This window comes from Gymnodraco acuticeps, unplaced genomic scaffold, assembly GCF_902827175.1.
Source record: "Gymnodraco acuticeps unplaced genomic scaffold, fGymAcu1.1, whole genome shotgun sequence".
Classification (NCBI taxonomy): domain Eukaryota; kingdom Metazoa; phylum Chordata; class Actinopteri; order Perciformes; family Bathydraconidae; genus Gymnodraco; species Gymnodraco acuticeps.
This window is the reverse complement of record NW_022991382.1, coordinates 5,415-149,593: the sequence shown is the minus strand read 5'-3', so window position 1 is coordinate 149,593 and position 144,179 is coordinate 5,415. Positions and strand designations below refer to the sequence as shown.

General features: G+C 41.0%; 1 pseudogene; it reads left to right on the top strand.

The window, feature by feature from the left end:
- The first annotated feature begins 25,943 nt into the window (after positions 1-25,943).
- LOC117563119 lies at positions 25,944-142,937 on the top strand (annotated as a pseudogene).
- The last annotated feature ends 1,242 nt before the right edge of the window (positions 142,938-144,179 follow it).

The window sequence follows — 144,179 nt, the reverse complement described above, 5'->3', positions numbered from 1 at the left end:
AGTCAGCACAGGCGGAAGTCGCTTTTCCAACTTTCCCGGCTCAGGAGTCGTGGGGGTCGGTGTGTGTCGTTCCTCCCCGCCGCACAGACTTTGTTTATGTGTGAATTCTGGGGGGGCTATGTGGGTGTCACGTGTAAGGACATAATTCACTGTGGTGTTTGGTGTGTGTTTGCAACCCGCGACCCGTTAGCGAGGGCACCGGGTGGTGGTTCATTCATGCTACCTTCACATGCAGTAATAGCTTACGTATTCCCTGTCTGATGTTTCATGATAATAAGTGTGGGAGTTCCATACTGAACACCTCGCCTCCGACTCCATTCATCGGCTCCTACAAGCTCTTAATTATTAAATATTTGCCAGATGAGTTGTTGCTACACACGATATAGTGATTTGTCAATCAGTATTTGCATAAGAAATAGTAAACTTATACTGCTAAGAATATGTGGGTAGCTCAATGGGAGAGGATAGTTTGGCCTTGCCCCCTACTGTGTTTCTACAGAAAAAAACAATTTAGCTTTCAGTGAGCTAGGTATGTATGTTATGTGTAAAACATATGTGTATCTTTGTAAGAGAAATATAATTCTATCTGAGGAATATGGAAGCTGAACTACAAGGTCAACTAATAGTTTTGAATATTGTCTTATTTTCTGTCAGAGCTCGCTTTGATGTTGTTATGATCTGTTACTGTATAATGTTGTACAATAAGACAAACACAAGATAAATATATGATGGGAAGCATGACAAAACTATATTCTTGTTTGTAAATGCAGGTCAGGCTGTTTATTGAAGGAGAAGATCCAACAATTCCACTTGATGGCTAGTCTCCCAGCTTGATGTCCAGGAACCCTGAACTACATTGCCACAGAGAGCTGATATAACTTTGAGGTAAAATTGTGCAACTTTTCCTATAAATATAAACATTACATAAAGAATTCCCTTGAATGTATCAGACTGACAGCTCGGACCTAGGCCGACATCTAGGCCCAATTCCAAATCATGCCCTACACCCTACCCCTACTAGGGCTGTGCAATTTAATCGATCCTGCGATATATATATATCGATATTTAGTTTTCTGAGAAAGTATCGATATTTCAGCCGCGGGTATCGATACATTAAGTCTGATAACTGTGTTCGTTATTCTCGCGTCCAGGAGAGAGCTTTAAAAAGGAGACTAATTGAGTCTCTGAGAAGGTTCAAATGTATACTTTAATTAATAAAAAGCGCGGTAATGTTACAAGCAGAAGATGGTTCAGTCAGAAAAACAGCTGTGTTCCGCTGGCTGGGGGCCGGCCTCCACTCTCAATGTTCGTTGTTGCACATTATAGAGGATTCAGACATTGTACATTAAGTATATAACTAAACACGGCTTTTCTCTCCTTATCTCTTTCATGACTTTTCATTTAATACATTTTTTAAAACGCTGTAATCAATACTCAAAAAATACCTCACGGCTGGTATAATTTTCGGTAGTTCCGGATGTTGTCTCATGCTACCCACGTCTGTAAACAAACGTATTCAAATAAACTGTAACTTCATTTAATATTCAGCAATAATAATAATATCTCGACGTCTATAGTTGTAGTGTGGAAATCTGTAGGGTTCGGTGTGCAACACTCCGTGTCATAACGCTACTAAATTCACCTCTATAGTAAATGGTATATTAGCCACATGCTAAATGCTAACCGGAGATGAAGGATTTTCAGAATAAAAGCTTAACAACTGGTTGTGCACAAGAACTTCTGGTTTTTCAGTATAAAACAGCATTTAAACTGACGGCATGTTTAAGGTACTTTATGCCATCAAAACATTGATTTTAATTTCTAACAAGTCCCATTCAAATCCCCCTTGTTCCACCACCTGCTGCACCTTTTAATTCTCCATTGTCCATTGTGATACTGCACTTTATGTACTTACGTTTCAAAGGCTTGTAAGCTACAGTTTGCACTGTTTCAATAAATGAACAAAAATTCTCACCACATCTTTTGATAATTTTGTCCAGCATTTGCAAGCTGTAGACTCTCTGTCAGAGCCATATATTGATAATTGATGCTTTTCAGTTTTCAGTTGAATTAATTCAATCCAAGTCAATGGAACACTCACAAGATGTCACCAAAATCACACTGTCCCTTTAAATCTTTTAGAAAATGATATAAGTATATCGAATCGTATCGAATCGTATCGTTGGCTGAATATCGTGATATATATATCGTATTGTGAGCTGTGTATCGTATCGTGAGATTAGTGTATCGCTACAGCCCTAACCCCTACACACTCCCCCTCCGTGACGGAGTGACACTCGCAGCTCAACGAGGCTCCCTCCTGTCAGATGGAGGGAGTAAATACAGCGGCAAGCTTTGGGACAAACTCCCCTCTCTCCGGCAGAAACAGGAAATGCCGTAACTGTATGTAACAACGGTTTCAAATCAGCATCTCTTAGACAAAAAATTAAAATTAATAACTAAAATAAAACTGCAAAACATCTTTAATTGTGTTTTTTTTTTAAAGCTATTTTAGTTTTAAAACCTGATTTTTATAAGCTTCTTAGTTTTGCAACAATCTGTAAATATACACAACTTTATAATAAAATGCACACATTTACCTTTTTCTAGACTAAACACAGAAAAAATATATGAGGTTATCATGAGGTTGTTAACATCGCAGTTTATCAGTGGATGTTTGCTGGAACTACTTGTAAACAGCGTGTTTCCTGACGGACACACACAGCGTTGAGACCGGTCAGGTAGAGACCGGTCTCCAGTCAGCACTGATGCAGACTCACTGTTTTGATGGCTTGATAGCCCACTCCCCTCCACACCGCTCCATACTCGTTGGTTTGGAACAGCACTTAATGTGGCGGACCCTTCTTGTGTGTGTATTAACATGGGCTTCATCCTTTTGTACATCCTTAACAATATGTATTACTTGTGCCTCCGCAACCAATACTCAAAATGGCAATTAATGGCAACAAAAAATACAATCGGACATACTTCTCTGGCATTCTCTTTACACACACACACACACACACACACACACACACCACACACACACACACACACACACACACACACACACACACACACACACACACACACACACACACACACACACACCCACACACACCACACACACACACACACCCACAAGCACACACACCACACACACACACAAACACACACACAGTTAACATTTGCCTCCAGCATCAAGCTTACACCCTGATGTTTTCAGCTCCCCTTCCTTCATTCCTGTGTCCATATCTGTTTATTGCTGCTTTACAATAACCTCAGGAATACGAACACACTCACTCACACTTACACACACACAGTATGTCTGACACCCCCTTTGGCGGGACACAGATGCCCTGCTCTGCTCTTTTCTCTCTTCTCCGTCTTGCCCATGTTTTGTCGGCTGTCTGTCTCGTAGTGACAGGCAGAACGGAATCGCGGTGCCGCTTCAATGAGCAGTACTTGTGTGGCCATCTCTTATTCTGAGTTATATCATATACCATGATAGTGTTTTAACAATTTTTTACATCGAAATGCAATGTTTTGTAAATCTTTGTTTCCTCTTTTGTTGTCACACTTTGTGGGAATGTTGAATGAAGCAGTGATTGAATTCAGTAGCGCAATTTGAGTGACTACATTTTTATGTGTTAACATGTATAAAGTTGGTAACAAGATTATTTGGTCATTTCATGTATCTATGAATGTTGCTTTTGTATCAGAATGTGTTGCCTCACAAAGTAGATAACTGAACACACACCCTTGTGTTACAAAATATACACGTCAACAATGAAAATCAAGCTTCTTACAATCATCACGCCATAGTTTTCAAAAATCTATTTTTTTAGTGACCTTAAAACTGCAAGACAAAATCACATGTTTACCCAATACCAATGATTAGTCCTTAAAACCAGATAAAGAGTATAGTATAGAACTGAGTAATATCAAAAGGTTCACTTCAAAGCACATACTGATATGTTTTTGTTTTTACTGTGTTTTACAAAAATGTAAGACTCATACAAATCATTGAAGATAGTAAGAGACAGAGGGAGTAAGTGAGCTGCTGAACATGATATAGAAAAAAAACAAGATTGTTGCTATTATATGATGTGACAGTAGCCTTACAGACGTATATGGGCCCACGACCTGTAGGGCCTGTACACAGAGATTCAAAGATTCAGGCCAGAGAGGAGGCCTGCCCTCACCTCGCTCTCTGCCACATATCGGCTTAAAGGCATGCATGCATGCGCGCGCACACACACACACGAGGTATTAGCCTAGTGGTGACCTGGCATTGGAATCAGGGGGTGAGAACAGATTCTACCCAAACTGAACTGACCTCTAATTAGTGCTTTTGGCAAATAGGCTATTCCCAACACATAGACCCACACGCATGAACACACACAAAAACACACATGCTTGGGGGTGTAATTTTTGTCTGTGAATGAGTGTAGTGTGCACACAAATTTGCTGTTTGAACAGCCTGTGCATTGCAGAACTTTTTGAAAAATGCATACAATTTAATAACAAACGTTGATTGAATATAATTGAATAAGAAAACTAAACAATGATGAGTTACCTAGTTACTAGTAGTTAGACTGCATCTTCATTTACACTAAAATTACTAGTTTATTATTTAGTATGCCTTTTTTAAGCTGATATTTTATTATTTTTGATTCTGTTCTTTTTGATTCAAACTGAACTATGCCTGTTTTTCCGCTGATGGATTACATTGAACAACTGGTGTGAGATGTTAAATTGCTTAGCATTGACAAAATGCCAGCTGATCGTTCCACCCCTCAAAACATATTTTTCTATACATTTTTAAATCTTTAGTGTATTCATTTGATTTCTCCCACAGTGTCACTGCTACTACACCTCTTCCCTCCTCCTTTCTGTTCTCCTTTCTCCCTCAATTTTCTTCTTGTTTTAGAGACACTATCTAATCTCTCCCAGGGACAGGACCTGTCTACGCCGCTGAGGTCCTGGCCATGTTGTATATTCATTGAAGAAACAGAGCTTAAAAAAGAAGCAGTGTTTAGGGTGAAAACTTCAGATTGTTTATTGATTTTTATTTGTGTTGTTGAATAAGTCTGTCTGACCATGATGTCCCAGCGGGGGTTTGCTTGGGGCATCGCATTAGGCACACACATGCAGAGACACATACACAAGAACATTGGCTAGGGTGGCCGTAAGAGGAGGCACATTTATATACAGACACACATACTTTGATATGAGAGACCAGAGACACTCAAGTTACACATTACAACATGCATCTTGAATAAAATAAAGAAATTCCACCCTGACAGTTACGGAGCGTCCACACTACAGCTCCAAAAAAAGCTTGGAGCTGGGCGTGTCTGAAGCTTGGGGATGTTATTCAAGCAACACGACCAACAACCAATCACATGAATCTCCCGCCCCCGACATACAAAGCAAAAACCCCCGGGGATTTTATGGGAGCAATATATATATATATATATATATATATATATATATATATACTCCCCAAACAGGCGAAAACCTACCAGTTTCACCCACTGTCTCTGCCACCTCCCTCCATGCCTGGTTCCTCCGGTTTGTATCCCGGTAGGTGAAGAGGGTCTGGTCATACAAAACCGGGGTGATTCGCTACGGCGATAATTAGTTTCTCCTCCATCTTTTTTTGAAATATAGAATATGAACGGCGGGATATCTCTCCCAGCTTAGACGCGGTTTGATTGGCTACGGCTTGATCTGTCAGATTTTCCGTAACGGGATTTGATTGGCTGGCGCTGGCTACTCCGGCGTCTCCGGCGTCAGAAGTTGAACATTGTTCAACTTCTGACGCCTGAGACGCCGGAGACGGACCGCTCTGCTACCCACAATTCAGTTCGGCGAAAAAAAGCGGCAACGTGACGTCACCCCATTCAAAGTGAATGGGCAGATTGAAGCTGTCGACGCTGCAGACGCTGCAGACGCTGTAGTGTGGACGGGCCGTTATACATTTCAAATTCAAGCTGCAGAATCTCAAAATGTAAAAAAAAGCAAGAGGATTAAATGCATTGTGAGAGCAGTGTAGGCTCAATATCACAATGGGGCTCATTAAAAAAGAAAGAAATGCGCCTGTTAAATACAAATAGGGACAGTGGGGACCTTAAGTTTAGTCATGACGTTCCTGGATCTTCCTGAACTTACAGTAACAAGTTGGGCATTTTCACCACCAAAGCGCCCCATTGAAGCAATGCATTTAACTCCTCATGAAAGGCCCCGTCGAAGTATGCCTTTTCTGTTCAGTTTTGAGATGTGAATGTAAGAAATTAATATATGACATAAGGACATCCTTGCTCAGACTACTACACTAATCATTACAAGCTAAATAATACAACTCCATCTGATTCACAGTGTTGTGTAACAAGTACAAATTTAGAGCAATGTAACAATGTAATATTTAATAATCTTTAGAATCACAATTGCCCATGAGATTGTGACAGCTGTTCTGTATCCAACGACGAGAAACCAAAAGAAAACAAAATGATAGAGCGTAATTAGAAAATCCAATAAAACGCTCCGTGGAGGGAATGACAGAATGGGAACATTTGGATTTCCTTCAAGTCATTCATCTGCATCTCATAACAGACTGAGAAGCTGGCCGGCTAATGACGGCGACAGATGCTTAATGCCTTCTTCACAATACTGACGCCATTAAACACAAGGCAAACATGCGTCACCCTAAAGCGCTGTCTGTCAAGCCATCACCTTAACTACACTGGCAACAGCACAATGAACGGAGGGTGGGAGAGAACGGTATTGAATGTGTGTGGAAGAGAGTAAAAGAGAGGGGGGGGGACAACCTGGATGGATTAAGAGGGAAGGATTAATTGACACTCAGAGAATGAGAAAGACATAATAAAAGTGTGTATATGAGGAAGACAGAGAGAGGGCTGGCAGATGAATGAGCAGCCTCTTAGGTGAATGCCAGGAAGCATTGCTGTTCTGTCTGTCAACCTGATTAAAGGTACAACCAATACACAGTGATAGCTGATACACCCACATACACAAGCAGATTGTGGTACTTAATATTACATTAACTAATTTATATTCAAATCTCATTTGCATGCTTGTATACTTTTTAGTAAAGTTTCATATTTTCATTTCATTCCACTACTTCTGTTGGATAGGGGTAAACTGGATCACTGTAGCTCAGGGGTTCTCAAAGTTTTGATGGGTGAGGGCCAATTTAGGTACCCAATATTGGATTGAGGGCCGCCCAAGAAAAAATGGAACACAAAATAATTCCAAAACAAATCCTTTCTTTATTGTACTAACCAATTACCGCAACTCGCGAGATGCCTAGTTGCCATGCAACCAGTAGTCTAGCAAACTTTCCACAAGCTGTCATTCATAATTTAGGAATGACAACCCAGGGGGCGCAGTTTTACCATTCTTAACCCTCTGGAGTCTAAGGGTATTTTCTCGATTTTTAGATGTTTTCTTAAATCACCTTTTAAATGTATTTCTTCTAACATGGCACCCCATGTGTTAAATATCAAAATGTTCAGGACAATCTCTGGTCTTGCTATATATGCATATTACTCACCTTGGAGCACTGTTTGATGAAAAGCTTAAAATGTGAAATCCGATTTTTGGAAAATCTTCAAAACTCTTGTGAAAACACAAATTTACTCATGTGATCGAATTGTTTTGGTGTTTTAGATTTGGTTAAGTCCTAGGATCACAAAAGCAGTGCAATATTTGAATTACACTGTATATAAATGTGTTATTCATGTCTAAAATGAAAAACATTACATTCAAATTTTGAGTAAAATAGGTGTTTATCACTCTACTTTCACCACAGCAGGGACTGAGATACATTAGGACTGAATAATGACTTCATATTACATACCAAGGTTCATGTGATGTGTACAAATACAAATTGAGCATTCAAACTTTTTTTTTCAACCAACAATTTATTATAAATATGTTTTTTTCAACCAACTATTTATATAAATATAAGAAACTGGAAAATCTCACTATTTACAATATTGAACATCAGAACTTTCAACCAACTATTCATTATAAATGTCAAGACAGTGTCAAGGTCTTTGTCTGTCTTCCAAGACAGTGGGTCTGGCTGCTGTGTAGGTGGGGGTGATGGTGCATGGGCTGCTGTGTAGGTGGGGTGTACAAGTGCTATACGAGACCTCCACGAGACCTCCACGAGACCTCCTTGCTGGCTGGGTTGAAGGTGATGGCTGTGGTCGAGCCTTTGTGCTGAGGTGTATCTTGACCTGGTGGCAGCCGCAGATGGAGGTGGAGGCAGCTGTAGTGATGCTGGTCCTTGGTGGTGATGGCTCTGGTGAAGGCCCTTGAGCCACAGTAGATCTTGACCTGGGGGCCGGCACAGATGGATGTTGTGGCTGCTGGATAAACGCCGCCTGTGTAGGACAATAATTACAACTAATTTCATTGAAATAAAGTTCAAGTAAAATGTTGCTCAAGCACAAATAACAATGCACACATACAAATAAAGTTTGGGAGGTTGCAGAAGGAGTCTCTCGATCTCACACACACACACACACACACACACACACACACAGAGGTATTTCCAGTTACTTTACATTCAGTATAAAATCACAGACACACATAGACATAGGCTACATCTGATTACAAAGTCTCATCTGTACAGGACGGTAAAATAATAACAGGCACACATATAAATAAAGCTATGACAAAGTCTCATCTGTACAGAACAGTATGATAAAATAATCGATGGCAAAAACATGTCACTGTAAATGTCTCCGTTGTGGGACGAATAAATGATTAATTTAATCATCTACACATGTAATCTCACTTTTACACACCAAAGTAACGTTAACACAGAGTAAACGTTTGCTAATGGAGAGTCTATTTTGTCCCAATAAAAAGTTAATGACTATCGATAAAAAATATATATCAATAAACCTATTGTTCATTTTCGCGGTATTCCCCACACATTGCCAGTACACTATTACTGTAATATTTACACTTACCCATGTCCAAATGGATCCTTGTTGTTGTCTTTGTATTCTTCTTCTTCAGAAGAGTCGAAGACTTCAGGTTCTGAGGCTCTATCTTCACTGCTGCTAGCGAAGTCGGCAACTGTAACGTTTTTTTTAGCCATTTTATCTGTCTCTCTCTCTCTCCTCACTAAAGGAAACTGATGAGAGACACGTGGTTTATGTTTTTTTTACTTGGTGGGTAGGCCCTTAGTGATTTCTCGATGTCCATTGGTCATTTCAGACCATGATGGCTGCCGGCCGAGATTTCCTTGACGGACACACAAATCCACCAATCCCACACAGTGTAAAGTCAAGCTGCTTTGAGCGGCCATATTGGCTGCTGTGCCCTGGTTACAGTCTCACAGGAGATACCGCTGGAAAGCTACTCATTCTAATTCTTACTAGATACAACCATGGAGGATTAAATTATAACGCATGCATTTCAGCGTGTCACATTAACTATCGCGGGCCGCCAGAAACATTTCCGAGGGCCGCCATTGGCCCGCGTGCCGCACTTTGAGAACCCCTGCTGTAGCTCATGTCACTTCCTGCCATGACATGGTTTTGGAATACATGTGTTACCATGATAACAATTATTGTATTTATTATATTATTATATTTAACTAGTTAATTCCCATTTTAATTCTGTTTTCAGAAAATCACTTCGCAACCTATTTTGTGCTGCCTGGATTATGTTGAATTTTTCAACATTTTTCTACCACTCCGCACACACTTTGTATAGGAGTGGGCATACGAAGGCGTGCATGTTGTTGTCTTGTAATCTATTATGGAGACTTTACTTAGTGTTGTTTTTATTGCTGTTTATTCAACCCAAAGGCTACATAGTGTTTGTGTTTGACATTATAAAAGTATTCTCTTGTTTGAATGATTTGTCTCACATAACGCATTATAAGCTGTGGCCTTTTCAAAGAGCAGTGGCGGTAATGCTCAGAGTCCGTAAATATAAATTAACGGACTGAAATTTGAAATTGTTGGGGTGGCGTGACAGTCAGCCAGCAGCTCAGCAGGGTGTATAATCTGAAATATTCATACACTAAATAACTGTCTTTTTCCATTTTGTAGCCAAAAAGATAAAGAAACTATAAATTGCATAAAAAATAAATTGTTAATTAGTGGGAAATCCCCACACAGAAACTTCAGAGAGAGCATTTTAGGGGTGTTTAAACTGTTCTGGCAATGGAGTGAGGTACTTGGTAATGTTGTATGTGTGTGCCAGGTGTCACAAGAAGCAAGGCATCAATGTTATCCACCATGTCAGGAAAAATGGAGATCGAAATAATGACATCTCAAGAAGTCTCTATCTAAGCCCCCCCACGGATGGTGTGTATGCTTATCAAGTGCAGCGAAAGTTATTAATAATTTGAATTGAATCTTTGATTGTGTGTTTATGTATGTGTGCTTGCACATATGTGGCCCTGAGATTGTGTATGTGAATACCCTGCTTGTTTGCATGTGTGTCAGCTCTGTTGGTGTGTGTTTGTGTGTCACACATCTGTTGCTGTGTGCAGTAATTTGCGTTCTCAGCTTGGCACCCTAGTAATTATTCAGACGCTACCTTTTGCTCCAACATTAAAAGCCTTCATCTGGCAGACATGAAACAGCGGAGAACCCGATAAGGCTTCAAACGCTGCCTGCCGTCCAAAGAGAAGCGGGAAAGGTGAAGAGATGCATGGTGGGATGGATGGGATTGTTTTTCTCTGGAGGTTTGCTTTCACATTGGTCTTATATCTTCGTTGCTCAAACCACACCAGAAAATGTGTGATCACTGGGTTTCAGGGAGGATGAAAATTGAATTAATATTCTGAACAAGCTTTTGGAATAAATCACATATGACGTACTGTGGAGTTTAGTTTAGATACTTTAGATGGGATGCTGATGGAGAGGGAACGAGATGGACAGAATAGGAATGATGTGTTGTGCAAAAGACCAAAGTGGCAGGATGCTCCATAGAAAGTAAGAAAAATGTAGTCCCCTATTTACAGTCTAATGTGTCACGCTTTCTACACTGAAGGGATCTCTGAGAGCGCAGATCTTACCAAGGCTGTTTCCATAAGTGAAAATGAATGTGAGGTCTGCCCCTTGTTACAGATCGCTCCAACATGGAATGGGTTCTTCCCTGGCCTTGACTCCACTAAGTTTCATGGAAATCTTGCTGCTAGTCTTTTCCGTAATCCTGTTGACATACAGACAAAAAAATCTAAAACAAACAGAAAGCATGATATCCTTAGTGGAAATATTTAGTATAGATTCAGACGACATTTGTTGTTTCTGAACCAAAGTTGTGCTTTTCCCAGTGTCTAAAATAGTTTGTCTGAGTGAATGAACTTGATCATCATGAATGATTCAGATGAGTTCAGTGTGTTCCTACACATTGACCTCCAATTTCTAAATTATTTCCGTTTTTTTCCAAATAATATTCATGAAATAATCAATTTATCTTACCACCAGAGGGCTATTGCGCAGTCTGGTGTTCATAAACTGGTGTTAAAAATACATTTGTATGAGTCTATTTAATTTGTTTAAAACTAGCCTAGTTTTTCCACCATTATACTTTCAAATCATGCCTTAGTTTTTCCACCATTATACTTTCAAATCATGCCTCAAAACACATGTTCTATTTAGCTTTTACATCGTCATGATCTACCTGATGATGTGACCGTGTGTGAGTATGTGGGATGCAGTCTTTTGGGAATTAGCTGCAGTCTTAATGCCTTCTTAGAAGATTTGCAGCTCTCTTTGGTCATCCATCTTTGTGTAACCTCCCACCTGCTGGTGCTGCCGAGCACTTGGCCACAGAGAGGTTAATTTATGGTTTCCTCCTCTTGACTCTTGGATCCTGTTGCGGGATGTTGTTAAAGGATCGTTTGCATTGATCCCTTTTGATTTGAAGACTCTGCTGCAGACTGCTCAGGCTAAGCCGTTTACATCGGTTGTTAAGATGTGGATGGCCTTAATTATGCTAGAAGCTACACAGTTACAATATCAAGAAAGACATTTATGTTTTTGTTGTTTGAATCTATGAAAAAGTTTATCGTGTATGATTGTTTTCTTTCTGACAGAGTTTTGGCTTCTAAATACTGAACTGATCAAGATCAATTAGTCATCCACTACAGAGGCCTATCGGCAAAGCTAACTGTATTTGAGTGGCTAGATTTTCTCAAATCGGTTTGCCTTCCAAACATCAACTAAAAAGAGGGCTTTTGAAAGATTTGAAAAATTTAATATTTGATCTGATTAAAAGCGATTCTGTGACACTGAGCAATACAGCCGCCTTACACCCAATTAGAATAAGATCTCTGGTACCAAAATTATTGTTAAAAAATATATATTAAAACCCAGTGTGCTCTGTGATATGTTTTTTTAACAGGAAGAGGGTACACTGTAGGGATTCCATATTTTGGGTTCCCCCGACCAAAAAGCTACAGATGACTAAACTAACAATCCACACACGTTGTTTCTCAAGGGACTGTGTTCTGTGTTTTTCTTCTTATCGTCACAGAAGCAAGTCAGTTTGTCTGCACATCCATATTCATCATTTGCCTCTGCATGAATATTAATTCAGCCTGAAAGAAGAGCGCAGGAGAAACGGCAAGACAATGAATGAGGAAAAAGAACATTTGACAGTATGTGCAATGTCGAATTCATGTCAGTTTCAAAGCCCCTGTGTCTCTATTCCTGTGGCTGACTTGTACCAACATGCTAATCAGCCTCTCACTGTAGCCTGTTATGGCTAATTGTCGACAAATTATCTCAACTCCAGAATAATGTATGCAGAGCCTTTCACTGGTACATACAGACAAGCCGTTCAACTCAACTGCGTCTGTTTTCAACAAGCAGCTCAATGGCACCATTTAAATATAGACGGGAGCTCGGCACATTATTATGCACACTTGACTCAAACCGTCTCATTTCACGTTCGTTGCTTCTTTACTTGTGCTGCTTGTTTTGATCTGTTTAGTTACTGCATATTTTCTACTCGGTTTGTTTCTTTGTCATACTTCTTCACTGCTCGCGTCCGTCATCCGACATTACAGTAGCTACCCTTCTTAGTGTCTCATAGTTAATGTCGCTGGCTCGTTGTGAGTAAAGGCTAATATTATTATCATTTTGCGGACCCACGGTTCAATTACAAGAAGCTTAATTACATACTGATTGTCTTCAGTAAATGAATTTCTGTTTAACCTCCTGGGATCCCACTATAGGAAAAAGCTCAATTGGAAAAATAATTTGATCAAACAGTACACCAGAGTGTGGTGCAAAACAGAATTTGAGTTTCTGAGAAACAACTAAACAGAACAATGAAGCACACTTGCTTTACCAAATAATGCTCTTGTGAGCAACTGCTTTATTTGTACCTTGCAACGAGCCCATCAGAATTCAGTTTAATGAATCCTAGCATGAGTCAAGGCAACCTACCACATGACTCTTCAGACTCTAATTCCTGATGACGTTACTGTACATTAAGGCGAGACACCCCAGGTGAATAGGGTAATTTTTTTAACTTAAAGGTATCAGCTAGACATTTCTCCAGTTAATTACTTACAATAAGGCAATTGTCTTTTGTATTACAAGTTTTCTGAAATAGCATGTTTAAATATGCAAATTAACCATTATCTCATTAAATATGCACATATTTTAACACATTTCAGGAATCGAAATCTGAACTTTGGATATAGCCAGATTCAAAATTCTTGTTTCATTTTGTAGTCATATTAGTATCTAAGGCTTTTACAGAAGGGATATTGGATATCTCTTTTTATCATTCCATAAATCAGAAAATACTGTCAACAGCCCTAAAATATCCATTTTCGCCATGTTTTTAGGTATACAATGTTGTATAATTCAGGCTATGAATTATATATGAACAAACCCTTCTGTAAAAGCCTTCATAATATTGATAGGAATATAACTGGAAGGTTTGGTGTATCTACGTGCTACTGAAGTTGAAATTTCGAACTCAGAGTAGGAGAAAAAACTCATTTTGAGAAAACGACCTTTAAAGATTGCAGTGAGGCGCTAGCTAAACCCTCCTGTTCTTTGGATGACAGCTTGCGCATCGACGCAGTCCGTGAAGGTATTTCATGTTCAGGGTCATTTTTTTTAATATAACCTTGCTTCGTGCAAGTGACAATTGTTGTCGTCTTCTCTGTGAACGTTTTTTTTCGCCGTTCTTTTGGCATTTTGAGATTTCAATTTCTAGCTGAAAGCTAACCAGGAAGTGTTTTAGCACACCACGTGACGCATCTGAACGAATCACGTTGTCAGAAATTGACACCAGCCAATGAGATTTCGTTTCTTGGTTTAAGACCCCTTTGTGCTTTCACGATTGGTTGCTGATACAAAGGAAATGACCATATTTGGATCCGATGAGATTGTGCAGGAGAGACGGAGCTTTCCAGCGATACCTCTGTTGACATGGTGCACACAGCGGTCGCGGTACTTTATGTTACGTTAGAATGCTAACTTTTGGTGAATTTAGGAGAAATCTACAGACGCAAATAGACAAACTATAGTCAAATAAACACTTAAATGTGTATTTTGTACGTTTTCCTTCCAAAAGCCTGAAAGAAAACATGTTATGGAATCAAAATAGCACAAAATCTCAAAATTGACCAGTACTTGAAAAACGATGTTTTTGCCTGCCGTGTCTCGTCTTAAGCGTGATGTTTTTGATTTCACAACAATTTAAGAAAAACTAAACATTCAACAATTTATTCATTTTTACTAAAGCACTTCCATACCGTCTCTCTACCCCCTGGCACAAACTCATTATTATGTAAAGAAATTATACATATAACCTCATAATAAATCATAAATCATTGTTTGTGCTTACAGGGAAAAATCCTATTTATCTAATCTCCTTAGCTGTATGAATCTTTAGTAATGACAGGTGCATATATGGTCAATTCAGAGTAGGATGGTCAGCAAGAATCAACACTAAATTTACGACCTTATCAATTGTGCATTCACATTCCTGTGATGGTGTGTCACTTTTTATTTATTACACTGTGTGTGTATGTCTGTATTCATGATGTAGAATCATACAGGGTCATACAGTATGAAAATAAATACAACTCCTCTATGCATGTCCACAAAACATGTTTGTTTCATCCATACTTTTTGTGTGTAAGGGGAATAGGACGTGTCCTACATGCAGAATACTTGTCCAGAACCAGTGGAGTTGGCATTAGACTTTTAAAAACTTGAATAGCCATAGGCCAGCTTATTACTATTTTGCCAAATTTGGGTCGAGACCTCTATATTTGTGTGTGTGTGTGTGTGTGTGTGTGTGTGTGTGTGTGTGTGTGTGTGTGTGTGTGTGTGTGGTGTGTGTGTGTGTGTGTGTGTGTGTGTGTGTGTGTGTGTGTGTGTGTGTGTGTGTGTGTGTGTGTGTGTGTGTGTGGTGTGTGTGTGTGTGTGTGTGTGTGTGTGTGTGTGTGTGTGTGTGTGTGTGTGTGTGTGTGTGTGTGTGTGTGTGTGTGTGGTGTGTGTGTGTGTGTGTGTGTGTGTGTGTGTGTGTGTGTGTGTGTGTGTGTGTGTGTGTGTGTGTGTGTGTGTGTGTGTGTGTGTGTGTGTGTGTTCCTTTGTTTAAGTGTGTGCCATCTGGAAACTACAACAAGCTTGCCAGTTTTTACTAAGCTAAAATACACCTTCCCGTAGCTGCCTCACATCCATGACTTCATTTGTGAGGGCACTACTTTAGTTTTAAAATCTATAGTTTTAGTTTTTGCACATTTGATAAACCTCTTTGTCTTGAAGTTCTCTAAAGAGTGTTTAATCGTAATGGAAGGACAAACTTCAGACATCATGCTCTGATTCCACTGTGGATGTGAGGTAGTGCGGTCGTCTTTCAATCGGAAGGTTTTGGGTTCCAGTCAACAACATGTCGGTCCATCCTTGGGCAAGATACTTAACCCTGAGTTTCTCCCGATGGCACGGCCCACGGTGTATGAAGCATGTGAATGTTAGCTTCCTTGGACAAGTGGCACATGTCTCTCTATGAATGGGGGGTGAATGGATGAAGTGCTTTAAGGAGTCTAGAAGACTGATAAAGCGCAGTAATACAGTTCATTTAACATTTTTAACAAAATTGGATTATCATTTTCTAAGTTTAGAAATACAACTTGTACAAAGTTGATATGTAGAAAAACATGGTTACCAAAGTCAAGAAATGGTCCAGCAAATGGTCAAATGTATATCGGGTAACTGTTTGTGTCAATTGCTCCTTTTTGGCAGAACATTTTTTATGGAAAATGAACAAGAAACATTTATTTAGATACAATGTAATGTCTTTCCATGTATGTTGAAGCTTCTGCCTCATCCCTTCATCACAACACTTATCAATAGATTCATAACAGAATGGTGCTACCTAATAAATAAACTATGATGGGTGCACTTGATTTATGCCCTTAGTAACTCCATTCGCCATAACGCTGACACCTGCTCTGCCAGACAAAAAGGAACTAAATGTTTCAATCAGTGCCAAAGCACCAAGAACTCTTTCCTTTCTCCTTGTTTCATCTTTGACTTTCCTATAGTGCTGCTAACAGCCCCTCTCCTCATGCCCTTTACTACACTTAAGTATCTTTCCCTCTGAGTGTCTCTTCCTCTTGCCCTCTTTTTTTTAAGAGTTGGAATTATCTGGCAGATCTCTTTTAGGTATTAGTTTATGGGCCATGACATGAGCTATGAATGAGAAACAACGAGAAAGACCTGAGAGCATTAATCATGGAGCAACATATGGTAATAGACGGTTATCAATTCCCTCACACTCTGTGATTAAGGGAGGGAGAGAAGGAGGTGAGGAGAAGGGAAATGAGTGAAGTGGTGAGAGGTAAAAAGGAAAGGAAAGAAGAAGGAACATAAAGTTATCTCACAAATAAGAGATAAAAAAGAAGGATGGCGGGAAAGGACATAGACATCCGAGATATAAAAAAGTAATGACATTTACAACTTTTCATAGTCATGTAAAAGTGTGTTTTAAAATGAGTTGCTATGGATTTGCAGTCCTCAGCATATAATGAATTCAAAACCTGTAATCATACAAAAATGACATCTGTCTTTCTCCATATTAAATGTATTTTCATAAATATAGGTGTAGCTGATTTATCAATTGATGTGTGCTAGAATTACGAGATCCTTCTTTACTTCTAACTAGCTAATAGGAAGGTAACAAATCGGTCAGACCATAACACAAAACCGCTGAGCTGATCTTTTTTGTCTGCCAAAACATGTGGCAGTTTGTCTGAAATGAGCTGTCGTAGGTTCTGTCTGATATCCTCTCATAAATAACAGTTCAACATGCACACAACAGCTCAAGAAGTATTTTACAATGTATATGGAAAGCACAGACCAATGCATTGCTTATAGGGTCCAGTGGAGTCTTTTTCACATCGTGGAATATGTGCTCTTATTTAACACTGTTCTCATTTTACAAAAGTCACTTTCCTGTCACAGTTGTATCTGTAAATTAGAAAATACAAACTTGATGTGTTTTTTTTTAATACTACCTTTACCTCTAAAACATGTCAAGTAGGCTTTAATATGGATTGAACAACATTTGTCAAAAGTAAAGGACAATATGTATACATCTTTTTTCTCTGAATATTCCACAAAAAATGAAAAAATGGCTTTTCATTTGCAGTCGTTTCCTTTTACTTCAAGTCATTAAAAAAGAACTTTTCCCGTTACATTGCTTTGTCAGCCAATTTAAGAATGTGATTTGTAAACAAGAGAAGGCAGAAAACCTGACTCTACACCCCACTGCGACCCGGCTGACGGACGCTGCCTGACGGACGCCTACTGAGCGTTTTGGTGGAGATTTATAGATGATCCTCCCTGCTCTCATCACCATGCGGCTGAATTATCTCATCGGTCGCATTAATCCGCCGATTACATTTGATTTAATTTTCATAATAATTAAAGTGAACCATCACTAAAATTAAAAGCATTTGGGAGGTGTGTGTGAGCTCGTGGGGGGATGGACGCAACATGCGCTCATAGATGAAAGGGCTGCTGTGGTGATATTTGCGCAGCCAACGACTCTTCTCTTTCCTCCCATCTATCTATTTGTTTCTCTCTGTGTCTCTCCCTCTCCCCCCATCTCTCTCTCCACCTGCTCCAGGAATCCAGATGAAGTGATTAGATTGATAGGTGCAAAAGGGAAAGAAGGAAGGGGAGGAGTGGACAAAAATAATTAAATTAGCATATCACAAACGCCTCACACACTGCCACCCTTGGAAAACAAAATCCTCGTCACATAAGGCGTGCCGCAGTGCTGAAGAGCCCGGGACCTGTGAGTGTGTTTAAAACCCCACACGGCAGGATTAAAAAAAAACAAAGCCTGAGCTGGAGACAAAGTAGGAGCAAAGCCTCCTGGTGCTGTGAGACGGCATGTGTGATATCTGCATTAGGTGGCAGCAAAGATACAGTACTCCGCTTCCTAACCTACTGTGTCTTTCTCTATGCAGACCGTGTGTGTGTGTGTGTGTGTGTGTGTGTGTGTGTGTGTGTGTGTGTGTGTGTGTGTGTGTATTTGTGTGTTAGTCTGTCTTATGTGTGTGCAGGAGTGAAAGTGGCAGGCAGAAACCTAGGGAGAAAGGCTTATTGTTTTAATCATGTACCGTCAGGATATGGACATAGTAACAATATCTAATGTCTGATAAAACATTTTTTATTTTTTATTAACACATGCTTATGAAACACTTTTGAGCTATCCATTGTCCAAAGATTCAGTTAAAATAATGGTGAATGAAAAATATAGATTAAACTTATAAAAAAAAAGAAGAAGCTGTCTATACAGTAACTGATGCTGTATTATGAATGTGTTGTCGCAATTCATATATGTTGTGTTACTGTAAGGGCCTCTTGTGATGTAGAATAATGAGCCTACTCATAGTTAAAAGAGTTAAAACTAGCTTCCACTTTATACCATTACTTGCTTAGCCTTTGTTTTCTAAATTATTACCTTATTAAACTACAAATTAGCAGTATATTTAGAGATTTCTCGCTTTATTTTTCCCGATTAGTGCCTTACCCTTTTTAACCATGTTCAAAGGAAAGGTTTAACATTTTAAAAAAAAAGCTTATTTGTTTTTAGAAGTATAACTGCCTCTCATCCCTTTCTATTAACAAAGAGGTTGTTCTTTCACTAGCACTTGAATGAGTCATTAGATTGAGAGACATTGCCTTGTGTGGCTTTAACGTGATTAACATAATGCTAATTATTGCTTTACTATCCTATACAACAACATCACTTATGTTGCTTCATACAAGCAGCTTACTACCTCTGATGAAGAGGGGCGGATCAGAAAAAATAAACAGGAACATAATCAACCGATAAGGTATTTAATACAGGGTGCTGTGCTGGAAGCCACCACTGGATAAGGACATTATTAGATATATTCTAATGGAGAGTTGTGAAAACTTTAGTGTGCTCTGCAGAAATGCTATTTCATCGACAAGTCGGCACATTTGCCAATTGGGCATCCAATCCAATAATTGCAGCCAGAATCCCTCCGACAGGGCAAGAGAAAACCCCGCGCACAATGAGCTAATGAAATCAAACGTGCAGTGCGGTTTTGCATGTTAATGCTGGCAGCGGGTGTCAATAGCGTTTAAAGATGTCAGAAGGTGGATAGCGAGATGGATGGCCCTCTGCCTGCCTTTCACTTCCCACCCCAAGGAAGTTAAACAGCATCGGCCTTAAATAGAAAACTTCAATATCTATTTAGAGAGAGGGAGGGAGGACTTTGTGGGAGAGATGGAAAGGGGGAGTGGATGGGAGAGAGAGAGAGTCAGTGAAAGAGAGAGGGGGAGAAAAGAAAGAATTGAAATAAGGCAATAAGTCCCTGACCTCAAGTGCACATTGCGACACATTGACGCCGTTGTCATTTGTTAATCAATAGAAGTGCTATGCAGGCTATACATTTGATGACATTAGATTGGCAAACCTGTAACAAAATTAGGGGAAGACTAAGACCACGGCCTTTTTCTGTGCAGTTAATTTACAACCTCTATGACTTCAACAGTGCCGAGGGAAACATGACTTTGAGTCTCAGTGCCACATGTTAGGTTAGCTATTCCTCAGTATTCAACTTCCTTCAAATGTATGACAAAACCACTTTGGGCTTCAAGGAATGACAATTAGAACAAATTACACGAGCTTTAAAGTGAATCTGGAAACAACATGAGTACACACATCATTTGATTCAATGTTGATTTTCTTGCACTAATTCTGTGTATTCAATCCAACTAGTATAAACACAAATACATTGAGTGCAGTCTTGTGAATCAAGCAATGCTTAGAACATATCATTAAAAAATGATCTAACAATGACCTATTCCAGTTTTGTTCAGTGTGAGCAAAAACGTGTGTGTGTGTGTGTTTGTAGCCTTCCCTCATTATGCTCCGTCTTCATTAATAACAGCTATGCTTTTTAATTTCTTTTGCAGGGTCTAAATTAAAAGTGTCATCCTTTAAAATAGATAGTGTAGGTCTCACATGTCATCCCCCCTCTCCCCCTCTCTCCCTCTCTCCCTCTATCGTGCAGGCACACAAACAGAGCAGTGCTTTGGGATAATTTACAGGATAAATAAAGCATTGCTTCAATTAGTCTTAAGTCAAATCAATTAGTCATACATTTAATCAACTAGATTTGATGGAGCTAAGATTCATGATGTTGGTCGCTGTAGACATTTATTCTCCAGGCACCTACATTATATCAGGGAGTAAAGATAATAAGATGCAAAGTAATGACTCTTCTTCTAACAGCGAATCGAGACAAAGTACCTTCATTTCCAAAATTCTGTTGGATCGCTAAGTCCAGGGAAAATGGCTGTGATGATCAATATGAAAACTTTTGTTTTCCTTGCTTACTGTCCATTGCATGTCGAAGGGTGGTATACTGTATAACGAAAGAGCTGGGGATAGAGTTCATTTTGAGCAGTCAATTCTTAAAGTAATATACAAAATAAGATACTGGCAACAATATTGTATATCCATATATATCTCTGATTACTCCATTCGATTTTTTTCATGTTTATGATTTTTCCCATATTTGTTTTCTATACATTTTTCTATCTTAACTTTTATTTTATGCAGCTATGAACCAAAGCAAATAATATGTATGTGGAAATGTACATGGCAAAAAACTGGATTCGGATTGTAGTTTTACTTACATGATCGAGAAGGTAGAATATTAACACTATATCTGAGTTTCAGGTGTACTGTAGGTGGACACATTAACAGATTATACCTGACTTCTAAAATCAAATGCATTTGCGATACCTTTTTCCTTCATTAGTCCTTGGGTAATGCTTGCTCACAGAACAAATATAATGTTACAGTGTGGCCTAGATGCAATCGTCTCCTTTATAACTACAGGCTCATGGGCCTTTTTTGATTTGTAATGATTTGATCTTTCTAGAGGCAAACCAAAAACACCCTCTTAACCGAAAACAAATGCAAGCCCAGAATTTAAATGTCATTATAAAGTAGGAATTTCATTAATATAAATGTTTATCTGCTCAAATCAAGCTAGATCTCATGTAATGTCATATCAAGAGGCCTGGTTTTACAATTCATAGCCGTGAATACAATTGAATAAACTTTTATTCACACTGAATTATTTTTACTTTGGGAGCTTTGACGTTGTGTTTCGCTGAAGAACCCTTCAATATGTGGAAGGGATCATCTTTGTAGCCTACTGTAAGCTACATTTCCCCCAGGTGTTTATGATGAACACACAAATCGTACACACAAAGCCTGTTCACACCTGAGTAGGAAACAGTTAAGTCTGCTGCATAATAGGGGTGTAACGGTTCACAGAAGTCACGGTTCGGTACGGGTTCGGTACAACAAGGAAAAGCAAAAAAAAGTCCCAAATGCATAATTTTTTTTGCTGTTATTTATTTGTAACAGTAGTGCAAGTTTTGGTATGAAAATAAGGAACTAACATTTGGAATCATTAACTGTATTACACAGTTAAAAACAAACCACAAACAGTAACACAGACACACTCAGATGGCCATATTATTTATAATGGCTGTCAAACAAAAAGGTTAAATAAGCTGTACAACTAAAAAGTGTCTTGAAAATATTAAAATAAATAATAAGAAAGTGTTTCAATCACAATCAATAAAAGGCAATACAGAACTGTATAACATCTCCTGATGTCAACATATAAAATAAATACAATGATAAATATAAAACAAAATAAAATGTGTACCTTTAGGAGCAATGTCTAACATGTGTAATTAACTTGTGTGTGTGTGTGAGGCCATTATGCCTAAATAAAGGTACTCAAGCTTTACTCTATTTTCAAGTTTTTCTTCAAAAAGATGAGTTTGTCTACGTTGTCAGCAGTGAAGGCAGATCTGTTGGCGGTAACTATGTCACCTGCCGTCGAGAAAACCCTCTCGCTGGGGACTGAGACTGACTCGGATGTGATTGAGCATGTTTGACGTGTTACCACTAGCATACCGCACCGCTGTCGAACAACGCCGACACACCGTCCTCGTCCGATCCACCACTCGCACCCCATCATTGTTGTAGTCCACAGGGAACCCGAAATGTTCCCACACACCTGATTTAAAAGAAGCAGGTGGGTTCTAGCTCCTGTGTGTTGTGTGAACTCGCCATAGCTACTAACTTTTCTTCTTCATGTATTGTGTTCGTTTTGTTGTGTTTTGTTCTTGTTCTTCATTTGTTATTTACGGGCGGCTGGCTTTTAGGCGCAATACCGCCCCCTGGATTATATATAGTGTAATACTGCCCTGAGTGACAGACTTTTTTCCCACTCGTAAAAAAAAGGCGTATTCGCCGTGTGACTGCATGTGCCGAACCGTGACGTCCGAACCGTGACGTCCGAACCGCGACGGTACGGGACGAATACGGATACCGTTACACCCCTACTGCATAACAATCACCATTTAAGGTGAGATCTTATTTAGGTGTTCTTGTGTTGAGAGCATGCTAAAGTGTCGCCCTGGGGTGCAGATAGAAGGCCAGCAACACTTGAGGAGTAATAAACAAATATCTGTGGTCACATTTACGTATATCCCTGTTCTTCTTGTTTGTGTGTGTTTGTGTTTTCGGTATCTGAACTGGCATCAGTCCGCCATGTTTTTCCCATTTCTTTTATTCTTTTTTCCTATATGTTGGTGCATTCATCTTTTCTCTGAGAGCATGGCAGGGCGCGATCGCTTTGTCCTCTCGTTCACTGCCGTTTCTGTCCTCTGTTTTTTTTGCACCGTGCTCTTTTCTCGGTCTCCCTCTCTTCCTATTGTTGACCGTTGTTCTCCTCCATCTTCCCCCTTTCTCCCTCACCCTCCTGCTCTCTCGCTGCTGTTCTGTTCCCTCTGTGCAGGTTTTGTCTCGCGGGCCCTGACCTGCCGCTGTGACCCCACAGAGCAACGGTGACTTTGGTACACTGTACAGCCTAGTTGGTAGAAGTCAGTGCAGAGGCTACAGATATGAGCTGCAAACTTTATTTCCTTCTAGTCAGCATAAAAGTATGTGTGTGTGAATAGATCCTGTTGCATGCAAGTCCTCCATCTCTCTCAGTGTGTGTGTGTGTGTGTACGTGGTGGATCCTGTTGCATGGTAGTCCTCTATCAGTGTCTGCCTCCTGATCTGATTGATTGTTCTGGGTAAATTAGGACTGGGCGCTGGTGATGGGGACAGGAGTGAGTTACACCCTTCACCCCTGTCCTTGCCCTCCACCCTCTTTCCCTCCTCTTCCTCTGTGTCCCTGCTTTTATCATCTTCCTCCCTGTCCTCATCCTGTCCCTCACCTGTTCTGTGACCTGCATTTTTGGTTTCTCATTTATTCCCTTTCCTTTGATATTTACTTTCCTTCTCCTCATCCTCGTCTGAACCCCTGCGTTGGTATGTTGTGGACTTCTCTCCATCCCTCGGTTGTACTTTCTAATTAAATATGAATTGTACAGCACGATTAAACTCCTATAGTTCATTGCAATCACAGTGCATACTCTTTATATTACAGACAGTTAAAGGCGTTGTTACAACAGTACATGACTGGTATCAAATATAGCATATCTCTCTATTGTAATACTATAGGGTTATGGGGGTAACTAAACTCCTTGTCCTGATGTGTGTGTGCACATGCATCCTACACAGCTGTATTCATTATCCAATGAGGAAAACCCTAGTTTTGTGCTAGGATTCATTAATAGGCTGCTGATTACTGACATGCTCTTCCTTGGTCTGTGAGAGGCTCACAATACTTTTATAACTTGAACTGTGATTTCTGTTGGTTCCAAAAATAGCATATATCTCCTTCATGGACGAAAATCTGAATCAATGAATGTGCAAATATAATATTTCTTATTGTATGAACACTGTATTGAACTCAAAGCTAAGTTGAGCACAGAGAAAAGTTCCTCCTCCATTGGAATACTTTTTATGAATCAAAGTTATTATGTGACATTGTCTGAATAAAACTCAAGTGTTTCGACTTCTATGGATTGTGTGATCTGCCACTGCCTATGTGGTGCATTTCTACAACAAATGAAGTGTTGCTATCAATGCATATGCAATCTGGTTTTTCTTTTGCCCTGGAATGCTACACAGTTCAGGATAAAACGAGACTCTCTTTTTAGGGAAACAGGAGAATGAACAGTACAGCATTGTCACATTAACGTTGCAGAACAGACACAGGCCTGAATCGATCAACATTTGTTTATAAGTTTATGAAAAACATGAGGCTTAAAAACATTATCAAATGTATTTTATTTCAAGTCCTCATAATACCATAGACTCACACGTAAAAAAAAACAACTGTTGTGTGTGTCAGAGGGAAAGGGGGATGACGAGAGAGAAAATGTCTAGATATAGACACGTGTGCATTGACCTGTTTTTGGGATCTATTAGAAAGGATTTGGAAACTTACACATTCTGATTATTTTCAAATGTTTAGTAAGTCTTTTTTACTCTTCATGAGCTGGCTTGAAAAGTATGAAACTAGTGTCTCTCTGCAGAGACACTGCATTTTAACTGAGATACTGATTGTTCCTCCTCTCTTTCCCTCTCCTGTCCTCTCCTCACTCTTCCTCTCCTGTCCTCAGCAGCTACACTTAAACTGCTGAATTGGTAACATTGTCAAAATGCTGCGAGCAAATGTGGTTGGGAAACTGGACCCCCCTCCTCCATAAATAGATGTTTGTTTCTGCTCTCTGTTTGTTTGTGTTGCCTCTTTCTGGATCGGGCCTGCAGGGACCATTTTTCAGAAAAGACAGCAAGGCTTTGGGGAATACTTAGACTTCCTCTTTTTCACCCTCCTACACTTCTCTCTTTTCGTCTTGTTTAGACATTTCCCGCTCTCTTCACTTTCTACGTTTAATCAGTTTCCCTTTTTATCCAAATCACTTTTTGTCCCTTTTATATCCTATCCTTATATATCTATTTTAGGACAGGACTTTGTCAGGTCTACTAAAACATTTTTTTTAAAGCTGAAAAATATACATTTTCTTTGACTTAACTTTTATACGTTCAGTTGATCTTTTAGACACAACATACATAACCAATACATATTTCCATTGTATGTTGTTCTCATCTCCCAATATTCTCTTTTTGTGTGAGACTAAAACATATATGGTGATTTCAGAGCTTCTGCTTCTCCAAAGTAAATCTCTTTGTTTTTCTTTGAGGAAGACTGGCTGATTGTCGGCACATCAGTTTGGTCAGTTTGCCCAGTGCTCCTTCCTCTCCTCTTTCTCCCTCCCTTCCTCCTTATTTCGCTTCCTCGTTCTCATACTACCCAGCACTCTCTTGAAAAAAAGAGAGAAGCCCCGCTTCATGGCTTAGAGAATGAGCTGTGCCTCTCAGCTGCAGACCGAGAGGAGAGAAGAAAAGAGAGAGGGGAAAAGGGAGTAATAAGGAGAAGAGGAGGAAAGCAGCGACACACTTGCATCTGTTGTGGCAGCGTCCTGCAACCGAGAAGCAAATGAGAGTGGGAGATAGGAAGAGAGAGTACGCCACAGTGAGAGGAGGGAGAGAAAGAGAGGAGATGTCAGACAGCCGTGTCCTTGAGAACTGCACCACAACTCTTTGAAGAGAGCCGGGAGACGGTGTGAGTAACGTGCATCTCAGCGGGACATGAGTGTTTCTGTGTGTGTGTGTGTGTGTGTGTGTGTGTGTGTGTTTCATGATTGTACATGTGTGTTTGTTTGAGTGTGTGTGTGTTTTGTGTGTCAAACCTGCTGCTTGCACGCTGACCTGCCAAGCCTACAGTGAAGGGGGTTTGGCTGCCGATCTTCTCTGCTATTGTCTGCCTGCCTAAGTGTTGCTGACAGGGGATTATAGCAAATACAAAACGCCGTATGGACCAAAGAAACACAGTGCCAAACTTCATAGACACACGCATGCATGCATGAAGCTCCATGTTGAGAGCTCTGTTTGACTGCACTAATTCTTTTTTTCGGTGTGTGTTCGTCCATGTGTCTGCTTTAGTTGTCTCTGACGTCTGCAACATTTAATAATTGTAAGTGTTCTTTTAGAGGGGAAATAGTATTGAATGTATTTCTTACACTTAGGCACAATGCAGCACTCAAACCACCTGTAACCATGCAGAAGAAGTTCAGGGTCAACATTAAAATCTGATTCTCTGACACTTCATGAACTCATAAGCAGCTCACAAAATGACTGACTATTCTGCTTCATAGTTTATAGACAATAAATACTATCTTCCTGCAAACCAGACTTCAGTTAAGCTACTGTACTGCATGTACCTATAGTGAACTTGTGGCTCAGGGGAAGTAAGTTCAAACCGTGCTGTCTCAGGATCAGAGCCAAGAGGTGTGACCCATCGAACTATTTGTAACTAATCATAGTCCACAAGCCACACACAGCGTGCCATGGAGCCCAGTTAGGTTACACTCATCAAAGTATAATGAGTCAACATGTCACTCATGTCCCGAAGTTGTTCTCAAGATTAGTGTTATTGCTGAAGACGTGTGCCATTTCATTGCATTAAGTGTCAAACAGGTGACATCATGAGGTAGGCAGGTCAAATATTCTCTGCTCAGTGGAAAGGAATTCAGTATTCTAAGTAGGATACCATCGCCCCCCTAATCTAAAAATGACCTGTTTGCATCATGTCTTCTGAAGCAATGTGGATATCACATCAGTATCAGTATCAGTATCGTCCAGTATCTGTGTTTGATCATTTGTAAGGAGGCACGTTTGATAGAGATCATACTCTCCTAGTTATATATAGAAATAAAATCATGGCATTTTAACTGCATTGGTAGCATAGCAAAGGATGTGTATCATTTCTCAGATATGAAGGGCATATCACAGGATTTATGTTTCCTATCAACATCAAAGGTTTACTGTCAATTATATTTGTTTTCGTCTCATAGATGAAACTCTTGTATAAGTATATATTGTGTGAGAAAGTTTTACGGCCAATATAAGTTGCTGCCGTTTTTTATTTCTGTGTTTTCATCAGAGCTTTATTCACTAATCCAATACTACTGCAATAGGTATGCAGTATACTGCACACTATAAGTGATACAAACATCCTGATGAAACAATATATTTGAAACACAAACCAAATGTTTGAGTGTTATAATGTGCCTTCTCTCCAAGCATTTAAACAATAGTGATAGAGCACAGTACTTAAAGTCTCTTTCTGTAGTTGCCATTGCAGCTAGATGTTACACATGTGATTGTTTTTAAACAATTACCAACAGGCATTTATATTTTAAATGTAGTTTTGAAAAACTCAGCAAAATATGTGAATAAAATGCTTTCATCTATACATTTTATTTATTTAATATAAGTCGTTATCTTTAGTTGAATTCATTCATGTTTCTATGTAAAAAGTGTATATTGTATAACATGGTAAAAAACAAGTTTTTCCAGCATGATTCATATCAAAACTAATTTGCTCAGCATCAATGAACCGAGAGGCGTAGCAGGGACAGTTGATGTTGTCCACAGTATACAGTATATATTTAGACTCCGGAAACTGTCCCCAGGGTGAGCATGTAAGTGTGCAATATGTACAGTAGTGAGATTCTGAGTATGTGAGCATGGTGTGCAAATGTATTGGTGTGTGTGTGCACACAGTGTCTTTTGGTTGTGGCGCAATGGGTTTTAGGCTGTTCCAGCAAACCAATTGAGGTCAGCCGCTCAATAATTAAAGCGTGTCACTGGTTAGTGCACGAGCTGGGTCGACCAATCAAAGAGGCTGATGTCAGATCAGAGTGAAAGAACCAGTGCGTCTTTCAAAAATAAGAGAGAGTAATGTGAACACAGCCTGGGACTTCCAACGTTTATACATTTAGAGGGCTATATTTTCCATTTAAATGAGCCTTCTCAAAAGGTGTTGACACTTTTGAAATGCTGCCGGTCAGTCTTGTACTGTCGCCCGCCATGCATACATATTTTCACTTGTTGCAGGATAAACGTGACAAGAGTTTCCCTCCTACAGTGATTTGTATGTCTGACCTTATTTCAGTATATAAGCACTAAGCACTCCCAATAACAGTTACCTGAGTTGAACAATATCAGGTTAGATGAGCAGTGCCATGCAAGACATACACGGGTTGTAATACTCAGATATCAGCTTACTGCTCTTTAGATTAGTTGACCATGTTTAGATCACAATTGTCTTTGTTTATCATGCAGTTTTTGATATTGTAGATCTAACAGTCGCTATTTGAGTTAATTGGACTTAAAAGCATAACATACATCTTTTAAGTTACACAAAAATGACATAGAGGACTTTTCCAAGTATGCATGCTGTGTTTCAGTTGGTTTCCTCTAACATGTGTAACACTCCTGTCACTCCTAAGCGAGTCTCTAGGCTCGGCAATATTGGCAGTGCCAACTCCTCCCAAATATATGTAGCATGGGTTTAGTTCAGATCATGTTTTTCACCTTTTTGTAAACACTGTACTCAAGTGCTGTTGTAAAGTCATTGCCATTCTTTGTGCAGTAGACCTACCAGTCATTTACAGCTTGAATAATAAATCCTTGAGCATTGAACAGAGCCAGCTAATCACACCATTGGCTCAATTTTATATAATACAGATTTTGTCAGGGCTGCTCTCCAAAGCTCCAAGGTGCTGACTCTGCAGCTGTAGAGGGTTCGGAAAGTGGTGGACAAACTCACAGCTGTTTCCATCAGCAGTAATATCTGCTGTCAGTGGGAAGCCAAAGGCACATCTTACTAATAACGCATGTACCTGTCTGTTGGCTATATAACTTTACCCAACACTTCAGCTTGGGAGGCGTGTGGCGCAGTGGATAGAGCGTTAGTGTTGGGATCAGGGGCTCACAGGTTCAAACCCCACTGCAGTCAGCATGACGTTGTGTCCCTGAGACACTTCACCCCAAATTGCTCCTGTGGGGATTGCCCACAGTATTGAGCATGTACGTCGCTTTGGATAAAAGCGTCTAACAAGTAACACGTAATGTAATGTAATGCAAAGATATATAATATAACTTACATTCCTCCAGTGCACATTTTTATATCTGTATCTTATCTAAATCTTAACCAGACCTAAGTGGGAAGTAATTTTAGTTACTTTTTTGGTAATCAGATCCTTTCTGGGTGATGCGAGTTCCTATTAATACTCTTTTCAGCAATACACACACACACTCTGATGACAAGAGACTTGTGGTTTCTAATGATGTCATTAGGGACGGCATATAAGAAGTGACATCATTGCAAACAGGAAATGAATTAATCAAAACCTGTTCCAGAGTATTAAATGGGCAACTTGTTTTCTTTCTTTTAGTATATTATACTAGGGGTGCACCGAATGGGAAATTCTTGGCCGAAACCGATACCGAAAATAGGAAACAGTTGGCCGAAAACCGAATGCCGAAAGGCCGAAAATGATTAATAGAAATATATATATATATAATGTATACATTTTTTACCAATGTTGTTCAGCTACCTGATTATGGAAATAGACATGATTATGGCAAAACTTAACTTAAATAATAATCACTATTATGGGTCCATAAAACATTTATTCAGCACTTTTGAATGCATACAGTACATTTATATATGTCATGTATTATTGCTAAAAAACATTATATCGCATTCTTAGTGTCGCCAACTCGTTTCTAATATGCAAAGACAACAAATGCGTCTATGATGTATTTTCGATCAGACGAGATCTCTCTCCCCCGTCTGTGTGCGAGGGGGCGGGGCAGTTTACACACACGCAGCTGCTACATGCAGCGGAGCACACTGCGGAGATGGCGGAGAGAACGCGCTTCGAGGTGTGGTTAAACTTTACTCGTCTCGATGTGGAGAATACTTGTTACCATAAGTGCAATAAGAGTTTAGCATGTAAGCACGAGCAATTTGTCTAAACATTTAGCAAAAGTGCACCGCATGCAGACGGAGGAATGCACCGGGTTCGACCGTCTTTCTAGCAGCTCTGTAGCCCCATCCACGAGTAACGTTTCCACGTCAGGTGTTATGTATGCTAGCAGCAACACACGGAGTTAACTACATTATACAAACATGGGTTAATGATTAGAGGTAACTGAGTTATTTAGTTTGTTAAAATTTCAGCTATTCTGTTTACAGTCTGTCATCAGATTATTTAATACGATTTGTGAAAGGCTCAGGGCAATCTCGATGACAAAGGTCAATGTTCCCCCCCCCTGTGAGCCAGCCGCGAGCATGGTCGCCGCGTCTTTATTACGTCATCACAACAACACGTTAGGTTACCAACGTAAACCTGTTCTGACATTCGGTGATATTTTTTCGGTGCTAAAACCCTTTCGGCCGAAAGGGCCTTTTTAACCATTTTCAGCCGATAATTTTCGGTGGCCGAATATTCGGTGCATCCCTATATTATACCATGAGATCCCCTGATATTCAAAATCATGATCAAGTTCATCCAAAAAAGGCCAGGGCCATTGTTGCTGTATACCTGCATAACTGTCCCCCATATACATATCATATGTTATATTCTTTCATTGTCTTCACGTTTTTTCCTGCCAATGTATTTGCTTAAATGATTGTTCTTATGTCACTGTCCTTGGGGAACCATAAAGCCAAAATCATTTACATACTTCTAGGTCAATGTACTTGTCCTCTTGCCATTCTTAGTTGCTTCTTCCTCTCAACCTTTCCTTTCCAAGTTGTTCAGTCTGTCCACTGCTGTCTCTCTGTTCTCTTTAAGCCTTCTGTATTTACTGCTAATCCTTTTTATGCTTCTCGCAGCCAGAGGCCCCAGTGAGATCCTGTAGATTTAGCCAGAGGTTGATCTCATGATTAGTATTCAGCTGTCAGAATATGTCAGTCAACTTTTGGAGGCCCCTCTCAATCCTCACCCTCCCACCATAATTTCCCCATTTAACTCTCAATGTATACCTCCCTAATGCAATGTGTGTGTGTGTGTGTGTGTGTGTGTGTGTGTGTGTGTGTGTGTGTGTGTGTGTGTGTGTGTGTGTGTGTGTGTGTGTGTGTGTGTGTGTGTGTGTGTGTGTGTGTGTGTGTGTCTGCTGCATCAGGATGTATATAGCCGTGTGGTCCTGAAGAGAGAGCCCTGTGTGCATTAATGTAGATACATATCCACCCTCCTCCTGATTTCTCAGGAAGTCGCCCTCCATCATCTTAAATGACATGAAAAGAGCTGAAGACAGATATATGCATGAATTAATTGGCTTGAATAGGAGTATTTAGAAGCTTAATCCATGGGGATTAACGCAAGCAGCCCTCTCCGGATTTAAGCTTCTGTGCGTTCTCAGCAGAGGATTGTTTCATTTCACTCCATCCTCCTCCACAAACCACCACCTTTAGTTCTTAGTCAGTGAGCCTCTAAAAAGCTGTCAAGTGTAGGATTAGCCATGTAGAATACCACTAGATAGCTAATTGCCTTAATAACCTTTAAAAAATATAATGATGATTTTTATTGGGACATGTTTTAACACCAGCTGGGTTGCTCCAGTTGTGCTTACCACATACAAAGATGCTGCTGTTGTTACAGGATTAGTGCACCCACTAGATAGATACAAGTTGTTATAGTCTTAAAAAAAAGGATTGCAAGGATGTGTACAGTGTTGTCCTTCATTAGTGTCCCTATCGACACCTGAGTGTGTATTTAGCACAGCTTAGCTTCTATTTAGCTGTCAAATCCATAATTCTGTGCACCGAGTATAGCTCATTCTTATGATTTGTTGTTCCACCATGACGGAGGCAATAGTGTTTATACTTGATCGGAATAGCCAGGCTTAAAACAAAAGTAGTGAAAAGCCAAAGGTCGGACGTGGTCATTTTTCAAATTGTGATAATAGCACACGCTTTCAAAAAGACACTTTTTAAAAAAAGGGATTTGTGTTCATCCGTTTCAATAACGTGTGTGAACAAGGAAAGAAGAGATATTTAGAGGAAAGTTCAAACCTTGCTTATTTATAACCTCAGCACATCTGGCTTATCGCTATTTGAAGAACACATGAAGGATAAAAATAAATGTTCTCATGCATGGGATTCAGTTTTACTGTATGCGACACTTTGATTAGAGGACAATGACGCCCTAAACTATAGTAATTTAGCGTTGGATTTTCATAAACCTGATATTCTCAGGCCCATACAAGTGAAGTAGCTCAGACCGAGATATCCTGAGTATTAGTATGTATATTATCAGGAAAGCTCCATAATTCATAATCTTCTTCCAATATAATATAGAAATTCATGTTAGATTTGAATAAAACTGTGTAACACTCCACCCATAGCCACAAAGCACATTATTAAACTATTCACACACGTAGAACGTTAAGAGTTTTTAAATAGAGTGCCCATTTTTATTTTTATATAGTCTTTGCTTTAGCATCAGTGTGTTTCTTATTATTCATTCATACAGCCAACTAGTTCAATACTGATTAAGGCAGAAATAGTTATCTCTCTTCTTTCCTTTTTTTTACTTTTCTCCTCTTTTGCCTCATGTGTCCCCTTCATCCTTACCCTCCCATTTTCTCTCTCTCTCTTTCTCTCTCTCACACTTCTTGTCTCTCAACAAGTCCTCCAAGTCATACGACCAAATAGGTCGATTGTTCAGCAGCTTATTACGACCTATAGTATTACAAGTAACATGTAATATAGTCACGTTTTAAAGTTTAGCACCTCTAGCGGTCGTGTAAGAAACAACAATGTGCGGCAATTACAAATGCTCCGGAGGGTCGTATATTCACAAATAACCCTCTCTGGAAAATCCTAAATTGTAGAATAGTTTGGCCATTAAAATGCTTTTTGATTAGCTTTCTAGCGAGAAGTGTATATTGTACTTATAGAATCCACGTCCAGTGGATGTGTAGGATCTATAGTTTGATAGATATTACGAAGATTATTTGAGGTCTCGCCAGGAGAACGTGTATGTCTTTCCCCCTATTCATTTCTATTGACGTTATGTCAATGTAAAGTTAGCGTCAACCCTCACGGGGTGAAAACAGTATTTCCGGTCTCAAAGTTTTCATAATAAAACCGTATTCCCCTCACTGTCAAATTATTTTACAGTGATATCTGCCGTACTCATCCACTAAAAGACATCAGTTTATCCTTGTTAATTACACGACATTAATTGGTTTGAATTGTGTACACTGCTTTTGTGTTTTTCCCTTTCGATTCTGAGAGACACATTTCTTTTTTCAGAGGTTTTGAAAAAACATCAAACTACCCATAATCCTCAGCTATCGTTGAAGCTCTGTGATTGGATGTTTTAGCCGCAATGCACGTTGGGATATGGTGTTTTTGCGATGTGAAATCCGAAAACATTAAAAATAATAATAATACTTTATTCCGAGTGTGCTTGCTTTTCTCTTTGAAAGTCATCACATAACGGCATTGTAATACACGGTTCGGCTGCATTACATATTACACATCTGCCGTAGTTCTTTATTTATAGAGCCCTGATTAGAAGACCTTTGGACAAACTGGAAGAACTGCCACCAAAACTGAATATGTGACGTGGATCAGAAATATATCAGAAATTAAACAACATCTTCAATTTCTCTTCACACAATCCTTGCAGTATCAATAGTAATTCGGCTGACTTTTATATTTGATCCAATCGGTAGATATATATTTATATATATATATATATATATATATATATGTTATATTTACACCATAACGGTGCACAGCTGATAGACAGGGACGTGTAGTTTTTAAAGATATTACTGATTTTCTTTGAATGTAAGAATGTAAATACTGAGTTGAGAGAATAGTCAGGGGTTTTGGGTGATGGGAGACACATCTATGGAATCAGAATTTCAATAGCTTACCATTAAATGACAGATATACCTTTCTGTCTATGATGTTTTACAAATCAGATATTAATGTGTAGAACTACAATATGGGAAATAATATAGCAATATCCTGTAAAATTATGTGAAAACATGAATACAACTACATTTCTTCAGATGTTATACATACATAAGTGTCCTACACTAATAATACTGTTATGATCTCTGTTAAGATCGCGAAAAAAGGTAGGACCCAAATGCAGACTACAAAAAAGGTAAAAAAGGTCTATAAACAAAAAGCGAGCTTTATTCAAAAGCCGATGACAAAAAACATGACATGAACACAACGGTAGCACAAGGAAGAAACATACCCGAAAAACTGACCGTGACTGACATAGAGGAAGACAGGAAAAACAAACAATGAACCGACAGGGGAACACAGGAAAAGACAAGACTAAATACAGAGAGGGGTAATCACGGGACAAGAAACAGCTGGGTAAGGGAGGCAGAAAAACAAAGGGCAACAGGTGAACACAAGGAGACAATCAGACACAGGAGGAAAAACACAGGAAGGAAAACAAGAGACAGGGAGAACAGGACAGCAAAACAAAACACATTACCAGACAGACAACACTAAAACCGTGACATAACACCAAGATCGTGACAAATACAAAGTCACCTTGTACAGTATGCTGTGTGTTATTTGTAACATTTTCATAAAGTATCATTTATTGCATTAACACTGTAAACTTGACAGTTTAACCCGCACCGCCTAGTGGTTAAAGCGTGTTATTGAATTTTTTTGTTGAATATGTTATATTTGATGAAAACATTTAAATATTAAGAGTAGCCTACTTACAAAATAGGGGGAAAGTAGAAGGTCAATGATAGAAATATAGAATAGAAAATATCAAGAAGATACTGTAGTGATCTCTACAATAAAACAGCTAGTGGAGGACGTCCAAAGATATTAATAGGAGGATGTGCAAAACAGACAAACTAATAAGGCTTTATTCAAACATTAAAGAATACTTTAAGTTAAGGTCTTTTTTTGAATAAGAAAAAAAGCTTTGGGGGTATCTACAGATAAATATTAAGCCTGACAAAGTACTTGCCGTCTAATATATTGCATAGTTTACTTTGGCACTTGACAACTGAATTTTACTCAGGTGCAGAGTTCGCGTTAACCGAATATTTTCCGTCTATGACGGATTTTTTTTTTTAACAATGACGGAAAAAGGACTTGGATTCTAAAAGTACAATATACACTTCTCGCTAGAAATCAAATCAAAAAGCATTTTAGTGGCCAAACTATTCTACAATTTAGGATTTTCCAGAGAGGGTTATTTGTGAATATACGACCCTCCGGAGCGTTTGCAATCAACGGGAGCATATGCCGCAAATTGTTGTTTCTTACACGACCACTAGAGGTGCTAAACTTTAAAATGTGACTATAGCTCGTAATAAGCTGCTGAACAATCAACCTATTTGGTCGTTTTTTGGAGGAGGACAGGCTGCTCTCCTCCTCTTCCACTCATCCTTTCCCATATAGTTCTCTTCTCTCCCTTTCACTTTCTGCCTCTTCCCTCCTTCATTTAAAGGCATCACACTGCAAGTCTACGCGATACTGAGCAGATCAATGCCTATAGATTGGCTCATTGGAAGCCATTAGTTATGGGTTTTATATAGCTAGTCATTATTGTGCTTAATCTTGCAGAAAATTAAATTTAGAGTTGTGTACAGTGTTTGGTTAAAAGTTGTTGATTTCCCCCCCTCTCACTCACTTACCAGCTGCTATTTGTCTCGCCTTTTTTGCATGTGTGTGTGTGTGTGTGTGTGTGTGTGTGTGTGTGTGTGTGTGTGTGTGTGTGTGTGTGTGTGTGTGTTATTCAAGCAACTTAAAATGAATGACAACCCTCTCAAAAAAACGTGCACATACACAAACAAAGATGCATTAGTGTCACTGTTTAATAAAGCACCATGCAGCATGGTCATGCCAAAAAAACCTTCAAGAAAACTGCCCATACGACAACATGGCTTGGCCACAGTACTGCACACGTACTGCAGTTTTTTTCTCTGTGTTGGCAAATTCCTCTATTGTCATAGCCTTTGTATCCGGTGGTTTTAATATACTAAAAGTGATGGTGTATTGTTTTTTCACCCTGCCACTTTGCTTTTGTTTTTCAAGAGGGTTGTGAGTCGGTCCAGGTCCAGCTTTAATCTATCCAAATTGTATTTTTCTCTGCCCTTTAAAACTATCCCTTGCCTTTTTTCACCTTTTGGTCTTACCCCTTACCCCTCTTTTCTGTTTTATCCCCTGTTCTTTTAGCCCTTTTTCTTGTGTCCCTCAATGTTTCCCTCCCTGTTCCCATTCTCCCAGCCCTCGTTTTTAACCCAGCTTCCTCTTCCTCATCTCACCTGTATTCTTGTTCTTCCTCTAAGTCTTCTCCCCTTTTTCTCTTCTGTCTTCATTCTTTCCCCATCCCTGGTCGTCTTGTCTCTCCATCCTGAATCGCTCTTTGCTCCCCCACACTCACATCCTCTCTAACTAAACAATAGATGCCTTGAGCTCTGGAAGATCGCTTCCCACCCCAACACCATCAACACCCTCCTCACCACCCGCCTCCTCTCCCACCCCATGATGATATGCAGAGTAGGGCAGCAGCCTTCTTTTGTTTAGCTTAGCGCAAATGAAAATTGCTAATCAATTTTTACCCCCTCTTATTTCATGGCGTGTAGTTCCTGCCCCTCCCCTGCCAGCTGTCATTGTGTGGTTGCAGCGCAGGGCTGAAAGCTTCATTAGCAGGAGGACAGCATGTTTTGCCCCTCAGCACTGTATTCATGGAATTACTAAAGATAGATGGGACGTTGCCTGGTGTTTCTCATAGAAAAGCGCAAATAGATACTTGCTTCTATCTTGTTTAATACAAAAACATACTATGAAAGCAGTACATAAACTTAGAATTGAAGTTTAACAAAGAGGTTTTTTTCTGTACCTTTGTTGTTCATATATCTACCTTTAGTAAACCGGCGAGACACCAACATGTATATCTTGAAGAGTAGAGACTTTCTATGCAGTTCCATGCAAGACTATATTATAGGGGTGTAACGGTATCCATATTCGTCCCGTACCGTCACGGTTCGGACGTCACGGTTCGGCACATGCAGTCACACGGCGAATACACCTTTTTTTACGAGTGGGAAAAAAGTCTGTCGCTCAGGGCAGTATTACACTATATATAATCCAGGGAGCGGTATTGCGCCTAAAAGCCAGCCGCCCGTAAATAACAAATGAAGAACAAGAACAAAACACAACAAAACGAACACAATACATGAAGAAGAACAGTTAGTAGCTATGGCGAGTTCACACAACACACAGGAGCTAGAAGACCCACCTGCTTCTTTTAAATCAGGTGTGTGGGAACATTTCGGGTTCCCTGTGGACTACAACAATGATGGGGTGCGAGTTGTGGATCGGACGAGGACGGTGTGTCGGCGTTGTTCGACAGCGGTGCGGTATGCTAGTGGTAACACGTCAAACATGCTCAATCACATCCGAGTCAGTCTCAGTCCCCAGCGAGAGGGTTTTCTCGACGGCAGGTGACATAGTTACCGCCAACAGATCTGCCCTCACTGACAACGTAGACAAACTCATCTTTTTGAAGAACAACTTGAAAATAGAGTAAAGCTTGAGTACCTTTATTTAGGCATAATGGCCTCACACACTCACAAGTTAATTACACATGTTAGACATTGCTCCTAAAGGTACACATTTTATTTTGTTTTATATTTATCATTGTATTTATTTTATATGTTGACATCAGGAGATGTTATACAGTTCTGTATTGCCTTTTATTGATTGTGATTGAAACACTTTCTTATTATTTATTTTAATATTTTCAAGACACTTTTTAGTTGTACAACTTATTTAACCTTTTTGTTTGACAGCCATTATAAATAATATGGCCATCTGAGTGTGTCTGTGTTACTGTTTGTGGTTTGTTTTTAACTGTGTAATACAGTTAATGATTCCAAATGTTAGTTCCTTATTTTCATACCAAAACTTGCACTACTGTTACAAATAAATAACAGCAAAAACAATTATGCATTTGGGACTTTTTCTTTGCTTTTCCTTGTTGTACCGAACCCGTACCGAACCGTGACTTCTGTGAACCGTTACACCCCTACTATATTACATTCCTTAACTCTATATCCATATTTTATTGGGATGTAAATATTGTTGCTCAATTTGAATTGCATGTTTTTAGTTGTGCAACATTAAAGTCAAATTTGCATTGCCTGATTTTGATAATATTACACTGTAGAAATTCAACCTGCAATACACAGTCTGTGTTAAGACTGGGTGTGATATTGTATATCAGCAGCATCTCAGTGACTTACATGAGACGTCAAATCAACACATAGCTTAATTTGAGCATTTTGAACAAAATCATAAGCAGCCATATATTCCTTGAGAAGTTTAAGTTTCTTTCTTAATTCACTTTGTTGCTTAATCTCTCACTCGCACTCTGCTATGTAATACTTTACGGAACTATGAAGCAGTAAACATTTCAAAGTATCCAGTGTATGAAAGCCTTTCTGTCATGCAAGAAGAGCAGGGCCTTGCCCAGCAGAAAGTGGTTGTTTTTTCCTCTGCATAAACGATGCTGCCGAGTGTGCAGCACGTCCAGTCATGTAATGCACCTCCACTGAAGTTCATATTATTGTATTTTTCCCCAGGACGTTGGTTGGCTAGATCTATAGAGTTAGACAAAGGTGACCTCTTTTCCTAGAGGAATACATAAATCCCTGTAGTGCAGGAGGACTTGCGTGACTGTGACAGAAAGTAGCAGAACTTAATGTAAAGGGCACTCGTTGGGAGAAAAAGATCACACGAACAGCAAAAAACATGTTTTCAATGTACAGTCTGACACAAAAAAGAACACTGTCCGCTGTGTTTCCAGAAAAAGGCTACAAAGATCATAACATGTTCACTGACACTCTGGAAATATCAGTAACCTTTATTCTCTCGTAACATAACATTTTAACACTAACATGGCATCCAATCTGTTACCATTTCAGTATATGCATGTTTCCTTAATCATGTTTAATTTGTTCATATTAGCACATCATTATATGACATAGAATGTTGCTTCTTGTCCAGTGGTGACCAAGCACTTCCAGCAGAGCTGACGTTTGCCTCCTCAGCATCAGAGTAGGTAAGCTAGATGCAGCTAATGCAGGCGTAAAGTGCACAGGTCAGAGGTCACAGGATGGCCACTGATAATGGAATAAGGAGAGAGAGAGAGAGAGATCCATAATGCTCTAATACAGCCCTCCTCTTATCCCTCTTCCTCTCTCTACTCAGCCACCAGATCACCTTTTATTTTTGATGAAAATATAAATTGTGAGGAAAAACAGAACACCACACTGCCCAACCCTTCCCACTCAGACGTCTGTGTGTGTTTGTGTTTCTTCTGTGTGTGCATTCTGCCCTAGTTTCAGCTGTTTGTCTGTTTGAGACTGATAATCACAGGCTCCTCTGTCTACTCTGAGAAACGGTGAGAGAGCATTCTCCACAGCCACCGTGGTCCAAATTCTAAATATACATTGGGTAAGGTGTTCTGATTCAACCCCATTTCTTGGATATGATAACGTTGTAATGTCAGTGCAAGATTTTGGGGACAGAACCAACCTATTAGGCACTGTAGCGTCGCACTGTTGGACTGGCCAACACTAGCAGGTACACAATGTGAAAGCCTTAAGAATTGTTTTTGCCTTTTGCAATTAAAAACCTGGGTGCCTGCAAACAGCTATACAAACAGTTGAACCAGGAAATGCTATATCACTAATTGAACCATGTGGTTAGCATTACTAACTAAGATGTGTAGATGGTTGTGTAGGAAGTGTAGTTAGAATGCTGACCAGTCAGATTACTAATTTGGTTGCACGTGAGCTTCATTGTAAACACATGTCTAGCAGACTTGCAACGTGTCTGAGTTTGAAATCTAAGTGTCGTCATTAGCAGTTGGGATAATTGCCAACAGCAACAGAACAACACTCGATTGGTACTCTCATTTACAGTGAGTAAGCATATTGTAGTATAGTGTTGAACTCAGTTTGACTGCTGAGGATCTCCAATGTTTGTCCTTTGACTTTACCATCTTTCCTCCAGCCTACCATTTTATTAAAAAGCTTTCTCCATTTGTATAGACATAGGAATATATATCAAAAGCTCTTATTCTTTCTGAGGTTGTTGAAATATAACTTTTTAGCATTGTTATCTTAAAACTTAAAAACTCTACATGCATATCACACATGATCTTGGCACACATAACATTTGCTTTTTCTCTTCTCTTCCCTTTTGATCCATCACTGTGATTTGCGATAACCTCAATTTCTCAACACCATCAAACATAACTTCTTACATATTGACAACTCTATGGCTCGCTCTCCATCACCATCTTGTGCTTGGCCCTAATGTTGATGTCATGAGATGCCCCTTGCTCTCTCTGCTTGTTGATCATAGTTTTCCATTTCCTTCTATTAATAGCCAAAGGATCTGTTTGTCACCCTACTTGACGGTGTCTAGTTGCCTCTTGGGTGTTATTAATAACACCAGTGAATATAAATATATTGATACTTTCCATCTGGTGATGAGAACAGATGACTGACCTAATTCAATCAGACCCCTTTTAAATATCTCTTAATCACATGGTGGGTAAGTGCTCTCTGGTGTATACACCTGTGTGGGTGTGTGTGTGTGTGTGTGTGTGTGTGTGTGTGTGTGTGTGTGTGTGTGTGTGTGTGTGTGTGTGTGTGTGTGTGTGTGTTGTGTGTGGTGTGTGTGTGTGTGTGTGTGTGTGTGTGTGTGTGTGTGTGTGTGTGTGTGTGTGTGTGTGTGTGTGTGTGTGTGTGTGTGTGTGTGTGTGTGTGTGTGTGTGTGTGTGTGTGTGTGTGTGTGGTGTGTGTGTGATGGTGGGTCGTTGCTATGTTCCTTGGATGTACTTATACCCACCAATTACATGTATTAACACATGAGTACCAGTGTTATATACAGATCTGTCATAGTACATAGATAGAATGGGCATTAAGTAATTGAGGTCAACAAGCCTGAGTGATTATGTTTATTTTTGAGTTCTGGCATTGAATCATGACATCTTATAATGTTGAACATTTACCCTGCGCTGGAGACAGAGAACAATGCAGATTTCTCTGACACATTTCATTCCAAAATTCTGTATAACGTTGTCTTCTGGATTATTAATTGTTTATTTCCTTTATAGGTTCATGATAATGTCAAATTTCCACCAACCTTTAAGAGTGCTTTACAACATTATCACATGGACATCTGAGGTATCACTTATGTAAGACAGTACGATTAAACTAAACAGGATCAGGCCTTTTTCCTCGAACATTTACACAACACAAACAGCTGTGTCCATCGGTGTTAATGGTGCAGGGTCTGTCTTCGTGAAGATGATTATCTCTTCTTATGAGCTTTGGGTGTCGGGGGGGGGAGGGGGCATGGAAACAGGAAGAGGAAAGGAAAGGACAGGCCCTTTTTAACCAAAGAGGACTATGGCAATACAAATGAATATGCTTACCATGCTTATGAATTCCTATTCCATCCATGTACTTTTAGCAAATTAAAAACGTTTAGTGTCAAATTAATTAGTCGCATAAAAAAACGTTCTTGAACATTGACTCTTCTTGAACATTCAAACCACAAGCTATACTAAATATATTACATTACAATTAGACTATTTTCTACTTTTTTTCAAATGTGTCCTATTCCTAAATGTCCTTATAACCTTCCATGATGTGCTAAGTTGTTCATGTGTCCTGCTTAACAATCAGTGGAGTAACACGAAACGTGTTGACCTTCCTGAGCTGAGATGGATCATCCAACAACAAAGGGGGTTTAATCTCATCCCCATAACTGACTGACAATAAAACAGAAAAAAGTGGACCCTGAGTTTTTATAAATTAGTTTGTCAAAAGACAGTTTAAGGTAACACAAATTGTGATGGCAGGTGTTGTGCTTAGTTGTCTCTGACTTTCTAGCCTTTTGTATAGCATGTGGGGTACTTGAACACTTATCCACTAGATTAACTCTTGGCTATTGTTCACTATTTAATATAAAGACTAGTTTATAGAGAGAGAAGGATACAGACACAGATGAAGTGTTTAGGTATAAACATAGAAACAGGGAGAGAATAGAGAATGTCAATTCCATTGTTTTTTGAATGCTCGTTGTCAACTCCATCTCACTACTCTCACACTCTGTGTGTGTGTGTGTGTGTGTGTGTGTGTGTGTGTGTGTGTGTGTGTGTGTGTGTGTGTGTGTGTGTGTGTGTGTGTGTGTGTGGTGTGTGTGTGTGTGTGTGTGTGTGTGTGTGTGTGTGTGTGTGTGTGTGTGTGTGTGTGTGTGTGTGTGTGTGTGTGTGTGTGTGTGTGTGTGTGTGTGTTGTGGAGTCCAGTGGAAAAGCAGGAAGAGTTGCTAATCCGCGTGGCTGGCCGAGCAGAAAGGCCACTCATATTTATAGCTGACTGAATCACATTCTGTCATACAGATGTCCAGCACTGAGACCAGGAACAAGAATAACTCCAGAACAAGATATACATAGTGGTGTAAAGGCGAACTCAGACCACAGCCATATTCATATCCTGCTGTGTCACCCTTGATACAGATGACACCATGACTGAAAGGAAGAAAAACTCAACAATGAGACCAGAATATGAGTTACTCAGCCATCCAATCCCTTTAGAAATTGGTAGCATCAATAAAATGTAGCAACATATGGAGAGAGCCTCTGAGATGTCAGCACATACTTTAGTAAAGAAATATTTTAAAGCATGGCTGAATGAGGTATATAGCTTAAAACAACAGTCAATCATCAGCAAGCTCTCAAACATACTTTTCTTTGGATAGTAGTTTCCAATATGAACAATGAAGGCAGGCACTCATTAGAACATTTAAAATGAGACCTTCCAATAAATTAGAAGGCTTTGTTGTTATGCCACAGCGCCACTGTCTTTAAGGGATATTTTAACCTGCTGCTTAACAGTCATCCAGAGGTAAGACATGAATAGCTAGATCTGGACAGCAATAGGGTGTCTAAAAGTGAGTCCTGTGAGCGGTGATTTATAGTGTCCTGGGTCACTTTCTGTCATACACATGCCTACGCTAAACCGACAGACATTTGAGAAATGGAAGAAATATGAGTTGCAAGTAGGGGTGGGCGATATTGAAAAATATATTATCACGATAGAAGATATATATCACGATATTTTTTCATGTCGGTTATTATGGTTATTTTTCAGGTTACTTAACAGTACAAGCACCTACAAGGTAACAGAAACTAAAACAAAAAGGAGTAACAGACCAAAATAGCATTTCAAGCTGGTTTTATTTCTGAAATGAATCCCTGAATGAACAATTCAACATTTTGATATGGCTTCAGGCACAGTTTCTCAGTATAAAAATGAACTTTCTGAGGTAGCACTAGCAGTGAACATCAATAAACATGAAAAGGAGGGTAAAACATAACTAAGTCAAACATAAAACATCAATGAGGAAAAGTCAGTGCCAAACAATTAAAATGTAAACTTTGGACTTGAAGTGCAATAAAAGACTTTAGCATAACTGAAGGGAAAAGTTTATATTTTTTTTTTCAATTTTTTTTTTTTTATCACGATAGATACGATATCTCTGAAAAAGCATATCGTGGAGACCTAATATCGTCACGACGATATATATCATCATATCGCCCACTCCTAGTTGCAAGGTTTAAAAAAACGTGTCAATCCTAATAACAAATTCAGCAGCAAAGCTTGCATTTTAATCTGAGGTTATGTGTGTATTTGCATGTGTGTGTGTTTTCAGATTATGTTTTTTTGGAGAACAGACTGTTCTCTGTGTGACTCCAGTCAGCGTGCCATTTTCATGAATCATATCACTGACCGAGATACGACATGTTTTTCTACACATACTTGCAAAGAGATTTACATAAAGATATATGAAAGTTATTGTGGACAGATGTTCAGATCAGGAAACTTGCTCCTCTGAGGAAGGGTTCATTTGGGAAAAGCAGCGGCAGTGTTGCATTATACTCTCAACAATTGTTTTGGGTCAAGATTTTAAAAAAAAAAACAGTGCTGATGTGTGCTAATGTTTTAGAGCAGCAGGAACATTATTCATAAATCTACTTTTTGGACATCTTCAAAATGAAAACATCTTCTCAATGCATCATAACCATCAAATTAAAAGTAAGACTTGTATTACAAATCATTAATGTGAGTGATATGGTCTCTAATAATGATTTGTTTTAACAGTGGATACAGTATAGAAATGCTCATGGAAGCTATGTAAAGAAAGAAAGCATAACATAATTCACTCCTTTTTCTGAATATATGTTTGATTTTTTCACCACAAAATTATAAAATATATCTCAATGCAATGCCACCATTCGTATATCTCTTGGTTATCCATCATACTATTATTCTATTGAAAAGATAAACTGTAACGGTTCAAAAGCGATAAGTGTACAAGGTTTCACAAACGATAAATGACTTGCTCTATTACTTTATATTGAAGATCTTGTGCAATATGCACCATTTTGTGTACGTTTATATTTACAGCTGACGTGTAAGTTCCCAATGTGTGTTTGCGCTTATGTGTGTGAGCTAGATCTATCGTGAAAAGTTATAGTTTTCAAAGCTGTCATTAATGATCTGGTAGAGGCCACCATTAGCCTCAAAATGAAGGAAAAAGAGGGTCCAGTGGAACATTTACACACACATACACAGAAACATACACACACACCAGCACTTCTACGACTTCCACAAATAGACAGCAAGCGATGATGCTAAGAAAATAAATAAAAACGTGAAGTTATCGGTTCATAAACTAATTGATGCGTCATTTTAATGAATGGGATAGTAAAAAGTGCCAAGCTGAGCGTTTAAATAGGACTCAATGCAGTAACAATACCCTCGAGGAACAATAAAGAGATTTAATCTCGGTTTTATCTTTCTGTGTTTGTCAAAGTTAATTCATGTGATTGTCGGTAATGCAGTTACATGTTTGAATAAAAGCTGGAAAGCCACAGAGACCAGTTGAGACAGGATATGTATGGCATTGTTTGGACAAATGCGATTTACATCAATAAAAGGCAGTAAGTCAAGCGGTTCAAGAGGATAACTGCTAACAATACTCTAGAGAAGGAGTCATACATCGCATCAGTTTGTATTTATCTGTCAGCGCGGTCTCTAGAGAGAGAAACGTACACATACACACATGCACTTTGGACAAAAAGCACACACAAATACAGAACCAATGCAGATATATACATGTGGCACACACAAACAGTACAGACACTCCATCAGACAAGACACGTACTGTCCACATCAACAATTATTTTGTGTGTTTGTGTGTGTGTCTCCTCTCTCCCTGGAGTACTCTCACCTCCTCAACCTGTCTCAACCTTTCCACCTCTACACATTCCCCTCCAGACTGAAACTAGGTCTCCCTCTTCTTTCTTTCCCTCTCCTCCTCCCACTACTCTGTCTCTTGCTCTTGTTTTCTCCTCTTGTTTTTTTGTTATATAGATATTCTCTCTCTTCTTGTGTATAGAGATACCCCCTCACAGAACCCCAAGTGACCCTGTCCATGACCACTGACCTCAGGGGTAAATGCAAGGTCCCACCTCACCAGGAAATAAAGACATTAGCTTCTTCCCGCTGTCTGACCCCGCTCACCTCCCTCGCCTTCCCCTCGCCCCTTCCTCCATATCCCTCTCCCTAAATCCCCTTTGTACCACCTCCTGTTCTCTTTTGTTTTTCTTTCTTCAGCCATCTTCCTCTCAGCACAGTTTTTTGTGACTGTCCTCCTTTTTTACTTGCCCCATCAAATTCTCTATCATGATATTGTTTTAATTTCATTTTCTGGACACTCATTCAGGCAAAGCTAGAAACTAGAAGTGTTGGAAACTTCAAACAATGTAACAGGGCTATTTTAAACACACACAACAACAATATGTTTGTGATTAAAGACAGACATTTACTTCGTCTGTTACTTTGTCTACAATGTAATATGCATGACTCGGCTTAAAACAATGTTGCTAATTTAGTACTCAAAATGTCCATTATGGAGCGTATACTGGAGAATCGGGACATTATATCAACCTTTGGATGTGTATTTTTCTCTCGGTTGTTCTCTGAGGATCTTGATTGCTGTAAAACTGGAGTCTTTGTTTTCCCCTGAGAGACACACCGTCTGCTCCATATCCTTCCCTTTTTTCAGCACACTTTGTGCTGAAACCTTCTTTGGACTCCTTTGCACTTTTTCTTGTCTTACTAAAGGGCTGAACAATATATATTATTTTCATCAGCTGCTTTGATTGACTAATGATCTGGGCTATTATCCTTTTTCTTGTCAATGCTATGAGAAGTCAAAATGACTAATGCAATGACTTTACTGTCATATTACGACAAGCCAGATAAGAGCCTCAGTTTTGTGACTTCTAACTTGACAAAGTGCCAATCCAATTCTGTTTAAGAAAGGATCTTAGCTTCATAGTCTTACTGTATATTAGGGCTGTGCATCTTCACTGGTCTCATGATTCGATTCGATTACGATTATCCTGTCAACGATTCGATTCAATTCGATATCCCGATGCATCCCGATGCATCACGATTCATACCAATGCGTTGCATCCTCAATTTTCTATATTACTGCACATGGCTTATTTTTCATCAATGCATACATGCAGTAAATACATATGAACTCTCCTTTTATTATTTAGAAAGTGCTTCAAAAATCAATAACATAAATGTCTTGACATTCATTTATAAAGCAAAATAAATGAATTGTATAGGTCTAGCCTCCCTATATCTGTGTGTGAAGTTGTTCCATCCTCAAAAACAAAAAAATAATGCTTCTGCAGTCTAGCTGCAGCTTCTAGCAACGGCCTTCTGTTAAAAAAGGACACTGAATGTCCTGAATGTGGCATCACACACAGGACTTGAGTCTGAACACAGCAGACAACAGGAGTATTTACAATAGCATATACAAACAAAAATAGTGCATGTGGGTGCACACATAAATCCCATGAATGTATGAGATTAAATTAGCTTCATCATATCTCAGTGATTAAGTGAATAATAAAGTTTCTATCGGGTCACTATCAGCCTGTCACTCATTATTTTCAGGGAGGGGGCGGGGCTTGGAGGAACAGAGGAGACGGTGATCGCGGAAGCTTTTTTCCTCCTGCCTTCACAAACTTTACACACGTATATCGTCTGAAAATTGCTAGAGGACATTCATACTCTGCAATCCAAGACTTAATTAAATCCACCAAAAACCTGACATGATTGTAACGCGATTATTTTTGAAAAACATAAATCTCTGAGCCGCAGCGACACGGAGTGATTCAGAGCGGGTCCTTCTGCTGTTGGTTCTGGACTGGTGGTGTTGTGTTGGTGGATAAAGCAGACTGCTCCGTGTTTGGTGTTGCTGTGCCGCTGTCACGTCTGTTCCCTGATCTCTGCGTCACCGACCGATTTGATATTAAAGTGACAGAAAAAAAAAATGTTATAGTAAAGCCGCGGCCGGAAAATCAGGAAGCAACGTTACTACGCTATAACCGATTATCTTCCGTCACTGCATCGAGACCGAATCGTCCACGTCCGCATCGCAATGCATCGTAGAAACGATTATTTTCAACACCCCTACTGTATATACATTCTGTATATTTAGCCCTTCAGCTAGCTAACGACAAACTCTAAATGAGTTGGAAAGGAGGGCAGAATATCCCCCTGAAATTCCCTTTGAAAATAAAAAGTGTTTGCATACAGTTCTGTGAGGCAGCTTGTCTTCTGTGTGTGTGCTTGTGGGTATGGCTCTGTATCTTCTAGTCTCTGCCTGAGCATGAGCTGCTATAGTTTGGTGCCTCTTCATGTGAGTCTGCATCATTAGTGTGTGTTGGTTTTTCATCCACAAAGTGAAAAAGAAAAACGTTCCCATGAGATTACTGTTCTTCTCTCCCTCAATCCCTTGTTCCCGAGAGAAGGAGAAAGGCAGGAAACATTTGTCTGGTGCAGTTGTTCACAGCAGTAATACAAGTCAAGCATGTCACCTGCGTGTAGCGCTGTGCTTAATGCATATTCATAACTTCTTCCCATCTCAGGATATAGAGCAGACAGAAAACAGCGCACATACCTTGTCTCTTCTTTAACTCCTCTTCTCCACTCTAGATACCGCTCACTTACCTCTGAGATGTTTGTTTGAACTTTGCAGGAAGCAGGAAATATCTACTTTTGCTACTACAGGAAAGAAAGTAAATCCTGGGCAGTGAGTTGAAAGGGGAAAAACATTGTTGAGCAAAATACAATGATATCATTATTCTTAATGCCTAATTGTTCAGCTTATTTTTAACCACCACCTACAGTAGTGTTTCAGTGACTGAATATCAGAAAGTGCAAAGGCCTATCCCTTCTCACCAAACATTTATGCAGATAGCAGCAGCTTTGCCCTTGGCCTATTGTCTTCGTAAAGCTCCAAACTGTCACTGTGCCTTCTGGCTGTTATAAAACCCACATTTTTCATTTCAATGTTTTGTTTCTCCAAGTTTGTGGTGCAGCCCTTATGTGTTTCTCCCAGGCAGTGTAAAGATAAAATGCTGCTTAAAGGCCCAGAAGGCATGTCCGTTGAAATAGATTATTGTGCAATGTATCCTTGTGCCATACTGGCAATTTCAGGAGGATGAGCTGAAGTGTCAAGAGAGTTCGACACTGGAACATTTTATAGCCTTCCTGAGAGGTGGACAAAAATGTAAACGGTGTAGGAAGAAAGCAAATCAAAATGTAAAGTTGCTATATGTATGCCAATCTTGCTTTTTAATGCATTACTCTCAGATAAAAGAATGCATTGAGCTACAGACCTTCTCTATGTACTGTAACATACAGTCAACTGGCAAAAATGCATAGTATGAAAGAAACTTGTCCGAAAAGTATTACCTTGTTTATTAACATTGCCTTCATGAGGAAAGTTAGCAAAAGCCAAAATCATTATTTGCTAGTCAATATTGTTGTTGTTTTTGTTGAATTTCAAAACCTTTATTTCAGGAATTTCTTCATAAACTGTTATTATGACACGTGCAAAACAGCCCGTCGTGGCTGTCTATACAAACATACTATGCAGAAGTTTGTGTGGCGTTGATTCTTAAATGTAATGTATCTTGTTTTCATTAATGTACAACTTTTTGTGTTTAAGTCAGAGCTATAAAATAATGTGATATAATGCTTTCCACTCAGAGGCTCAGCACCATGGACAAATGGACGTTATCTGAGTGTGGTTAGTGACGGTTATTCTCTGGTGTGTATTGCAGAGATGGTAGTTTAGTTAACTCATTTCTTCTTTGCTTTGTCTTTAAGTTGTCTGCATAAGCACTTTTAAGCGTTTATGAGTCACTGTGAGCTATAGTATATGTAGGCTTTTTAAAAGGAGTGTTAGCAGTAATTATAAGTCATGTATTTGATATGCGTCAACTTTTTTTGATGTGGACATCCTTTTTAAATGAGATTAATATGTATGCTACTCTGCTGATGGTTGTCCAAACATCAAGTAGATAGGAATAGATAGTAACTTACAGTGCCCATAGAAACACACCTTATGTATAAAAAAACCACAATCTGTATTTACACTATTTATGTATTGTCTATGAAATAAAGAAAGAGGGTGGAAGAAAGAGTGGGGGTATGGTGAGGTCATGTTTGCAGGGGAGTTTTCTAGCTGTGTGTATGATTCGGTTTAGTTTACAACAGATGGGCCTACTGTGACCCACAGGCAAATACATGTACAGTAGCCCCCTACCCCTACCCTCAAACACACATCCACAAATACACACACACAAACAATGACTGCAGACTTTCTGGTACCTTTCATACAACTTTGATGATCAGGGTTTTATTGTCTTGTTAACAGTATGTTGTTGGGATACATCCTACAAATACAGAGATATTTACATTAATTAAAACTCTTTGTGGTTAGATAATGCTAATACAATACATTGATGGCAGTAACCTGGAAAAGGCAGCCTATACCAATCCAGTACATTGTTACTCAGGTGATAAAGTGACTATGGTAGTAGAGTACATTACAATATTGATACAGCACAGATACTGAGTTGCACTTAGACTCAGTAATGTAGGGCACCAAAAGCATATGTTACCATCCTCAAGGCGTAACGGCCCGGCCACACAGCGGAGTGCGTTGAAGCTTCAACGCTTCTGCCCATTCACTTTGAATGGGGTGACGTCACGCTTTGCCGAACTGCATTGTGGCACCGTCGCTTCGCTTTGCTCGCGTTGCTCGCTTCAAAAGTTGAGCAATGTTCAACTTTTCAAGCTTCGACGGAAGCGTCAGCCAATCAAATCATATGCCAGTACAAGCTCTAGCCAATCAAACCACGTGCTTGTGTGGGGCAGGGGGAGATTCATGTGATTGGTTGTTGGTCGAGTTTCAGACACGCCCGCCGGCAAGCTTCAACGCACGCCGCCGTGTGGGCGCTGCGTAAGGCGATAGCGAGACTGGCAGTTTAGCACCATTGAACTAGAGGTCCTGTGTATTACTCCAGAGACTTGGAAAAAATTGCCGTGTGGCTTTAGGTGTCATGTTTAGGACATTGTGTGGACACATTCATAGTCCATGGACCCCAGGGAGAAATGATGTCCACACAGTTACTATGACGATTACCACTAAGGGTCACATAGGTCAACAGGGATAAGAAATGGAGAGATAGAAGCTAAGAACAAAGCGGATAATGAGGAGTTGAGAAGAAGGGGAAAGAGAAAGGAAAGAAGTGATCAGAGTTTGAGAAACTGAAAGAAAAAGGGGGATAAGATGGATGGACAGGGGAAAAGGGACAGGGATAGAGGACAGGGTCGTGTTAAGGAGAGGGATAAGAAAGAGGGGCCAACAATAGAGGATGATAAAAGATGAAGAGAAGAAGAAGAGAGATGATAGGATTTCAAAAGGAGATTTGAGTGGAGAGGAAAGGAGGGAGACGAGGGAAAGAAATTAGTGAAATTGAATCAAAAGAGCAAAAGGGAGAACATTGTTAGCGAGGAGAAAAAAGAAGAAAGACGGAGGAACAAAATTGATAAAAAGATAAGCAGAGAAATATGTTTGACTTTATGTTTAATCTTTGCCCGTAACAAAGTGTGATAAAGCCAAACAATATGAAACACTGTTTATATTATATCATTGCAATACGCTCATTTTAATGTACGCTGGACGTTGGAATCTACTACAGGCATTTTTAAACTGAGCCTACATTATTATAAATGTAGAAATATTTAATAAAATCTTCATTTGTTTATTGAATCATTTATTTTGTCAACATGTTTTAGCCATCATAAAGATAGACTTGTTTGGTTGGCAAAGTTGATCATACTTCAAACAATCATTCACTGACCTCCTGGGCCCTGTATGGATAATTATTGGTTTGATTTATTCTGTTTATTCAGTATTTTATTCACAATGTAGGGGACAAAAAGAGCTATTTTGCAGTTTTGCTCCTGTACTCTCACTCATAAACTCACAGCTTTCTTTTCTTGCTGTCTTTCTCTCTCAGAATTTGTCTTCTCCCTTCTTTCATCTGCGCTGCCCTGTCTGCCCTCAGTGGCAAACCTCTGCTTATTAGAGAAAGAAAGAGAAACAGAGACTGATGAAGAGAGAAGGAGAAAGAAAAAGAAAGCACATTTTGCTTGTCAGGATTTCTGTTTGTGTGTGTGTGTGTGTGTGTGTGTGTGTGTGTGTGTGTGTGTGTGTGTGTGTGTGTGTGTGTGTGTGTGTGTGTGTGTGTGTGTGTGTGTGTGTGTGTGTGTGTGTGTGGTGTGTGTGTGTGTGTGTGTGTGTGTGTGTGTGTGTGTGTGTGTGTGTGTGTGTGTGTGTGTGTGTGTGTGTGTGTGTGTGTGTGTGTGTGTGTGTGTGTGTGTGTGTGTGTGTGTGTGTGTGTGTGTGAGGAAGAGAGAGAGAGATTTGTGCTTATCAGACAGGAAGTGGATCTCTTACAATAGCATTCTGACGTTTCCTCTTCTCTAATGTGGAAAACTGTTAAGATTCCTATTCCAGATACCACACACACATACACACACACACACACACACACACACACACACACACACACACACACACACACACACACACACACACGTCACAGCGGTGCAGATAAGATGCAGCTGCTGTGTTGTAGACAGAATTACTGAGTCAGCCATATGTATTCACAGACTTAAGACAATCACTAATTCACACTAACACAAAGGCGCACACAGACCCACAAACGTACACAATCCTACATGAGGCTTACATACCTCACATACAGTTTGATATTTGCTATTCAGTTGAGGCTGCAAATACACACACAATGCACAGAGAGGGGGGAATAAACTGACATAAATACATTTGGTTTGAAGAAGATGGTTTAAATGATGATGGCAAAATAATAGGAAACAGGCAAAAGGGATATAAAAAAAAAACAGGCACAAGTACAATTCTTGATTCGTCTGACTGCAATTTGCTTTTACAAATTGAATCCTGATTAAACCTGTATCTATTTCAGTTCAACCTCAGGATGTAAGATCTGAATTCTTTCTTTCTTGGAGAAAATTGTCAGATATACAGGCAGTGATGCGCAGTGTTGGGTGTAACGCGTTACAAAAGTAACGGAGTTACAGTAATATATTACTTTTTGCTGTAACGAAGTAATGTAACGCATTACTAATGAAATGTGGGTAATATATTACCCGTTACAATGCTCAGTAACGCAGTTACAACCAGTGTTGTGCTAGTTACTGAAAACCAGTAACTAGTTACCATTACTAGTTACTTCATTTCAAAAGTAACTCAGTTACTTTACTAGTTACTTACACCAAAAAGTAATGCGTTATTGTGAAAAGTAACGTTTCGTTACTTATAAAAGGGTTCCCATTAATGCCCTTATAGCCTTCATTTCAGTACTGTTATTGCATTGGAGAATAATACAATCTGTTGATCAACTTGACATGCATTATATGCAATCTGGATTGCATCAATATTAGCTGGCTTTCCATTTTTGTATATTCTTTCTCCAGGTAGTTGGAAAAAGTTTTCCGTCCCATATGCCGTGTGCCGCCCGGACATGCTATCATGCTAACTAGCTCCCTGAAAGCGGGTGACTCCACTGTAGCAATAGCCTGCATGTGTTCTACAACATACCGTGCAATGGCTTTATCGACTTTTCCCTGGCCAGCAGTCCCTTGGTTAAAATCCAGCCGCTGTTGCTTAGGTGGAGGTGGAGTGGCGTCGGCTGAGTCTCTGTGGTCTTAGCTACTAGCTTCGTCCCAGCATGTTGTTTTGCAGATGTTTTAAGAGATTTGAATTACTGGTTTGGGCAGTAGATAGGATCTTTGACCCGCCAAGACACAACTTACATTTAACTAAAACGTTCTTTTCTTTGTGCTCGACAAAAGTGAAATAGTGAGAATATCTCCAGGTGGAGAAACTAGACTTGAGCTCCGCCGCCGCCATGATAGTCTTGTTAGTAAACAACACAAACACGCCCACAGCGCGTCTCCGCATGTGACACAGGAAGTATCTAAGTACATTTCTGTTCGCCTGGCTGTTGACTATATAAAAAAAACTAACGGAGTAACGCACCATGTAGTAACGGTAACTGAGTTACTGAATTAAAAAAGTAATGTGTTAGAGTACTAGTTACTGCCAAAAATAACGGCGTTACAGTAACGCGTTACTTTGTGGTGCGTTAGTCCCAACACTGGTTACAACACATTTTAACCCGAAATTAAATGGTGTTTTGTTTTTTAAGAATGTACTAACATAGCGAGACATTCCGACACCCGAGACAAATTGTGCGGGTAGATTAGTAAACCTGGTGTGTTTACCTTTCAGGCTTCGCCTAGGGATCTTCGAGGCAGTTGAATGTTATGCACCCTCTATTCAAAAAAGAGAACGGAGCGAAAAATACAAACAACAAATTGTGTCAGGTGCGCGTGACCTGCTCCGCTGCGTGTGCATCATTTCCAAAGTGCTTCCACAGCAGTGACACAGATCTGTGGATAATCATTTATACAAAAATGGTTAAAGTCACTAAACGCCAGCAACACTGCATCTACTGCAGACAGTAGCAACAGGTCAGATGGGGACATCACGTTACCCTCCGTTGTGGACACTAGCTTACTCCCGCCTGACTCGCCCCCGGAGCAGCAGTCTTCGTCGCCCGAAACTACGCCGCCCCTCAGCGACCCGCAGGTGCCAGGATACCCTGGCAAAACAGAGCCTCCCCAGGTATATCTAAACAAGTACCCGCCTGTACAGTGGGGTAAGGCGGTCATCTTGCAGCTCGTGGTATAAAAATAGACAATGGCTAGAATATTCATGTGAAAATAGTGCCATATTCTGCCATGCCTGTAGAAATGTTGGGTCAAATATAATGCATACAATAGCACAGATGCCTTCACCACGAATGGCTACAAAAATATCTCATATCCCAAGCTTATCAACGAGCTAATGTTGCAGCTGAAATGTTCTCCAGGTCACAAAGTCAACCTCACATGATGATGTGAACCAGTTTTCAAGCACAGTAAATATTCTCTTCCCAGAGTATATGATGGGACCAAAGTGATGAATTAGTACATGGTTTTGTACATGAGCTGGTTCAAATAATATTTGCCTTGATTTACAATATCGTTTCATTTGTTTAATCAGTACAGTTTTGAAGCTTTTGTGCTTTTCTTTGCCATAGTCCACTTTGGAATATATGAAATATTTCAGGATTGCACTTTTAACACACTTGAAATGTTCTCACTTACTTGGTTTCAAAACATAACAAATGCCATAATCTGTTCATTGGGACCATCAATGCAATTTTTCATTGCTGTTGCCGGCCACTATTGCTCATGTAAACCTACTACTGCTGCGCCCCCTGTAATCTCAGATGCACCCTGAGTCATTTTGTTCTGGAACCGGGCCTGTACACGGCCATATACTAAACACACTACAGAGCCCATTCTGTGTCCTGTTAGTGTTTACTTCCTGTCTGCCTTCTTCTGGTGATTTATCTGACGTCCAGCGCTCCGTCTTTTAACCTCTTTTCCTTTCTCTTTCTGGATCCTCCTTAGCCACCTTCATTAGTCTTTGACAGTGGTCTGTACTGTATTAACAACGTGTCAATTCGAACTGAACAATCATTGTAGACCTTTCACTTTTAAAACATTAATGTTAGAATAATGATACAAAGTCATTTTTATATATATATATATTTCAAATGTACCCACCATTTTTGTTGATGTTCATAACAGGAAAAAAAGTCACACCATACAGTTTGACAGGAGTGCCCTGGTTTCTGGTAGATAAAGACATTAGTTATTTTAGACTACTTTGTAAACTAGAACAAAAGTTCAGAAATAGTGATCCACACTGGGTGAGTGTAGATGAAAAGTGAATTATGGTAATGTTAGAGTGTGCACCCTACATCCAACCTGGCTCCAACAATTACACCACCGAAATGCTACGCTAATTACAGAAGGTGCTGCTCTCGCCTGTAGGTTGTTGTCCTCTGCTTCCTCTAGGTAGTCCTTTTGCTTTGTATGTGTGATCAGGCCGCCACAGTTAACACTAAAACATGAACTCATTCAAGTCCTTAGACTATATTCTCGACAGCTTTAACTTATTTTTGTCTCCTTTTTTACTTTTCTAATTGTCCTACCCCTTTAGCCGCTCCCTCTTGCCAGGCAGAAATGCAGTTTACCTAACAGCTGTTCATCAAACAATACAGGTCAGCAACAGCTTTTCAGCAGCCATCGAATCTAAATAGTGTTTCGTAGTTCTCCTTGTTTTTCATCCATTTTCATACTGCTTTCTACAAATGTCAGAGTTGTTTCTTTCTTGTTGATTATACATTTAAAAGAATAACTTTAAAGAATATAAATATATTATTTTAGGGCTGTCAGTCGATTCAAATATTTAATCGCATGATTGTCCATAGTTAATCGCGATTAATCGCAAATTAATCGCACATTTTTGATCTGTTCTAAATGTACCTTAGAGGAATATTTTTCAAGTTTTTAATACTCTTATCAACATATGAGTGGACAAATATGCTTTATGCAAACGTTTATTATCATTTGAACAATGACAAATTCTCATGAATATTAAACACAACAACCTCTGAACATTACAAATATTCGCCTCAATTCAACCTGGAACCTCTCTCATTCAATAATACAAAGTGTGTGTGTGTGTGTGTGTGTGTGTGTGTGTGTGTGTGTGTGTGTGTGTGTGTGTGTGTGTGTGTGTGTGTGTGTGTGTGTGTGTGTGTGTGTGTGTGTGTGTGTGTGTGTGTGTGTGTGTGTGTGTGTGTGTGTGTGTGTGTGTGTTCGTTGGAGCTATGTGCAACTCAAGGCATATGCTCGAACCGGAGCTGCCTGGACGCTGCAATCATGTTACGCGCACTATCCGTGCTGAGTGTGCTGACTTTTCGTACAATGTCCCACTGTCTGGCTTCCTGCATAAAGTCAAGTGCTCGGCGCAGTTGTCGGCAAAATGTCGCTCCTCTGTTTTCATTGAAACAGCTCCTTATATCCGTTAGCGCAGCTAGCTAGCACCAGATGCTAACAACAACAATACAATTAAGGTCTCGCTCGAGCCACACATACACACACTCTCCCGGTCCTCCCAACAGCCAGTCGGTGCCTGCCGGTAAGCATGGAAGTGTGGTCTGCCACAAGCGGGCGGCAGGAGCGGGGCTGTCAGCATCAGCTTGTAGATGGTATTTTAAACTCGATGCGCTCTGAAACTACGGGGCGGTCGAGGAAAAAAATACACATGCGTTAATCGCGTTAAAATAATTAGTGGCGTTAATTTTTTTTTGCGTTATTAACGCGTTAACTTGCCAGCCCTATATTTTATTCATGAATGCAATAGAACTAAACATTTAATGAATGGTGAATGAATGAACAAGAAAATCTACCTCGAATAGCCGAGAAAAGCTTGAATTGAGCGGTGTTCCCCTGTACTCATAATGAAAGAGAGATCAGATTTGTAGATGTACCACAGAGGGGTCGACTATTGTCTGACTGATGAACAAACAGGCGGGCCATCCCCTAATCCCAGTTGGAGTTTACACACATACACACACAGTCAAATCCCACTGTGTGTGTGAACAAACAGAGGATGAAAGGCAAGACAGCAAGGGGAAGAGCACATATAAAGAGCTGCTGTTTTATTAATGAACCTGGAAACAGGCTTGGGATTCTCAGAATGTGTGTGTGTTTGTGCAAAAGAGAGAGAGAGAGAAGGGAAAGTGTGTGTGTGTGTGTGGTTATGGTTATGCACCCACATAACAACAGAAACCGGGGTGGGTGCCTGGACTGTATTCACACACACACACACACACACACACACACACACACACACACACACACACACACACACACACACACACACACACTCACTCACTCACATGGTCTCTAATAAATTCACCCTAATTCATTCTCTCTTTTCTCTGGGGAAAAGCCAGCAGTTTGCCTGATCCAAGGAAGCTTCACGTTACCTTCCCTAAATAATTGATGCTTTCTCTCTCTCTGAGTTGCACTCACTTGCTCTCTCTTTCTGCTCTCTGTGTATCTGTCTGTTCCTCTTTTTCCTTCCGTCTGGTCCATTTTTTTCTGTCTTTTTTCGTCCGTTTCTATTTCTGTTTTTCTTATGTCTGTCTTTCCTCCTCTCGTGACTCACTGATTATTGTGATTTCATTGAAATAAACATGCACAGCTATGAAAATATTGCAACATTTAAAAAAATTGCCTCTGGAGATAAGAGTTGTATACATTTGTTTTTCCAGGTGTGTGTGTGTATGTGTGTTTCCCTTAAAGAGCCTGTGACAGCATCCCAACAACTGTTGTGCAATGAAATATTGGGCTACTAGTAATCTCGAACCGTCAGTTTAAAAAAGAAAAGCGATACCGTTCCGTTAAATATCAATAATTTTGAACATCGCGGGGAAATTCCTTCGACTCATTTTGAAGTTTTGGGGGAAGCCGGAAGTGACGTCAATGCGGGAACGCTTCACTGTGCGGCGAGAGAGCCAAACACGGACAAAGTGTGTTGTCATGCGTAGAAATTGTGAATTACTGAGTTTAGGCACGTTAATAACGTTTTAATGAAGTTGACTACAGTATATTCATATTTGTCAGTGCTTTCATGTCAATTCGGCGAACATAAACATAAATGATCGTGGTGAAGATGATGATTACATTAGGATTAAAAATCGGTAGTGAGAGCTGCTGAATTTCCTCCCGTAGGATGTGATATAAAAACAAATCGATTATTTTTGTAGTTGTAAACTCAAGTGGATTAAACTACATTTATTAGTGCTTTCATGTCAATTCGGCGAACATATGATAGATTAAATGATCGTGAGGATGATGATTAAAAATCGTTCGTTTGTGCCGGTCTGCATTTCCTGATGAGAAAACAAACCGATGCTTTTTGTAGTTGTAGTACACCAACATGGATTAAACGTGTGTTTTTTTCACCACAATGTTGGGGAAATTAATGGATAAAATGCACGGATTATTATTATTATTATTCCCACTCCGATCGGGACACTAGGTCCACCGTTTCCCCACAGCGAGGCTCCCCCCGTTGACAGTTTACGTGGGCTGGGTGCAGTGGCGGACTGGCCATCGGGACGAATCCCGATGGGCCGGTACCGAAGTGGGCCGGTCGGATAAGTCACTAGCACATCCCCCATAGGCGGCGCGTGAGGCTCAGGTTTGGGAAGGCTAAATAACTTTTTTTACCTGACGCTGCCCGCCTCCGGCGTCTATGAAAAGAGATCAACTCAGTGTGCGGAGTTTAAATCTCTCAAGTCATATTACAGGATAAAGGAAATACAGTTTAAACTGCCGTATGCAGAGAAGACGCCGACGTGTCGCACTTATCATTCATATTACATCATCAATCAGATCATCGATCATATAATATCATAATATATCATATATTTCCTTATCTGCCGTATCTGGCCGTGCAACACTTACAGTGTCACATACTGTATGCAGAAGTATTATTTTTCGCAACACATTATGTTGACGAAACACTCGAGTCAAATGTAATTAAAGTCAGATCCACTCGTGTCTTAGACGGGAACGCGCTCTCAGCTGGAGAGAGAAACCCTGGCTTGATTTACCGAGTTGATAACCAGCGTCGTAGGACCGCTTAGCGAGATCTCGTTTGTTAGTTTGTTGTTGTTAGTTTGTTTGTTACTCAAACATATCCAGGGTCTGTTGAACTGGCTTCGTAGTACAGGGCACAGGTGGCTAGCAGCGCTAATGTCAAAGACACACACATTATACATTATATTTGTATTTTACCAGGATGCAGTGACACAAATATTTACATATTTACATTTACTATCTACAGCACCCGCCGCCCCTGACATCCCCCACTCCCCCCGTTGACAATTTACTAGCGGTACCGAAGTGGGCCGGTCGAGAGTCCCGGGATGATTTTTAGTCCCATTCCACCACTGGCTACATGACCGTATGATCGCCCATATTGACGCACCTAATTCCTAAACTTCTAACAGATACAACATAAACCGATCCTTCAGCCTCATGAGCTCTCAGACACGTTCAAAATTAAACTGTCATCGCTGTCTGAGCTTGCTGCTGTGTGCGCCATCGTGCGTTTCCATGCAGATGCTGGGATCCTGAACGGTGCAGCTGGAGCGCTGTGCCCGCAATGACGTCACACATAATTTGGCGGGACTTGAAGAATCCCCGAGCAGATCCAGGAAATGGTCAACATTGAAGGGCAGATTAATGGTTATCAAAGTACAAATATCCAAAATCAGTTCAGTAACGGTTTTCAAGGGGACAATATTTACTCAAATTGATGGGTTTGGATGATGGGGGAAACTCGTGTCACAGGCTCTTTAAGAATTAAAACCACTGAAAAGTGGTAGCATGTAGATGCACATTCTGCGTGAAAATGATTTTGTGTATTTGCATGTGTTTCTATGTGTGTCTGCGGTTAGGCATGTGTTGGTTATGGTTAAGGTTAGGATAAGTCTCCAGGAAATGCATGTAAGTCAATGTAATGTCCCCTGAAGTGATGTATACATGGTATGTGTGTGTGTGTGTGTGTGTGCAGGGACTATCTTCCCCCACTACCACCGGGATGCGACCCCACTAACCAGGGGGTTAAGTGCTCCTTCTCTCTTTCCCTACCATTCATCGGGTCCCCCTCTCTCTCCCACTCTGACATGCTATTCCCATTTCTATATGTATTATCATTGCATTTTTTTCTGACTTGCTTTTCTATGTTTTTGCTGAGGGTTTCCAGTGGAATTCAGTTGCTTACCATGAACCAGGCAATATGGAATTTCAAATCATTTAACTTTATATTTATGGTATCATTGCTTTCTGTTTGTCTGTTAAACAGCTTTTTCAACAATTATTGATGGGTCAATAGTTCTCTATGACACAAACACATGATCTCTATGATCAAAGCCTCAAGCTCCTTCCTTTAGCATACATTACTAGTAAAATTAAATAGTGTAAGGGGTGCCATTTACTGTATGTTATTACTTTTTAAGTTGTTAAGATGCAGGCATAGTTTAATGCCTACTGAAAGGGCAGCATAACTTGTAGAGAAAGAAAGATTTATCAAATCAAACATTTCTCTAAGATGCTTTATTAATAGGAGATGCTATTTCCTTTATTAACCTTTAATAAGGTTTATTAACTACATTTGTTTCTTAAAGAAAAGAAGGATTCAGTGCTGTTAGAGAAACTTCTCTGCTTTACCTCAATTTCATTCCATGTTATATTTTAGAGTGAAATATGTGCTGTAGCAAGCACTAGTGAAATCCAAATCAGCACACTGTACTGTACTGTGTGCGTGTGTGTGTGCGTGACACCATGTTTTCCTGCTGGTTCTTTTAGAGACTGGAGAGACTGTGGGAGTCAAGAGTCCCTAATCCTTGCCATCAGAGACTTCTTGACACACACATACACACACTAACACACACACATTGTTATCAGCTAGCCCAGTGAACCATAATGGTGTGTGTGTGTGTGTGTATGTGTGTGTGTATGTGTGTGTGTGTGTGTGTGTGTGTGTGTGTGTGTGTGTGTGTGTGTGTGTGTGTGTGAGCTCATGAGGGGATACCAGTCCTCCCATGACGGAGGTAATCCTGTTCAGTGGCAGGTCTGAATATCCCAACTGGTGTGTGTGTGTTTGTGTGTATCTCTCTGTGTATCCCATAGCAGCAGGTCATAGAGCCCAAATCTACTGTCTGCGTTCTACCTGCCACCAGGCTTGGAATTTCGTCATTTTAGGGGCAAGCCCAGCTAGAAATGTTTGGTTCTAAAAACATTCTGACAATGTTACCATTCACTGTTCTCGGAATGTTTTCAGCGGGAAGTTTTCTTTTGGTTCCCAGAATGTTCTTCTGAAAGGTAGGATAACTTTCTCTAAAAACATTCTTAAAATGTTTGGTTATAACTTTCTTAAGATGTTTTTGATAACCTTAAGATGTTTGTGATAACATTGTTCGAATATTATGCCCTACTATTCTTAAAACGTTTTCAGCTGCAAGTGTTTTTGTTGTTCCCAGAATGTTCTTCTGAGCTAGTACAAGTCACTGTCGGTGTCACATGTACTGGAGGGGACCCAGAATCAGACTCGGAATCAGTTGGTGAAAGTAACATTTGTTTATTAGGAAATGGGAGTGGAGGTTGGTTATGGCGGCAGTGGGAAACAGTTGTTCCAGGGTGGAAAGGCCTGGGCCCTTTCTCATTTCATCAAATCCCCCTCCTCGACTCCTCGGTCCTCCGGTAGTGACCCGGAAATGAATTTCAGCACGCCATGTTGAAGGACATCTAATTTCTCTAAATGCACTTCGAGGATCGAGCGTTGAGGAGGCTCTCTGGAGGAGCTATAACCGAGGATACACTGATGGGTCTTCCACGGTCCTCCACGGCTCCTTCGTGGATGCATTTCCGGCAACAGAGATGTTTCAAAGAATCGTGACGCACGGCCGGACTTATCTCAGCCAATGACAGCTCTGCATGCATCCCCTGGATATTATTTTATTAACTGCTTTCATCGCGACGCGATGTTTACAGTGACGGCCCGTCCACACAGCGGCGTGCGTTGAAGCTTCCAACGCTTCTGCCCATTCACTTTGAATGGGGTGACGTCACTTTTAGCCGAACTGCATTTTGGGAAGCGACGTGGAGCGTTGCTGGCTTCAAAAGTTGAGCAACGTTCAACTTTTGACGCCTCGACGGAGGCGTCAGCCAATCGAATCATATGCCAGTACAAGCTCTAGCCAATCAAACCGCGTGCTTGTGTGTCTGGGGCGGGAGATTCATGTGATTGGTTGTTGGTCGAGTGTCAAACACGCCTGCCGGCAAGCGTCAACGCACGCCGCTGTGTGGACGGGCCGTGAGAACAGCTGTGAGGTCCATGCAGAAAGCAGAGCAGTGTGTATAATATATATCACTCCGTATAACAGGCCTACTATCTTTATTTGCTTTAGTTTAGTAGATATCTACAAACAAAGAGTCAATATTTTTCTAAAACCATTTAGTGCTTCACAATAAAATACACAACGGCTGTAGCCTGTTTTAGGAGCTGTGTGTGGTGTAGGTGTGTGTGGTACAGTGTGTGCGTAGATGCAGCGGACAGACAGGTCTCAGTTAGTTTGGTGTCCTCTGCTTACTTTTAATACTTGTAAGTAAAACTTTTGGCCCGTAATTTATTTTCCTCATTGTAGCGGGGAGCGGGGAGAGAGGGGAGAGGGGAGAGGGGAGAGGGGAGAGGGGAGAGGGGAGAGGGGGAGAGGGGAGAGGGGAGAGGGGAGAGGGGGAGAGGGGAGAGGGGAGAGGGATATATCCAGTCTCTGATAGTGTTACGTTATTATGAGACTGCTCTGTTTGATTCTGAAATTGTATATATAAATATATACATATATATGTGTGTGTTGTTAATCTGTGTTGGTTATTCTCGTGTCCAGGAGAGAATCTTTAAAATGAGACTAAATGGAGTCTCTGGAGGTTCAAATTTGGTACTTTAATTAATAAAAAGGCGCGGTAAAGTCACAAACAGGATATTGTCCGACAGGAGAGAAAGTCTGCAGCTTCCTCTCCCAGGTGCTGGCCGTGCAGAAGAGAGCTTACAAGCATTCGTCCTTCCCGCTTGCTCGCTGTTCGCTCCTCCTCTCTGTGAGCTGTAGACGTAAGGGACTTCCCCCCTCGTTCGTCTGTGTCCGATATCGCGTTAAACAGAGGATTTCGACATTTTACATTCATTGCTTACTTCCACATGCCTTTTCTCCTCCTTATCTCTTTCATAACTTTATATGTAATACATGTTAACGGCGTCAATAGCCACTTTAATGATACTAATGGGCGGTAGTCCCGGATGTCGTCATGAAGGATTTTCAGAATAAAAGCTTAACAACTGGTTGTGCAGAAGAACTTCTGGTTTTTCAGTATAAAACAGCATTTAAACTGACTGTATGTTTAAGGTACATTATGCTATCAAAAATTTGATTTTAATTTCTAACAGTCCCTCCTTACACACCTAAAAGGTGTGTATAATACTGAAATAAATGAGTTCTTCATCTGAACTCTGCATAGTACATAACTCATATCAAAAACATACAATCAAAATGGAATGGTTCGAATAGCTTCAACTTTACAAAAATACCGTGACTGTATTCAAACAAAAGTTTTACCTTGTGCATAACTTCTAGTGTTAACATTCAATATGGTTCTTCAAAATAGCAGCAATGGCTTGGTATCAGAACATTTCTTCCTCCCTCCTTTCACAGAAACCGTTCCCATACCACGCTCAGTGTTAAGGCACTTGTTTTTACAAAGTGAAAAGAAACGACCCATTTCAGAATAGCAATGATTTATAAAACATGGGATCCATCATATTAGAACAGTGAAAAATAATAAAAATGAAATAAACTATCTTGGACCAGTGTAATGTAATAATACAAATATACCATCTTGGAATAGTATATTATAAATTGAAATGGATTCACTCCATTTTAGCATTTTATTTTGCTCACTTCTTCACATGATTTCATCATTTAAGAATCACATTGGCTGGACATTCATTGAACAACCTGGTCTCTGAACATCCATATTAATTAACATCATTCAAACTAACTCATCATTTTCATTCATCTGTATACAGGGGTGGATCGTCCTGTTCTACTAGCATTTGTAACTGTCCCCCATGAGAAATGTACCCTCCCTCCTTTCATATCATTTAAGGTATGAAAGTAATATGTTCTCTAGAAGAGGCCGTTGTAATCAATCGGTATTTTAGGACATGGAATTAGTGCAACATCTAGGCCTTCCCTGGGCGCCCCTATGCTATCCTTGTACCCTGGAGCCTAAACTTCCCCTGGGACTGGTCTCTTAGCCCTACTGGCTTTGGGGTGTTCTGTTCTAATGCAGTGATAAAGTCCCTGAAATGGTGTGAAAATCGGTGGAATATCAATAACTCATTATACTAATTTATTTTCATTTCTGGTTTACTTAAATAACTATGCTAACCTCCTTAACAGTGTGTGGAACCTTGGGTGCCCGAGCATGTGATAATTACTCCCTCCTTTAACAAGGACTTTAAAAACAGAAGTCATTTCATTAATGGTTTGTAGTTTAATTCAGGAATTTTCACTCATGGCAGATATGTTTCTCCTTTTAAATAACATCTCTAAATGTCAGGTCATCACTGATTAAATGGATGAGCATTAGGAGGTGGTGGCACTTGTCTTTTAAAACTCATACTCTGGTGCCGTGCGCTCCCTCTGAAGCTGCAAGTAAGATTTAAAACATCTGCAGGGTGGGTTGAGCAACCCCTTCTCCCTGAACGATATTTGTTGTCGAAAATATGCACCATTAAAATGAGTGATCCAAGGCCCCGCATGTATTACTCCCAATTATACTAGTTTTTTCAAAATTAAAATCTTCAATCGCTCTTTGCCTAGTGTCTTTTTAAAGCTCTACATCTTGGACGACAAACAAATGTTGTTTCCACCTTAACAGTTCTCCTATGGTAATAACCATGCTACAATGGTGAAACCAATACTCTAGATTGGAATACTTTCTTTGGCTTGGTTCCAGCTCTACCTTTAACATTTTCCATTCAAATAAAGATTTGCCTGCTATCTATATTGTAACAAATTAAATCTTCCCCAAATTCTCACATGAATAAGAATCTCTATAAGAATAATTTGTTTATATTATGAAAAGATTGAATAATATGTTCTACCCTCAGTGTGTTTTTAGGATTATTTTCTAATAAGTGTGTTTATGTGTAAACTCACTCACTCCTGTGTTCCTTCTCTCCCCCTCTGGTCGTCAAGCCACGACCCCCTCAGGTTCTGCTGGCCCATGCCAACTCCTCTGGTTTTGTCTTCTCCTCCGTCCTGTCTTCTCCTCAGTCCATCCGCACTTGGATCTTCCCGCTGTCTTTTCAGTGGCCCAACTGCTTTGCATTTCATCTCCTCCTTTTCAGTCTCTACGCTGTTGCATGGAGGGCGTATTCTGCTCTCATGTCCCACACTCTGCTCTTGTGCCAAATCTCGTGGCTCAGTTTGGAACTTCCTGTGGGGGACCGATGAGAGTTTGCCTCTTTGTCAGCATGCTGGTTTGGTTCTGGATGCCTCAGGTGGAGATGGTTCTGGATGCCTCAGGTGGAGATGGTTCTGGATGCCCCAGGTCGTTGTTGGTTCTGGATGCCTCAGGTCGTTGTTGGTTCAGCTCGGGTTGTCTGTCTGTTTGATGGAGGAGGAGGAGTCTCCTGTGGTGAGGTCATTTGTCTGAAGATGAGGTCGTAGCGTTCTGACAGGCAGAGAGAGAGAGAGAGAGAGAGATCTCGGGCCGCATTACCTATAGTTAATTCTAACACACTGAGGTAAAAATATATCCAATCCTTTCCACTCTATTTTCCTAATCTTACTATCTGTCTTAGATGTTAAATGTCATCTAAACCCAATTAATGTCTACTAATGGTTGTGCCATATCCTTAAACATTGTTTCCACCCACTGTAACATGGCTACTCCAAATAACTCTTTCAGGAAACCATTTTCTTCTATAAATTAAAAATACCAACATGTTTCAAGCACCACATATTTCACACACTATAAAAGAACGTCCCCATATTTTCTCCATTACTTTAAATCTCACTGTTATTTAGAACATAAGTAACTTTTGTGACTGGACATATCTGCAATGTCTCCACAATCTGCTGGGGAATTTTGATCATAGAGTTTGTACGTACAAAGCTGTACTTGTGGGTTAGTAGCCTGTTTCTACTGTAATCATTTTTCAATAATTGTGCTCTGGTCACCGGTTGGTTGTCAACACAGCACATAACCGCCAAAACACATTTGCAAACAAGAATATTCAAAAAACCGCCAATACGCACTTGCAAACAAGAATATTTCAAATCAACCGCCAATACGCACTTGCAAACAAGAATATCTCAAATAAACCGCCAATACGCACTTGCAAACAAGAATATCTCAAATAAACCGCCAATACACACTTGCAAACAAGAATATTTTCAAAACCATCCATCCATCTTCTCCCGCTTATCCGTGGTCGGGTCGCGGGGGTAGCAGTTCCAGCAGAGAGCCCCAAACTTTATTTTCCCTGGCGACATCAACCAGCTCTGACTGGGGGATCCCAAGGCGCTCCCAGGCCAGTGAAGAGATATAATCCCTCCACCTGGTCCTAGGTCTACCCCTTGGTCTCTTCCCAGCTGGACGTGCCTGGAACACCTCCCTAGGGAGGCGCCCAGGTGGCATCCTAACTAGGTGCCCGAACCACCTCAACTGGCTCCTTTCGACGCGAAGGAGGAGCGGCTCAACTCCGAGTCCCTCCCTGATGACCGAACTTCTCACCTTATCCCATCTCGGCCGCTTGTATCCGCGATCTCGTTCTTTCGGTCATGACCCATCCTTCATGACCATAGGTGAGGGTAGGAACGAAAATGGCCCGGAAGACCGAGAGCTTTGCCTTCTGGCTCAGCTCCCTTTTCGTCACAACGGTGCGGTAAAGCGACTGCAGTACCGCTCCCGCTGCTCCGATTCTCCGGCCCATCTCAAGCTCCATTGTTCCCTCACTCGAGAACAAGACCCCGAGATACTTGAACTCCTTCACTTGGGGTAAGGACTCATTCCCTACTTGGAGTGGACAGTCCATCGGTTTCCTGCTGAGAACCATAGCCTCAGATTTGGAGGTGCTGATCCTCATCCCAGCCGCTTCACACTCGGTTGCGAACCGATCCAGTGAGTGCTGAAGGTCGCAGACCGATGAAGCCATTAGAACCACATCATCTTCAAAAAGCAGTGGTGCAATCCTTAGTCCACCGAACTGCAGACCCCCTTCCCCATGACTACGCCTTGAAATCCGATCCATGTATATTACAAACAGGATTGGTGACAAAGCGCAGCCCTGGCGGAGGCCAACCCTCACCGGAAATGGGTCCGACTTACTGCCGAGGACCCGTACACAGCTCTCGCTTTGGGAGTACAGAGATTGGATGGCCCTGAGTAGAGACCCCCTCACCCCATACTCCCGCAGCACCTCCCACAGTAACTCCCTGGGAACTCGGTCATACGCCTTCTCCAAGTCTACAAAACACATGTAGACCGGATAAGCGTACTCCCAGGCCCCCTCCAGGATCCTTGCGAGAGTAAAAAGCTGATCCGTCGTTCCACGACCAGGACGGAATCCGCATTGTTCCTCCTCAATCTGAGGTTCGACAATCGGCCTGACCCTACCTTAGAGTAAACTTTCCCGGGGAGGCTGAGTAGTGTGATGCCTCTGTAATTGGCACACACCCTCTGATCCCCCTTTTTAAAAAGGGGAACCACCACCCCAGTCTGCCACTCCTTCGGTACTGTTTCCGACTTCCACGCAACGTTGATGAGACGTGTCAACCATGACAGTCCCTCAACACCCAGAGCCTTCAGCATTTCCGGGCGGATCTCATCCACCCCCGGGGCTTTGCCACTGTGGAGTTGTTTGACGACCTCAGTGACCTCCCCCCGGGAGATTGGTGTTGATCCCCCGTCATTCTCCAGCTCTGCCTCTAACATAGAGGGCGGAGTTGTCGGGTTCAGGAGTTCCTTCCAACGCCCTAACACTCCATCAGTTGAGGTCAACAACGTCCCATCCTTACTGTACACAGCTTGGATGGTTCCCTGCTTCCCCCTCCTGAGGTGTCGGACAGTTTTCCAGAACAACTTTGGTGCCGCCCGAAAGTCCTTCTCCATGTCTTCTCTGAACTTCTCCCACACCCGCTGCTTTGCCTCGGCCACGGATGAGGCTGCTGCCCTTCGGGCCTGTCGGTACCTTGCAACTGCCTCGGGAGTCCCCCGGGATAACAAATCCCTGAAGGCCTCCTTCTTCAGTCGGACGGCTTCCCTGACCACCGGTGTCCACCAGGAGGTTCGAGGGTTACCGCCCCTTGAGGCACCTAGGACCTTGAGACCACAGCTCCCCGCCGCGGCTTCGGCAATAGAGGCTTTGAACACCGACCACTCTGGTTCAATGTCCCCAACCTCCACAGGAATGCCCGAAAAGCTCCGCCGGAGGTGTGAGTTGAAGGCCTCCTGAACTTGGGCCTCCTCCAGACGTTCCCAGTTCACCCGAACTACACGTTTGGGCTTACCAGGTCTATCCAGAGGCTTCCCCCGCCACTCGACCCAACTCACCACCAGATGGTGATCAGTTGACAACTCCGCCCCTCTCTTTACCCGAGTGTCCAAAACATACGGCCTCAGGTCCGATGATACGATAACGAAATCGATCATGGACCTTCTGCCTAGGGTGCTCTGGTACCACGTACACTTATGAGCATCCTTATGTTCGAACATGGTGTTTGTTATGGCCAATCCATGACTAGCACAGAAGTCCAGTAACAAACCACCACTCCGGTTCAGATCAGGGGGGCCGTTCCTCCCAATCACGCCCCTCCAAGTGTCTCCATCATTGCCCACATGTGCGTTGAAGTCTCCCAGTAAGATTAAAGAGTCCCCTTCAGGAGCCCCATACAGGACTCTTTCCAGGGTCTCCAAGAAGGCCGTATACTCTGAACTGCTGTTGGGTGCATAAGCACACACAACAGTCAGAGTTTTCCCCCCCATAACCCGCAGGCGTAGGGAGGCGACCCTCTCGTCCACTGGGGTAAACTCCAACAACGAAGCATCTAACCGGGGACTTGTGAGTATCCCCACACCCGCCCGGCGCCTCACACCTTGAGCAACTCCGGAGAAGAATAGAGTCCAACCCCTATCCAGAAGTAAGGTTCCAGAGCCGACGCTGTGCGTAGAGGTGAGCCCAACCAGATCCAACTGGTAACGCTCCACCTCCCGCACAAGCTCCGGCTCCTTCCCCCCCAGAGAGGTGACGTTCCACGTCCCCAAAGCCAGCTTCTGTTGCCCGGGTCTGGTCCGTCGAGACCCTCCGCTTTCACTGCCACCCTTCTGGCAGCGCACCCGACCCCATCGATGTTTCCCGTAGGTGGTGGGCCCGCGGGACGGAGAAGCGGAGGTGTTGCCCACGTTGCCTTTTCGGGCTGGGCCCGGCCGGGCTCCGTGGCAAGCCCGGCCACCAGACGCTCGCCGACGAGTCCTCCTTCTGGGCCTGGCTCCAGAAGGGGACCCCGGGCTTCCTCCGGGCCGGGTATCCTCACTTCTTGTGTCGTCTTTCATGAGGTCTTTTGAACCAATCTTAGTCTGGCCCCTTGCCTGAGACCAATTTGCCATGGGAAACCCTACCAGGAACACAAGGTTCCAGACAACACAGCCCCCAGGTTCATCAGGGCACACAAACCTCTCTACCACGGTAAGGTGCTGGTTCTTCAGAGAGGATTTTCAAAACCAGACTCCTACAAATACCAAACTTCCCACGGTAAGATAACCTGTCTATTTTATAGTTCCAACTCTGCCAAGAAATATGATTTGTCCTTCTCAATATGGAGTGCCTAGCCTCATGTGAGTGGGACTGAGTGTCAAAACAAACAGAGTACTTTCAATTAGCATTTCACAAAATGGCGACTGCCGTGTGGCTTATTTTCAGCATGAGGACAAGATGGCAACTGATTTTCCAACCTTTGACCTGAAGAACAAAGGGATTTGAAAACACCTCGTGTCTCTCACAGGGGAGTTTAAATAATGGCGGGGTGCAATCTTGTCAAGAAAATTGAACACAAAACAACACTGCAGTTTAAAATAACATTTCTATCTAGTTTACTATGAAAAAATGGGCTTTATCTTATTGATATCATCACTTAAAGTTAGGAACCCTTACGCATAAGCCATACATAAACCTATCTACATATTATTTGACTTTATAGTCCACTATTGGTCAACTGCTGCCATTTCGACACGTTAGGTGGAAGTAATATGGAAACCTATCAGCTACTATTAAATGACCGTCGTCAATTTAACGTAATGCTGCTGTAACCCCAAATACCGTATTCCACCCGCAATATCTTGGTTGAAAATAGAACAGTTATGACCACTGATAAAGGCTTACACCTTAATCAAGCCTTTTCTCGAAAAGGACTTCTTTAAAACAGTTCTCAACTGTTTTCGACTAGCACTGACTTCAGTTACTTAACCCTGGGTTAACTCGCTATGCCTTGTTGGTTTTCAATTACTCAGTGCTTAACTGACTCGCTATGTCTCATAGATCTTAACAAAAATCGTTAAATGGACATATATATCCTTACGTCATAGGCTAACTAACTACTAACGTAACAAGAGACACCTACATGAAAACACAACAAGACACCTACCCGAAGTACAATGGCCACACACATGTATATTTAAAATACAACACACACACAAATTAATAGCATGCAGGGTTAAATGTAAGAAAAAGAAGAAATTTGAACTCACCCTGCTTGTGAAAATGCAACGCCACGTGGTTTAGGATGCTTATATTTATCAATTGTGGTTGTTTTATCATTAAATGCACAGCTATTTTCAGGATCCGCTGGCCTCCGTCCAACACAAACCTATTTTGTACTGCATAAGCTATGAAGAATTTGATATAACAGGTTTCCTCTTACCAAGTATTCGAGCTCGTTGTGTCGAACGGGTGCCGCGTCTCCGGAAAACAGCTGGTTGTTAATCTCTCCTGGTCCAACGAGAATCACGTCAGCTGATCCCAATTGTTAATCTGTGTTGGTTATTCTCGTGTCCAGGAGAGAATCTTTAAAAGGAGACTAAATGGAGTCTCTGGAGGTTCAAATTTGGTACTTTAATTAATAAAAAGGCGCGGTAAAGTCACAAACAGGATATTGTCCGATTGGAGAGAAAGTCTGCAGCTTCCTCTCCCAGGTGCTGGCCGTGCAGAAGAGAGTTTACAAGCATTCGTCCTTCCCGCTTGCTCGCTGTTCGCTCCTCCTCTCTGTGAGCTGTAGTGACGTAAGGGACTTCCCCCCTCGTTCGTCTGTGTCCGATATCGCGTTAAACAGAGGATTTCGACATTTTACATTCATTGCTTACTTCCACATGCCTTTTCTCCTCCTTATCTCTTTCATAACTTTATATGTAATACATGTTAACGGCGTCAATAGCCACTTTAATGATACTAATGGGCGGTTGTCCCGGATGTCGTCATGAAGGATTTTCAGAATAAAAGCTTAACAACTGGTTGTGCACAAGAACTTCTGGTTTTTCAGTATAAAACTGCATTTAAACTGACGGTATGTTTAAGGTACATTATGCTATCAAAACATTGATTTTAATTTCTAACAGTGTGTGTGTGTGTGTCCGCATCTGTCCAGTCTCTGATAGTGTTACGTTATTATGAGAGTGCTCTGTTTGATTCTGAAATTGTATATATTTATATAAATATATACATATATGTGTGTGTGTGTGTGTGTCCACATCTGTAGCCTGTTATTGTCTCATTATACCGCACTGTGAATGAATCAAAGTAAATATATAAGTCATCATGAACACATCTGTCCATCAGACAGAGGGCTGCTGTGCATCCTGTCATCATTAATGGACGTCTCTTTAAAATGACCGCTCAGAGGAGAGGAGTTCTCATTTCTCTAACCACCTGCTGCTTCCCCTCCTCTCTCCTCGGTTCCCCTCCTCGGCTCCTCCGCTCGCATCTCCTGTGGGCGGGACTAAGTATCGAGGATAGGAGTCGAGGAGGGGAGTTATAGAAATGAGAAAGGGCCCTGGCTGGTCTTGGGAGTGTGGTAGGCCTTGGATCCCTCCTGGGAGAGACATGCAAATGAGTGTGAGGCAAAAGCATGCAAAGAATATGCTGGCAAAAAGCTAGAGCGGCACGCAACAAACCGTTCACGGCAATAATCCGGCAGGGAATGAGTGCAGGCTGTAGGCTTTCATAGTGTGGCTGATGAGCAGGTTGCAGGTGTGGTTGATTGGAGATTGCTCCCAGCCGTGTAGAGCAGACCAGCAGGCAGGGGGGGGGGGGGAGAGAGAGAGACACACAGTAGAAACAAACACTTGTTTGGCCTTTGGTGTCACACGTTTTATTAAAACTAAAATTTGGATTTGGAGCTTACAAATAAATAACTTCACTTTCTGATAAGAAAAACACACAAATTACATGGAAAACAAATCACTTTTTTAATATCAATAATGTCAAACATTATAATCATATAGGCTTCTTAGTATTACCGTATATAAAATGAAATACTCTACTTTGAATAATTAAGTGTTTGGTATGTTTACCATCTACTACTTCTCCCATTCACAAATTCCGAAATCAAATCAACAAATCTAACATTCTATTAATATGTAACAAATATATTCAATTTCAGAGCAGAAGAAACAGCCTTCAAGGGTCAAACTCTGCACATCATTCAGCAGTGCACAGTGAAGCTCTAACATTCAACGAACTTTGAAATGCAAAATTGTGTGTGTGTACGAGAGTCTCTTTAATAACAATTTTCAACTCGAGCACCAAATTCGCGTGACGCGTTCTCATGATAGCCAATCAGCAGTGAAGATCTCAGCCACTGACGTTGAATCAGAAAACCAAAACATCAGCCGTTAGCTGTTAGCACACAGAGCTCACAGCTCCTCATATCTGTTCAGAAACTGGATAAAAGTTAAACAAGTACAAACCACAGACTGTCTGTGTCATGGTGAATACAGTCACTGCTTTATTTCTGTCTTTAGGACGTTGTTGTGGGTTTGGACGGAGCAGCTACAGGTTAGTTTATCCTGATCGATCCGATCTCCATTTAGAAAACACGCATTTTAAAAGGTTTTTCGCCTGCCATTTTGTCTGCACACTTGTCAAAGCATTAATTCATGGTTTTTACTAACCGTTATCAGTATTTAGTTACTTCGGCATAATTTTGAAACGTGTATTACAATTAAATCACAGTAAAATTTGTTAATTTTGTTGTAGTTGGTTTCTACCACAGTATAGAGTGGCGAAGTCCCTCCCCTTCCGGGGGAGCTCCATGGGACCTTATTTCGGAAAAATTATGTAGGCAATTGAAGTCAATGGAGAGAGAAAGATTATCTTTCGATCCCGTTTTAATTGTGCCACGAATTACACATATGATGTTTGTCAATTTAAAAGATAATTTTGCAAGTCAAATTTTTTTAAATGTGTCGTAAAACTGTGAAGTAACACATTTTGTGTGAAACCGCTCAATGAACTACATCTCTGGTCTCGCAGAACAACACACGTCACCAATATGGCCGTCACTACTGTCTTGCCAAACAAGGGATTGACTACCCTCACTATCACAACAATGAAACACGTCCAGAAGAATGTCATGCAAAGCTGCCTGCCTTCCTTTGATTCTCTCTGAACTGCCTGATCTTTTTAATGTTAACCATTTGTGCAGATAGCATGAAGTAGAACAGATCGCCAATGCTAATGTAGCGTTAGCATTTCTCCCCCGGGCTTAAATGGTGTATTATAGAATGATCACACCGCTGTGACAGCACTCTTCAAAGGGTTCACGAAATATGACTACTCTTACTGTTTAACATTTTGGGATAGGCTACTTGATGTTACTTCATGTTAAGGCTAATAAAAATGACAAGGCTAAGACTGTAATGCTAACTAACGTGCTTGCTACTAGCTAGGTAGCTAACTTGATCCAGCCACTCCTGGTCCGTTCATCAGACGGGAAGCGAAAGAACGAGCAAGACCCATAGAGAACCGCAGTGACGCATCCTAAAACCCGGATGTAAACTCCTTCCGGTTTCTTCGTCAAAAACGCAATGCAATTTCTCCATAGGATTTTGGAAAATAGCTCGAAATAAGGTCTGTGGTTGACACACATTTAAGAGACGGATCACGTTTTGTTCAGCCGGATAATATCCACATGTCTATCCTACTTTTATCATTTTCGAAGCATAAATCTAGTCGCAAGAAGCAAAATGCTAACGTTATGCTATAAAGGAACTACAGCAGGTTCGCTGCTTCAACGTCACGCCAACTTAAGATCCATATTCAAACATACAGATTGTAAATGGTACAAGTTGAAGTGTTTGTTTGAACAGTTTCCAGGAGGCAGGTACTTGCTTTCAAGCAGAACAGGGCAAACAAACTTAGCGAGAGTGTTTTACGTGTTCGGTGTAATGACGTAAAACGGCCTGGACAACTTCTGTAGTCCTATTCAGCCACTTGTTAACAACCATTGTTTTTCAGACATGTAAACTCTTCAAAAATTACCAGCGGGGTCACTGCTGATGTATTTAAGAACAAAACGTGATCTGTCTCTTCAATTTGTGTCAAACACAGACCTTATTTGGAGCTATTTTCCAAAATCCTATGGAGAAATTGCATTGCTTTTTATCGAAGGAACCGGACGTGGTAAAAATGCTAACTTACTTCCGGGTTTTAGGACGCGTCACTGTGGTTCTCTATTGCTGGTATGATAACAACCTGGTACTAAGCACACAGGCATCTTAAAGTTATCTTATCTTAGCTATCTCTTATTTGGTGGAGGAAAACAATTGTGACATCAGTTATGACATCACAGTTATGACAAATCCCCATCACATCTGGGATTTGTAGACTTTCTAGTTGCGTATTTTTTAGTTTTATGACAAACTGTGACTTTTTTGACATGGAAATGATTTGTTAAGATTGACAACCATCATATGTGTAATTCATGGCACAATTCAAACGGGATGGAAAGATACGTTTTCTCTCCCCATTGACTTCAATACATAATTTTTCTGAAATAAGGTCCCATGGACCGGAAGTAGATGGGCGTGACTTCGCCACTCTATTTACATGGATATAAGCCCCACCCCCTCTCTAGCGCGTCCTGTTTGAATGACAGGAGTAAACACTAGTGATGGCGAGATGAAGCCTTATGAAGCTTTGAAGCTTTCCAGCCAATTGGTTCGCAAAAGGGTTCATCTCATGAGGCTTCATCATGGGCTTCATTTGAACACAAACCCCCTGTTGGTCAAAGTGTGTAAAACAGGCAGATTGGACATCTCAACAGTGTGCTCTATCTCATACCGAGTTCCCAATGAGTAAAGCCTTAGAATAACTCTAAACAACGAACATTAAATCATATTTTCATGTTAACAATATTGTTTGTATTCCAGTTGAATGATTGTGATTGAAAAGCCTAAGGAGGCTGGTAAACATTACAAATAGGGATTTGTATTCCTTAATAATATTCATAAACGTAACCATGTTGTAGCCTGAGAAAGGCTAAACCATATCAAAGAATACATTTATTAACTACATTATCTCATTTAGCTGTAGCTTTTATAAACAACAAAAAAGACATATTGACGAGTCGTTGAACCAGGAACCCTGCGATCGTGAGTCAACTGCTTTCCAGCTGAGCCACAGCACACACGCTGAATCTCCCTGAAAATACTGTAACATATTTATTCCTGTATTTATTCATTCATGGTTTTTTTCCTACATTTATTTATGCTTGTATCTATTTATACTTATGACATGTTCCGACCTCTATATAGGTGAGGTTTTGAGCTCTTTTAATTCCATCGTGTCACCGGGCCCGGGTACAGGAGGGGTAATATGGTTCTTATTATACATCCATGGGTATTATGAGCGTTGTGGTTCAACGGTTGAACCGATCTGAATGGCTTCGTGAAGCAGTCACGTGGTATCGACAGGCAGCGAGGCTTCGTTTGTCATCGATGACGTCACTGGCCCAAAACGATACAAGCCTCGATACATGCTTCACAAAAAGCTTCGGGGATTACTCGACACACGCTCCGAAGCCTCGGCGCAATACGTAACATCACTAGTAAACACAGCTGACAGCCGCCGTGATGCTCCAGCGATTAGAGCAATGCGAATATTCGCATCGCGTCCGTTGTGAACGCAGCATAATGCAGTTCAGAAACCAGACCACTGCTCTGACGCTTTTAAAGCAACTTCGAGATTTTAACAGTGCGAGGGGCACAAAGGCCATGGTGGCCGTAGGACGTACAATTATTTGTGGGGCATAACGGCCAGACCCAGGGGCAACGACGGCCATGGCCGCCGTGAAATTCCTACACTGGCTGCCACGCTGTCTGTCTGTCAGTTAGTCTGCTGTCCTGTCTGTTTCACATTGTTTCCGCTTCTCTCCATATGTATCACTGGGTCAAAATAAACCTAAATGTTAATCTCTAAAGATACTGTAGAACAAGCGATATGTTACTCACAGTTAAGTCGATAGGAAACGTTAAAATTAGTTTTATTTCAACCCAAAAAACTGAACCCGCTCTGACTTTTTCCAGGTGATGGGGATTTCAGCTACCTACATTTAGCCAAAGGATACTCAAACTATAGAGGAATATACACAAAACCAAGTGATGATGTGGTTTCTTCTGATTCCACAGTCAGAATCATTTTATGATTTCCAAATTTTAGATGTAAAACAGGTCACCTATCATGCTATTTTTAGGCAATAGCATAGGTCTCAGATATATAAAAATACATAAAAAACATTTGCTCAAAAATACCAAACAGATCACCCATTATAGCCATGCCTCATATCCCTCCGTTTCAGCCCTGTTACTAAAGTGCTGTTTCGGGTTATAAAGCTTTAAAAAAAATTGAACAAATTGAACAAAAAATTAAAAAGAGGGGGCGGAGCTTATGCCTGCTCATGCGGACCCAGCAGATACTGTCTAAATGCTGCGTTGATGAAACGCCATATCATGTTCAAAACTACGTCAAGGATTATTTCTGAAACAGTTTGAGCTCAAATGCTTTTTCTCTTGCGGGTTTACCACAAGGTGAGTTCCTTTTTATATCCTGCTTCTTACACATGCTCTCTCCAGTACAGCTTAGCTCTGACTGTTAGCGATGCTTGCTAATGTAAACAAAGACCATACGTCCAAAATACGTCGGGCCTTGATTCTGATAGACGTTTCTGATAAGATGGCAAATCTTGATCAGCTCCGTTGTACCCCCATTTTTAGAGATTTGTGCAAGGAGGAAAAGAGACAGGGTTTTATTTTCTGACACACCGGGGACACATATTTATGTATAAAATACATCAAAAAGTGCATTTGCATGATAGGTCCCATTTAAGCAATTGAGTCATGGAGGATGGTGTGTGCACATATAAGCTTTTGATCCATTTATTAACATTATACACAGTAATTGTAATACGCTGGTTGTTGGTTGAAGCATTCAGATATACCAGTGAGTGTGTCTCTGTAATGACCTGAACGAATGTGGTTTCCAAGTATGTGTTTATGTAATGCACCTGGGTCTGTGTTTTCACGTTTTCTCTGTGTGCTTAGAGTATAGGTGTCAAGTTAGTTAAGCAAGTGTGATTACTTGCATGTTGACATTGTTTGGGATGCTACTGTGTACGAGTGTACGGTTTAGCCATGCTTTCTCTTGTGCTTTGGGAGTGTTACAGTGTGTGTTTGCAGGATACCAGTGGGGGGCTAATGGAACGGCTTTGTTGGTTTAAAGGAATTACCAGTTTCCTTCGCCAAAATCAACTCATAATCTGCTTTACTGGCACCAGTAGGCTCACTGCCACACCACTGACAGTACCTACCAGCACAACACACACACACACACACACACACACACACACACACACACACACACACACACACACACACACACACACACACACACACACAAAAGTGGTGATCAGCCAAACACCACTATAAGATGGTAATTCTCTTGTGAATACTGACTCAATGGGGAAAGAGGGGGAGAAATAGCAGTAAGACAATAAGAAAGGGAGAGAGGTATGAGGTGAAGAAACAGAAAGAGAGATGAGGGCGACAATGGAGGGGGCACAGGGAGAGAGAGGGAGAGATGAGATGCTGCAGGGTTATCAGTGATTAACAGTTCCACCCTATAGAACGTTGGGTCGGACTTCAAAGAGCTGCTTTCTGTTTTTCAGGCTTTGAGTGTAACCCTGGCAGGAATGTTGTGTTCATACACATGCACACTCACAAATGCTTCCAGTTTAACAGTGAGAGACAGAGGGAAGCATGCAAGGGAAGATGGGAGGGTTCAAAACAAAGAAGAGGGTGAGAGTCAGGAGAGATGGCAGGATGTCGAGGGATGGGGAGAGAAAGATGGAAAACAAGAGACAGAAAACGAAAGGGAGCAACACCTTCAATGTTTACTTAGATACATTGCATTACAGTTATGTTATATTGAACAAATGCCTTCTACTATGTACGTATATGAATCAACCGACTGCATTTTAGATTGTTCAGCTTGTCATTGATTTAGCTAATTATAAAAAGGACCAAGCAAACAGCTGGTTTTATATATGGACAAACATAATGCTGGTGTGCTTGATATTACACATAAACTGTAAGTACAGCTTTCCAAATTGCCGGATAAACAGACCATTAAAACCATTAATTATTATATGATGATCGATTAATATACATTTTTCCAAACTCTAGAACACCCTTTTAACTGGAAGGAAAAGGGCATTATGGGAGCCCCATTGTAAACAAAATATGTTTGGCTAAGTAAAACAAAACAAAAAGTTTTGAACTTATTTTTCATAGTGAAATGTGAATTAGTGGTTTAGGGCTCTACATACCATAAATGCTTTACATTAACCTTTGTCAGACCACTTCACAATTTAAAACAAGCTGCTGAAACTCTGGATTGCATTTTGTTCTACACTTTCCTCTATGTTGTAGTTCAGAACTCACAAAATACTGGAGAGTTGTGCATGATGTGTTCAAATGTAGAGTCTGGGGTAATATGGGTAGCATGTGTGTCAATAGGAACAATGTTGCTTTGATGGTTGTATTGTCATAATAATTAATGTTGACGACAGCAAGACACATGTAATAGTTGTGACACATTTTTTACACTGTTTGGTAGATAACATGATCACAAAACCAAGTATTTTTATTCAGTCAACCACTCTGCAACCACAGAAAATAATCTTGATAATCTGTGAATCTTTGTGTAACACAATAACATCACTTTGACATAGAAATACTGTTATTTTGTGGGATCCAATATTCCCCAATTGCAACAAGTGGATGAATTTTGCTTAATATTAAAATGCCAGCACAAAGAAACATAACCACTAAAGTGAACACATTCTCAATGCCCAACCTCTCACACACACATTGCCTCAAAACGGTTTCCCCACATACTCACATACACTCACAGCAGTAAAATGCTCCATCAAAGTACAAAAGTGGATCGAGAGGGAGATAGAGAGAGAGAAAGGGAGCAGTCTGAGATCTGAGAGGAGAGGAGACGAGAACAATGGCTTTAAGTCTTGACAAACACTTAGCCGAGGCCTTTAGACTAACACTTTGGAGCAGACATGTCTGCCTGCATACCAATAGCAAACACTGTCACTCCCCATCTAACTCACAGGCTTTTGATGTTCTATTCACAGAGATAGAGAGAAGGGAGGTAAAGGAGGGGATAGAGGAAGTGTGAGTGCAGCAAAGGGGATAAGGAAGAACATGAAAAAAAGGAACAAATAAATAAAGGACAGAAGGAAAGAATGAAGTTTGCTGAATGAGACAGAGGAGAGGAGTAAGACTTTCTCTCAGCAAACTGTAGAGCTGCTGTTGAACTTTGTTCATTCCTTTTGCTTTCTCCCTCTCTGTCTCTTTCTCTCTTTCTCCGTTTCCAACAATATCTAGATCACAGCAGTAGGAACAGGTGACACAGAGAAGAAGGAAGAAGAGGACACCGAATGGATCCCTTCCCATAACATCAAGGTACATTATATTTAAATCTTGACTCTTCCTTTCTGAAAGTTTGAACTACACTCAGTGATGTCCAATACTAGATCATAATGGGCCCCAAAAACAAACCCCTTCATGAATCTGCATAGCTTCTCTTCAAACTGACCTGAGGCTGAACCATTGCAGCAGGTTCGGACAGGGGCTCAATTCAAAAGCTGAATTTCTTATGTTGGTGCAAACACCAATCCATTTAACTTCAGAAAGACATTTTGAGAAAATAAAACTGATTCAGCCTGATCAGATTGGAGCTGATCAAAGCTCTATCTAATAAAACAGTCCTGAATATGCATGCCGTTTTAAGATAAGGTTTATTTGTAATTGTTTTAAAACATTTGTTGATTCAACTGCATGGGTATTTTGGAAAGTGGTGTTAGTTGGGTTGTGTTATATTGCATTGATATAAATGTGGTGGACAACAGCACCACAAACCACATCTAAGTAATAAACAACCAGCAGTGTGATTTTTAATTGGCATTTGATGTTTTCAAATAATGGTGGTGACATACAAACTATCATCTGTGCAAACATGTGCACATGCATGTATGTCATTACCGACCACATCTCTTATCTGCCAACGTGCATAAGCCCTGGCAGGCACAACCAGACACACATACCCTACATGCGCTCACACACATGCACACACAACCTCCTCTGCAAGTTGATAAGTGTGTTAGGAGGCAGGGAGAAATTATTAATTATCAGGCTAATGGGCACCAGGCTGAGTTCTGCTTCATTAAGCTCTAACTGTTTGTGTGTGTGAATGTTTGTGTTTGTGTTTCAGAGGGCGGGGGGACCTCTGAGTAACACACAAAGATAGGTGCACATAACTTTGCATACACCCGTACACAGGGGGTTTGCCAACCCATCGACTGCACATCATTTATTCACTCATGCAAACATGCATAAAAAGACTTGAATATATATGAACATAGAAATATACATACAACATTTTTAAAGTATGCACACAATCCATTGGCTTCTTTCCCGAATATGGAGCTGGCTCCGAGCTGACCGCAAATAACCAAAACAATATTTAGCCAGCGCAAAATTAATGCGACACAACAGATTAAGATCTGCCGTTGGCTTATGAACTATTTTGAAAAACACTCAAATCTAAAGTATCAGAAATGTTCTCTTAACTTGGATTACAATAAAACCTTTTGCTTATGAGGCAAGTAAGCTCTTCAATTGAGCCACCCACAGAACTTCTTGAGACTTTCAATTCCTTTTATTAGAATTGTTTATTACCGTGGCTAAAGCAGAACATATAACATAGAGAAACATAAACAAATGAGCCTTTTGAATATTCAGGGTCCTCAAGAACCTCTCAGTATCAACAACCACCATTTAAACACGCAGAACATCAGTAATGTACAACTTCATGTGCCTATGTACAGTATTGGTGTGTGTGTGTGTGTGTGTGTGTGTGTGTGTGTGTGTGTGTGTGTGTGTGTGTGTGTGTGTGTGTGTGTGTGTGTGTGTGTGTGTGTGTGTGTGTGTGTGTGTGTGTGTGTGTGTGTGTGTGTGTGTGTGTGTGTGTGTGTGTGTGTGTGTGTGTGTGTGTGTGTGTGTGTGTGTGTGTGTGTGTGTGTGTGTGTGTGTGTGTGTGTGTGTGTGTGTGTGTGCCCTGTGTTGAGTGGTGATGCCGTTTGCTCCCACTCTATCCCTTGCAGGGTTGTGCTGGCTACAGTATGATAAGTAAAACCAACGCTGACGTTAATCTGTCTCACTCCCACTAGGAAAGACAGATAAGGGGGAGAGAGGGGAGGGTGAGACAGTAAAGGGAGTCGAAGAGAAAAAGTTACATTGTAATAATTAATTGGATTTAGATATAGCCCTATTTTCAAATTACAATGGCAAAACATTTTTTGTTTTTAATTTATTAAAATGTTTTATTGATAACATGCCAAAATATTATACACATCTGACGTGTTTGAGAACTGTATTTGAGTCAGTAATACATGTGTTCCTTGACTTTTGGTGCATGTTTTGCTTCTGGTCATTGAACTGTACAGCTTTTATCTGTCACATTGTGTTGAATGGTACAACTCAGTTCAAACTGAGAGTTTAGCGTACCAGCTGACATTGAGCTCGTTCTCTATAAATGTTGCTGTCATCGCAAATTATTTCCTAAAGTTGAGTTTGGATGTAATGGCCTGAATCAAACTCTCTGCATCAACAGTGTGTGTCTTCATGTGTGTGGGGGGAGGGGGGCCTGTGGATATGTGTTTGTCCCTATGAATAGAACTGATGGTAACATAAGCAGGGGCCCAGGCTCAGTGGTTTTCCCCATTGATTAGAAGGATGACTAATGTACAATCACACACACACACACACACACACACACACACACACACACACACACACACACACACACACAGCACTGCACTATTGAGAGTTGGTTAAGACCCCCTAGGAACAAGCAACCACCACTTTACCCCCGAGAGAGAAAAAGGTTAATAATAGGTATAATAAATCAGATATGGTAAGCATGAAGAGAAAAAAAAGGAATACAAAGCTGAACGGGGCAGACTCAAATAATATAAGCAATGGCAAAGCTTAACAAATGTATTCCTGCACTCATTTCTGTGTGAATGTGTGTGTGGTTAAGTTTCCCCTGAGAGGTGTCATCTTGCTGTCGATGTGTGTATCCCTGTGTCTGGATGTATGTGTGTGCTAGAATTACCCAGAATGCTATAGCGATTGACTGGCTGGCTAATGGTGGTCTCTGTTTTCCTCTGATGGTCATTGACTATGCTTCTCATCAATACCTATTTTTACAGCTATTTTAGGTGTGTTTTTCCGTGTGTGTGTGTGTGTGTCTGCTATGTATGAACGTGTGCGTGCTTTACTTTATAATTCTCATACATTGTTTTGAGAGGCTTTTTTGCAGTTTAATTTTAACATATCTGCTCAAACTATGTTTATCAATAAATAGGTTTACTAGTTGTCAGAGGTGTTAAGTGCTGCTGATTAATTTCCCGCAAAACAAGAATACGATGTGTAAGGTAAATCACATTTTATTTCATACTGACTGGTGATGGTTTGAACTAGTCCTTATTCATTAAATATTAAGTATTTGCTAAGTAATGCACCACAGCTTATCTTGTTTAGAAGTTTAACACACTTAATATCATTGGACAATTTAAAAAAAGTAATCGTAATGCAATCATTTAAACCACATCTTTAATAATATTTTAGACCAATTAGATTCATTTAGAGGGCAATGATGAAATACTGTATATATGTATTATTTCAACTCCTAGCAAAGCTTCAAACCACTTTGTTTCCTCTTATTTCCTCCCATGCTTCCTCTACACTTCTTTTCAATGTGTTCCTCTCTCTTCATTGCTATGGTACTGTTAAGTTTCCTCTCCTCTCCTCGCCTCTTTCCCCCCTCCTGTTTCTTTACCTCTCCTTTCTTTTCTGTTCTTCCTCTCCTCCTACCTTTCTCCCCTCAGTTTGGAAAGGATTTGGTCTCACAGACACTCAGCAAGACTATCACCACTCCACCCAAGAGACCACTCATCTCTCCCCCCTCACCACCACACCCCCCTCCCTCTATCCATCCATCGATTGCCACTATTCCTGGACTGCTGTTATCCCACTCCTGGTCCAGCTCGGGTTTCCCTTTCCTTCCCACCACTCAGCTGTGTGTGTGTGTGTGTGTGTGTGTGTGTGTGTGTGTGTGTGTGTGTGTGTGTGTGTGTGTGTGTGTGTGTGTGTGTGTGTGTGTGTGTGTGTGTGTGTGTGTGTGTGTGTGTGTGTGTGTGTGTGTGTGTGTGTGTTAACCTCTGTAATTCTCCCTGTCATTTTGAGTCTAAGATTTAATTAATTATCATATCTGCCCTAGCATGATAATCACACAAGACATACACATATACTTTTATTTCACTGTTAATGTCAGAACAAGACAATAATTAACTCAAATCAATACGTGATCACTTTTTATCTACTAAAAACATTGAATGCATCACTTGAAATGCACACAGACTTACACACAGGTACTTTCCTCTAAATGTGACTCAATTCCCTGCTCATTAGTAGCAACAGTGCTCCTCCTGCCCAGTCACCCCTAAATGGCCTAAGTGGCCCAAGTATTGATAATCTATAAGAAATGGTCAATTCCATGAGAAAAGCTGGCTTAATCAATATACTGATTACTCCAGTAAGAGGTGAGCTCCTTAGTCATTCATTCATCCATTCATTCACTTTCTTAATAATGTATTGCATTAATATATACTTTTGTACGTCTTTGTTATTTCTTGAGACATACAGTATGTGAGAGAAGATGCCAAAAGGGTCCTTGGCTGGAGACTAGGGAACTTGGGGTCTGCAGTCAAGAGCTTATGCTCCCGCAGTACACACAAAGGTTTAGTATTCAATTTAAATCCACAGAAAAAGTAGAAAATATGAAAACCCTAGCAGTATCAAACATTGATATTGACCAATCATGAGTGGTGTTTTTATTACAATTGTAAAATAGAAATACTGATGATTGTAAGCAGACAGAAAGAGGACTTTTTGATGTCTTATTTAAACAAACTTACCCCCCTGCCTCTCACTCACTATTCTCATATATCAATGAGGACTTTCCTTTATTTGTGAGGTATCAATACAATTAATGACTAGAGGTGCATCCATAACTGCGTACACTTCACAATGAAAGTCTGCTAAACTGTGGAGTAAACAGTGAGCTGTCTGGCAGAGGAGAGGTGGATTGGGCCTCTCTGTGTGTGTGTGTGTGTGTGTGTGTGTGTGTGTGTGTGTGTGTGTGTGTGTGTGTGTGTGTGTGTGTGTGTGTGTGGTGTGTGTGTGTGTGTGTGTGTGTGTGTGTGTGTGTGTGTGTGTGTGTGTGTGTGTGTGTGTGTGTGTGTGTGTGTGTGGACACCAACTGTCATTGCAGGGTTTGATGTCGCTGGGTCTAATTGTCTTTCATGTGAACACAAGAGAGAGGTGTTTGGCAAGCAGAGGGTAAAGAGAGCGAGAGGGAGAGGACACAGGCGAAGAAGAGGGTTCAGAGTACTGTGAGAATGAGGGGAGAAATGTAGCAAGCTACATGCTGTGAGGGACTTTTTTATTCGTTCTGGTTTCACCTCATCCTTCTCTCCTGCCTGTCATCCCAAGTGGGGATAATGGATTTCATTGTTGTTCAGGGTTTTTTGTTAAAGGATAATTACAGTTGAATAACATTTTTCAGTCAGCCTAAGATGTACCTGGTTCTTAGTGAAACGTGAAATGACACACATCCCTAAAGGTTGAGGAACATTATGTGATCTATAAACAGACGCTCTATAGCTTATACAATGTGTGCCTTTGCCTGAATGTTCCTTCACTGTTAGCCTGGCTCTTAACGTGTTCTGCCGCTCACCTCTCGGGTAATGTGTTTTGAAATGCTGGTAATTGTTGTGGGCCTGAGAACTAAGAGTGAGGCTGCTGCATGTGTTTAATGCACACTTTTAACTGGGGTCTTGAATGATAATGGAGAGAGAGACGGAAAGTGAGAAAAAGTCTGGGTGTACAAACTCACTATAGCTTTTCAAGTAGGTGACCATAGCATAAACATTTAGGATTAAGCTGCTTTTGGAGAATCGAAGAAACATGCCAGATGCAGAGAAACACGACTCTCTGAAGCTGATCATAGAGTTGAGGTTTAATTAAGATATTGGTAGTTTTTTTAAAGAACATTTGAAAAATTCTGAAAGCAACATTACTGTAGGTGCTAAAAAAACAGTGCCCTTTTGTTTTATAACATAAAGCAATTCAGTTAATATTAATTACTGCAATCTTCTAATAAGCATATGTTTCTGAGAAGGAAATATGTTGTGATTAATTTCATGGTTAGTATTTTATCCCATATTGTTGTGAATATAGGACAAAAAGCTATATCACTTAGCCGCAGAGAAGAAACACCAACAAAAAGGGCATTACTCTTTTGAATATTCTGTGTCATTGGACCAAGTCCTTTGTGTCTGTATTAGTGTCCATGTCTTTGCTCGAGCAGTAGATTGAATGCACTTCCACATACTTCTATGGAAATGAAGTGACACACACACACATACACACTGTGGGACAATCAGGTCATTCCAAGGTAGAAGGACTTAGATATTGTGAAATATTCATACTTTAGAAGTACTGTGTGTGTGTGTGTGTGTGTGTGTGTGTGTGTGTGTGTGTGTGTGTGTGTGTGTGTGTGTGTGTGTGTGTGTGTGTGTGTGTGTGTGTGTGTGTGTGTGTGTGTGTGTGTGTGTGTGTGTGTGTGTGTGTGTGTGTGTGTGTGTGTGTGTGTGTGTGTGTGTGTGTGTTTCAAGCTCATGACTGCAACAAGCAGTTCTCTTTAATTGAGGTCCTGGCGCCTCAAGCGAAATGCTTAAGAGAAAGATAAAAACCTGCACAGTGGTGGGTAAACACACATACTCACACATATACACGCACAGGCCGACACAGCAATGTTGACCTTAAAAACTAAATAAATACAAGTTGGTTATCAGGCAGTCGGTGCTGATACAGGTTGATGCAGGTTGTTTAAGTTATTAATTCATTCCACATGTTTGCCAGGTAGAGGATATATGAAACAGGGTTCGTATGTGGTAAACCCTGCTGTAGATTGACCTTCACTGACTCAAAATGCACCCAGGATCAAGATTCATTTGAATTGGCCTTTCAGCATTTTAGTGAAATGGTTGCATCCTCAAAGACAAGTGTAACAGCCCTGCCTAGCACAAATGAAGTATACTGTATCAACAGGCAGTTTATTAGGTCGTTTACACTACAATCACTAATCCCATCAAGTTTCCTCTCTAGCTCTAGCACATACATGTTTGATATGAAACCCCAATTAATAACAATTATGAAAGAAGTGTATATAGACTACTTTAAAGCAGTTATTCTGAAACCAAAGCCAGCCAAAGCAGAAGCAGTGCTGGTTTGACTGAATTTGGAAAGGCAATATATGACACCTACTTGACATTTCGGTTGGATCTTTGCTGTGATTGGACAGCTTACCCCCCTTTGTTATAAAGTTGGACTTGATAAACTAAATCAACTACAGGCCACCGTCTAAGGGTTTATGGGCTGCCAGTGTAGTTGTATTTGGCTATCTACAAATCTTAACAGAGGCCAAACATTACATTTAAAACACTGATAATATTCTCAGCTTTGATGTCAATTATCAGTACTTCATTGTTCGGACATTATCCTACCTGTTTGTTTGGGAGTGTTTGTGATTGTCTTAAAGTAGGTGGTATTTTTCCTTTATCAGAATTGTAGATATGAAGGTTTGATTTAAGATATTATAACACACACATTTACCTCAAACACACTCTTGTGATCTTTGGCAAATATCTACCTAAACCCTTTAAAAAATATATAAATCTTTTATATTGTCTTTAAAGGTCCCATGTCATGCTTTTCCGGTTATTACCCGTCCCCTGGTGTGTTATGAAGGTTTTTATGCATGTAAACGGTCTGCAGAGTCAAAAACCCTCAAAGTACACCCTGTAGCGAGTACAACTCTAACACAGAAAAGACCTGTCTGTGCTGCCCCAGAACGCCTCGTTTGAGATTTTTCATGTTCCAGTGTTTTCTTCCTGGGTATCGTGACGTGCCCATACCCAAATGAACAACAAATGATCGGATTGGTCCAAATAGTCCAATCCGCGCAGCACCTCACACTCCAGGATCCCTTGGCGTCACTATCTCGTCTACTACAGGGAGTCCCATTGACTTGCATAGAGCTCCCTGAACGCTGGTAATAGACGAGTTGGGATCCCGGAGAAATGCTCTCCGCAGTCCCATGCTCACAGCGTTATAAACCTTTTTCTTACTCAATATCAAGCCACACTTATTGTTTTTACTTCGGCTATGAGTGTTTGTGTGAGCTCAGGATGAGTTTCGCTGTGTCGTCAACCCGGAAACCACACCGCCAGCGAGCTCACACTGCAGCAGCGAGCCTCGCAACGTCCCGACCAATCGGAGCACACTGGGCTCACAGGAAGGGGGGGGGGGGGCAGGAGCTCCAACAAGCCGTTTAGGACAGAGTGAAATTCAGTGAATACACATACTATACAGAGATGTGAGTTTGGAAAATTGCACAATATAAATCTAGTAGACCTCAACAATGGAATTATGATCAGTAGAAATGGCCATGACATGGGACCTTTAAAACTATGTTTTTTTTAGGAGATAACTTTGAATTGCAAAGATATCAAATACATGAGACCAAACTAAAGTTATATTGTGAATTTATGTTAATTATTTTCTGCCTATCAATGCGTAAGCGTCTGATTATATGTGCATTCTTTAAGATGCATGTGTGTGATGTTTGTCTCTGCGTCTAATTAGTGTGTTATTAGCAAAAAGCAGATATACTGTAGATAATATATCTGTTATTTACAGTGTTAGCTGTTTCCAGTGTTCTCTGCCATTTAGCTGTTCTGATAACGTGTTCTTACTACAGCCAGGTGTGTGAACCTTATCAAGATATCTCCCTCTCTTTCTCTCTCTGTCTTTCTCTCAAAAGCTAATGGATTACACAAGTACATCTGCAACGGCATGCACATGCACTCATTACCATGTGTGCACTGCATGAAGCTAAATACCCACACATTGTATTCTTAGCACTATGCAGGTAGAAATTCACCATACTGACCAACCATAACATGCGTATGACCTTAACCCTTAAGAGATCATAAAAGGCCAAAAGATTATATTCTTTTCTTGAGTCTGAAATACTTAATCCTTCCTCTATCCCCTTATTTCTTTTTTATCTTTGGTTGTTCACCATCCATGTACTTTATCGCCTTCACTTAAATTCCATTGTTTCTCCCTCTGCTTCCTCTTTTCTTTCACTTTATTTTAACTTGTTCAAGCTCCTGTGTGACCAAGTTCCAAATTACTCTTCATCATTCCTCCTGTACTTCTTTGACTTGTATTCGGAAGAGCAGCAAGCATTTGTTGAGCTAATTGAGAGGTATTGTAGTGCTCTGGTTTCAGTAACAAAACCGAGAGACCCAAGGATGGAGAGAAAGAGGTGGTCCCCTCCCTCCCCTACTTTCCACCCACCTTCTAATCCCTTAAAAGCACTTACGAGATTGGCGCTGCCCGCCTGCCTCTGCTTGCCCGTCTACCCGTTGGTTGCCACAGCAGCTGATTGGAGGAATCGGGGCTCCTAATTGGATCATGAGGGTGTGATGCAGGCGACAGCAGCCACATTATGGGAGGCTGACTTTGTGCAGCGTAACCCTGCCAGGATGACCCCTTCCCTGTATATGCTGGTGTGTGTTTGTGTTTGTGTGTGTGGGACTGACCTCAATGTGACTAAGAGCCTCTGCTCATCAAGGCGGCCTGGCTGAGGCTGCGGGAGAGGATAGATTGATTAAGAGAGGATATGAAAGTAGAAGAGAGGAAAAAGAGGAGGAAATTGAGTAAAAATCTAAGCAGAAAAGCGAGGGAAAGCAAAAGAGGTGGAGATAATAGCACAGCATTAAGGGCACTGTACTTCCGTTTTTCCTGTTTTGCAAAGTTTCCTTCTGACAGTAGGGGGTAAGGTAGGATTGATGACATGACGCAGTGAATTAATCCCCCTGAACTTTGTGCCTGTGCTCTGTATGTGTGTGTGAGAGTGTGTGTATTGGTGTCTTTCACTTTGGTGCAAAGTGACTGTGTTGTCCGTTACGGTGTAAATTGATAGCGTCACTGCTCTTTGCCGCATTACGGTGAGCGTGGAGCTGTACATTCAGTTTCCTAACTGCATTCTATATCACACCATCATGCACACCTGATCCCGCTGATGGTACACCAGCAAGAGCTATTTCTGAGCATTTCACTTGAACCCTTGCTGGTGGCACACACATGCCAGTTTCCTTGTATGTGCATATGTTTAGCACAACTTTACAATTGTAAGAATTGTACAGTAGTTAATGTTGCATTACTTGACTAAGTACTGTATTTCTTAGCAGGTTTTGAGTTAAGTTTAATGTTGAAGTTTGAGCTCTGTCGTTCTTTGTAATGCCAACCACACTTTGAAGTGACACCTAAATCCTTCAAGACCTGTAATTCCCACAATGTAAACTTTTTACAGTTAAGCTTTGGCAAACAAACCTTTTACGATGTTATATTTCACAGTCAATTGATTGAATGGTTCTATGAAAGTGTTATGAGATGTTATTTTATATACAGGTGGTGTGGAAGTTAAGGCAACAGCAGAGTTTATTTTTCAAATTATTTTAAACAATGTTAAAAGAAAATGAATAAAGACAAGGTTTTTGCAGTCTTGTTTGTTGTCTTTAAATGAAGGTAGTTGGTTATGAACAAAACCAAACCTTGACATTGTTCTCCCAACAGTTGACAAAATCCGGTTGCAAATGTTGTCCTCCTTATGGACCTGTGTGTAGCTACAATGTGTGTCTTTTCTGTCAGTATGGTAGTCGTAGCGCAAAAGGGGATGCCCCAATAAATGACTGTGTTTGTTCAAGTGAGTGTGGATCTTTTTGAGTGTGTCTGACCATGTTGGAAGTATGCATATGTGTGCAATCATTGTGTGTGTGAGCATACGATTTGGGTTCTGTGTGTGTGTGTGTGTTGTGTGTGTGTGTGTGTGTGTGTGTGTGTGTGTGTGTGTGTGTGTGTGTGTGTGTGTGTGTGTGTGTGTGTGTGTGTGTGTGTGTGTGTGTGTGTGTGTGTGTGTGTGTGTGTGTGTGTGTGTGTGTGTGTGTGTGTGAAGTGCGACAGTACAGCAGGGGCGTCTGATCCCTCCACCTTTTAAGAACATCAGAGGGTGTGAAAAGCACTGATTGCCCTAACCGCTCTCATTGGGACTCAAACCCCCGGCTTAGTTGTGCTTGAGCGAGTTTGGAGAGACAAGAGAGGGAGAGAGTAGTGTGTGTTTGTGTGTGTGAGGCAGAGAGGGAACGGGGAACATGGGAGAGACAGGGGGGACATTAGAGAGAGAGGGTGGGAGTGAATTAGTTTGGAAGTGATGGAGGAGGAGAGAGGAAATCCGGCTAAGCTAGGGCACGAGTGAGAACACAAGCAAAGGAGGAGAGGGAGAAGGCTGAAAGAAGGGAGGGCGCATGTAAGTTAGGGAAGTCATGAGCAGGACATGTCCGGAGAGACAGAAGACGGAAACAAGTCAATATTTGATTGTTTGTTACCTCTTCCTAAAACCTTGACAATTTATGTTCAAGCTGCTTATTAATATCACCTACGTTCAAACTTACCTTTGGTTAGGAAAAAGAAAGGAAAAAAAAACATTCCACATTTTAAAAGGTGTATGGATTCATACAGCAGAGTGCCAGAAAAACAGCCGAACAATAACGCTGCAAGTGTAGTTTAACCTCACAGTAACATTTTGCAGTTTTTAGATGTTGATTTGATGACCAAGGTCAAGTCCCCAGAATCAAAAGCCTGGTTATTCCCCTGAAGGTCCCAGGATGTTTGCTTTTTCCTGAACCTGTGCTTTGTTGACTTTATTGAGGCTGTTGAGGTGAATACTCTGGAATCTACTACACTAAATAAAACAATAAAATAAAATAATGTTTCAATGGAAAAATAAATCACCGTAAAAATAAAGTAGTATTGAGAATGAAAACTCTAGTTTTTTTCTGTGGTTTGAAAAAAGACAATTAACATGTGAGAGATTGAACATACAGTATGTTGTTCTGGTTTCTATGTTTCTTTTTAAGGTCTTGTCAGGTCACTGACCCTGTTTGACAGAGATTCAAGGTCTACCCTTGACATGTTGATATAGTGATAGTCATACAATCTACTTCCGTTTTTCTCTCTTGTTTTCCTCCGTATTGAAGAAGGAGCTCTGAACTTAAGATTTCCTCTTGTATGTAGCGTATAAAAGAGTGTGTGTAGTTGTGCTCAATGTCATCTAGGGGTTAAAGGCAGTGTTGACTGGGTAGAGCGGAGTAAAGCACAAGACCTGCCAGCTGATATGCACTGGCATTCAACACATTAAGCTCTACACACTATCTACACGTGGTTAAAGTGCTGTTTAGTCTCCTCTGCCAGCTGCTTAAAGATACAAGCAACAGCCCTTTACCCTAACTGGAATTTCTTTCTCTGTGACCTTCACAAGAAAATAATGCAAGAGAGGGAATGAGAAAAATACAAATATATAACAATGGAAGGAAAAGCATGCACTACAGTGTAGGGCTGTGCGATTATGGCAAAAATCATAATCACGATTATTTGGGTCAATAATTGATATCACGATTATTTTGACGATTATTCATTGACCATTTATTGAACTTTAAAACAAATAATATTTTACCAATAAACAAGATCAACAAATATGTTGGAGCGCACTTCCAAAACCATACTAAACATATATTATTAATATGATAAATACAAATAAATTAGACCAAATGAAATCAAATATGATGCAGTGCACTGTCACAACCTACTGAAAACTCCTTAACATATAGCCAACATTTTGGTAAAACATATTCAACATATTCCACTCAGGCTGGCCAACCGTCATGGTCCAGAAGTAACAGGAAATAAATGTTGAACTACAATTTAAGACCAAATAAAAATGTTAGGCCACCATGGCAAATACTGGTAGGGCTGCTCATGTCATCTCTTAAAGATGTTTTGCAAGAAACACCAGCCTGTTTACATGGTCTGGTTTCAGAGATGAGCGCAGGCAGGGGACAATATTATCACCTGTACTGAAGACCCTCAGCCACGCCCCGACACATGGGGTGACGCCGGCCAATCACAAAGCTTTGATGCGTTCAAGTGCATTATTCTGGCACAGGAAGATTATGTTACAGGACATTAACGATAAAACAGAATATTGTTGTTCTATTTTTAGACACATCTCGCGATCGACTGGTTGGGCACCCCTGGGCTAGACCATAGGTCTGTTGTGGTAGCAAAGTAGTCAGCTGAAGCCACATCTCTCTCAACTTCCCCACGGCATTTGTCATATAGTGCAGGCAGCGCAGACCTGCTGAAATAATACCGAGACGGCATCGCGTAACGCTTGTCCAACGTGTTGACAAGTTGCTTAAAGCCCTGGTTGCTAACAGTGCTAACTGGGCAGATATCTTTAGCGATGTGAAATGTAATGGCAAAGTACTTGCAAATAGTGGAAATAGTTTTACCCTTCTTTTTAACGAGTTGCTGCTCTTGTTCTGACATCTTCGCTCGCGCTGAACACTCACAACACATGTCACTCCCACGTGGCCGAGTGGGCTTTTAGGGAGGGGCGAAAGCGCACCCAGCTAAATAATCGTATTTGATCAATTATGCTGTTTTCATAATCGTTGCAAGCCATAATCGTAATCGCGATTAAAATACGATTAATTGCACAGCCCTACTACAGTGTGCTATCATTTATTAATGTAACGAGGACACGTTGCGACATGTGGTTACCAATAAAACAGCATTTGTATTTTTTTTCCTTTTTTTATTTACAATCAACCCACTAATCATATGCGGGAACGTTTTCTTGTAAATATCTGAAAGACATCCGTCAGTCAATAAAGATGAGGTCAAGAGGAAGGTATGGAAGAGAGCAAACAAACAGGATGAAGCATTTAAGGAAACTGGGGAGGACTTTAGTTTTAATTTCAGAATTGAAGGTTATATATTAATGAAGGCTAAATATGTGCTGTTGTAGGCAGTGCATATTTTATAAACCCCAGAATACCTTTTAAGGATGAAGATTATTAGGTAGATTTGAGAACTTAAAAGTCCAAAAAAACTAACTGTAAACATTGCTCTCTCTCTTCTCTTTTTCTCTCTCTCTTTTAACACACACACACACACACACACACACACACACACACACACACACACACACACACACACACTTACACAAACCCACAATGCATGGCCCAGTAGATTTCTACGGGGCAATGAGGTCTTGAGGTCAGATATCCAGGGGTAACCAGAGGCCTGACCCCCTGGTTTGTTTGGGAATTCTGGGGCACAAACACAAACACACACACACACACACACACACACACACACACACACACACACACACACACACACACACACATGAATGCTTACCTATGATGTTTAACTCAGGAAACATCTTTCTAAAATCTCAATGAAATCAAAAATGGTGATAGGTGATATGAAACTTGAATAGGTAAAAATCAAATCAAAAGAACAGCAGCATTTGGCCTTATATGCCCCCACATTTTACACACATACACACACATGCACACACACTCATACATCAGGGTGGGGGTCAGGTGTGGGGTTAGGCTGCGAGGGTCTCTAATAGGTTCCCCTGACACATGAGGTGTCAACACCGGAGACAGAGATGTCATCACAAACACACATTGGCAGACACAACACACTCATACTCCTGCACACACAAGAGGCAAAAAAACAACACAACACAGTTTGTGTCCAGATATAATATGGCAAAAAATCAAAAACTGATATGTATTACTTTTTAAAGATGACTTACTACACATATAAACACAAGTTAGATACGTTTTGCACCCTGTCCGTTTCATCCTTTAAACACAACAGGACACCTCATTGTTTTGCAAGCGTTGCGCCTGAATGTGTGTGCGTTACTTAGCATTTTAAAATGCGTATGTTTTTAATATGTGTAGTAAGGGAGAATGTAAGAGAGTTTATTTGAGAACATACTGTATGAATATGTCCAAATGTTATGTGTTTTTCCACGTGTGTGTGTGTGGGCCCATTTTCGTCTGTGCACGTGTGTCGTTATGGATTGCCACGTTGTGGACTTGACAGGATCATAATTACGAGCAGTGATGAAATCTACCAAGTCTTTTCTCCGTGTGTGTGTTTGTGTAATATTTGTCATCCATGGCAGCACGCTCCCTGTTAGCACACAGTAACCATGATCACACCTCCATCTTCCACTAATAGGACCACGACAGACTGACAGAGAGCAAAGGAAGACAGATAGATGGAAAGGAAGATAAAAAGGTAGACGGACAGATGTAAGAATGTATAAACTCAGCAGCTACATCCTGAAAAAATGACAGAGGAACTCTTTGTCTGTAGTTGGCCTTCCTCTGATAATGTATTGCGGTGAGTGAGATGTCTTGAGAGTGTGTCAGACACGCACCCGTTCACCACATAAAGGCCTTTTCTCTCCCTTCATTGGTTTGTGATCCAACCCTACCTGCCACTGTAGTCAAATCAGAGAGAGAGACGAAGAGGAGGATGGAGAGAAAGGGAGGAGGGTCTGGAGGGGTGATGAGGGGGTGCAGGGTGGAGAGGCTGAGTAGAGAAGAAGATGGGGAAAAGATGAGAGGAGTCAACAGAGGGGGTGAGTGAGAGAAAGAGAGAGAGAGACGGGAGGCGCTCAATTTGCCATCACGGGTGCAACGGGGCAGAAAGTATCCAAGAAAGAGGATGGTGGTGTGTGTGTGAGAGAGAGAGACAGTGAGTGAATGTTTATGCATTTATGTGCGTGTGTGTGTGTGTGTGTGTGAGTGTGTGTCTAACAAGGGAGAAAAGACAACTCATTTGAATGTCAGATACGAGGAATCGTGGCGTGCAGGGAGGGAGGGATGAGGCGAGGAGGGATGAGAAGAATGAATATGGATTACTGGGATGAAGATTCTATTATTTTCTGCCCGTTTCTCTGATCTCTTTGTCGCAATGCTATAGGCCTCTGTATGTGTGCGAGTGTGTGTGTTAAAGTATGATGGAGAAAGCTGGCGTCTGCGACAGAGAGAACGTGTTTGCTTATGTGATGTCTCTATGTGTTTGAAAGTGTTCGTTTGACAACATGTGCACAGCCAAAATTCATTTGAGAAGAATGAGTGTGTGGGTGTCTGTGTGTGTGTGTGTCTGTGTTTGTGTGCTTGCGTGTGTGTGTGAGAGAGAGTTCTTAAGTTTGGATGAATAATAGACTGGAAACCATGAAGTGAAGTGTAAGCTTTTTCTAGCTTTGTGAAACCACAGCGGCCTTTTGCTACGTTTGCCTCTCAACATACACACATCATTTACATACTAACACGCCCCTCATGTACTTTGCAGCCCCTAACTCAGCCAACCATTGATTTTCTAATAAAAAACTAAGGTAGTTCATTATTCTCATTCATTATTTGTGTAAAAAGTCTCTCTGTACTGTATGAATACAACGAAACAAAACATATTTTACACTTTTTCAGATTAAGTTGTTTTGATTTTGTAATGAACAAATGACTGAGTATTGACTCAATGCACCAATAGGCAAAACTATTTAGTTTTACAAACGTAAAAGAGTTTAAGAGTGGTTTTACAGACGGAAATAAAGTGAACAAAATTCAGTATGCTGCACATCTTAATTTCTATCGTTCTCTATCTTTTGGTCTCTTCCTTGTTATGGTTCACCATATTATTTGTGTCCTTAACCTCCCTCCTCACCACCCTTTTCTTTCCTCTGATGCGTATTGCCCCTCCTCCCCCGCGCTCTACACATTATCAATCTCTTTCTTTCTGTCTCTTGTTCTCTCTTTCTCTCTCCGGTTGAGTTGTGAGCAGACAGAGGGAGAAAGTGAGAGAGAGAGAGAGAGATGTGAGTCTCGGCCAATTTGTCCTGACACATAGAGATGCTCAGGTGGGAGAGAGGTGTCAAACAACTGAGAGCGAGCGAGAGACGGGTTTGTAAGAAGGGGGAGACAGAGGAAATAAGAAAGAGAAAAGAGAAGAACTGGAGGGTGAAGAAGGAGGTAGAGGAGGCTGAGAAAAAAGTGTGTATATATATATATATATGTATATATTACCCCATAAAGCAGATGTTAAAATGTTGGACCTGATCAAAATGTCATCCTTGGAAAAAACTATTAGAAATCCACTTTACGTAAAATATAGTAACATATATTTTTCAGACCCAATTCACAAATAGAGAGGAAAAAAAATGTAAAATCTGTTTTTATTTTGCAATGTTTTCTAAGCACCATGTGATAAAAGCTGATTGTAAGCTACTTGGAGCCACTTGGGTATTTCACATATCGACAGAGTCAAGTCAGGTCAGGTGAATTTCCCTTATTTTGCAGAAAAACACAATTTTACCTTAAATGGCTAGAATCTGTTGAGCATGTGTGTTTTACATCATATCTAATGCCATTCAATAGTCAATGCAACTGCAGGGCAAATGCATGAAAGGTTGAGAATGAAGAGGGATGAGAGAAAACAGTTATTCTATATCACTCTGGAGAAAGAGAGGGGGTGGGGGGGCAGCAATGGTTCCAGGGGCGTCCCCCTGTGATAGTGGCATGTTCCCCTTGTGTCGCAACAAGAGAGAGAGTGAGATCGACAGAGAGAGAGAGATATCTAATCTTAGAGGGTAAGGGAGCGTGGACTCCCCAGGGCTTGTCGTGCTCAGCACCTTGTTAACCAGACATCTCTCTTTCCATCTCCATTTCCATCTCTCTTTCCACCTTGCGTTCTCTCTCTCCCTCCCTCTGTCACTGGTTTGCTCATTCTCTCATTCTCTCTCTCTCTCTCTCTCTCTCTCTCTCTCTCTCTCTCTCTCTCTCTCTCTCTCTCTCTCTCCTCTCTCTCTCTCTCTCTCTCTCTCTCTCTACATATCTTTCCAGCCCTCTGTCCCTGTTTTTGTTAGACAGTTAGGAAGAATAAGATAATTTGCCACATTTGTAATTCTCACTTTTAAGCTCCTTACATTTTTTTAAATTTCAATTGCTGTTACTTATCTATCTATCCATCTATCTATTTCGTTTTTTGACTGCATGTTACAGAAGTGTGCTCACAAGTGTATGTGCGTGTGCTTGTGTGTGTGTAGGTGTGTGTTTTCCTGTTGTCAGTGGATTGTCAGGTTAAGGAAACTCCTGTCTCTGGTTAATGGAACATCAGCCAAGGTTAATACAGACTGGCAGCTAAAGTCCGAGCACAGACAAAAACAAACAAACACACACACACACACACACACACACACACACACACACACACACACACTCAGACTGAAACATACGCAACGCAGTAGCAGGATTGTTGCCAGTCTCAAACTTGTTGGGAAGTCCAATTGTCCCATTTAAACAGCAATAATAATACAAATAAACGTAGTTTAGAGTGGCTTGGATTAGTTTGTTATCGCCAAAGTAGGCACACGAGGCGCATTTGCAGATAAATGCAACCACAGTCAACAGAATAAAGTATGAGGACTTTGTGGACTCAGGTGTATGCTGTGCAATGTAAAGTGCATAATCTGGAAGAGGAGGGGTGGTACAGTTATGTACGATGCCCCTACAATCTGTCTCTGATAAACTTTTCTGTGTTTGTGCCACTGCCAAGGAATAATTCATTCATAACAAAAAAGTTGATTAATGACGTCCAATGGGTCCAGCTCATGAACAATTGGTGACAAGTTTGAGGCTAAGGCATCAGTGAGGGACTACAGGATATTATGCTGCTTAGTGCTGAGCTTTGAGCTTTCAGGATGCTGTAAAACAATGTGAGAAGCACTTTCTACTCGTTCAGACACTGCCGTAATGAGAAAATACTCTTAATCCAGCTCACACATACACACACACCGACACTCGCAGAGGCGTATTTCTGCTGCCGAGTGGTTTCTTGGTGAAAGCATATTGCGAGAGAAGCAGTTTAAGGAGTGGCAATTATAGTTTTGGACAACGTCATTGATTTAAACTCCTGATTAGAGGAAAGGTGACAGAGGTGGTACACACAATGGTGAGTGTAGGGGTGGGGTGAGGATGGGGGAATGGCACACAATCATGCTTGTTCCCACACAAACACACACACACACACACACACACACACACAGCCGTAGTCTCACCGTCAGTCATGGGAATGCCTCAGAATGGCAAGGGTCCCCCTCATTCCTGCTTTCATGTGTCTCTCTCTCCCGCTCTTTCTCTCTCTCCTTTTCTCGACACACCTGACTGAAATATTGATGTCTCCCAAGCGCTGCTGTTCATGCCTAAGTGGTTGTTTTTGTTTCAAAGAAAGGGTGACGGATTTAAAAACACACACACACACACACACACAGAGAACTCTGTGAGTTCCTTGATTGCATTATGCTTCTTTACAGGTTTCACACACCTAAATGGTTCTCTTTGAATATCATACTTCATGAAAACAGCAGATGACTGACCAAAATACCTTCCTCTTTGAAGTCTAAGTGTTTCTCTTCATGTTTAGTTTCACAGTTCATAACTATCAGCATATGATAAAGCAAAGTTCAGTGAAAGCCTTTTAGTTTGAGGCATGACATTTAAAATGTTTCAGCCATGAATGTGGACATCAATCAATTCTCTAATGGTTTCATTTTCAATAAAGACAGACAAAGGTCTAGTTTTGAAGCTAACTTGTTATTCCATTGTTGTGTCATTTCAGCAGATGAAGTTAAACTACTTGCAATATGCCTTTCAACCTACACTGCAAGTAAGGTAAGTCAATTGACTTGACCCAACTGTAATTTGACTTGACCCAAATGTTGCCTGGTATCAGACAGAATTGCGAGCTCAATACAACCAGTTTTAATCTTCAGTATGGCATAGCTGCCACTTTTTCATGGGCATCTGCCATGACAACATCCTGTTGTTGCTGGGGTTTGAAGAGTACACTGGAGACAACACAAACTACGGTTTAAGTCAATATTGAGAAGACATGCCATCTATGTAAAATATACAGTATGTTAATCAAGGGGGTCATATTACATTTGAATATATTATTCAGCTGCCAAACACAAAAGAGAGGCCATTAATTGCACAGTTCCTAGATGGTGGGTGATATTAACCATATATACCTTTGCTTAATCGGTATCATCACAGGGCCATAAGATCCTGTCACCTGTCAGGACAGCATAACACATTTTATTTACTACATACGTTTGTTTTAAGTGTTGAAAAGAACAACCAATACTGTTTGCTCTCTGGTGAGGACAGTGTTATTTTGTTCGCTTGATTGTTTCCATAGGGAGCCCCTTTCCAAAAATATTAACATGCACAGTTATAGTGTACCAGAATGTTAACATGGTGAGTTTTATTATATTTGAATTTCACTTTAGTCCCAGCGGCATTTACTCTGTGCACGGCACGGCAGGAAAACACATGCATGTGTACACACACACTCACTCAGAGAACCTGTTCTGTTCTGCCTCTGTGTTACCGTTTAGCATATCCTATTAATATTAGATGAGAATCATTTGTATCTGAGCGCACCATTGACCTTAGTCTGCGAAGGCATGTAGAGTACATGTGTATGTGTGTCTGCACACTCAAGCCCCGCTCTCAGAAATTGTAATAGCGGATGTAACTGTGTAAGCAGGAAAAATCCCTTTGATTGCTGCAGTTTCTGCAAACTGTGATCATAACATCAATTCGTAGTTTTTAAACAAACCAAATCCTAAAGGTTATGCCACGTACAAGTATATTAGTGAATTAAAATACATATTTTAGTCGTCCTTTAGCTGTGTGAAAGAATCCTGTTCATTAATAAAACACAACAAAATAATTTGTTTGTTTTTGTTGACTGGGGTGTTTCCTAAAAGCAAGCATCAGGAGTCAACTTGAGAGCTTGATGATGTGGTGTTGTGTGAGGTCTAAAAACTGGAAGTGAAACACACTGAATCCGGTTGTAGCTTGGCTGGCTGGTAAACATATCACATGAGGACCTTCCTGCATCGTACAGGCAACCATACTGCTGGTGTGGGGCCTCTTGCACTTGGCTTATCTGGTTGCTTGTGTGAAAAAAGGATTTTAAGCAATTTGTACAATTTATTGTTACACACTAGATAAAAATGTCTGCTGAATGCTTGGTAGTAAATGGAATTACCAGGTTAAACCAGAATATACACTTTCTGTCTGAAACCACTTTCATTGAGAGCCTGATGAAGCCTGTGATATCTGCTGTGTTACGAGATTCATTTAGGTTGTAGTGTGTTAACCGCCGTGTGTGTGTGTGTGTGTGTGTGTGTGTGTGTGTGTGTTTGTGTGTGTCGGTGTGGGTGTGTGTGTGTGTGTGTGTGTGTGTGTGTGTGTGTGTGTGTGTGCATTCCTGTGTATTCAGGCAAAGCTGGGGTCTACAAGCTGATGTCAGATTGTAATTGAGTCACTCTCAGTTCGAATGCATCTCCATTAGCTCTCCCTATCAGTGTGAGCTCACTCTGAGCCTGCACAAGAGATCCATAGCCTCTAATCCACCCAGTGTTGCCAACTCTTAAGGATTGGGAGGGTGACTCACAGCACTACTGCTCAACTGTGAGACTTTTACTGTTTTAAACATGTTGGTTTACAATACAGGTGCAGGTACAAAACAAGTCAAACAAGAATATGCTGTGTTTTGTTGCCTGTGTTAAAGATCCCATGACATGGGCATTTCTACTGATCATAATTCCATTGTTGAGGTCTACTAGAATACATTTATATTATGCAATTTTCCAAACTCACATTGGTTTTCTCATACAGCATCTCTGTATAGTATGTGTATTCACTGAATTACACTCTGTCCTAAACGCCTTGTTGGAGCTCCTGCCCCCCCCCTCCCTGTGAGCCCGCAGTGTGCTGGTCAGCTCGCTGCTACGAGGAGCTGACAGTGTGAGCTGGCTTACTGGTGTGGTTTCCTGCAGGGGGGGGGGGTGCTGAGGGGCCATCTGCGAGGCTCCACTAGCACCCGCATCCCCCCCGTACCCCTAAACGCAGCGCACCTACAGTATAAGCGCGCCACAGTTTTTCGCTGCGCTGCGAGGCTCCACTAGCACCCCCCCCCCCCAGCGCGTCACATTTTTGCCGCTAAAAGAGTGTGTGTGTGTGGATTGGTCCATTTGGGTATGGGCACGTCACAATACCCAGGAAGAACACAATGGAAAAAGAGAAATCTCCAATGAGGCGTTCTGGGGCAGCATACAGGGTGTACTTTGAGGGTTTGTGACTTTGCAGACCGTTTACATGCAGAAAAACCTTCATAACACACAAGGGGACGGGTAATAACCGGAAAAGCATGACATGGGACCTTTAAAGATACAGCGGTTATTATTCTGCTTTGTTGTGGATACACGCTGTTGAATAGTGAGCTGCTGTTAAGTGTGCTTTACATGCTCTTGTAATTTGTCATTGAAGAGGTGTTCAGTGTCAAAGCACTGTAGCTATTATTCAAATGTTGATTGTGAGCCTCTCACACTCCTTCCCCTCACATGCCTGCTCCCTTCCAGGTTCACTTGCAGACATTGTGCTACTGCTGCATCCTTTAATTTGTGCAGACATTTTATGTTCTGCTGATGTGTTTGTTTGTTTTTTGTGGGCAGCAGTCACACTTCTTTGTTGTTTTTTGTGTCATAGCTCAACTTGATATTATAATATGAAGGTCATAAAAAACTAATCATTTTCTCACATGTGTAGTTCACCACACACTCATTAATCTATTCGATTTCTGGCGCGTATTTAGATCCGGGTCTTGGTGGCAGCAGGTTAAGCTCACTCTTAAGGAAAGACATAAGTGCTAGTAATAAATTATGATTATATTGACTTCACAAAAGTAAAGCATACAATCTGGAACGATGGTGGCATCAATTAAGTTCCAGTAGCTATGTTTTGGGTACAGTACAATTTTGTCAAATGCAATGGCTCTGACCACCAAGAGAACATCAATAGAAATGTGCTTTTAATTTGATCAACATCAAAAGACGGATTCTCCCAGTAAGTGTTTTTCTCAAGCCTATTTGAGCACGTTCCAACTAAAAAAAATGGCGCAGCTTACCAGGGTTGCAGCTCAAAAGACAAAAGTGTAACCCACTAGTAGCCTGCAGCTGCACTTTCCAAACACCACGGCCCCTGCATGAGGCAGAGATCTAAAAAGAAAACCAAAATTGCGTTGACAGTTCGGTATCTGGTGGCTTTTTGTCGGTGCAAAATTAATTAAATGCTTTAAGCAGCATTTTATTTTATAGTGGATCCTTATGTTTTTGTGTGGACTACAATTTGTTGTCAATTTACTGGTGAAATCTGTAATTGTAATTCAATTAATTAATAACATTTGACTATGTAAGTAGAAGCAGTTTGACGACATTAGTGTGGCACATTGCCCAAAAGGTTATGGGGGTTATATCTCACATTGAAACCATAAAGGGAGTCATTAGAAAACAATACTTCATAATCTCACAATGGCATAGCCATCAATGCTGAAAAAAGTCAAATGGAATCATGGATTTGTAAAGTTGTGACACCCTTTGATACGATAAATTGTGATAAAACATTAGGCCTCGTTAGGCTCGAGCATTGGGATGTTTCCACTTTGTACCAAAACTTGCCTATCTCTTAAAGCAGGAGCTAAATTGCATACTGTAGATATTCTCATGGATTTAAGTGGGAACAACATTTAAAGTCCTTTTTTCAAGGTATGATCCATAAAAGATAAAAGTAGGTGTGTTTGCATGTGTGTGTTTGTCAAAGTGTGTGTGTCACTGCGTTGTTGTGTGTTTGTTTGTGTGTGCGGGGTTATGTGTGTGTCCTCTATGCCCCTTTATTGTTCCCCACATTGTTTTTCTTCACAAAAAGTCATGGCCTGACAAGGTGCTGCGCGCTGTAAAAATTATGCCTTGTTTATACGTATTTATTTCCTCTGACAGTTTAATTATTTCTGGCCCCATTGGAGGAAACCACATAAAAAAAATCCCCATGTTCATACAGATTCTAATTAGAAATTCTTGGAAATTAAAACAGAGTTGTTTCAAAATGCTGTCATTTTTCCAGGGCCTCGTCTTGGAATTATGTCTCAATCAGCACAAGCGGAAATAATTACTTGTATACCTTCTAACTGCCAACATTTACCAAATGGCAAAGCAATTTACAGCCATCATGGCCCGAGAAGCAATCATTGGGCCAACTATAAATTCACAGGCCGACGGTTTGGAGAGCAACATTGGAAGTAAGGGTTATTGTGGAGAATTAGAGAGAGATAAAGGGTAGAGGTCTTTATTTCCACCTGTGTACTCCCTCAGTCCGTCTCTTTTTTATCTCTTCCCCTTTCTTTTTATCACACTGTAATCCCTCTCTCCCCTTCATTTCACTAATCATTCTCACTATTTAACTCTCTCTTATTTTCCAGACCTTCCCACTTACAAATGTCTGCTGCATCTATGAGTCTATTTTACTGTGAGGAAACCAAAACACACACACTCAGACACACATGCTTCTCAAATGGAGGCAGCGCGACGATTAAGTGATTATTTCCACACACACCATTAAACACATTCATTGCAGACACAGAAAAAGACCGAGATAAAAACATACATGAGCACAGACACTTAAACACCCGCACACATTGAGCTTTAAAGTAATTACTCACACACGTCATTAGACACAGACACAGATGAAGTGGAGTGTGTTTATGTTCTGTGTATCTTTTAGTGTGGCCTCGTCTAGTCCCTTATACTCTTCGGATACAATAATATCATCCATCTAGTATAGCAGATTAACTCATTTTCACAATTTTACAGCACAGAGAGACAAAAAGGCAACATGTCCATTGATAAATGTCAGCCTGAACTCTACATTAAGCTGTCCGTATCTATGGCATCAACCGGAAAAAACTGACAGGGACCTAAAAAATATATTGTGTTTGTTCTGTTTCAGCAAAAGCTTTATTGTAGTATATTGTTTACATACAGTACTGCAGTCGTCCATAACTGGCTTCCTCTTCAGATCACACAGTCACATTTTATACCTTCAATATTAACTGAGGATTAGAGTAAAACTATTATGGGGTGGGACTACTGCACATTGACTTTGCCATTACATGTGTTCATAGTCTGACCTATTCATTTTATAACAAAATGTTGACTTATTATATCTTTTTAGCAAGATCCCATCTATTTTACCGTAAAGCTCAGTCTTAAAGGTCCCATGTCATGCTTTTCCGGTTATTACCCGTCCCCTTGTGTTATGTAGCTTTTTCTGCATGTAAACGGTCTGCAGAGTCACAAACCCTCAAAGTACACCCTGTAGCGAATAAAACTCTAACACAGAAAATACCTGTCCGTGCTGCCCCAGAACGCCTCGTTGGAGATTTTTTTTCTTTCTTGCTGGATACAGTGACGTGACCATACCCAAATGGACCAATCCTTGGAGCTCCTCACACACACACACACACACTCAGTGACGTGCTGGGGGGGATGCTAGTGGAGCCTCGCAGATGGGAGTTCTGCAGCTACCTCAGCACCCCCCCTTCCCGCGTCCATGGTGCTCAGGCTGAGTTTCGCGATGTCTCGCTGTCTCGCAGACCCCACTCAGCAACCAGGAAACGACACCAGTAAGCCAGCTCACACTGTCCCCTCCTCACAGCAGCGAGCCGCACAATGTCCCGCCAACACGGCACCCAGACCCCACGCAGCATTCTCATCTGTTTGTCATTGCTGGTGTCATTTTCTGGTTGCTAACGCCATTGTAAAACATAATCACTGATGTTCCGCTGTAACATCAGAACAGAGTGGGCGAGCTGACCAATCAGAGCACAGTGGGCTCACAGGGAGGGGGGGGAGGGGGCTCTAACAAGCCGTTTAGGACAGAGAGTGAATACACATACTATACAGAGATGCTGTATGAGAAACCAATGTGAGTTTGGAAAATTGCACGATATAAATGTATTCTAGTAGACCTCAACAATGGAATTATGATCAGTAGAAATGGCCATGACATGGGACCTTTAAGTCTTTGTCAAACTCCGTAATTTCCATATGTCATGATGTGATTGAAAGCTCCCTAGCAGCAACTAGTGGACCTGGTGTTGCAATCCAAAGATTGTGTGTCAAAGTATTAATGACATTTTTCAAAATGGGACATTGTGCATGTCAAATATTTAATCTCTGAGAGTGGCATGCAATGGCCACACTGTTCTTACATCAACTCAAACAAAGCTTCTGTATTCCTTTTTATTTTAGCAACATACAGAATATTAATACTTGGTTTGTTAATGTTGATACATTGTTAAAGTACTGTTGACTTACTCAACTGCTACATTTTTGTTACCCACAAGCACCACTGGTACAAATTGAATATCCACGCTCACCAGATTGAAATTGCCAATTGGTGTTGAGGTTAGATTTCTCATTTTGTTGTCCTTGATTTTTTTGTATTACCTTCCCTCTAAACCCCCCCCCCCCCCCCCCTTCTACTTTTGCTATTTAATCCCTTTCCCTCCTTCATCTCCTGTATGCACTGTCTCTCTTACAGTCTTTATTAGTAGTGGAATTATTCACTTGGCTTGCACCTCAGTTTGAATAAATTGAGTGTTGAACTATTGGAGAGAGGGGATTTTTGGCAGGCATATATTTGTGTCTGAGTATGCGTGTGTGTTACGTGTGTGTTGCGTTAACAAAGAGGCAGCATCGAGAGACGACTAATCCCAGTGGAATAGCCCACTCATGTTCTGTTTGAGAGCGGCGTAATTAAAGGAGCGCACCTCTCCGAAGTCACCTATTTCAATACAAAACACTGCTTTACACAGACACACAGGCCGCCAGACACACGCACACACTCAGACACACTCTCACACACAAAACCCACTCTGTGTATAATTACATCCTGGTTCTAATTTCTCCCTGGGAATATATCAAAACCTCAGAATAGGAAGCAGGGAGGGAGGGAGGGAAAGAGAGCGCTGTGGTAGCAGTGAGGTTTAAAAATCATAAGGTCAAGATAATGTAAGAAATAATGCTAAAAATAACGTATGTTTTATTGTTGGATTCCCAAATATGCTACGTATTTGTCCGTCTGTTGACCCCTTCATTTTTAAATGTTGCTTTTCCACCACTGACAGGTGTTTATTTTTTTCAATGAATTTCTGGTACTTCAATTAAAATTGAAGATCGGCTCAAGAACAGTTTATACATAGTTGATTCGGGTGCTGTTTCAAGGACAGTTTGTGGATGACAGAAAGATATATCTTGTGTGTAGAAAGGAAGCTTGAGCGTTTCACAGTGTTGGCTGCAACAGAGTACACAAACATTGACTGAATGGAATTTGCATGCACACACACTAACACACATCTTCAGTGTTGACATCTATCATGTCTGCCCTGTCTGTCCACGTTTGATGAGGTCACACCCCAGTCCAGCCCAAAGCCTTCCCCTTTTCCCTGTCCCTGCTTGATGAGGTCACTCCTTTCACTCTGTGAGGAGGTGCGGTCCAGCCAACCTTCAATCTGACCACTGACAGGATGGTGACCGCACCTGACCCAGTCCTATGTAGCCAGTGCAACTTCCTAGGCATTGCACCCCAGCAGTGCACCCCATTGAACCTAACTGACCTGATGTATGTGTATATTTTCTGTGAAAAATCCTCATATCTTCTCTGCAACCAAAATAACTTGCAAGTACCGGTAATACACGTTTTACTTGATACTATTGATAAATACATAGGATCTTGTTTTTGGACAATTACATAGGCAATGAGCAGAGAACATCACCGGTTGGTATATTTCGCGCAATGTAGTTGGTTAGTTAGTTTTGTAAAAATCTTATAAAAAAATGTCTACCTTAGAAAAGCAAGTAAGAGTCGCTGCTCATTGGGCAGAGAGAGATAGAAAGTTTGAGGGGGGGGGACATCTAACTCTGCAATGGTTTATTCTGACCAAATAAGAGTTGGTGATTGTTGGAACACAGGAAAGACATAACCAAGTGGTGAGTTCTGTTCTGTGAGTTTGGTGTCACACTGACCTGCACGCATATATTCCCAGTTGTTGGGCTGAATGTAGCCGGATAAAGAATTTACCCGATTACCTAACCCTCAAACATTTAACCATAAACTTCATTTTTGAAGGAAGCACGAGATGAGGTGGTGGTACCTACCGCTGCTTGTGTGTACGTTTAGATTAATTTATACTGTATGTAACAGTCAAATAGCGAAGCCATGTGAAAGTTTAGAGGTTAATGCTCTCTTTTTATAAACGCCAAGGTCACCTTCTCCATATGAATGTCTTTCTCACCCTCTTTTTGTCACCTTATTATACACACATCTCTCTCCCTCCCTCTCTCTGCCCTCTCTGTCACACACACCTCTGTCTTCCTAGCTGTGAATCCTGCCTGACCTTTGTATGGAAAAATAGGCCTGTCGCATGGCTCTCTGTTCTAAAGAATTCACAACATTCATCCCCTAAGATTATAAGCGTCATGTGCACGTGGGAATGTGTATGTAGGTGCCAGGTCTGTCAGTGTGGTTAAATAATGTTTAAATGTATTCTTAATCTATATTTTGGCACTGTATACAATTTGTCGTTTGACTTCCATGTATCCTCCTCCAAAGGTTACCCAGACAGAGTTTTAGTGACAGGCTCCAGAAAGCCCCTGTAAACCCAGCAGCTTTTTCCAGCAGCTGGTGCTCTCTCCTTGGCCTTGATCACCATCACTGCCCCTTCCCTGGGTGGACACACTCATGCCTGCTCACACACACAAATGTACAGATTTAGGTAGATAAGTGTAATAATCAAAGCCATAACATCTAAAAATGTCTCCAGTGTGACGGGCCATACTGATCGATTCATCCAGCAATTTACATCTATGCAGGTGTGTTTGTGTAAGCCTACAACATGTTGATTATTTGACCAAACTGAAGGGTTCCACCTGTGCATCTGCTCATTTAACATCAATGCAAAACAACAGTCCCAAGTCTCTGAGTGTCACTTTATGTGATTGTGGAAGATGAAAAACTGATTCAGTTGTAGTGCGTGTTGACTGATTGTATGCATATATAAGCAAGCCTATATGGAGAAAATGGTACAGTACCTTTGTGTGCAATGTTTGCCTGGCTTATTTGTCCGTGTGTGAATGTTTTAAACCAGGAAAGAACAACACAGGATATTATGTAATAGTAAATATAAGACGATATCTGGTCTCATATCACCATTTAAATATCATTGTTTATATTATTTCCCTGCCCAGACAACTAAGGTTTATCTTAAACATGTAAAGTTTGTAGCATAAATGTCCTGCAACAAACTTTGATAAATACACTCCCACTCACTCACACATACCCTGAGATGAACTGCAGCTTAAGTGTAGTGTTTACCAAATAACACCTTGTGACTGCAGACCCTGGCACTGCTATTACACCAATTGGACAGTTTAGTGACAGAAATGTCTTTCCAGGTCTCCATCGGGATTTTTGCCATGTCTTGCTTTATCACACACACACACACACACACACACACACACACACACACACACACACACACACACACACACACACACACACACACACACACACACACACAATGTATTATCCTGTTGTCCTTTTTATCTTTCCGTCTCCTCTGTAAAGCTGGTTGGTGGGTTGAGCAGGGGGTCTGTGGTCAAATTGTCCGTTTCCACACTGTGTTCTGCTGTACCTGCTGACAGAGCTATCAGATAACTTAGCTCCATCCCTCCCGTCCCTGCTGGCTACGTAAGTATGTGTGTGTGTGTGTGTGTGTGTGTGTGTGTGTGTGGGGGGGGGGGGGGGGCAGGGGGGCTCTTGTTTGTGAGTATATGAGAGCATTTTAAGTTCCTTGATGTAATTGGATGTTATATATGCATTCTTTTCATGGGTTTCCATTTTTTATTTATGATGATTTGATTTTGCATGCGATATTATACATAAACACACACTCAAGTCAGTGTGCTGCAGCTGGCCACAAACTGACCATAGCTCCCTCTGTTGGCTAGTGGTGAACTACATTCTCTATATCCCTCTTCCCTGCGTTGGCAGCGTTCTTTCCCTTCACAAAGCAGAGTTCACTGTTGTTTGTTCTGTGAAATGTACAAATAGCTTCTGTTAAGTTTTTCTTTGTGTTTTGTGGCAATCATTCACTTCAACCTTATTACCTTAAACCTTCAAAAAGAAAGTGCTATTTTTATTATAAACAGAATATTCATAATTAAGAATATCATTTCAGGGGCTTTGATAGTTGTAGCTTTAGTCAAGTAATATGTGTGTGACTGGCACATGCGTGTCGATGTGTGGCCTGAGGTCAGCTGCTTAACTGACCGCCTCCTGAATTTGTTAAATACTGTTTTGACCAGCACTGACACACACATATACGCACACACTGCCCTGAATGAACTTGCCGTGGCCTATCGAGTGCTGAGATTGATGTCAGTGAGAGTTGCAATGGATAATTCTTCCACAGATGTCAACAGGCTGCCACCACGGGGTCAAAACACACACACAATTGCAGACAATAGACAAGAGTGAAAGATCAGCAGAGGACAAAAGCCTTCACATAGTTACTGGTATGGGAAGGCAATGCAAACAAAATCATTCACACACACACATACATAGAATAATAAACTATGATTGTATTCTAGATTGTGACTTGGCTGGGTGTTTTTATTTTATGGTATGTATTTTATCAACAGTCTTGTACAAATCGTGGCAATCAGATTGCCATGGAGTCGCCACACACATAAGTACACACAGGGTATTTCCCTGGCTTTTTACTGTAATAGCTTTGTGTTTAAGAGGTTTGCGTGGCAGCTGGGTTTGTCCAGTGAGAGAGAGAAGTGGCCTTAAGGGGTCACTGTCAACATACACACCGACTGAAAACCAATCAATAGTCAGGGGGGCGGGGTTGGGGGTCAGGGAGGGAGAGAGAAGAGAGAAAGAGCTGAGGTTGATTCAGGGTTCAACTAGAGTCACTGAGATTCTGTGAGGATCTGTGGGTTCATGTAGAAGATGCAGAAGCTTTAGGAACACATGTGGAACAGACTGTATGCACAGCTCCGTTAATTAATACGTGTGTGTGTGGTTTAGGATTTAAGTGTCTTAACATAACAATTATTTCCTATTTACATAACAGAGAACAGCTTTTTAAAGCATCTCTCTCGGCACGTATGCAGACTGAAATGTGATCCTCATATTTGATTCTTATGCTGTTTTTCATCAAAGACATTGCTGTTTGTACTAAAACTGATTGACAGTGTTGTAAAAACTCTTTTTAACACAAACTGCATACATGCATAAATTACAAAATGAGGAATTCAGGCAAAATGTCATTGAATGTTTTTAAAAGTAACGTAGAAAAAGGCCTCCATGAACACGATCAGTTCATCACAGACAGGCTTTTTGATTTATCTTTGTGCAAGTCACATAACAGTGTTTTCAAATGTTTGTACTGCAGCTCTGAAATGTTTCAATGTGCGAATCTCTCCCCAATGTTTCTAAATGGAAATGGAGAAACTGATTTTTAAATCTTCAAAACATATTATTTTTAGCAAAACATTAATATTTCCTCACAGATAAGGAAATTGCAGATGCTTGTGTTTTCATCTATTTGTGTGTGTGTGTGTGTGTGTGTGTCAGAGAGGGAGGTTTTGGTAAAGGATTTGTTTGCCCAGTAGTGACGGCAGCATTGATTCACACTCATCTTTGTCGATGCTTATAAGCCCCTGGATACATCATAACTGTGTGTGTGTGTGTGTGTGTGTGTGTGTGTGTGTGTGTGTGTGTGTGTGGGTGTGGTGTGTGTGTGTGTGGTGTGTGTGTGTGTGTGTGTGTGTGTTGTGTGTGTGTGTGTGTGTGTGTGTGTGTGTGGTGGTGTGTGTTGTTGGTGTGTGTGTGTGTGTGTGTGTGTGTGTGTGTGTGTGTGTGTGTGTGTGTGTGTGTGTACATCAATACCTCTGTGCAAATGTACGAATACAATAGATACATCAGTATGCGTGTGTTTTTGTGTATATGTTCCTTTCTTTGTAGTCCATGTGGTTTCCCATTTAATATATAAATAATAATATCTTAATTCCTGAAAAGAGCCTTAAAGCTTATAACACATTCTGCTCACATTCTCTGGGTCAAAACAAATTAAATAATGACCATACTTCCTGGCCAAGCAATACTCTTTAGTTATTCTGCGGTTAACCATAAGGACAGGTTTGAAACATTTGACTTGTTTGTTAATGTGTGTGAGAGCGAAAGACAGAGAAAGAACTTGTAGTTTCGGTTGCACACACACGCACGCGTACACACCAACATCAAAGCAGAGATTGGTTTCAGGAAATGTTTTATTATCTCTTCTCTTTCAAAGCTGCTAATCACAACTCCTCTCTTTCATCTTTGCGTCCCCCCTTTCCACCCCTCCAATTTCTTTCTCTCTATCCCCCTCTCTCTGCCACACTCTAACCCTCCCTCCTGTGTGCAGAGGTATCTGAGCGCTGGAAAAGTCAGATAGAAAAGACGAAACATGTGGAAATAAACAGCAAGAGTAGATCTGAGTCCCCCTGTAGATTCCACTTTTTCTCTTTTTTCATTCTCCTGTCTCCTCTCTCTGAGGCTAAGGAGCAGTAAGATGATTCTCCTGGAGAATCCCCATCACCCCGACAATTCCCACATTCAAAGTTGTTAGAAATATTGGAAATACTGGGAATATACAACCTGCAGGTGGCGAGGCAGCATGGAGCTCGACAAAACAGCAAGCAGCGGGGAAACCTCGTCCCAATCATTCCAAAATCATTCCACAACAAAGGACAAGGGCCTCGGAATTGCCATAATCCCGTATTTTACTGCTGAGCTGAGATGGGCTCTGCTGTACTGTGTGTGTGTGTGTGTGTGTGTGTGTGTGTGTGTGTGTGTGTGTGTGTGTGTGGTGTGGTGTGTGTGTGTGTGTGTGTGTGTGTGTGTGTGTGTGTGTGTGTGTGTGTGTTGTGTGTGTGTGTGTGTGTGTGTGTGTGTGTGTGTGTGTGTGTGTGTGTGTGTGTGTGTGTGTGTGCGTGTGCGTGCGTGCGTTTGCAGTGTGACATTACTCAGGCTTTAGGGTCAAGCTTACATGTTTTCCTTTGATCTGGCAATTCCTTCAATTTTATTAGATCCATTTTGTGTTTTGCCTGAAAAGCGCTTTGCTACATGACTTAAAAAGCTTTGTAACTTTGTTACAGTTTTTGAAATACTATTTATATTTACTCCTTGTCTTTGTTTGTATTGCAGGCACACGATGAGAGAAACAAAGAGCATCGGAGAGACACTTTTGAGAAAGGTAGGCTGATCAAGAGACAAAGAATGAGAGAAAGAAGAAGAGTGGGATGGCTTTAAATCTTTACCTCACCTGTCTCTTTCTCCTCTCCGCTCCCTCCTTCCCTCCCTCTCTCTTCCCTTCTTTGTCTGATCCCTCCCTCTCCACCTGCTCTTCTCCCTTTCTCTCTCACTCTCCCTCTTTGCCTCCACCCTTCACTCCGCCCCTCCCCTCAGCCATTGGTCAAGCATCCACCAATCACAGCAGGAGCGGGGCCTGAGGGACTGCATATGCAAAACGCTGCTTAATATTCATGAGCTGCTATCGGGGCTTTAAGTCGTTGATTAGGACAGCGGCACAGCTTTCCGTCCCAACTGCCTGACTGGCTGGCTGTGTGTACCTATAGCCCCTCTCCCTGGCTCTCACATACACACACGGCGCACACACAGACACGCTCCCTCACAGCTACACACACCGATCAGAGCAGGCAGCGCAGAGCCTGGTAATTGTATTGCTCTCTCCAAGCGGAAGGAAGGACCAAGAGAGAGGAAGACCGGAGAAAGAAGAGGAGGAGAGATATAAAAACTTTGCCTTTTTGAATTTTGTTTTTTTCCTGGAGGAGGTTGACTTGACAATGACCAGGCATCGCCGATGGAGTCGGTAGGACATCCGTTATCCGAGTGTTTTTTAATGCACTCTGAACAAGAGTAGGTACATTTAACCTTTTTATCTTATCCTTTCATTCTTCATTCAACTTGTCATTGTCATGTCTTTCATTGTGTGTGAGTGTGAATGTGTGTGTGTGCTGGTATGCAGCGGAGGTGGCCGGCACCATGTCAAGGTTGTTTCTGCTGTCAAGTAGCACGCGTTCACTGTCTGTGTGTGTGTGTGTGTGTGTGTGTGTGTGTGTGTGTGTGTGTGTGTGTGTGTGTGTGTGTGTGTGTGTGTCAGTGTGTATGTATGAGTGTGTGTGTCAGTGTGTATGTATGAGTGTGTGTGTGTGTGTGTGTGTGTGTGTGTGTGTGTGTGTGTGTGTCAGTGTGTATGTATGAGTGTGTGTGTGTGTGTGTGTCAGTGTGTATGTATGAGTGTGTGTGTGTGTGTGGCTGCAGTATCCGGACAGCAGCTCTTACTCAGTGGGTAGAAGAGTGGAATTTCTGTTTCTCCACCTGGGAGCGAGACACACACTCACACACACCTGCACATACACACTCATTAGTAAAATAGAGACACAGTTTCTCCTTCACTTTTTCTGTTTAAAGACATTCTTTTACTTTGACTCAAATTGTTCTCAGGACAAAACAGCAACTCAGTCAGAGTATGTCTTCCTGGGTTTATGCTTGAGCACGCATGTTTTTTTATGTGTGTGTCCAGGCAGAGAATCAGAGAGGTAACAGGGCATTGAGGTTACGGAATAACGGGAGAGACGGGAGGAGAAGGGCCCATAAGAGAGGAGGGAGAGGAAAGGGGGAGAGCTGCGCTCTTAAATGCCAGAGGAGGTAGAATTTCAGACGGGCAGCTCAGCGTGTGGCCCCGCACAGGAATTAGAGACAGACACACACACACAAACAAGCGAGTGCCGCTGAGCTGCTCCTTTAACCAATGCTTTGCTCTTTTAAGTGAATGTTGAAGACGCTGCTCAAAATGCAGACTAACTGATTGGCAGAACAGACAGCAGTGTGTGTGGTTGGGTAACTGCCATGCAAGCTGCGTTTCATAAAAATGCACACAAGGACAGATAACTCAAAGCAAATATATAGCAATAAACATACACTTTTTCCTTTTTCAAACTTCACAAGGTAACACATGGATTGGAAGTGATGAGTGTAATTCTGCAAAGAGAGTGCAGTCGCTTGGGATGGGTGAATTCACTGATGGCACTGACACTGTCAAAATTGCATTGCTTTCAATAAATGCCAGAATTTAATTGTAAATATGTATAGAAATTAAAATACATATATAAGGCGTATTTGTCGTAAGTGGACCTGGCATGATAATGCATACATATAAATGACCCTTATAACAGCCTCAGTGTCTTCACGGTAGAAAGTCGGAGGTGGAGACCTGAAAGGTAAAAGTCAAAGCAGAAATGATTTTCTGATGTGTTTCCTGAACAGGACATTATTGACATTTTTAAAGAAAACTGACATTATATGTGAACTTTGAATCCGGCTCACGTTTGTATGTGTGTGTGAGTGTTTCATTTACAAAAAGAGAACCTCTCACCTACACAGTAAGAGGAATACAAAGAACAGCTGGCTTAATATTACAGCTTCAAATTGTCTTTGATCAATATAAAAAACGTTTTATTGGTAGTTTGTTTCAATTATAATTATGTTTACAGTAATTAATAAAGATATACAAACGCCTTAAGAGTTATTCCTTTAGCACAAATGTATATTTATTGAAACTTCAATAGTATACCAAGAAAAACACCTTAAGAGGAGTTTTTATAAATCTGGCTTTTGGTGCGTTTGAGGTTTTGATCTGAGCAAAGTCTCTTTAGAACAATCTTTAATATTGAGCAAGCCAATGTCCTTTGTAAATCAAATGACTTGAAGACGAGCAAAGTCTGATTCCAGAATACTTTCGACGCTAAGAAGCCCTCTCACTGTATCTGAACAGAGTCTGGGCAATGCTCCTTCCACTGAAAACTGTGTGGTGTATTTTAGGAACCAATAGCAAATGAGGTGAAAAACATTAAACAATGTTTTCTTATTGTGAATGAGAAAAGAAAAGTGACTTCCTCTGTCCAGGTTATGGAACTTTTGAATAAGTGTAAAATGTAAGAACTCTGTTTAAAAATCAAGCACAAATATGTTGACGGAAAAACTCTTTGATATCAGACGGTTATCAGTGGAATGTGCTGCTTTACTTTTCCGTGTTACTGCAAGTGCCCGTAATCTGAACCGCTCTCTTATATTTTAGAAATCCTTTGGCCCTTTTTTCGCATCTGTCTGACTGTCCGCTCCTTCATCCATTCATCCGCCCACCGTTCTCTTTTTCTCTGCTCAGGCTTCCCTTCCTTTGCTCTCAGGCACTGCTCTTCTGCACTAATTAAAATATTAGGGATAATGATCATACCGATAATAATAATAATAATAATAACAAGTACCGCTTAAGCTGTTAACATAATTGCATTCCCCTCATGCCACCATATACATACCATTTGCATATCATTAAGATATATTTCCTACAGTGACTTTAGTGACATTTGGGGGTTTTTGTCAGTGGGTGTGAAGGAGACGGGGGCTTCAGCGGCCGAGCTGATCGTTCAGTCAAAGGTTTGCAGCGTGAGAGACGAAGAGAAACACAAGGCAGCGTACGTCAATTCAGTTACGGTTATTATCAATCGGGATTTTTCTCTAGAAATAATAATTGTATTTCATTCCATAGAAATGGTAGTGAAATCAAATGTTTGGGATTGTAAGTGAAACTCTAAATTAGGTTTTTCGGAGGAATAATTCAAATTCATCAAACTAAATTAATACATGTAAAAAAACGTGACAAAATGTTTTAGTTCTTTCGATTTTTGTATCGTTTATTAAACAGATTTAGTGATTAAATGTGTGCACACAAAAGCGCTTCATTTCCACCCTTCAAGTATTACTCCTTGTGTCAAGAGAGCACTGAAAGCAATGCAACAGACACATTTCAATGTTTAATTTTAGTTTAGTTTAGTAGTGCACAATCATTATCTTAAAGATTTGATTATGATTTGTTTAATTTAGATGAAATAATTTATTGAAAAATCTCATTCTTGAAACTTGAAGGCTGAGCGTTCGTACACTCTGTTAGTTCAAATATCACTAAGGACCATTCAACCAAAACCTTAATAGTGCAGCTTTGTAATACATGTGTAGTCTTTACAACAAAAAGGCAAAGATCACTTTACTATTGTCTGAAACTGTTTATTTGAAATGTATGAATTCATGCAAATGAAAACAAAAATGTGCTTGTTTCTTGTCAAAGCAAATTAAGAAGATGCATCATATCGTTCAGTCTCTCGTGCACTAATTTTCTCAGGCCATGAGGGAGAGAAAGCAGTAGAGAGGGAAGGGGGGGAGAGGGAGAGGTAAAGCTGACTGGAGGGAGGGAGGGACAGGGGGGGACCAAAGAGAGATTGCGTAAATTAAAATCCTTTTAATCTCCTTATAAAATCATTTACTTAATTCATCTGTCAAAGCATGTCAATATGTGCCGCACTGATTTGTTGGCTGTGTGAGCGTGTGTTTGTGTGTGTGTGTGTGTGTGTGTGTGTGTGTGTGTGTGTGTGTGCACATTTGCATCTGTTTGTAGTCATGCATGGGTTGCCTGCCTGTCCACATTTTGTGCGCGTGTGTGTGACCCATTGGTGGCCTGTGTGAGGAGGTGTTGTACTTATTTTTTTCGCATCTGTTTGCCTGTCCATCTGCATTCGTAGTCAGTAAGTATATGTATAGTCAAATATGCACAAAAACACACACACACACACACACACACACACGCACGCACGCACACACACACGGCAGCCTCTCTCTCAAGTAAAGGGTCCGGGCATTCCAGTGGTAATTCAGTCCGTAAAGAGAGAGAGATGCAATGAGAGGGACAGACCGAGCGAGAGGTGGGAAGGAAAGGGGGGGGGGGGGTTGCTTTTGTCTGACACCAGCACTTAGGGGTCCGCTGGACACACAGCCACGCATGAACGCACACATGCATGCACACATATATGCGCACAAACACACACATCCTCACACGTTTGCAGCTTAAAGTGACCAAATTGTGGCAAAAATGCAATTACACATTCATATGCAGATGTTTCAGATACACAATCACACACTTTAGTACAGCCTTGATGATGTGAATTTCTCTGGTTTATTCTCGATCCATCAGTTCTCGCGTGTGTGTGTGTCATGGGTCAGTGCCGGCCTTCATGTGTTGAAAGAGCAGTAAGAGAGACTGTCCCAGCTGTGACACACACACACACTCACTGCAATTAGCCATTACACCACACCAGCGGTGAAGCTTAACGTGTGTGTGTGTGTGTGTGTGTGTGTGTGTGTGTGTGTGTGTGTGTGTGTGTGTGTGTGTGTGCACGTGTGTGTGTGTGTGATTGAATGCCAAAGCGCTGATTGAAAGAAGAGAGAGAGTGATATATAGTGAGAGTCAACGCCGCTCATCTCTTCCCATCTCTTATCCTTCCCCCCCTTTCCCGCTCTCCACGCCGCTCATTCCTTGTGTTCCGTCATCCATACATCAAAATGTGCATTCATTTATTATTACTTTAACACAATCTATCAAATCATTTGTTCTTTGACTAAGAATTACTCTTCCTACTGCGGCATACTGACTTTTCTATATCGTTAAAGCTTAGAGCGATTCAGAAAAAAGGGAGTCTTCACACGTTGCAGATTTCCACTTGAAGAGTTGAGTGCGTAATGTCATTCTTTTTAGAAAATGTAACAGGTATCTTTTTGATTTGAGAGAATATTGACTTTTCATAATTTATTTTGTAATAGTTACTATCGCTATTGCGGCATTATTATTTTTTGTGAAGGAGTTACCAAATGTTAGCTGTCCACAGGGTAAATTAATGAGCTGCGCTTAAGAACAGGAGAACGGGGTGTGTGTGTGTGTGTGTGTGTGTGTGTGTGTGTGTGTGTGTGTGTGTGTGTGTGTGTGTGTGTGTGTGTGTGTCCATAGTGTCGTGCTCAGGGCCTCTAATGCTGCCTCTCATTCCTAATGGGAGGAGACAGCGGAGACTGGGCCACAATAGAACAGATTTAGACGGAGAGGTGCTGTGTGTGCCTGAGAGCGTGTGTGTGCGCAAGAGTGTGTGTGCATCAGTTAAAGAGGATCGAGAGAATGATGCAGGTTCAAACGCCTTGTCTGTCTTTTGCACTCTTTTTCTGTTTTGCTGTTTCTCTCTTCCTGTGTGTCCGTGGGGAGAGCCCTATAGATTGTCTGGTTGCATAGTCCCCCCCCTCTTCATGGCCAGGCCTTGTGTAGTATGATTAAATTGTCATTGTTTCGACAGTGTGTAAGGGCGGTTCAAAAAGACAAAAGGGGAAGAATACAGTAAAAAGGGATATGGAGAGATACTAACAGAGAGAGAAATGAATGACCATGCCGCCTTCCGACTGACAGTGAAATATTCCTCGCCTCATCCTCCCATCATGCTTCATGTGTGTGCCTGATGGGGAGAGAATGACAGGCCAGCCCCCCCCCCACCTCTCGCTTTAGAGGTCTACCTTTTTCTCTTTCGGTGTTACTGTGCACTTGTAATTTACCAACTTTATCAAAGCCCCCGACAAGTAAACTCAACTAACACACAAATATAGCACCAGCTAAACTTAATACATCTTAGTTTCAGCATAAACCGAAAAGTAACAGCGCGGGGGGGGGGAGTTATAAAGTTAAAAGAGGATATTTCTAACAAAGTATAACAAAATTGCTCAATAACTGATCATTTCCCCCAAACTTTGATAAATATATTTTCAAAACAGCATTTTTTTTAAAGTTAGGTTATCAATTTTACTTACTATATTTAATGTGTCTTGCTATTTTAAAGACTTTTTGTTTATACAATTAAAACCTCTCGTAATGCAATTAAAATGCTACGCGTATTGTTAGCCCGCTTGTGTAAGATTTAGATAAGATTTGAATATGTAATGTATCATGACGTTCCGTTTCCGGCGTGTTTTTGAGGAACAGGAAAGGTCTTTTGTAACAACTAACAAACAGCCCGAGTGTGTGTGACTGTTTCTGTGCTTCTCAAGTCCTCCCAGCAGTTCATGTCAATCACATGTCCACACACAAGTTGTGCTCTTGACATTTTAAAACTAGTAGCGCATTTCATTTCCTTATTTTTATTGAAGTTCGGTGAAATATTTTATAATAAGCTTTAGCTTTTCAAAAGTATCAATGTGGTTTCAAATAGGGACACATTAGACCTTTTTTTTAAAACCAAACTGATAACGAACATACCTGACTGAATGAAACAGATTCAACTGCTTTTTATTTTTAGAAGTGCTGAAATGGCCACAGCTTAATTTTGTTAACCTTTTCAGGTGTGTCGTGGCACTTTTTGTCCTCAGTAGGTGCGTTCCTCTACGCAGCTGAAATGCACTTTTCTTGACCTCGGCAGATAATTCATTTCCTCTTTATCCCCTTCTTCCCTCACCACTCAGCCCCCCCCACACACACTCCTCCCCTCCCTCCCCACATGCCCCTCCCTCGTGGGGCTGTCACCTTTCTGCACCCGCTCAGTCCCTATTAAGGCCGACAGCCCATCTGCCGCCTGCCCCGCTAACAGCTCCCGTCGCTAACGCTAAAGCGCACACATATCCACATCCACTCAGACACACAAAGGGCTGCAGCGCCGAACCCCACTTGCCCTGATGAACGTGCACGCCGGGAAACATAGTCACACACATTTCTATATTAGTATGTTTATGCACCCGGCATTTGGTATTATTACTTTAATGTCTACCGACACACACGAATGCATGCACACACACTATCATATTTTGACAAATGACAAAAGATGTCATTATTTTATCACACATGCACATATTTTTAACGACTTCCTGACATAGTCTCAGGAATATCTAACAATAGAACATGTGCGTTCTTATCTCATCTCCTTTATAGCACAAGATTAGTAATACAAATAGAGCCACAGTTGTATTAAAATCTAAATTAGAAAAGGGAAATATAAATTATTTTTTATTTTTCACGCTGACTGTTCTGTTTGGGCTAGAGGACATCAAACTGCCCCAACTAGAGGGGTAATTAGGTAGGGCAGTTGCAGCCCTGTGTGTGTGTGTGTGTGTGTGTGTGTGTGTGTGTGTGTGTGTGTGTGTGTGTGTGTGTGTGTGTGTGTTGTGGCATTTTCTTCCTTCAGGGATAGGTGCGTTTTGCATTAGCAAGAATGGCAACTGTCTCATCAATCACTGCATCACCATGTCACACACACACACACACACACACACACACACACACACACACACACACACACACACACACACAGTGTCATGGTCATTCTGTTCACAGATGGGCCAGCAACACATGAGCGAGTCACTGAGCATCAGAAAGACACCCGCGATCTCCCTACTTTTACACAATTACAGACCCACACACACAATTCTAGCTTGTGTGTGTGTGTATTTGTGTGTGTGCTGTGTGCTGGTGCTGGTGCTGCTTACATGTAGTGACAGGAGTGTGAAATAGGTCAGGTAGAATCACATAGGTTAATACTCTTCCCCTTTATTCTCTCCTTTTACTTTGTACGCATATATAAATATTTATGACCTGAGCTATTTATGTTGTTGATGTTTAAGTACCCACATGGTTACGACTTAAAATCGTAAAATGTAACTTTTTTCTCTTGCAAGATTTCCTTGCAGCGAATACAAAAGCAAACAGCTGTTTAAAGCCTTAATACAATGATTGTCTGCTCATTTTAAGATGCCTTTTAGCCTAAATGTAATCTTCTTGAATGAATCAAATATCCGATTACCTTGCCATAAGGTATAATGTAAAAAAAGTGTTAGGGGTTAATGCAAGTGGCAGCCTTGAGGGGATTTCGGCAAATTCAAAAAGCATTTTGCAAATACTAATAATATATATTTCATTTCACTTGTTAGATACTTTATATATAGTGATTTATCTCAGAACTTGGTCAACTCAGGTTTTATTTCCAAAAATTAAACCCATATAAATAAGGATGTAAAGCTAAATACCTTCCAATGTTCAATCTATTCCTTTTTTTCTTCTTCTGCTACTTTACTTGTATTAACTTAGTGTGTTGTGATGGCCCGTGGAAGGACACACATTTCACGTATCAGCTTTTATGCAAGAGGAAAGGCAGTGATTCAAACTTACAACATCACGTATCAGTGGTTACTGGGTGTACCTTAGTCCGATCTGAACCCAGGACAAACCCCCCCCCACCCAATAAAAAAGCAGTATTAAGTGTTGCCTGTCTATATAGCATTGTGACACCGCAACCAAAGCCAATAAGTGTCTGAAGCAGCAGCAGCAGTAGCAGATATCGATTCCTCCGATTCACCAGAGTGGAACTAAAACCTACATATTACACACCCTGGCCCTCCACCTTTCCCTGAGCCAACTCAGCTCTGAGGAGGGTGGGGGGGCGGGGGCTGTCAGACGAGTGATTGGTCTGTCTACCTGTCTGCCTACGTGGCCCTCACCTAAACAGCAACCCACACCGGGACAACATCACACACACTTAGGAACACACAGATGTCTGTGCGGTGTGTGTTTGTGGGCTAAACATGTGTCTATCAGTTTGTGACACATACCAACATCCTGCTCTGTTTACCGATACACAACGTCTGAGACAACACACACACAGGAATGTGGTAATGACAGGAAAAATCCAGCAAAACTCAAACAACAACAACTAATATAAAGATAATTAATAAAGATAGTTTTTATTTGTTGCTTAAAGAGCTCTTGATGTGAAGTAATTACTGTAATTACTTTTAATAATAGATTATTCCATTTTGTACATTTAAAATAAATAATTCCTCCCTCATCGGGCACATCTTTTTAGGATAACCAGGCATCATTATTTTTGACACATTTGTTATGTAAAAAACCTAGAAATGCTCAAAATGCAAAGCGCAGGTATGTCTCAAGCGTCACAGCCAGTGTCACTTCAGCATTATTTTAGAAGGATTACTTTAATGCTAGTTGTGTTCCCCACTCTGAATTGGTTTCAGTATTTTCTACATTTGCTTTGCATGGAAGAAAGTTTTCTTCCCAAATGTAGGCCACCCAGCTAATTTGATTGTAAACCCTGCACGTTGTCCTCCTCTTTGACGTCAGCTATAAATGCGCCATGTTATTTAATTATTATATTTTTGGCGGTGCATGATTTTGATTCTGTTGCCTGCGGTGACCTTATCAACCCGGCGACAGCTCCTCCCATGACGACAGTGCCGGTCTTGATTGACAGATCGCAGTCCCTCCTCCGGTGCTTTTACTTTTATATTCCCTCTGTCTGAAAGCCTTTTTGCAAAGCTACAACTGGTAAAACTCCTCTGACGTTACACACAGCCGGGGTGTGTTTCAATTAGCAGCGTGACGCATCCGCCCCATCTGCGCACAGACGGGCGTATTAGACAGAAATGTGTTAACACATTCCTGGACAAAAGTCTTTTGCACAGGTTTAAAGTCAGAGCCCGTCCTCTCTGCCTCCGTCTGTCTGTCTGACAGCTGTCTGTCCGTCCGTCTGTCGTCGCTCTCAGCATGTCGGCCTGTGTGTCTGTTTCTCTACATGTCTTCTGACCTGTCTCTGGCTGCCCGTGCTTAATATTTGCAAACTTGTATACACCGATCAGGTCTTCTGCATCTGTTTGTTATATCTGTTGCATACAGACAAGCCAGAGTTGTATGCTGAATGTGTGAGTTGTGTGTGCATTTTTGTAGTACATGACATATTCATATACCTCTCATTTGTTTTATTATTTTGTCTTTTTGTATTATTATGTGCATTCTTCCTTCTATCCATGTTCATGTCCAACTTAAGAGAAGTATACATACTTCAGATTTTTTCAATTTGTATTTCATTATGTGCACTATTTCAATGTCCCTGATTAATTCATGTGTATTCTCCTAATCTTTAGATTTTAATAACTAACGAACATATTTAGTGTGTTTTATTTGATATGAGTTGAATATTATGTATGTCTCTGCTGCTCTTTATCATCTTCCGTATATATTTCACTGGCTCAATTTTCACCGTTCCGTCTCTCATGTTGTCCCCGTCTGCAGAATGAACTTATCGAAGGGTCCATTGGTGAACAGCAGCAGTGACGATAACTCCAAGTCGAACTATAGTAAATGCGGCGCTGGCGCCTGGAGAATGCACCAAACTTACGATCAACTAGAGGCCAACCACATGAGAGACGCACATGCCCTCTACAACCCCAGGTAAGAACCAATGACGAGCAAAGTAAAACCACAAAGAAAGAAAGAGCAAAAATGTAAAAGAAAAGGAATCTATGAATCTTTTAGGTTCAGTTTTACACAAAAGCCACACTTGACCTCTATAAACCTCAGATGAAAGAGAAAGAAAAGGCAAGCACTTTGAGACATCAAAAGCCAGTGTTTTTAGTGGTCGTCTGTGTGTGTATGTGTCTGTGTGTGTGTGTGTCTGTGTGTGTGTGTGTGTGTGTGTCTGTGTGTGTGTGTGTGTGTGTGTGTGTGTGTCTGTCTGTCTGTGTGTGTGTGTGTGTGTCTGTGTGTGTGTGTGTGTGTGTGTGTGTGTGTCTGTCTGTGTGTCTGTGTGTGTCTGTGTGTTAAAGCGCTGAGGAGCTTTATTCTTCGATTTACAATAACACAAGTTTTTCTCTTTTCTTATTTTTTATTGATGTATTACATACCTCAGATATTTTTCTATTATTCATTCCATGTAATAGGGCTATATAATTGAATTTACATTTTATGCTGCATTCACAATTTTATTAGATCCGTATTTAAAATAAGCTGCTTTGCTTTTGTGTCACCATTTGCAAAATAGGCAGACATTTTCTCAAAGACTTGAACAAAGCAGGTTAAGCATCTGTATTTGATCTGCATTTGTATATTTGAGTATGAGTCTCATGAGTAACTAATTTACAATGATTTGTAACCCAGTTTTTTATATTTAATAAGCATTTTATTACAATGCTCTTAAAATTCCAGTTATTCCTAACACGTTCCACTCAATGTCCACAGGCAAATATTTTATTTTGAAAGAAAGGATTAATACTATTTTCTTTACTTTACTTGTCGCACTGTCTTTGTTTTGTTATATTTTCCCAGTATATATAATATCACAAGAAAGTAACATCTACTTCTGGCTCAAGGACACTTCAGTAGTGCAAATGTGAGGAGGCTTTACATGATATCATTCGGTTGAAGGACAGTCACTATTACCATTATAGTAATCTCCCATGCCATCTGCATGTGCAGGAAAGCATGACACGCTTATACCAAAGGGAAAATGTACTTTAAAGTTCTCCAATGAAAACCAGTTCTAGGTCTGTGTTGTTGCAGGCAGGTGAAACTCAGGGATCCTATTGTTTTTTAGAACATAAACTGTAAATATGCTGCTTGTTTCATGTTTAAACACAGCGAATGTGTGACGCATGGAACGCAGAAACACTTCCTCTCTCTTAGTATTCATCCTCCTTCTCCGCAACTTCCTTTCTCTGTCTTTTAATCATTCTAACTTTCTCTGGATACGAGACAGAGCCAGATTGCAAAACTGTAATTGTGAGTATTTGTTTTGTACATACTGAGTATAATGTTTATAGCACATATGCGTATATTCTTTTTATATATTTTTTCACCAGAGATTATTAAGACCAAGCACTGCCAATGATTTGAAATCACATTTAAAAAAACCAGAATAGGAATAAGTGATCTGTTGGTCAAGTATTTGATGTGTTTAGACAGTGGCTCTTAGGATCTAATTTTTGTTTGTAACAAAACAACTTTAGCCTGCATGATCTCGCTAACTGACATGATTACCATAATGAACATTACTACCATGAATAATGTTGTTATTGTTTTATTATTGCAGCCGATTATTGATTTATGCATTGTTAGGCTTTTGCAGAGCCCGATAATTGTGTGATCGTGTGTGCGCACTGTAGACTGGGAAGTCTTAGTCCAATAGGATTTCAGGGTTAGTCTGGGTCAAGCCAATTAGAGGTCTGGCAAGCCATTCTCACGCAGACTCTCAGCCAATCACCAAGAGGAGAGTTACTAGAGCACAATGTGTGTGTGTGTTAGGTTGAGTGTGTGTATGTTGGCATACAGTGATGAGAGGTGTAAAGGTTTGCCAGAAGCTAAGGAGTCACGCCATGGCTAGAATTCAAACACTACATTTTCACACACAGAGAGAAACACCCTACACTCTGCTTTCGGACTCTGACACATTTTTCAATGCATCGGTTCAACTTAGTCTTAATGATAAAATAACTGAAGATGATATTTTAATGGGGATTCAATTGCCAAAACTATGTCAGGCCTCTGATGTGACACAAAAACATTCCACAGTTGGCAGATTTCACTAACCACTAGAAGGGCATTCAGAGAGTCCAGAACTCTAGCAATGCCAAATGCCTTATCGCTCAGTGTTAACACAAGTGAAAAACATTTTTCGTTTCCATCCTTGATCGAGATCTGCTCCAAAATGTAATGGGTACTTACTTTGCACTTGCTACAGCCTTCCACTAACTTAAACATTTGGCCAAATCCAGCCATCAACAATTACATGTTTTACACCTGTGCTATCCTACGTGACATCACACAATATATGAATACATTTATATAAGGGCCCATTCTTAAAAAATAAAATAGGGCTCATGCAATAAAGAAAAGTTAATATATCACCACACATTTAAATGCACACATCTATTTTTTCCTATAACAAACAGTATAAGCGCATTTATACGCTCAGTCACACACACAGACACACACACACACACACACGCACACACGCATGCATGCAGGCAGTATAAGATCACATGAACATTCCCACCAGGATATCTGACCTCCGACTGTGTTGATGGGATTTGGTCCCACACTTGATATAAACACTCTAACAAACACAAACACACGTTGATGCATCTTTGGAAAAGAAAATCCAATTACAATGATTTCACAGCAGAATTTATATATTTGGTATTTTATATATAAGATATTTCTTAATACATTTACATTATAACATTATATATTTACATCATTATGATATTTTATGTGATATTGTGACCAATGGCATCCTGTGATATAATGCATCAAAATCACTTCATGCTACAGATAACAAATCATGTTAATGTCTTCCATATGCTTTACTTTTAAGCGCTTTTGCTGAATTAAAACTTTTTGAATTTTGAAATAAATTCCTAATTTGTTTGTCGAGATCTGCTGTTTTCATTGGACAGCAACAATATTATTCCTCTTTTATTTAGGCCATCAAACCATGGGAATGTGATTAATGTCAGGCAGCCAGGCTGCGCTTGACTACACACACACACACACACACACACACACACACACACACACACAAATACACACCCATTGCTGTAAACTGAGCCCAATGTAATCATAATGATAAAGCAGATTGCCTTAACACACAGATGGGCCTCCCAACAGCTCTGTGTGTGTATGTGTGTGTGTGTGTGTGTGTGTGTGTGTGTGTGTGTGTGTGTGTGTGTGTGTGTGTGTGTGGGGAAGTGTGTGTGTGGGGAAGTGTGGACAACGCTGATTGGATTGCAGATTTATAGAAGAGGATTAATGCTGGAGCAGAGAGAGAGAGCGAAAGAGAGAGAGAGGGTTTCAGACACTCACCTCTCATTAACTTCCACCCTCTTCACCTAAACTCGCCATGGATAAACACACACACACACACACACACAGAGAAACATGCGTAGACAAGATGCTGTGTCAAGGCAGCACCTTATTTTTTCATACAATGTCAAATTGTTGCTTATAAATAAATGTTACTATTAAAATGCTGAGAGAGCATTTCATTTCTTGTCATCTGCAAGTATACGTTTTCAGGAGAGCAACATTTAAAACCAAGTGAAAGCAAAACCAATTCTGAGAAGACGAGCAGTAGAGGACATGGCAATGGATTTTACAACCGATTTGGGAGAACAGAACAACCAAATATATAAAAACCTAACAATTCACACACTGCGAAGATTCCTTCGGTCAGTTTTGTAATGGTGCCAACTTGAAGCATCAGTGTCAAATAAAAAGATGCTGAGATGTCCAAATATAAAAAATGTAATCAAAAGAAAAAAAAATACAATAAAGATGAAGAAATAAAAAATGGTAGACAATCAAAGGCATGATGTAAAATAGGCAGAGAAAAGCAGGTAGGCGAGAAAGAGACAGACAGAGCAGAGACGATGGGCACTCCAGCTAACCTGATTATGACTAGATGTGAATTAGATTCCCTAACAGATGGTCCAGGAGCGAGGCTGTAAGGTGCATCAGCCAGCAGCGAGGGGGGGAGGGGTGAGGCAGAGGATAGAAGGGAAGATCAGGCGGGGAGGCAGAGGGGACGGGTGTCAACAGCAGCTGGTGACAATACAGATCAATTTGGGTAAAACGTACCTTTCAAATTATTATAAAAAATCTGGGTAATACAGGACTACATTTGGCACTTAGTTAGTAGAGACATTCACTTTCTACTTTTGACTCATATTACCTTTCTCGCAATGTCATAAGGTACAAGTAATAAACCAGCTGGATATCTACCAATCACTACATTTTAGTATTTCTCAGTCATTCACAGAATTATGTTTTATTTATAGAATATTGGTTGCGGGATTGAAAAGTAAGCCGTGAACTCAGCCTGTTTAGGACATATTTTCTCATTTTATACAAATGCTGTGCATTATTGTACATACTCCAGCTCTGCTTCGCTCTCTCTCCCTGTGATGGATAGGTGTAAATCATCGCAATCCTGTAGTGACAGCCCAATTTCCCCAAATCTGATCTGCTTAAAGAATGCAGCTTTGACGCTCTACTCGCTTATGTCTCCTTTCCTCTCCTCTCTCCAACGTTTCTTTTTCTCCAAATACCTCCATTTGTCCCTGGTTCTCTCAGATGGAGCACCACTTTTCTTCACACACTCTCTGTCTCTCCTCTCTTTTGCAGCATTGCGCTCTCGCTTCCGATTCCCTCCTTGTCTCTCTCCCCCGACCTCCCCTCCCTTCTCTCTGCCTCCGTCCCATGTCACATTTGAAAGCCCTGTCATATTTACTAGAGTGGAAATCCTCTTTCACCATCTGCTTAATAAAATGTGTTTTTAATCCCATGGGGGATATTTTGTTTTTTTAAACACTTTTTTTTATTATACTTCTGTGCAATTTCATTTGATACGGCACCTTGCCCAGGTCTCTATCTGTCTGAGTATGAGAGAGGGTGTAGGAGCGGTGAGTCTCACTGCACACGGATGGGCGAATGTGTACGTGTGCATTTGGGAGTGTGTGTGTGTCTGTGAATGCGTGTGTGTCAGCCACAATGGCAAGTGTCGGTAAGTGTTTGGAAGGACTGTTGCACCCCTAATGCTTAGCGATAACACTGCTAATCCACACACACACACATAGAAAGGGAGTCGAACACTAACCTTGATCAATGACCTTTCTTTTATAAAGGAACCAGCCTGCAGTGTATACCCCTTATACTGCTGCACACACTGCCAATATCACATAAACAGTCAGTATGATAGTGTTCAGACACATCTAATTTAGTTATCATACCAAATTAAATATAATATATCATTTGTTCATAACATATTTTTTGGTACAAACAAGGATCACGTTTGCCTTATGCAATATAACATATAAAAGGTTACAAGACGATGCTTTCAATCATTTCCTTCGCTCTTTTCCAGTTAAAGGCTTGAGGTCACATGGTTAGCATTTAGTCTGCCCAGTCCAAAAATAGACCTAAATTAGCTTCCAATTTGCAGCCATTTATGTATTTAATTATTAACTCAATAAATACCACGATGAAGTCACCGCATTTGTGTTGACTGTACTCTTGATGTGAAGCTTCCTGGACGGAGTTGAGCTGTTTCGGAGGTTTGAAGCACTGTTCTTACAGTAGACAACCACCCTTACAAATAAAATGACACACAGCAGATAAAGGAGACGGAGAGAGGGGCAAAGAGAGGGAGACAAAGAGAGAGGTAGGGAGAGAGAGACATGGTGACAAAGATAGTGCCTGGCAGCAACACACTTATCAGCTGCTGCTCCGCAAGAAAATGACCTAAATCATCAAGATTCCCATCTGACACACACACACACACACACACACACACACACACACACACACACAGGGTTTAGCAGTACACTGCCTCACGTGTTTCCCCTGATCAACCTCTTCATATCTTTCCACTTAAATAACTACCCCATCGCAGTCAGAATCTCAAATCTAAATCACCCTTCCAGGGAAGACTTTGAGAGGAAAAGGAATTCCCCTAAACATTCGAAACATATAATCACCTTTTATGTGAAGAGGAAAGATGAAACAGTTTTAAAACCACTATGTGATGATTGAAGACAGAAATGTATCGATATCACCAGGAATAACATAATACTCCTCAAGCAGTTTGGAGAGCACATAATTCTTAATCAATCGTGTTTGGCCGAGCCTGCCCTGTGTGCGCTGTCTCCCACTGTTTATCCATTCGCATCAAGAAAATGTGTGTGTATGAGTTTGTGTGTAAACTTCATACACCCTAGGATGCATTATAACAGCTTTGGCCCCACTACTGTGCCTGCGCAAGTCATACCCAATGCATTTCACACCAGTCTATGTGTTTGTGGATAGTTGGGTGTGTGTTGGTCTGTGTTTCTAACAATAACATTCCTACCTAGAAGGAGTCTAAACACACACTAACATTTTGTCTCCTCTGCCGGTCTTTACAGCCCGACAGCCCATTGGGCAGAATGTGTTTTAGCCATTATCACATTGATTGTATGTAATCAGGGGTTTATTCTGCAGCCAATGAAGTGAATTACAGGTTTCCTGCCCGACTAACACTGTAACAATTGATCTGCTCCCTGGTGTGTGTGTGTGTGTGTGTGTGTGTGTGTGTGTGTGTGTGTGTGTGTGTGTGTGTGTGTGTGTGTGTGTGTGTGTGTGTGTGTGTGTGTGTGTGGTGTGTGTGTGTGTGTGTGTGTGTGTGTGTGTGTGTGTGTGTGTGTGTGTGTGTGTGTGTGTGTGTGTGTGTGTGTGTGTGTGAGACAGGGTGTGGATGCACAAGCAAAACAGAGAAGCAAAATAAGAGTGTTTGTGTGTGAGAAGTCGAAAAATAACAAGAGAGAGAGATATTGAGACCCGAAGAGAGGGCGAGGGGGAGCTCAGTAGGAGGGAGAGTGGTTTAGATTGACTGTCGCTGCGTGAGTTTTTATTTCTTATTTTATTCATTTTTCTCCCTGAAAACAACTATAATCATCGACACGCTGTGAGTCTATGGAGCTAAGCTCAAACACAGCAACACACAGATTGTTTTCAATCTCTATTTCTCTGCCTTTAAACTGTGCGCACACCTTACACAATGCGCATGTAAAATCCCAGATTCAATTACCACGTATCCTTTAAACGGCACACACAATGACACGCAAACAAGATTTTCTTTATATTCAATTTGAAGTGGGTATGTTTGTGTTTCCGTCTATCCCAGTGCAATATGTAAGCAGACAAAAGGTAGAACATTTGATAATGATTTCACAACAGCTGTAGCCTACTCGCTTTAAACCCACCAGTGCATGTATCCAACTAACAAGCCAACAAGCAGTTCAACAACCCTCCACAGATAGTAGCGGTTAAAAAGGAAGTAGCATAGAGAGAGAAATAGAGCAAAGAAAGAAAAATAAACAGAGGAGTGTCAGGGCTGAAAAAGCAATTCAGTCTATTGATGAAATCGTTCTATTCATTTGACTCTGGAAATGTAAATGTCCTATTCCCCTTCTTACCCCATTCTTTAATTCACTGTATTTTCTTTTCTGTCTTCCATCCCTCCTTCACTTTCCCTCCCGCCCAAAGCACTGCCGGTATCATCTAGATAGAATTGTGTAAGGTTTTCTCTTTCCCTCTTTTTGCTTATTGGACTGTGTATTCTTATCAGCGTCGAGAGCACAATGCTTGGTGTGATAGAAAGGTATTAGCCAACCCATGGTAGCTACATTGTCAGCACTTCTTCCTGCTCTGTCTCTATACCACTTCTCTTACCTCTCTGTGTCCCTCCTCTCTCCTCTTATTATTCTTTTCTGTTGATTTTTATCGTCTTTTCCATGGAAATGTGGTTTTAAAAATATTGTTCGGATAGTGTGATCATGATAGCTTCATTCCTCTCCACCTACGTTCACTAAAGTTTGTCAGAGTCTAGTCAAATAAATGTTTTTTGTAAAAAGCTTTCCTAAGTACAATTTTTAAGCTCCAAATCTTTGCTCTTCGCTAATTATTTTAAATTCTCTCGACGTAAATGCGCAGAAAAATCCAGCAGGGAAAGCAACATGAACGATTAAGATAAAACCGAGTGATTTCTGAAGCTGAATGGAAAAGCTGAATGTTAACATGACACCAAGACTGTCTGTTGTAAACCTCTCTTCAGCTCGCAGCTACTTACACTGCATCTCTTCTGTAACCCGGGGCGGGACAAAAAACAGTTAGGAGTTGTTTGAGGATCAGTTTGTGTTTATGGCTGCCATCTAGCGAGGCAGTCGTACAAAGATTGTATATAATAAAAGGGTGCAAGTGCACAGAAAGTAAAGGAGCACACAGCGAGCAGCACAGAGACACAGAGTGCGGCCCAGAGTAGTTGCTCTAATACGATGATTGGATGTTTGTCCCTGCCAGTTGTCAGGGCGCTGCATCAGCCCACCGCTCTAATGACAGCTTGTCATACTAAATGGCCCACCTTCCTTCAAAACACACAGACAAAAAGATTCTCCTTCTTCCCTTCTTTCTCTTTTCCCCCACTCATTCTGTTGCTTTCTCTCCATGCGTTCACGAGTCACTGTGCATTCAAAAGGTGAGAAAGGAAATAGGAAAGAAGAGAAAGAGAAAATGACAGGGATCGAGCTGGAAATGGAGACAGGGGAAGGCGGTAATCTTCTGGGTGTGTGTTCTGCCTCAGTAAGGGACAGGTAAATAGGCCTGCTGAATATTTGATGTCTGCAGGAACTAAACAGCCACTTTTATCCCCTTGCTCTGGCTGCCTGGGAAACAGGGTCATTTCTAGTTATGTCACACACTCTGTTTTGTGTGGTCAATTATATCATAGGCGCTTATCCTAAAATGAAATCCTTGAAAACAACTCGACTTAAAGTTACTTAAAGAGCTTAAAACTTTTTATTGTTTTTTTTTTTGCCCTCACAAAAGGGACTTATATACACAGATACAAATTATATAGACAATATAGACAATACAAAAAGAAAAAGAAAGAAAGAAAAGATATAGGGAATTCCCATGCCACCCCGTCCCTCCCCCTTCCCTCCCATCTTGCCATTTCACAGAAAATCCCACCTGATGTTTGTTAACAATTAAATTGTTTTTTGATTAAAATAAACCTTTAGTATGATGGTATAGTCTTGCTAAAAAGAAATAAATGTAATACTTGCTTCCATTTTTTAATGAGCATGTTAGAATATGGTGCTCTTGTGCTGAAGTGGATTAAATGTACAGAATGGCAGGACATTCAAAACCCTTCTTTTGTAACAGAATGAAACAAAATAGCTAATTCTCAAATCTTATTACCACTCTTCTTTGTGATTAACTGAAATCATCTCGTAACACAATGCTCACGTCGTTGATCTTCTTGTGAAAAGAGAAACACACTCAAGCCTTTCCCTCTTTATACAAACCTCTTAAACACCTCCAAACATAAAGAATTGATAAAAACGGAGAGCCACCCCCTTCTCTCTCTCCACTCATCTGAAGAGCAGACAGGCACAGTAAGACGGCTCTTTCAGCACTGAGCCGTCGTTACATAGCGCCATAATTATACTGATAACATACATACATGAATGCATTCAACCTCTCGCTCGGCACAGCGCACTGGCTGTGATTTCTTAATCTTCTTTCCTCTTCTCGCATGTCTTCTTTTTTATTCTTTTTATTCCTCCCCCTTCGACTGCCATTATTTTACATTTATAAGCGGAGAGAGGGAGACGGAGCTAAGAGGAGGAATGGAAAGGGAGAAGGAAAGAGAGATAGATGAGAATTTGAGAGAGAGAAAGAGGGAAAAAGCGCCTGAGATCTTTTGGCACTTAAACTCTTTCACTTAATGGCACTCAGAGGGATTGACGGTCGAAGGGAGGGGGCACAAAGGAGCATAAAGAGTGAAAAAGGAGAGATTAAATCATCACCATCACATCATCTACTTAAATGGCTCTACTCTTTTTTCTGTCACCACTGTATTTTCTCTCGCTATGCAAGAACATGGGCAACCAAGTGCAATTTGTCATCATCCTATCAGTATTTCCCACATTTACCTGTAATTCTCTTTTTCTTATTCCATCACCTAATATGTGTATCTGTCTGGATTTGTGCCCGAATCGTTCTTACCGTCCCCCTTAATTCCAAACTGAAAGCCTACCTTCGCATCAGATAAACAGATTTATAGACATTGGTGAATACCACAAAGCCACGATTAATGGAGTCACCAAATTAGAAGAACTTGCAGAGGGGAAGAGGGGAGTGGGGGTGGGAATGAAATATATGATGAAAAGGTGCGGAAAGGCCAAAGTATTGTTCATTATAAATGTCATGTCATTTTATGAAAGGAAAAATTGAATCTAAAGGAAAGCCCTGACTTTCTGGGAAACAGTATTCACACAGTGTAGGTTCGGCGGGAAGCTCTGTCCCATCCTGCTGCTCACCAAACACATTAAAGCACATTCAAAACCAAACCGGTCTGAAACTACTGTCAGTCATTTGGCGATCATCATTCAGCGCAGCCGACCCGTCTCTCTCACTTTGCCTTGCTCTGTCTGTCTGTCTTTCTGCTTTGGCCGCCCCTCTCTCTACCTGTTTTCGCTGTCTATATCCATTCCCCGCTCCCCCACCCTTCCCTCTCCCGAGCGCCTTGTCCATTCTGCACCGAGGCGCTGTCTGTGTTTTATGGGTCCCTGTAGAGCAGGGATCTTTTACAGGCCGACTGGACTTTAGAAGCCCCTCGTTTAGCAGCATCCTGCCTTAATTAAAAACCCCTTTTGTGCTTTCTGCTTTTAACAATGAAAGAGAGAGAAGGGAGGGAGGGCAGGGTTTAGAGGAAAGAGAGTGGTAATGTGAAGAGAAAAAGAGAGTGGGCACGGATAGAGGAAGAGAGAGAGAGATGGCAGTGAATAGAAAGTGATAGGGAGACAGGCAGATAGATACTAAGGTAGACAAAGGGAGGGATGGAGAGATACGGACATAGAGAAGATAGCTGTTAATTACAACTGCCATTAACAAGACACCAGTCTGCCTCCTTAGGGAGAAGGGAAGAAGAGAGAGGGAGGGAAAAGGAAGGGATGCAGAGTAGAGGAAGGCAGCAGGGAAGAACAAGAGAGAGGAGAGGACTACAGTAAAACTTCTGCACTGATTAGCAGAGATTTGTCTCTTTTAAAAAACAAGTTTGTATTGCATGGTTTACAGAAACTTCTTCAACAGATTATTGTGTGTGTGTGTGTGGTGTGTGTGTGTGTGTGTGTGTGTGTGTGTGTGTGTGTGTGTGTGTGTGTGTGTGTGTGTGTGTGTGTGTAGTGTGTGTGTGTGTGTGTGTGTGTGTGTGTGTGTGTGTGTGTGTGTGTGTGTGTGTGTGTGTGTGTGTGTGTGAGGCTGTCTTTGGGATGATTGAGCAGCAGAGAGGCTGCTTACTGATTACCTTCATGTAGAACAAGCTGCTATTGACTGGAAAGTGACGGATGACCGTCGTCCCCCGAGCATGTGTTTGTGGGAATGTGTGGTACTATAGGTGCTTCGCTGCTACTCTATTTTACACATGGTTTCCCTAATGAACAAGAATCTATTTAGTTGTAAAATGTAGCTCTCTTAATCTTGTTTATTTTCTTGTCCCTTGTTTGCTCCCTCTACAAAGCTCCCTCTGTCATTTCTTATAAGGAAAGAATAACAAATGTGATGGATGGATTGTGTTTGAACATGTATGTGTGTCATTTATACAAACTTGGCCCGGCTCAGTGAAAGAATAACAAATCTATCATTGGAAGTGACAGTGAGGAAATACAACAACATTAGAACAAATGATTGCTGCAATTGGACTTTCAAGCATTGTCTTTACTGTACTGTATCTATGTTTGTTCTCCTCTGGCTGTGCCTTTCCTCTCACCCTTTCAACTCTTTTTCTTTATAAGTATCCATCATTCTTCTGACATTTTACACGTGACATTCTCTTGTAATAATATCATATTCTTCTTTTTCTTCTTCTTTGTTACACCTGTCTCTCTCCCGCAGGCCTTCTCTGCAGAATGTCCAGTAAGGAGCGCCACCTTGAGTCCAACTGTCCGTTCCTCTTACATAAAGACTGAGCCGTCTAGTCCTGCCTCCCTGACTGACAGCCTAAACCATCACTCCCCTGGTGGCTCCAGCGACGCCTCAGGTTCCTATTCGTCCACAATGAACGGCCACCCCAACGGCTTAGACTCCCCGAGTCTGTACGGCTCCAACGCAGGGTCCCTGGGTCCCGCCGGCGGCCCCGGATCAAAGCGCTACGAGGACTGTTCATCCACTATTGGAGAAGATTCACAGATTAAGTGCGAGTACATGTTGAATTCCATGCCCAAGAGGCTGTGTCTGGTCTGCGGGGACATTGCGTCAGGGTACCACTATGGAGTGGCATCCTGTGAGGCCTGCAAGGCCTTCTTCAAACGCACCATCCAAGGTTGGCTTCTATTTCGACTTTCTGCCTTTAGTTATCTCTATGTTGGTCTGTGTACATTGGTTGCGAATGATGCGAGTCAGAAGTTAAAGGTGAGGAAAGATTTTCAGATAAAAGTCAATGGGCTCCTTAAAAAGCCTCAACCCTTTTTTAGATAAGCATTCCATACAAAGCACCTAAAACATAATCTATGATGAAATGAAATGCACAAGGACACAACATGCACTCTATCACACACACACACACACACACACACACACACACACACACACACACACACACACCACACACACACACACACACACACACACACACACACACACACACACACACACACACAACTGAGCCATTTAGCTAGGTCCAGGACATATGATAAAAGCCCCAGGCCAGATGTGAACCCAGATTTTTATTTGGTTCATGTCTCTGCTAAGTGAGCCACCACAGTCTATTTTTCTCTCACCTTCAACATTTTTCTTTTCTTTCGACACGCATGCACCCACACTCACATATAAGCATCCAATCAGGTTCATGCATGCACACCAACTCCCAGAAACGCCCCACTTTTACCGTCAACCTTGACTTCTTCTTCATCAACAGCAAAGAGTAATTTCCAGGTTGTGTTTGCATTCCCAGATCTAGCTGCTTATTACAGTGTTAGCTATAAGCCTAGTAGTATCAGAGGAAGGTCAGAGGTTATGTCTAGGGTTAGGAGTTCAGGTTAGGGGTTAGAGGAGAGAAGGGGTAGTGCAGTAATCCACATGATGAGAACAGTACCAGGAATTAGGCTCAGTAATCCTTTGCTCATCTCTTGTTGGTGCTAGAAGTGTTCCAGGGTGTGCTAAAGTATTTTGGCCATCCAGTTTTGAGGATATTGAATTCATACTCAACTTTCAGCTTGACCAATGGAATGTCCTTCATTTACCCTTGTAAGCACTGGACAGGTCAGTCTTTCAGATAACCAATTAGCCATAAAGCAAGCCAGACATTTGTTCATTAATCCAGCCAGTTCAAAAGATGACTGAACCCTCTTGGTTTCACAGGATTTATACAACATGTGGAATATTATCTACTATATGGTGCATAGAATATGAAAACATTGAATTGGTGAATTAATTAATTGGGAATTTTGTTTTACTTATTTGGGCCGGGTTAGCCTTTTTGGGAGAGTGACAGTGTTGAAAGCGTGAGATAGAGGGGATGACATGCACAAAGAGAGCAGACCTGTTTTGAACCTGAGTTTGCAGCAGCAGAGACTGAACCCCATCTCTAACCCCTAAAATCTGTGTTTCAAAACTGTTGGACTATCACTGCCTTTTTATGGCACAAGTCCATTTGTTACTTCTGAAGACCTTATTCCTAACAAAACAGGTCATGAATTTATATAATCTGATTCATTAAGAAGCTAAGCCCTGTAACTGTTGGTTTAGTGATATGTGTTAGCCACTGCTTCTGTGCACTAGCAAGTATTTCGAGCAGCAGGATGGTAGAACTACAGTGGCCATCTATACTTTATAGATTTTTTTTAACGGGATTTGGAGGAAAATAAATAATATCACAAGACTTTAATAACCCATTAGACATGGATCCATAAAGCTGTTTTAAGTATGCAGGGAAATTCATCACATTTTATATTAGGACCAAAATTGGTGGTTAACCCAATCTGAATGATAAACCTTTAAAGACTGTTTGTTGAGTAATAATCTTCAATGATTTTTCCAAATTATTCAAAGTAACTAATAGGCCCCGTTAGTCTTTAGGGCCACTCTCTTGTCAGTCAGTGTGCCACTGCAATAACCAAGCTACCAGTCAGCCAGGCGCTATTGATTCATGGAGTCAGTCGGTCCGTCAGTCATATCGTACAGGATTCATCTATCGGCCTTTCCATCCATCCACCTATCTGTCGCTGCTTCCTTTGCCTCCGATAAGCTGCTTTCCTAGTAAAGCCCCAGAGAGAGAGGGGGAGACAGGGAGATGTTCGGGGGTGGAAGTCTTACATCCACTATGTGGTCGTCACTACCTAGAGATGACCTGTGTGTGTTTATTATGGGATGAGATCAGGACACAGTGCAATCCTCACAAAGAGATTGGAACACACACATAGAGAGATAAAGTCACGCACGGCAACAAACTCATAGAAGCACATCCACACACCAACACACATCAATAGACAGACACACACATGACCTTGTGTGTGTAGGTTTAACCCTTAATTCCTCCGTCATCCCAGTATGATAGTTGACCAATTCCATGTCTCATTTCATTTAGGGCTTGTTAAAGGTTACATAGGTGAGGATACAGTAAAAGATTAAATACCAAGAGCCCAGCAAATGTATGGATACGATGCCATGTTGACAGAAGGGAACTCTTGGGAGTATGACCTTCAAAAGATTCAAAGCAATTCCCCGTCCACTGTCGTGTTTTCTCATTTGACTTCATGTGTAATCTTAACTTCTCCTGTAGTGGACATGCTGTAGCTCAGGCAGGTCAGAGTGAAAGGTTATGGGTCAAGACTACTTGCAAATATAGTCATGGGACTTTTGTCACGAAAGGTTGTGACAAATAACAACAGTTTGGTGAACACAATTGCAGGAAGCAACATTAAAAGTGGAGCCATCAGATTTACTGAAAAGTTAGCTGAGAGGTAAATAGTGTATAATTAAAATAAATCAGACATTCTAAAACATTCCTTTATGGCTCAGACGGCTTGATCGCATCCAATATTTTGCATTTATTACGAAAAATGTAAACTTTGACCCAATAACTCTACACAATCATTTCCTAAACTTGACTTGACACAACTAGAATGTATTAAGTAAATATGTTAATACATGTCTTCTTTTGTTTTTGAAAGTAGCACACGTTCTTTCATGATTTGTGCTACAGACTTACTGTTGATATTTGGGGATTTTTTGGGATGCAGGATGAGCACTCTTGAATCCAACCGAGCAAATGGGTCATGACATTATCTTTGGCTGCCACACAAGCCAAACTCATCCATAGAGTGTGTGTGTGTGTGTGTGTGTGTGTGTGTGTGTGTGTGTGTGTGTGTGTGTGTGTGTGTGTGTGTGTGTGTGTGTGTGTGTGTGTGTGTGTGTGTGTGTGTGTGTGTGTGTGTGTGTGTGTGTGTGTGTTACCCCGTGTCTGTGTGTGGGCTCCTGCTCATCCACGTAAATGAGCACAGGTTTATGTGTACGTATGTGCACATATGCCTGTGTTTATGCACGCTTGTGTGTTAGTGTGTGTATCTTGGCTGGAAAGCAGGGCCAGCCTCAGATGGGCAGCAGCAGACATATTGGTATGTTTCAACCCATTAGCCAATAAAACCGCAGGTAATCACCAAAAAAACACCTCCAGCTGGACAGGGAGGAGAGCATGGGGCGGGAGAGGAGAGGAGAGGAGAGGAAGAGAGAGAAGAGGAAGTGTGTACTCTAGTTTGAATAAACAACAAGTTAAAACAAGGAATGAGGAAAAGAGGGGAGGAGAGGGTGGGTGGACTGGGCACACAAATGTAGGAAGGAATTAGAGGTATGTGTGTGTCGCAGCATGGAGGAAGTGGCTCTGGCAGCTGCTGTTTCTGTGGCGTTAGTCCAGCGACACCTGACAACCTGCATCTATCACTCCCTTATTGAGAGAGAGGGATAAAGGGGAGTGAGGAGGAGGGCAAAGTGTGAGAGGGGTAGAGGTAGGATGAGATGGAAAGACAGTACAAAAAGTGGATGAGAGCAACAATGATAAAGATGAAAAGGTAAACAGTGCAGAGGAATTGTGGTTGAGATCGAATAAAAAAGGGTTATGTTCATACTTGCCGTAACAAAATAAATACAGTTTTTATAAGGACCATTTTAGATTCTTAAGTCAATGTAAGCAAAGGAGGTGAGAGGCTGAACAAGAAAAAGGCAAAGTATAATGTCAGAAAAAAAAGGGGCTAAAAGAGAACAGCAGGCAGAAAACAGTGTGTACATTGGTGGGCAATTTTCATGCGGCAGCATGACTTACACACACACTTAAAGGAGATTGTAGGGGATTTGAGGCCCTCATATATCCCCCTTGCTCATACCAACACACACACACACACACACACACACACACACACACACACACACACACACACACACACAAATACTTACAAACTCACACTCCAAGAGAGGGCCATGACATTCTGATGTAAACCCTTCTTGTCTAATTCCTGCAACACATAGTCCTGTTCGCTCATTTATAAGGGCTTTTGATGTAAGCCCAGTACCCAACCCTGTTGAGTTGAGGTGCTGTAAATTCAAATTTGACTAACAGTGTTATAAGACAAATAATAAGCATGATCATTATCGTTATCGACTATTGAGGTGCGCAGTAGCACTCAGCATGTGAAGATGTTGAAAATGGTTTCAGTGAGAGGTTAAACACATTTAGCTTTAGTGCTACCTGCCCCATAAGTGGCTCTTTACTGCAGTTTTCCATTTAGCAGCGCTTGCCTGTTTAGCCTTGCACTAACAAGGCCTTTTACCGACCACCCATTAACCCACGCAAATTCTGTGTCATTAGCACATTTAGCCTTGTGCTAGGTAAGTGTCCCCTCTTAATTGCTGAATTAATCTGCACCTCCTGTATCATCAGCATGTAAAGGTTAGGTATTAGCTAACTAGTCCTATTAGTAGTGTCCATTAGACTGTAAGGGACCCCAAGTATTTAGCATGTTTAGCCTTTACTTTAACTAAGAAGGCCTATTAATGAGAATCTTGTTATCCATTAGGAAGTGTTCGTCCATTTACCCTTTTCCCTAGCTAACTAGCCCCCTTAATCAGCCCAGTAATGAGAAAACATCCTCTCCACAGCAGCAGTCAATAGCAATCACTGTTGACTCTCTTTCAGTGGGAGATGCATTGGCTTGCTAGTAGTCATGTGGGCATGGGAGGAAGGGAACAATACTGTTGTTTTTTGGTATTTAGTTCCTAACACAGTTCCTAGATTAAACAACTTTCCTGAACAAAGAAACCTGTTTGAGAAATTCAGCAATAGTCCTAACAAATCTATAACTGTGCTTGGCTTTGAACCGCGAGGAAGCAAATAACTAAGTAGAGGAAATAAGCAGAACAGGAGGCTGAGTGAAGCTGAAAATAAGAAAACAAAACAACAGAATGAAACAGAGTAAAACCAAAGGAGGAAAACAGGTGGCACAATGTAGAGCGTTGAAAATAGATCTCATTAAGAAATGTGAAAACCGTTTTGAAATATAGTGGAGACATGGAACTAAGAACAAGGATATAGAAAAGTTGAGGAAGAAATAGTGAGGCTGTGGACGGAAAGGTAAAAGCGGTATTATCCTTTAACACCCCTACGGTGTGGTTGTTTCTGTTGGCGAGGGTTGTGAAGTTAATAGACTTACTTAGCTCATAATCTTAACCTCAGCTCTTCATCAGTGTAAGTGAGTGCACTGCAGCTAGTCACGCATCCTAAGCTTTCTGTAGCACGCATACACATACAGTTCATACTCATGTCATACACACACACACAACTTTTTCTATTCAGTCCAATGTAAAATGATAACTTTAGGGGTTAAAGTATCACGTCAAAACAACAGCCTGATATTGATGAAACATAATCCATACACAAGATATCAGATTGCTGCTTATGCTGTTAACTTTTGTTTTAGTGTCTGGGCTGTTTGTATCCACCATAGAAACAGAAGGACTTCTTAAAGTCATAGGTGAAGACCAAGGTAGCTTAGTACATTTTCATAGAAGTACATGTTATTGTATTTGTCTGTGTGTCTCTGTATATCTTTTTACAACTCTAGATTTGTCTTCCTCTCTTAAAAAATGAATCTAGATCCTTTTTACCATCTTTGTGCCGCTGGAAGTGTCTTCAAGGTTGTCAGCCCACCTGAAATATCCATCTAAAATGAAACCCTTTCTCTGTGTTCCTCCAACATGTTTACATACAGGCAACATAGAGTACAGCTGTCCAGCCACCAACGAGTGCGAGATCACCAAGAGGAGACGCAAGTCGTGCCAGGCCTGCCGCTTCATGAAGTGTCTGAACGTGGGCATGCTGAGGGAGGGTAAGGGAAAAGGTCTCTTCCTTATCTTTCTCTGTTAACTGTGCTACATGTAGCATTTTAAGGCCTGAGAAAATACTCAGAGATACAGTTGTATCGATCAAAACTTTGAAAACGTCATGGCACCGGTGAGGTAAATGCAACAAAATGATGGAGAAAATAAATTCAAATCTGTTAAGATTAAAAGATTAGATACAAAGGATCAATGGGGAAGCAATGGGGTTTGTTTGGGCAACACAAGAACAGCAATGTGATAAATAAAGTAAACATGGTGTCTTGTTTTACAATAAATATACCATAATACATCAAAGTATGACAATGGAATATTGATGTTGAACAATGCTACATGTATCACTTCTAAACAATTGTTAATACTCCTTATATACATTATATTGTAATCTATTGCTTTTGGCATCATGACACAAGTACCATCTTACAACTTTGAGTCTTTTGGTATCCTCATAAGTGTTCATAGCTTTGGTTTGCCTGTTTCATTTTCACTGTGTATGTTCATCTCTGACTTCCACATACAGAAGTTACAATAGTTTCTGAGGCCAACACAGAAAGTCCTACATCCTTGCCTTCGCTAAATGAGATACACATGACAGGATTATTGCTACACTCACAGTGAGTTTGCACAGGGTTGAGGAAAAGTAAACAGAGAAAAAGAGACATTATCTGCCCCCACACCACTTTGATTAAATACACTCACCCCTCTCATTTTCACACTCCCTCGTTGCCTGTGTCTCTTTCTCTCCCCTCTTGTCTACCAACCTCTGACCTTTCTACTCCCACTGCACTTCCAACGATGAAAAGAGGGAGAGGAGTGGCAAGGGATGAAGAGAAGGGCCGATTGAGAGAGAGAGAGGAATAGTGGGAGGGGGGAAGGTAGGAGAAATCTAGGGGGAGGGAGGGAGGGAGAGAGAGGCGATTGATTTATAGGAGCAGAGGAGAGGGACCAGGGGAGGATGAGAGGCAGGGGGAGGATGGTTGAATGAAGCAGAAAGTGTGTGAGAGAGAGAAGGGAGAAGAGAGGAGGGTCAAGGTTGTAATTGATGGGAGACCTGGCCTACGCCCCCTTCCTCACAGTGGTCAGGGAGCGTGCCAGCCCTCCCTCCATCCATTCCTGTCTCCATGTCCCCCTCCGATGCTCCCACGCAGTGTACTGTACTGTTTCTGTGGCCTCTCTTGTGCTCTTAATACACACATTCTCCTCTTCATTTGCTGTTCCCTCCATCCTGTTAG